The sequence below is a fragment of the Humulus lupulus genome, chromosome X (assembly GCF_963169125.1).
Source record: "Humulus lupulus chromosome X, drHumLupu1.1, whole genome shotgun sequence".
NCBI classification, from domain to species: domain Eukaryota; kingdom Viridiplantae; phylum Streptophyta; class Magnoliopsida; order Rosales; family Cannabaceae; genus Humulus; species Humulus lupulus.
Genome location: NC_084802.1, coordinates 115,179,624 through 115,323,802, shown reverse-complemented (window position 1 = coordinate 115,323,802; position 144,179 = coordinate 115,179,624). Strand labels below are relative to the sequence as shown.

Genomic DNA, 144,179 nt, shown 5'->3' with positions numbered 1-144,179 from the left:
TCTTACCTCAGGGCGGCCTAAATGCCTTAGACTATTCCAGATCTCATATCCGTAAATGGGTCGCCGTCAATTCCGGATACATCCGTCAGTATAAATTCCCAAAATGAATTACCTGATTCACCAAACCCATTAATTTACACTGTTGTTACCCTATCAGTCCAAACCAAACTTATAAGGCCTCCACTTTCCACAGTTCAGATCATGCCTTTATAACCTCTTCTAACCATCCATCATCTAGGTTCTTGCCAACCCATTAAGCCAGTACCTCAACCCGAGTACCATTTCCAGGCATCTCTCTGCCTCAACATTTAATACAACCCTCTAATCAAGATCTCTCATCCTATTAACCAAGGGTGGAATTAACTCTGCCCATCTATTGATAAATTCCTTTGTCAGCCTGTACTCTCCTCAAAACCCGAGGATAACACCCTTTAAGCCTTTCATTTAATACCCTTTTCTGTCCATACCTCATAGTAAGCCAACACTGGTAACCTTACTGTTGAAACATCTAAGTCAGCTATTTCCCCAGAGAAAATCCACTGTTCTTCTATCCCAATACAACTAACAAACTCCACAGCTTACTCACACTAGTGACCCTCTGCTGCTACTTTTCGGGATAACTGGAGATCTCAACTCCAACTTATCTAGAATCCCCCTTTTTAACCCAAAATCAGGTCCACAAACCCTTCTAGGAACCAACAACTCGAGTTCACCTGTCAAAACTGACCCAACTCCTGAACTCTGAGGTTCATACCCTGAACCAACCCACAACTAGATCCAAATATCCACAGGTATAATGCACACACAAGCATATACTAGGTCAAATCCACAATGTCATACATTTAGCTACCAAATTTTATCACCACTAAGTATATCCATACTCATCATGCTTCATACAAGCCAATATACAGATATAACATAAGAATTTAATTCAGAAAATTAACCACATACACTCAATATGCGAACCATTATGCCAATATTCATCCATATGCATAATAGTATTATTCAGCATGCATCAATCTCAACATGCAATAATCAAGGGCCCAGCCCAACAACATCTCATGCATATGTCATTTCATTCCTCATGCTCCACATAAATAAGCAGGCAAACAGGGCATTCAAACATATATTCAAACATGTCAATCAATCATACCAACCAACCCTGAGTCGAGCTTGTCACTGACAGCGAGCGTACATGTTCGGTCGATCTCCAGAACCAATAAACCTTGGCTCGCTCTGATACCAAGTTGTAACGCCCTACTACCTTAGGGCCGTTACCAAGTGAGTTTTAAGACAAAACAGTGTGCAATGAACTCGCTAACTGAGGTTTTGAAACAAAAGTGTGACTAATTAGCAGTTAAGGCTGTAATCTTAGAAAAATGCGTTGTTTCAATAGAACTTCTAGTATTTAACATTTGGGATCCCAAAATGAGGTTTGAAAACTATTTTCATCTTAAAATAGGTTTACAATTGATCAGTTATAAAAATCATAGATTATTACAGCCATTTTCAAATAAACCCCCAACCAAAGCAGTCGGGCAGGCCAAACATGTATGCGTCGCTTCACGCTCTCCGTACTCATGGTTGGTTGACTCAGTCTTTGCCCTTACCTGCAACACGGAGCACCCGTGAGCCGAAGCCCAGCAAGAAAACTCATGCAGAACATAACATATGCAAATATACAGTTAATCATATCAGATAGTCCACAGATAAACAAGTCAACCATTAGACTAAGCAAACACGGCCATGCCGCCCCAGAGGCCTTACCGAAGCCTGGGGTATCGGTTCACACCGTAAGGATAACACATGTATCCACCGGGCCCTGCCCTGACTATAGCATCCCATGTGCTAAGTGTTACTTCCGGCCCCGCTGCCGCACCCGGCCTACGCCGATCTCGGCCCTTGCCGTTCATTTTATTATAATCACACACATAGTATAACACAACAACATTCAAACAAATATCAATTCATTTAAATCTGCACCCTAACATGTAATACAATATAGGGCCGTGCCCGGCAATCATCTCATCATGCAATATAGGGCCGTGCCCCGCAATCACATTATGGGCCCACGCCCTATCCTACGGGTGTTATAGTTTTCTTACCTTTCCCTTCAATAGCTTAGATCACCTGACTCCTTGAGCACGATCCCACTCGAGCCTTAGCGCACACCTAGGCACAAACATAGGTCAAAGTCAACACCGAACCCCAAGTCCGAATACCTAGCCTCGGGACCAATCCCGAGCCCCCGGGAAGTCCTCAATCCCCAAAACAAAGTGGCGGAATCAAGCCCCGAACCCTAGGTCAAAATCCATCATCAAAAACCCAAAAATCCACCTCTGTGAACAGTGCAGCGCTACAACGCTCTAAAGAGGGCGCTGTAGCGCTACAAGCAGAACACACCCCCCAGAACAGGGGCTAGGGCTACGGCGCCCACTGACTAGCGCTATAGTGCTAGTTGCAACCCAGCAGAACCCGAAAATCGCATCTTGCGATTTCCTTCAACCAAATCAACCCCAAACTTGCCCAAACCTTTTCCAAACCCAAAATCAAGCTTATAAACACCTCACACTCATCCCAAGCATCCCAAGAACTCAAAACCCAAGCACAATCAACCCAAATCTCAAAATTCACCATGAACAACCCTAAACCCAGAAATTCAATCAACAACAAAGTTAAAGGCTTAGAATTCTTACCATTGATGCAAATTTCGACCTTTATTCAACCCTAGACCTCCTTAGCTTGTTCATCATCAAAGCTTGCCCAGAAATTCCCTAAAATTCCCATCAACTCAGCTCAAAACACAGCTCAAACCATCGAAACCCTTAAAACTGAAATCTCTAAAACTTACCTCAAAAGTTGATGTGTTCTTGCCAAATCTCCAAGTCTAACCCAAGATCCATGATGCTCAGCCCATCATTGCTCTCCACTAAGCTTTTCTCCAAGAAAAATGGAGCGGAATGGTGCAAAAATGCACAAACCGACCCTTGTGAAAACCCCTCTGTTTTCTCTGTTTTCTTTCTTTCCTTTTTCTTTCTTTTCTTTCTTTCTCTCCACAACCAACACTCTCTAAAAATCCCCCTAAGTGTAAAGCCTCATAAATAAATCTCTAAAAGCCAAATGACCAAAATGCCCTTCTTATTAATTCTAAACCCTTTTATCCATGTAGGGCCATTTTAGTCATTTTACCCAATTCCCGCTAATCCTCAAGCGTCTCTAACATTTTCCCGTTGTTTTCCAACACCTGATAAACCACCAAATAAATATTCCCCATCATCAAAATTAACGCCAATAAACTCAACAGATCCTATTTATACCCCCAGGCTCGCCCGAGCCGGGTATAAATTCCCGTCATGACTTTCCGCTAGCCTGCTCACTGGGATCGCCTCGAGTCACAAATCACTGATGCACCCACATACCACTGTGGTCTCAACAATCATCACATATCAATGCAGTTATGCCCAATCATGGCCAAAATTACAATTATGCCCTTCTAACACAATCTGGGCCTACATGCATACTAATATACCTAGTCATGCATCTCAGATAAACAAATAGTCATATAACATGGTTTAAATCATAACCATGCATTTAATTCATAAAAAATCACACATAAATCCCATCATGCCCTCCTGGCACGCTAATCAAGGCACTTAAGCCTTATTAGCTAATTTGGGTCGTTACAACTATCCCCTCCTCATAAAAATTTCGTCCTCGAAATTTATCCAAACACATCAGTCAGTAAACCCGCAACTCTGTCCATAATTCCCAAGGCCCACCACCTTTGCTTTACTTTTCAACAACACTCTCACAAGAGTAACAATCTTGCCCCTCAAGATTTCGTCTAACAGCCATACTCTCGATAGCTTCTTATTTACACCGCAACCCTGCTGAAACCTCAGGGTCTGCCTAGATTACGATGACCAATTCATTATCTTATTCCTGATTCCAGAGATACTCAAAATCATCACCTCTACTAGGTGGGATCAACTTGTAGGCCCCACTGGCCTAACGCTTAGTAAAACTTCAGAATTTTATGTTGAATTAAGAGTCAGAACTCTCCCTTCTTTCTCTGAACACCTTACAGATCCTCGTCGTGGCGTCTGGGGATCTTCTCGTGGCGTCTGGGGATCTTGGGTGGTCGGTCGGACCTCTGCGGGATTCTCGGACGTTTACTCTTTTGAGCTCCGGATCCCTCATCGCTAAAAAGCACAGCGTCGAGGTCGGAGTCCATGGCACCTGCACAGTTCCAATCAGAGTCAGACATAATGATAATAATCTTGGAAAATAAAAAAAATAAAACCAAGTGAAGAAAATACCTAACTGGAACTCTTCCCCGAACTAGAGCTCGGGGACCATGAAATTCCCCATCTTCGGAAGAAGCAGGGGGAGTACCTTCCCTATAGGTGGGTGATAACCTCGAAAGGTCCCTATAATCGTTGGTCCCGTATTGGACAGCTATCCCGTTCCACACCTCGTCTGAAGTATACATGGTGTCATACTTCCCGAGCCCACTATCAAACCTATGGACACAGTCGTCTACCCAACTCCATATGTAGAAGTGGTATCTATCATGTGGGCATGAGACTAACCTATTGGGCTTATGCCTTAGTAAGGTGGGGGACCACATTCTCGAAGTATGGAGGGCTTTACCTTCATCTGAGTCTGAGCTCGAGGCTTCGTCATTAGCCTCGTTCCCCGACGGCGGACTCCTTATGCGAACTGGAAGCGGGGACCTCACCTCTCTCCTCGAAGGGAAGACGCTTGTGGGCAGCGGCACCTGCTCCCAGTGTTCATACTTTTTATTGGACCAGTCAGAGGTAGACTGGCCCTCCCCCAAAAGTCCGCACTTTCGGAGCTTATCCTCATGTAAAAGGTACAAGAGAGACCTTCTACCATGAGGGAGTTGGAGCAGGGTCTCCTTATGTCCCTTCATTGTCTCGTCAGGAGTGGGACGTTGAAAATTGGTTGAAAAGCAAGACACATTTCAACTAAGTACGGATCTAAGAGCTAAAATCTCGAGCACAGAGATAAAGATAACGGGAATACTTACGAATCCGCCTGAACGAGTAGTGTCGAGACGGGGACAGACCGTCTGTCCAGAAGAAGGCCTTTTTGAAATCAGGCGGATGATTGGGAAGATCTTCAAAGACCTTCTTCTCTTTGGGATAGCTCGAAAGATAATAAAAGCCATCCCCTCCCCGAGCTCGGGAGGGATTGCTTTTCAGACAAAAGAGATATAAAATCTCTTGAGGCGAAGGCCCTTCCCATGACAGCTCGTGGTATAGCGACCTCAGGGCAGACAGCACCCTGTAAGAATTGGTGTTGAGCTGGAATGGAGCCAACCCAACGAAATCCGTGAAGTCCTTGAAAAAAGACTTCAAAGGCAACAGTGCCCCCGCCCTCATGTGTTCCTGGCTCCATGCCGCGTATTTCAGCTTGGCGTCGCGGCCCCCAGGGGCGAAACAGCTTCGTTCATGGTTGGCCGGAGCTCGACACTTCAAAGAACCTGACAAGCTGAGGCCATGGTGGGCCAAGATGTCAGTTATCTGACTAGTCGAGGTAACCGAGCTCCAATAGTGCTCGGCCTCGAAGATTTCTTTGCTCGGCTGCGAGGAAGAACGCTCCCCCATCAATGAAATTTGAAGTTCTCCTGGACTATATGCGACAGTGACCTTTAGTGTAGGGTCGAGGGGAATAGGCCTAGGCCCTGAATTGAATTCTGGATAAAGGGCCTCCCGAAGATTTCTCTTCTTCCCCTCTATGACCTCGTCTATTTGGCGGCTTTAATGAGCTCGAATATCCTCCTGCTCGCGCGCAAGCTTGTAATCCCGAATCTGACATTGATTCCGGGCGAATAGCGATTCTGGGCTCGGGGTTTTTGGCTCGTAAGGGATTGCCAGCAACGACCCCCACCGTCTTTCCAGATTCTGTGACATCTAGCGAGAAAGAAAAAATGGTGAGGGCCATGCATGCAAGAATTATGAGTTCGATAGGAGGAGCTCAGAGTTTAGGAACAAAACAAGCCATATATTAAGAACCTTATTAAAGAGTCAGGACGTGCGTTCCCCGAGAAAGGGAGGAGAGTGAATAATTTTTTGAAAATCCCAAAAATCAGGGGAAAAAGAGTGGCGGATAACCAGAAAAGGCAGCCTTGGGTTTCGTGCATTTGTCAAAGCCAAGGTTTTTTACCCGAAATCTTGGTGTGCAAGAAACGTCTCTTAAAATTTTAAAACCCAGAAAACTGGAATCTTGCTCAAACATCAAAACTGGGTGTGAACCAGTGATGTAAATTCAGTATGGATATCTAAAAGGAAAAACATAAGAGCCTATCGGATAAAAATCTCCTATCGTATTATGCTAAGAAGATAAACTAGTACATTCAAAGACACAGCAAGAACAGTACGAACAAAAACTGGCAAAAGGGAAAACAAAGATTGCACACTTACACAATAATGGCGATTGCAGAGAGATCGTTGACTGAAGGAGGGGCTGCAAATAAGAGCTCACGGACTCGAACAAACCGAGGGTTCTTTGCTTCTTTGGCTGAGAGAACATGCACGGGATAGAAGTTTTCTAGGATGGCCTCTGGTTTCGTCCTTTTCTTTTGTTGCTCATGATGAACGAAAATAAAAAAGAAGATGATGAATGGGGTCTCATATATATAGATGGAAAAAGGGGATTAATCTGGGGTGTTGAATGAAATCCTTGCAAGATCCAGCGGATGGGGATTACTGATAAGATGGTATCGAAAAGGTGGTAGACGAATGATCGTGGGCATGTTTCCAAGGTACTCAAGTATCATAAGTGAGCAATACCCAATTGACGCGTGTCCATTTTTAGGAGTATGACGGTACGGTTCCCGAAGAAAGTAGTTCAAAAGTTTCCTTCTCTTAGGATTCGAACAAATACTTTTGAGGGGGCAAGATGTTATACCCAGATTTCGAGCCATGATTAATGTGACCTCGAAAGCTGGATTCGCAGCGAATTAACCCGTAAAGTTCGAAGTATGCTCCAGGATTAAATATCGAGCCTGCAAGACTCGAGACGACCTCGAATGTGGTGGCCTCAAAACGTTCACGATCTCGAAAGGTAGCTCCCATGACGCATCTATCCTCAGGAATGACCTCGGATCAGGGGGTCCGAGCCTGACGTACGTTCGATCTCGAAGCCGTGTGACCTCGGGAGATGTCATTATCTCGAAAGCTGATAAGAAACCTGGGAGATTAAGGGCTTGGAGATATATGATAATGACTTTGAATATCTATAAGTGTTGTTTATAAGGGGCGTGTTCTGCATTTATTATTGTAAATCCCATAAAATCATGGGATATTATTCGATTAGTTATACGCCCCCTGGTCTTCGGGGGACGTTTCCTTTTATATCGGATTGCAGGCATTTAAAGCCATTTATTTTATTTATACAAAAAGAGTAACTACCCAAAATATGTGGGATAGTATTCTGCAACCTTCTCTATAAATAGAGAGGTCATGCACCATTGTAATGGACCGAAATTCTGAACCTTGAGAGAAAACTCTGAAAAATTCATGCTTAAGAATTTTCAGAGATAATCTTGAGTTTAATAACAGAGACTCGTGGACTAGGCAGATTTAACTGCTGAACCACGTAAAAATCGTGTTTTGTGTTGTTATTTTTTAATTGGTCATTACTGTTTGTTGTTTACGTGCTCTTCTTTCACTGTTGACGAAAAACGGCGTCAACAGCTTTAAATGCCTGCTATCCGATATAAATGGAAACGTCCCCCGAAGACCAGGGGGCGTATAACTAATCAAATAATATCCCATGATTTTATGGGATTTACAATAATAAATGCAGAACACGCCCCTTATAAACAACACTTATAGATATTCAAAGTCATTATCATATATCTCCAAGCCCTTAATCTCCCAGGTTTCTTATCTGCTTTCGAGCTAATGACATCTCCCGGGGTCACACGGCTTCGAGATCGAACGTACGTCAGGCTCGGACCCCCTGATCCGAGGTCATTCCTGAGGATAAATGCGTCATGGGAGCTACCTTTCGAGATCGTGAACGTTTCGAGGCCACCACGTTCGAGGTCGTCTCGAGTCTTGCAGGCTCGATATTTAATCCTGGAGCATACTTCGAACTTTACGGGTTCATTCGCTGCGAATCCAGCTTTCGAGGTCACATTAATCATGGCTCGAAATCTGGTTATAACACGTACAAAAAGCGGTTTACTATGTAAGCAAGAGGCTGATCGGAGCAGAATTGAGGTATCCTCCCATCGAGAGGTTAGCATACTGTTTAATCTTGGCCTCAAGGAAGCTACGTCCTTACTTTCAAGCCCACTCCATCACAGTTTTAACTGACCAGCCCCTTCAGCAAGTCCTCCAAAAACCAGAAGCGGCTGGGCGCCTATTAAAATGGGCAGTCGAACTAGGGCACTTCGATATCACGTATTCACCACAAGTAGAAGTAAAGGGACAAGTCTTGGCTGATCTTGTTGCAGATTTCACCGAACTCCCAGACAGCGAGCAGTGCGAACAGGCTAGTGCGCCTGAGCCTCAAGATGAAGCTCCTTCGTGGAAGTTATTCATGGATGGGTCGTCCAACGAATCTCATGCAGGAGCGGGTGTAATATTGATAACGCCAGAAGGGCATCGATTTCACTGCGCCATTAGGTTCGACTTCATCGCGTCAAATAACGAAGCTGAATACGAAGCACTCCTCGTTGGGTTGAGAATGGCGAAAGACATGAGAATAAAGACGCTTGATATTTACAGTGATTCATAGTTGGTAGTGAATCAAGTTCTTGGGGAATATCAAGCACGAGGCCTAAAGATGGTGGCCTACTTGAATAAAACCAAAGACCTGCTAGCCCAGGTCACGAAGTATACCCTCCAACAAATACCGCGGGATCAGAATTCGAATGCAGATGCCTTAGCCAAACTCGCGAGCGCGAAAGATGCTGACACTTTGAACATTGTGCCAGTAGAAAGATTGAGTGAGCCAAGCATACAAGAAATTGGAACCAGTATGGAAATCCGGGTAGAAGACACATGGATGGCGCCTTACTTGGAGTATCTGACAAATGGTGCACTACCAACAAATAGAAACAAGGCCAGAACCCTACAAAGGCAGGCTGCTAGGTACATACTGGTCGATGGTGTTATGTATTGAAGAGGATACTCCATGCCACTACTTAGGTGCATTACACCAGAAAAAGCTAAGGAGCTCATGAAAAAGGTACATGAAGGCTTCTGCGGGGATCACGCTGGGGGGCAAAGTTTGGCAAAAAAGATTCTAAGGCAAGGTTATTTCCGGCCGACCATGAACGAAGATTCGATGGAGTTTGTACGAAAATGTGATAAATGTCAAAGGTTTTAAAAAATTCCACGAGCAGCCCCAAACGAGTTAAAACAGATGCAGAGTTCGTGGCCTTTTGCAGTATGGGGGATAGACTTGATTGGATCCCTGCCAACGGGAAAGGGCGGAGTGAAGTACGCAGTTGTGGCAGTCGACTACTTCACCAAATGGGTCGAAGCTGAACCACTCGCTACCATAACGACCAAGAAAGTTCTTGACTTTGTCATCAAGAACATTGTTTGCCTCTATGGTTTGCCGCGAAAGATTGTTTCAGACAACGGAACCCAATTTGACAGTGACTTATTCATCGACTTCTGCGAAAGGCATGGGATTATCAAAAGCTTTTCTTCAGTTGTGCATCCACAAGCAAATAGACAGGTCGAAGCAGTAAATAAAACGCTTAAGGACACCCTGAAGAAAAGTCTTGAAGACGCCAAGGGAGCATGGCCAGAACAGCTGCCTGAAGTCCTCTGGTCGTATAGAACTTCTCATCGAACAGCGACAGGTCATACCCCGTTTTCCTTAGCCTACGGATATGAAGCCATATTACTTGTCGAGTTAGATCCCCCCTCACATCGACGCATCACATACGACCAGAGCCAGAATAGCCAATTGACGAAATACGAGAGAAAGCCCAGCTCCGAGTTGTTGCGTACCAGCAAAAGGTCGCCCGGTACTTTAACTCGAAAGTAAAAGAAAGGAAATTCAACGTCGGTGACTTGGTTCTACGACGAGTTTTCTTGAACACCCGCGACCCCACTGCTGGAGTACTCAGACCCAATTGGGAAGGACCTTACCAGATTGAAGAAGTCCTTCACCCGGGCACCTACAAACTTGCACGCCTAAACGGAGATCTCGTTCCACGCTATTGGAATGTAGAACACCTACGCAAGTATTATCAGTGAACAGTCCTTTTTAAAGGACTGGCTTGTATTAAATTTTACTTTTTACAAGTTTTGAAAAAAGGGTTAGCCACGTTGTATGGCTAATCGCTTATAAATGTAAGATCCTTTTTTAGGATAACTCGTAAAGACATGTTTAGTCCATTTTTAATACGAGATTATAAGGGACTGTGCGCAGCTAGTCATTCTTGCCAACCTTTGTGAATTTATATTTACAAGTATTTGTTCATTACGTGTGTTGTTTTGCTGTATTATAAGTATTACGTTTCCTGCCGAGCAGAAATGCTCGAGCAGGTCGTGGTCAAGGCAAGTGACCAAGGACCTAAAGCTCCTCGATCACTTGGGGGGCATATAAGGTACATCGATAGCAAAGCATACCAAAAGGTATGTAAACACATGAACAAAATAAGTGAAAGCATGCTAAGGTACTTAGAGTATTTTTCAAAATTTATATTTTGTTAAATCAAACCAAAGTACTATGCTAAGTTCGGTCATACGGGCAGATGTTATAGTAAATGAAAATATTATAACATTATAATGCAGTCTTTTACACCGCAAGCATCACCGCTTGGATGTAATTGTTCAAATAAAAGGAAAGTTTGCTGCCCATGCAGCAATTTTAAAAAATATAGTCTTTACATTACGACTCATGGGTCGTGTAATTAAAGAAAGAAAAAATAAAAAGTTCAAGAAGCATTAGGAGCAGGAGGGTCTTTATCAACATTTTGATTGGTCGTATCCTCAATAGCTCCTCCTTCCTCTGCGCCAGCGATGCTTGGGGAAGCAGGGATCCTTGCTCTTTCCTCTTCTTCAGCCAATCGAGCAGTGCAGCGGGCCAGCTCAGCATTCCTGGTATCTTCTGAAAGGTAGTCAAAGTTGGCACCCCGGTTGTGTTTCCAAAAATCGTAAAAACACCGAAGCGTCGCATTCTTGTACCTTTCCAGATCTTTGGCATTGGTAAGCTTCAGCTGCTCTATTTGGCTCTCAAGAACAACTATGGCCTTGTCCTTGGAAAGAAGCTCCTCTTTGAGTCTCTTGCATTCACGATATTGGACTCGGCTGGAATCCTGGTACTCATCCCTCTGCTTCTTCAAGGCTGCCTTGGAAGCTTCAGCCTCCGCCAGCTTTGCCACCGCAGCATCCTTCTGCTGGGTGACAACCTTGAGCTCCCCAACATGCCTGGCTTCTGCAGCCTGAAGCTCCTCAGCGGCTTTCACCTGGTACCTCTCGATGGCCTTTGCCTGAGCCTGGTCGATGGTAGCTTAGGCACGGGTACGAGCAGCAGTTTCAGTCAACAAGGCCTGTGGACAAAGGATAAAGTTAGAGTTTGTTGCAAGGAAGAAAAAATGAAAGCCAAAGAGATAAGAAATGCTTACGTTGTCAATTTCGTTTAGGGCCCTGTTCAGAATTTGGTCGACCCCCATATTCTCTGCCTCAACCATCGTATCCTTGCAGCGGTCATACCTCACGATGTGTGCAAGACGGTCCTTGGCTGTTCGCAAGGTGCGATTTGAATGTTTGGCCCCTGGAGCTTTGGCCGGTTGGGATTGCTCTTTAGTGGCAGTAGGTGGAGGATTCATCGTAGCAGGCGGGGTTTCCTTCTCAACAGGAACCGAAGGCTGGGCAGAAGCTTGCCCAGTTGGCACATCCTTGGAAGGATCTTCTGTTCGACCCTTCTTGGCAGGAGGTCCTTGGCTCGATTCGCCGTTGTGCCTCCTGGACGTCTTTCGCCGAACCAGAGGGACTTCTATCTCCTCCTCAGTCTGATACAAATCGAAGACGTTGGGAGCGGCCATATCTGCGTACAAATAAACATATGCAAATGATAAGATAAAAGGTGGATAAAAACTCTTGATAAAATAGAAAAGAGGTCACAAAGTTTAATACCCGAGCTACAACTACTAGTCGCTATACTATTGACTCTATTAGTCACACACTCACTATCTGGCACGAAGAAGTCTGGCCCTAGATTTGGAGTATACGTAAAGTTGCCCTCCCCATCAAACAAGTGATAGGGAATTGGCAAGCTATTTAAAAGCGAAATAACTGTACCGTTTTCATCGGAAGATTCACCCAAGTCCACAAAAGACTCTGTTGCCTTTTGTTTGCCCTTGCCTTGGGGTGCAGAAGACCTTTCTGCGGAAGGATTGCCCGTGGATTCCCTGATTGTAACCCCCGTCAGCCTCCTTCGGGGAGGGGACGCTGGGGGTTGCTGCTCGGGATCCCCCTCGGCCGTGGCATCTGCTACCACAGGTCCTCTTGTTTCATGGTGAGGAGCCAGGAGGCCGGATAGCCTCAGATTTTCATCAGTGACCAGGGATTTGACGCTTTTTTCTGCGTTTGTCATCCTGGCCAATGCGGTGGACCTCAACACCATGTCTGGTGTTGGGGTCGAACGTAGCCATGGTCCTGAAAGGCAAAGTGTACTTTAAGAAAAATGAAGGAAAATTCGCTGATGAAAAGTATCGACCAGTAAAAACAGCACTTACTTCCTCGAGCGAAAGCCAGATTGTTGGTGGTCATGTCCGGCGTGAGGAAGTACTCCTTACTGTACTGCCCCACGTTGGATATGTGCGTAGTGTCACTCAGGAACACCCGGCTCGTCTCCTGGTGACAAAGATGGAAGAAGCCCGTCCCATACTATTGAGGGTTGGACTTGAGGTCGAAAAGGAAATTGACCTCATGGGGGGTAGGTTCTGGCCATTTTTTAAGCTTGTACAGGATATAGAGTGCGGCCAACATTCTATATCCATTCGAAGTAATTGGAAAGGGGGCGACACCAAAATAGTTGGCCACCCCCTGATAAAAAGGATGTAGAAGGAGGATAGCCCCCGCCTCTATATGATATCTAGACCAAGCACTGTATACACCTCCGGGAAGGTTAGCCCTTTGGTCTGCAGCTGGAATTTTGAGATTAACCCCTGTAAGAGGATACTTCCTACGGTAGTTGGCAAGCATCCGAGGAGTCACTTGGTTGGTCGGGGAAAGATACCACTCGACATCAAGAAGGTTTTGATGACGAGGGCGGGCCCTGACTTGGATACTAGGGTCTGGGGTGGAATTTTCTCGACCACTGGTTGAGGGAACCCTAGCCTGTGAATCAGGCTGGGCAGGAGAGTTTGGGCTATTTTCGGAGTCAAGTTTTTTCTTGCCTAAAGACTTAGAACGAGCCATTTAGGAGGTGATGGACAAGGTCTAGAAGAAGATCGTGAAAATGGGATTTCATGAACTCGGTCGGTCGGTTGTTCTTCGCCTTCGAGCAGCTGGGCAAGAAGATCGTCCTCGATGGACCGTTCACCTCCCCACAAATCTGGCATTAAAGTCTGCAAACAGAAGAATGGGGAGGTGAGGATATAGAATTTTTGAAAGTTTTTAGAATAACGATGGTCGAGTATAAAAGTTAAGCTTTTATACAACCACATTCTAACAAAAGGCTAAAATTTTCCACGCGAACAGTTTGAGAAACAGATCAAAAGGCGAAAGCAAAATTTTTTTTGTAAAAGCTTTTTCAACTCCTCTTAGGGCGGGAAAAAACCTATTTTCTCGGCTGGCATAAAAATCGAACTTTTACTTCGGTTTTACGTCCTAAAAAGTATGATCTCGACTAATCAAACTAACTCGCAATTTTTTTTTCACCCACAAGACATTCTACTGACAAGCATCTCAACCCAGAAATAGATGAACTCAACAGTCAACATACAAAAACATCTACTACAAAAATATGAAACATAAAGGTTCCAAGACTTACCAGGAAGAAGATCGTGAAGGTTGGTAAGAGTTTTTGGAGATCAGAGAACTCTCGGGCAGAGTCTTGAAAACGCAGAAGGACGGTCTCCAGAAGAAAATGGAAGCTCTAGTTTTAGGGTTTCTTGAAAGAGTAATGGCGTGCGTAAAAAGAAAAGGAGAACTTCGGAGATGCTATATATATATTTTTGTCTGTGGCATTAAAAGGGAGTAATCATCAGCTTCCCCTTTTCCGTAGTATGGGGAAACGAGATAGCCGTCGAAATATTACTGGGGAAGCAAAAAGCCGTAATTAGACAAGAGTAGGTTGCTTCTTCAAAGAACACACGAAGGGTTCTGATAGGTACGGCGGGGTCACCGAAGGGTCGCTTCCTCAAAAGTTTATTTATTGCTCGTAAAAAAATAAACTTGGGGGGCAAATGTTATCCAAAAAACTGGCATGGATGACGTGGCAGGTGATTCCCAGACACGTGGTTGACACTTGGTGGAACACTGCAAGGATATCGACCAGAAGACAAATTATAAGCAGTAGGCAGCCGAAACTTACCTACGACCAGTATCGTCGTGGGTTCCGCATGCTTCGTGATGTTTCTATAAAGATCTTTATAAATCTCGAAATTGACTCCCACAATCTCCTGAGTATCCGATTATTTAGGAAAGAATATCTGTAACAAATTCATGTAATCCCCCTTGAGCCTATAAATAGAGAAAGATAGCTCAAGGAAGGGACTTTTGGCTTTCAAATTATTTGGGACGAGAGGGATTCTATTTGAGATATTGTCTTGTTCTTCAGAGGTGGGTGAAACTCATTGAACCCTAGTTCTTTGATCACTCCTTTTGATCTTATATCAATAACAATCTAAGTGGACGTAGGTTATTACCAGATCCTGGGGCCGAACCACTCTAAAATCTTGTGTTCTTATTATTTTCGTCATTACATTTATTTCAACGTATCCTTCCACATCAAGCCTATTTTGACTCCGTGTCAGTTGGCCAAAATCTGGGTCAATAGTATTTTTTCAAGTCTTTGTCCTAAGACAACACCTATAGCATAATCAGAAGAATCGCACATTATTTCAAAATGTATTTTCCAATCAGGGGGTCGAATAATGGGTGCAGTAGTCAACAAATTTTTCAATTTTTCAAAGGCAACATGGCAATCATTATTAAAGACAAAATCATTTTCTTTTCCAAGTAAATGGCATAAAGGCCGAGAAATTTTTCTAAAGTCTTTTATAAATCGTCTATAGAAACCGGCATGGCCTAAGAATGATCTAATTTCTTTCACAGTTTTAGGTGGGGGAAGTTTTGAAATAAGATCAACTTTAGCTTTATCAACTTCTATTCCCTCTGATGAGATTACATGACCTAAAAAAATTCATTTTTTAACCATAAAATGACATTTTTCCTAGTTAAGCACAAGGTTTTTCTCTTTGCAGCAAATTAAAACAAGTGAAAGATGGTGCAAACATTCATCAAAGGAGGAACCAAACACAGAAAAATCATCCATAAACACTTCAAGAAATCTTTCAACCATGTCAGGAAAAACTGAAATCATACACCTTTGAAAAGTCGCAGGTGCGTTGCATAATCCAAAAGGCATGCGACGATAGGCAAAAGTTCCGAAAAGGCATGTAAATGTAGTCTTTTCTTGATCTTCTGGGGCAATGGGGATTTGGTTATATCCAGAATACCCATCAAGAAAGCAATAATATGCATGGCCAGCTAAACGTTCAAGCATTTGATCAATAAAGGGTAATGGAAAATGGTCTTTTCTAGTAACATTATTTAGCTTTCTATAGTCTATGCACACTCTCCACCCCGTTTGTACTCTAGTAGGGATTAATTCATTTTTCTCGTTTTTAGCAACTGTGATCCCAGACTTCTTAGGCATAACTTGACCTGGACTAACCCATTGACTATTAGAAATAGGGTAAATGATACCTACGTCTAACAATTTTATGACCTCTTCTCTAACTACTTCTTTCATATTTGGATTTAGCCTTCTTTGACATTCCCGAGAGGTTTTAGCATTCTCTTCTAGATGGATTCTATGCATACATATGGATGGGTTAATTCCTTTAATGTCTCCAATGGTCCAACCTATGGTTTCTTTATGTTTTCTAAGGACATCTAATAATTTATCTTATTGTTCTTTATCTAAAGCGGATGCTATGATAACAAGTAAGGTTTTAGACTCTCCTAGAAAAGCATATTTTAAATCTTCTGGCAAAGGTTTAAGGTCTAACTTTGGAGACTCGGAAATTGATTGAACATGATCTGAGGGTGAAAAAGGTTCAACTTTAGTTTCATCTAAGGGTATAAACTCTAGCAAAGAATTCTCATCATCATTAGAATCATTAACATGCAAATTCATACCAAAGTATTTTTCACAAAAGTTAAGTAAGTCATTTCCATCATTTTCACAAATACTATCTATCATGTTAACTTCATGCACTTCCTCATACTCAACAGATTTAGCAACATTAAACACATGCAATTCAACAGTCATATTTCCAAAAGATAATTTTAAAATACCATTACGACAATTAATTATTGCATTAGATGTAGCTAAGAATGGTCTACCTAAAATGATAGGAATTTGAGCATGCACATTTTCCACAGGTTGAGTATCAAGAACAATGAAGTCAACAGGAAAGTAAAATTTATCAACTTTGATCAAAACATCCTCTATAATACCTCTAGGAATTTTCACAGAATGATCGGCTAGTTGAAGAGTTATAGAAGTCGGTTTTAGTTCACCAAGACCAAGTTGCTTATAAACAGAATAAGGCAATAATTCACACTAGCACCCAAAACAAGTAAAACCTTGTTAATAAGATGATCACCAATAATGCATGAAATTGTGGGACACCCAGGATCCTTATATTTAACAAGACTCTTATATTAAATAATGGAACTAGCTTGTTCAGTTAAAAACACCTTTTTAGGAATATTATTGTTTCTTTTAACAGTACAAAGATCCTTTAAAAATTTAGAGTAGGCAGGAATTTGTTTAATGGCATTTAAGAAAGGTATATTGATACTAACTTGTTTAAAAACTTCTAAGATGTCATTATATTGGCCGCCTTTTTTAATTGGAAGTGATCTTTGTGGGAATGGGGCTTTTAGAATGAAAGGATGGATTGGAGTTTCCTTGTTTGAAAAGTCATTGGCATTAGAATGAAAGGAAGGCTGACTCTTTTCTTTTTCTTTTTCAATCTCGGGTTTGACAATGTTCTTTCCGGGCTTGAGAGTTAAAATTGATTTGACTTCTCTATTATGACTAGACTTTCCTATCTCATATTGACCTTTTGGATTAGGGATAGGTTGACTAGGGAATGTTCCTTTTTCTCTATCAGCTAAAGCAGTGGCGAGTTGTCCTACTTGTGTCTTGAGTTTGGTAATTGATTGAGATTGATTTTGTAGGATTTGTTGAGTGGATTGCATAAATTGTTGTAAAGTATCTTCTAAGGAAGGTGTCATTTGTTGAGGATATGGTTGATTTTGTGGGGCATGAGTTTGGTTTTTCGTGTTGTATTGGTGCCCTTGATTCATTTGAGGTTGGTTTTGTCTCAATGAAAAGTTTGGATGGTTTCTCCAATTTGGATTGTAGGTGGATGAAAATGGGCTATCATTTGGTTTCCCATAAGCATGAAGAGCATTGGCCTTCTCAGAAAAGGCTTCTTGGTAGGAAGGACATGATTGAGCATAATGGCAGGGAATAGAACATATAGAATAAACATCTTTTCTTGGTTGTATTGGAGAATTTATAGTTTGGCTTATGGCTAAAGCTTCTACTTTTCTCGCTAACTTTTTTAAGGATGTTCTTAAGTCTAATTCATCTTTTACTTCATACCTTCCTCCTATTTTTGGTGAATTAGTTGACCTAGACCTAGGATCAAAATAATTCCATTGTTGTGAATTGACAGATAAATCTTCAAGGGCATCCCAAGCCTCTTGTCCTTGAAATTTTAAAAATTTTCCGGTATGCATAGATTAAGTCATTTGATGATTAGAAGGAGTCAAACCATCATAAAAATATTTTACAAGTCGCCATTTTTCAAAACCATGATGAGGATATTTTAATAATAAATCTTTAAATCTTTCCCAACATTCATAAACTCTTCATTATCTTTTTGAAAAATCTCGGAGATTTCTCTCAGACTATCAGTTTTAGACAAAGGAAAAAATTTCAGCAAGAATTTATTATAAAGTTGATCCCATGTAGTTATAGACCCCGTGGGAAGGGAATTTAACCAAGCTTTTGATTTGTCTTTTAATAAAAAATGAAACAATCTTAGTTTGACCGACTCATTAGAAAAATTTTGAAATTTAAATGTTGAGCAAATTTCTAAGAAATCCTTGACATGCATGTAAGGATCCTCTCTATCGAACCCATAAAAATATGGCAACAATTGGTAGAAGTGGTAGGAAGAACGATACATGAAGGAGCATTAGATGAAATAGGCGCAAAATATTCAAGCAAAGTTTTTTCAGGCACAACATTTTCATCAACAAGATTAGCAATTGGTTCCATGATGCTCAAATTTTTACTAACACTTTCAATTTCTAACAAAGATTAAACGTCTTTTTACTAATCAATTTTTAGAGTTACGTTCCCAATGATGCATACAATTTTCACAAAGCAACAGAGATAATCTCAAACAAACAATTTTCTGATGTGGAAGATCAGTAAAAATCGCAACCACGGAGTATACTTAGAATTTTTAGAGATTTCACGACAATATAATTTTTATGGTTCACTTGTCCCCAGGCCTATTTGATTCCACTTACTCGCACACTATTAACAACTCCTCGAGGTTAATTAGTAGAGGTGGATTGAGAATTTTGTTCAAATTTCCTTTAAGAAAAAATTGCTTATGGTGAAATGACAAGATTTAGGTTTCTCTTTTTTTTCCAAGTATTTTTTTTCTTTCACAATTACAGAATAAAATGATAAAAGATAAAGAAAAATAAGGCAAAATTAAATAAGACTATCCAAATTTAGGCAAGAGTAGGAAGGCATATCATGCCATCAACCATAACAAAAATAAGGTAAAAATTAGGAGGCACAAGTGCCATCAACTAAAACATAAGATAAAAGACTAGGAGGCAAAATTGCCATCAACTAGCTAGGAGGCAAAATTGCCATCAACTAGTAACTTGCAAAAATAAAATAAAATAAAACTACAACAAGATAAATAAAGAAAATTAAAACAAAGGTTAGGAGGCACAAGTGTCGTCAACTAACAAACAAATACAAGGAATAAAAATTACAACTAAATTATAAAAATTAAGAAGATAGATTGATAGGAGGCACAAATGTTATCATCTAAAAAAAATAATAAATATAAATATATAAGTAAGCTTTTTTTATGGGTGGTAGAACCGTCCCAAATTTTCATTTTATCTTTTTTTTTTTAGTTTTATATATATATTTTATATTTTTGTATATGTAGATTTTTGTTATTTTTTTTAAGTGCAAAAATTAAAATAACTAGTAGAAGAATTTACTAACCTTGAGATAAATTTCGTTTCTTTTCTTGCAACTCCCTGGCAACGGCGCAAAAGACTTGATGGACCCAAAACGGGTATGTTTTAAAAATTTATACTCGCAAGTGCACGAATCGTATATGAAATATAGTGTTCGTGTAAGCACGAGATCAAACCCAAAGGAGTTGTCTAAAATAAAAAAGAAAACTATTTAAAACCAAAATTAATAAATTCTAACCTAGCTCCAAAGATTGATGAGTTTTAATGTTATGAACATAAAATAAAAGATTGAAAATAAATCTATTTAAGAGAATAAAAATAAACCAATAATGATTTGAAAATAAGTGTTAAAAGAAAAGATTATTAAGATACTAGAATCCACAAAATGTAAGTTTAATAATACTTATTAATATATTGATTCCCAAGTTTTAGTGATAGTTAAAATAAGTTTAACTATCATTTTCTAAATAGATTTATAATTTTAAGCACAAATTACTTCTAAAAAGATATGATTTTTCTTCACTTTTCAAAAAGTATAATTTCAAAGTATTTAATGTGAATCAACCTAATGAAACAACAAAATATCAAATAACATTATTTATAAGGCAAAACATAATATTTTTGTTCTAAGCATTGGATGTGTACAATTTAATGACACATCTTACACAAAGAATATTATGTTTTGCAAAATGAAGAACAAAGTGCATATTATCTAACAATCCAAAATATGAGATATTAAAGATGAAAGACATATATGAAGAAGAAAAATCCATAAACTTTGTCGCATTACAAGGGAAATCAACATACAACATAAATATAATCTAGTTACAAGTTGCTTCATCGTGATCTTAATAATCTTATGAAAAAGATTAGAAGCCCATAACTAGAATAGAAATTACAAAATAAACAAAATACATACTTGAAATTGCTCTTGAAAAACCCCACAATGGAAGAGAGAATGGTAGATAGAAAATAGGAGAAAATAAGATGGTAACAAAAAATTAAGCACCCTAAAATGGTCTTCAAATTCTATATTTATAGCCAAAATGAGAACATTAAAATAATCAACTTAAATTAATTAAAGTGATTAAATTAATGGAAAAAAATAAATATGGCATGTAGAGGTAAATTATAGGGTGTAATGATGATGTTGTGGTGAAATATGTGAGAAAAATGGGTAAAAATGTGGCATTTTAGGCATAGGGGACAAAGGTACAAAAATGCAATTGTTGGGCTCAAAGTGGGGAAAAGACAGCTTGTTGGCTACTGGTTGGGTGGCTGTTTCGGCTGGGCTTGGAGGGGATTGGACCATTTGACTTGTTGGTGTGGGAGTTGAAGGAAGGAGGCCCGAATGGCTGGAGGCTTTGTTGGGCAATGGCTGGCGTTGGGCTGGACGTGGATGGAGGCAGGTGCTCGGGCTGGGCTCGACACGGGCCCAGGTGAGGAGAAGGAAGGCACGAGCCTGTGGGGTGCTGGAGGATGCTTGGGCCTGGTGTGGTGGAGCTGCTGGGAGCTGTGTGGCTTGGGGCACGGCTGGGAAGTTGGAGAAACTGTGGGCTTTAGTTGGGCTTGGTGGGAGGAGATGAAGGAGCTGCAGGTGTACAACTTCAGGAGGTGGGCTCGTGGTCTGGTGCGGCCCAAGCAGCTGAAGGAGGAGAAGTTGATCGGGCAGCTGATGCTTTGTGGGCCTCGGGTTGGGCCTGGAGAGTTGGGTTGCTGGCGTTGAGGGAGGCTTGATGGTAATTGTTTTCCTTTCTCAAAAATGTCATTTTCCTTTCTTTCTCTTTATTTTTCAAACACAAAAAAGATACAACATCATTCCCTACAAAATAAACATAAAATAAATCATAGACATAAAATAAATCATAATCGAATATTTTCAACTATAAAATAAATCAAGTTAATTCTTTGAAAATATTAATTATAACTTAATTTATTTTTAACATTTAAGTTCAATAATACAACATTTTTTTACCTCAAACTAAATAATAATTCAACTTATTAACTACAACTTTTTACAACAAAATAATTATAAAAGCACACAAAAATATAGAAAATCAAAATAAACCCAATAAATTCAAAATTACTTAAAACTTAATAAATCAATTAAAAACTCAAGAACTAAGCAACAATTAGCACATAAAAAGTGGTAAAATAACTCTATTTTGTAAAGTTATCAGTCAAGTCTCAAATGACCATCGATTGATGAATGTTGAACTTCTATATTTTAATGGAATTTATCAGTATTTTTTTCTTTCATCGTGTCCCAGGCCAATACAATCTATGTTGTACGCAGTACCTCTGTCTCTTTGCGTCGTTACACTTAACAGTCTGGATAAACTGCTATGTCTTAAACAGAATGTAGACCATACTCATAAACTTTATTAAATAAATCTCTCACTTTATTTGGCGATTATGAAATTTTTTTATATTATTCTCTATATATCTTAATACATATACTTAATTGAAGACCACATCAATAATATTGGATCTTCATGATAAATGGCAAGTATAATTAAATACAAATATGAGTGAAAAATATTAACTTTATTTAATTAACCGTAATCGCTCATACAGAAATACGCTTTGAGGGCATAAATCCCAAGTTTTGCGAGATATGCCTTGGTCCCATAGGCCTCGTAGCCCTTGGATCATGGAAAAAAACAAGAACCGCACGAAGGGTGCTTAACATAAGTCCAGATTGACTTGAGTCGACTAGCCAAAAAAGGTCTCAAAGAAGACACTTGCAAAAATTGTGCTACGCCTAATAACGAGAAGGGCGCTTTTCAAACGAAAATCGAAAGCGCGCGCGAAAATTAAAAAAGGATGGCAAAGACATAAAGGGTTAACATGACCTTATAACAATAGTCAAGTGCAATTAGGAGACTATTGCCACTATAAGGAAGAGGACTTGTAGAAATTCCACATACAAAAAAAAAAGGCTTCTTAAAGTCCCATACCAACGATAACAAGACTTCCCAAAGTCCCATACTGAAGAAAATAGTGGGCTTCTCAAAGTCCCATGATAAAGAAAGAAGTGGGCTTCTCAAAATCTCATACCAAAGAGGGAAACGGAAAGGGTTTTACCCTTTCCTTATACTTGGTTCACAAGAAGGCACACAGTACTACTACCAATGCGTAGTAGGGGTAGCATCACAATAAGTTTACAAGAACACTCAATATTCTCCTTCTAGACTAGGGGGCAAGCATGTGTTGATGTCGAAAAAAAGACTATCTTACAAAGAATAACTACACTTCTGACTCGAGGGTTATCCCCTCCATGCCAGACCACACCTTGGAAAAAGCATCCCTTTATGCTGGAATTTTTTTTGCAAAATTCTTATACAAGTTCGTGTCTTGCAAGGATTCTAAAGTCTGCTATGTGAGGCCCCTATCCAAGATCCTATTTTGATTGGTCGCAATGGGTGATCACGTGACAAGATTTACATGCTTTGAGACCCATGTAGCAAGAGGTACCCCCTACAAGAAGTACACTATGTGAGACGTCTATGCGAGGGGCTTATGTGAAGGGTCTACATGAGAACATGTGAGGCCACATTTCTAGAAGTCATTGTACCTCGATGTTACCTTGATACACCCCTAAAGGTCATGCCACAAGACCTCACCTCAAAGGGTCGTTGTGTGAGGCCACACCTCGAGAGCACACCCCGTGAGACAATTAGATGTGATGAACGTCGAGCACCTACCTACGGAGAGCATGATAAGGGAGTCAACATAGAGAAGCTTATTATACGTGATTCATCTCAAGACTGTGTCTCACCACACCACCATGTGTAACACTGAAACAGATACACATAGTTGTTTGGCAGATATGTCTACAAAGTTCAACATCTACAAAGCGTACTCTCTAAGAGAAGATAGTCCATCACTTTACCATACATTGCGCACCATGTTGGAAAGCATGCTATCAAGTATATGCCTAAAAGACAAAGGGAAGCCTTTCGGTGCGAGGTACACTAACATGCTTCTCACGTAACGAAAATGGTAGCGGCCCTGAATCAGATCATCATAAGGTTCAGAGATAAGTGCCTTTTTTTCTTCAACATCTCAAAAGGGAACAAAAGGTTCTCTTGGAACAAAGAAAGCAAAAGATCCTTCATCAACTTGAAGGCACACTTTGAATAGTCACCCCTATAAGCCAAACCAGAGAAAATGGAAAAGTTGTACTTCTTCTCGCCCATGTCCAAATATGCCATAGTTGTGGCACTGGTGAAATGGGAAAAAGAAAACCAGTAAATAGTTTACTATTTTAGCAAGCTCCTATTAGATGTTGAGGCCCAGTACCCTAATATGGAGAAGTTGGCTATTGCACTCATAATAGCCTCTCAAAAATTGAGGCCCTGCTTCCATTCCAATTGCATCAAAGTACTCACCAATTATCCCTACGATATGTCTTCCATAAGCTTGTAACTTCAAGAAGATTGTTAAAATGGACCATGGAGTTTGGCCAATTCGACTTCACCTATACTCCAACAGTATCAATCAACGCGTAAGTCCTGGTGGACTTCCTGGCCAAAATGACCTACTATGCTGGAGGTGAAGCAGAAGTCCACAAGATGGAAGGACCACAAGAAAGAGTTTCTATAAAGAAATTCACCCTGAAACACGAATAAAGAAATGCTTCTATGAGAAATTGAACTCAACACCTCTTGAAAAGCTAAGGAGAGCTCCACCACCACACCAAAGTGTTGTCCAAGTATGAAAATTAGTCTTGGATTAAGGAGGTATTTTTTAGCCCTCCTAACCATTGGGTCAATCTTGGCATGACTAGTGGAGAATGAAAGCCTAGGGATAATCCCCAAAGACTGATTGGCTCTCATTCAACCTCAAAGGAGTCATGAGTGAAACGTCCCAAATTTACTAATAAGGATTAGTGCCTTGACTAGTGTGTCGAGAGGGCCTAATTGGATTTATATGCAAATTATGTGAAATTAATTGAACATATGTATGATTATGTGGCATATATGAATTATATGGTAATATGAATATATATATATGCATGTTTATGTGTAATAAATATGCATGTGGGACTGTTTTTGTTAATAAGGGCATATTTGTAATTTTGACTCGTTGAGGGTATAAATGTAATTATATGTGTTTGTTATTGAGACCACATTATTATGTGGATATATTTGCAATATTCGGCTCGAGGCGATCCTAGTGAGCGGGTTGGCGAAAAAGTCACAACGGGGTCAAATACCTTGCTCGTGGTGAGCCTAGGGGTATTTTGGGAAACTTAGTGCGTAGTTGGGATTTATCGGGTGATGGGTAGTTATTTAATGATTATTTGGGTATGTCGAGATTAATTGGGAATCTATAGTGCTATTTGAGGATTAGTGGGAAATGTAGATAATGACTGTTTTGCACTTAAGGGCATTGAACAGAAAGCACTTGGGTTAGGGGAGTTATGGTCTTTTCCTACCCTTTGATTGGTCTTAGCTGAGGCTAGAAGCCTTGAGAAACAATAAAAAAACACCAAAAAACCTCCCTCTAATTGTTGGCATTGGACCGTGGGGTGACTTCGAAAACCTGTTATCATTGCCTGATCAGCCGAGTCATTAATTGCAAATATACTTGGAGAGTTATGCCTCCAAGGCGATCAGTTCGACTAGCCAGCACTGAGATCGAGGCTAGAGATGATGACCAATGTCAAAAACCATTCGCCAGTCCCTGAGAACTGGAAGCAAATGTTTGTCGATATGCAAGCGAAACTTCAGAGTCAAGAGGAAGAGATTCGCTTACTGAGACAACAATTTCCACCAAGGAACGTTGCACAACACTTACCACCTATCGTGGTACCAGTCGTACATTAGCTTGAGATTGAGAACAGGTGGGAGTCGTTGTACAAGAGATTTAGGAAGCAACATCCTCCAATCTTTGAGGGAGGACCAAATCCACTTAAGGTTGAGTAGTGGATGAGCCTAACTACCTCCATCTATGATTTTATGAGGGTGATAGGAAATGACAGAGTGGCTTGGGCCACCTTTATGTTCCAAGATGATGCCCGTATATGGTGGGAGGTGGCATCCCAGACTCGAGACATTTCTACCATGAGTTGGGATGAATTCAGAGATTTGTTCAACTAAAAGTATTACAGTAATGTCGTTAGAGCGGGGAAGGTGAACGAGTTTACCAGTTTTGTGTATTGTAGTATGACAGTCATTGAGTATGCCCTAAAATTTGATAGGCTGGAAAATTTTGCACCTAACCTAGTGCCTACAGATACAACAAGGCAAGATAGATTTTTTTGGGGGCTGAATGCTATGATAGTCTGGGATGTGCGGATTACATCAGTACCTAGGAAGACTACATATGTCCAAGTGGTTGAGAAGTCCCTTACAGCTGACGAGGCAGAGAACAAGATATGGAGGGAGAGTGTTGCACGACGTGATGTTCTGTAACGACCCAAAAATACTAATAAGGCTTAAGGGACTTGATTAGTGTACCGGGAGGGCATAACTGGATTATGTGTGATTTAAATGATTAAATGCATGATTATGTGATAAAGCATGCTTATATGATTATTTGGATATATGAGATGCATGATTATGAGTATTAGTATGCATGTAGGCCCTGATTAGGTTATAAGGGCATATTCGTAATTTTGGCCCATTGAGGGCATAAATGTAAATATTTTTGATAAATTGTTGAGACCACATTATTATGTGGATATATCTGCAGCATGTGATTCGAGGTGATCCTAGTGAGTGATTTAGCGGAAAAGTCACGGTGGGAATTTATACCCGGCTCGGGGGAGCCTGGGGGTATTTCTGAGAATTTGGGAAATATATTGGAGGCTATTTGATATTGAGGAATATAATTGGTGATTAGTTAGGTGTTGGGATGCAAGTGGTAATTATTAGGGACACTCGAGGAATTAGCGGGAATTGAGAATTAATGATCAAAATGCCTTTAGAATGTTTAAAGGCTTGATTATAATTGGGAGGGCAATATGGTCTTTTAGTGTTTAAAACAAGGATAAGTATTAATTTTCCTTTATACACTTAGTGGAATATTTAGAAAGTAGAAGAGGCTGAAGGAAGGAAAAGGAAGAAAGAAAGAAAGAAAGAAAAACAGAACACTTGAGCTAGCCTCTTTTTCTCTCTTGGTTTGGCCATTCTTCACCTCTCATTGAAGATTTTTGAGGCAGTAATTTAGAGGAACTTCAGGCTGGAGCATGGAGCTAGGGACCTTGGTGAAGCTAGAGGATTTAGCAGGGATTGTCCACTTAATTGAGGTAAGGTTTCAAGGTTTTGATGAGTTTTTTGAACTGTGTTAGAATTGATTTACGAAACTTGGTTTTTGATGGAAGTTAAGGGAATTAAGCTTTGGGAACTGAGGAGTTAAAGGCTGGAAAGGTTTGGAGGATAACCTAGGGTCGATTTCCCATCCAAAGTAAGAAATTCTGGACTTGGTCACTTGAGTTTCTGGGCTGTTCTGGTTTTTCTGTTGAGTTTTTGAGTTTCAAGTTCAAACATGGTGTTTCTTTGTTTGATGGTGCATGTGGTTAGAATTGAGGTTGTTGGGCCATGTGGGGTGAGATGTAGTGATTGGTAGGCTTGTTTTGAAGTGAAGTTGAGGTTTGGAGGGGTTCTAGGGGGTTTTGGTTCGAGGAAATTCGAAGGAGAAAACTCTAGGAAGTTTGGTGTTGTAACTAGTGCTGTAGCGCTAGCCTTTGGGCACTACAGCGCTAGGCCTGACTATTTCTGGGCATTTTGCTTCTCGTTGTAGCGCTATAGCACCCACTTTGTGGCGCTGTAGCACTACCTTGTTCCCAGAAGTGGGTTTTTAGGTTATTTCTTAAGGTTTTTTCCCGGGGGCTCGGGGTTTGATTCCACCACCCCGTTTGGTGGAATTAGGGCTTCCCGATGGCTCGAGATTGGTCCCGAGGTTAGGTTTTGGAATTGAAGTTTAGTGATGGTTCTAATTTATGGCTGTGACTAGGTGTACGCTAGGGCTTGGACGGGATCATGCTTGAAGGTCGATTTCACTAATCAAAGCTATCAGAATCAAAGGTAAGAAACTGCACTCGGTTATGTGTTAGTGTTGGGACTAAGAGCTCCCTATGTTTATATGTGATGTCATGAGATGGTATTATGCCATGCGACATGTGATAAATGGCCTAAGAATGCCGCATTCAATACTTGCGCACAGGACGCGGCTCGACCACTGGTAGCTGAGGTTAAATATATAATCACTGATCTCGGCCTAAGTGAGTCGGAGTCAGTGGGATAATCAGAGGGTGCGGCCTAAGGGCACCGACCCTGTATATTGGCATGATATGTTTAATGTTGTTTAATTGATGATTGTGACGAGTTTCTTATCTGAATAACTGATTATTGGTTTGTAGTTTGATATCACTATTTATGTGAGTTGTATGACTTGTTATATGTCTAAATGTCGTTTATTGGTATTACATTGTATAATGGTTTCTTGCTGGGCCTTGGCTCACGGGTGCTACATGGTTCAGGTAAAGGCAAAGGCAAAGTGGACCAGTCCTGAGTTGGAGAGCTTTAAGGCTGAATGTACATAGTCAGCTGATCGGTCACCACGGCCGAGATGTGATACAGGACGAGAGAAGCCTAAATGTCTGTTTTGCCCTTATAGTGGCCAGTACATATTTATAACATAGAATTTTTGGAAACTGTCTTTTAAACTCTATTTCTTTTGGGATCCCATGTACAAAATGTTTAATTATATGAAATGTAACTTTTGTAACCAACATATTTTTAACCCTAGTTCAATTATTGTTTCAATAACATGTTTCTAACTCAATGACTTGATTAGGAAGTCTTGCACCTTTATAAACACAAAGTGTAACGGTCTTGGCTATCCAGGGCGTTACATGTTCGGAGGGCAGTGCCTCCATTTGTAGGATCTATTAGGGGATGAGGCCCTATTGATCAGAAGAGGAAGACCCCTGACACCTCGACCACTGTAGGTCCTGATAGGAGGGGTCGGGGTGTCCAGGCGGTCACCAGAGCAACAGTGAGTCTTGGAGGAGTTATCCAGAGTGTGTCAGGTGTAGGAAGTGTCATCTGGGCGAAAGTATGATATTTTAGCAGGGTGGTTGGACATCTCAAGAAAGAGTGTCAGAATTTGAAGAAAGAAGAACCAAGGAAGGCGAAAAGCTTGACTCAAGTTTGAGTGTTTGCTCTGGCTCATTCAGAGGTTGAGGCTAGTCCCTCGATTTTGATAGGTCAGCTTTCTAGCGCTGGCACTTCATAAATTCTATTGATTGATTTTGGTGCTACACAATCATTTGTTTCTAGCAGAGTGATTGATAGATTGTGTAGGCCGTGTGATTATTATACTGCGGGGTTAGGCACTATATTGCCTACTGGGGAGCTGGTAGTTTCTAGGAGATGGGTTAGGTCATTGCCAGTGATGGTGGACAATAGGGATCTATTAGTGGACTTGATTGAGTTGGGTATGGATGACTTTGACATGGTTTTGGGAATGGATTGATTAGTAAGGTATTGGGTGACTATAGACTGCAAGAAGAAGACGATGACATTTGAGCCCGAGGGTGAGGACCCCTTCATTTTTTTTTGGTACTATGCATGGACCCCGCATTCCCATGTTATCAGCATTGAGGGCTAGAGACCTATTACAAGGAGGTTGTACATGATTCCTAGCTAGAGTGGTGGACACCACTAGGGTCAAGCCAATGGGACCCGAGGAGACCATATTGGTGTGTGAGTTCTTGGATGTGTTCCATGAGGACTTACCAAATCAGCCACTGCACCGGGAGGTTGAGTTCGTCGTTGAGTTGGCGCCAGGTTCAGAACTAGTGTTGAGGACACCATACAGAATGGCTACTACAGAGTTGAAGGAATTGAATTTACAGTTATAGGAATTATTTGATCTAGGAGTTATTAGACCTAGCTTCTCACCGTGGGGTGCTCTAATTTTGTTTGTGAAGAAGAAGGATAGGAAACTGAGGATGTGTATAGATTATAAGGAGTTGAACAAGATGACTATCAAGAACAAGTACCCCATATCGAGGATAGCCGACATGTTTGGTTAGTTGCAGGGAAAGACAGTATTATGAAGATTGATCTTTGATCTGGTTATCACTAGCTGAGGATCAAGGATGAGGATATTTTGAAGAAAGCCTTTCGCACGAGGTACGGGCATTACGAGTTTCTAGTCATGTCATTTGGGTTGACCAATGCCCCATCAACATTTATGGATTTGATAGTTCGTGATTGTCGTCGTCGATGACATCCTGGTTTACTCTCATTCAGAGGTAGAGCATGAGCAGCATCTCCGGTTAGTATTACAGAGATTGAGGGAGCACCGATTATCTGCCAAGTTCAAAAAGTGTGAGTTTTGGTTACCGCATGCGACAGTCCTTGATCACATTGTCAATGGAGACAGAATAAAGGTAGATTTGGCCAAGGTGGAAGTAGTTAGGGATTGGTCGAGGCCAAGGAATGCCTCAGAGGTTGAGAGTTTCCTTGGGTTGGTGGGGTATTATTGACGATTCGTGGAAGGATTCTCAAAGATTGCTATACCATTGACAGAATTGACACGATAGAACCTGAAGTTCGCGTGGTCAAACAGGTGTGAGAATAGTTTCCAGGAATTGAAGTGACAGTTGATTACTGCTCTGGTGCTCAGTCTTCCTTTAGATGGGGATAAGTTTGTGGTGTACTATGATGCATCAGGACTGGGTTTAGGATGTGTGTTGATGCAAACTAGGAAGATCATTGCCTACGCATCGTGACAGCTGAAGGAATATGAGCAGCGGTACCCTACTCATGATTTGGAGTTAGCAGCGGTGGTATTTGCACTGAAAGTATGGCAACACTATTTGTATGGAGAGAAGTGTGAGATATACATCGATCATAAGACCTTGAACTATTTCTTCACCCAGAAGGACCTAAACATGAGACAAAGACGTTGGCTAAAGGATTATGACTGTGAGATTCTTTATCATCCATGGAAAGCCAATGTAGTGGCGGACGCTTTGAGTCGGAGGGGCCCAGGACAATTGTTTAGTTCGAAGCAGATATCAAAGGAGTTTGTAGAAAACATGACTAGAGAAAAGATAGAGTTAGTAATGGGTCGGTTGGCCAATATTACTTTGAAGTCCACTCTCTTGGAGAACGTAGAAGAGGGCCAGAGGAGTGATTCTTAGTTGATGAAGCTTAGAGGGGTGTCCTAGCTAGAGTAGCTAAGGAATATTCCATTACAGAGACGAGTTTGCTGAGATACAAGGATCGGTTTTGTATTCCGATGGACATGGGTATCAGATAAGAGATCCTTGATGAATCTCATACAACATCATATTCATTACATCCAGTCATCACGAATATGTATCAGGATCTGAGGTCATTGTATTGGCGGCCTGGGATGAAGAAGGACGTGGTCAACTATGTGGCAAAGTGTCTAACCTGTCAATAGGTGAAGGTTGAAAACCAATGGCCAGAGGGGTTGTTACAACCTTTAGGTAATCTTGAGTGGAAATGGGAAGATATTATTATGGACTTTGTAGGAGACTTTCCCAGGTTAGTGGGGTAACATGACTCAGTGCAGATGATAGTTCCAAAATCTATTGTGTCAGACTGGGATCCCATTTTTACCTCCATGTTTTGGGGTAGCCTGCAGAAGGCTATGGGGACTTAGTAGAAGTTCAGGTTAGCCTATTATCCTTAGACAGACGGGCAATCTGAGAGGACGATTTAGATATTGGAGTACATGCTTAGAGCATGCGTGCTAGATTTTGAAGGGTCTTGGAGTAGGTATCTTTTGTTGATTGAGTTTTCATACAATAATAGGTATCAATCAACAATTGGAGTAGCTCCGTATGAGATGTTGTATGGCAGGAAGTGTCGATCACCCATTCATTGGGATGAAATGGGAGTAAGAAAGTATTTGGGTCCAGAGATGGTTCAGAGTACTAATGAGGCTATTGAGAAGATTCAATCTTGAATGCTCTCCTCACAGAGTAGACAGAAAAGCTACGCTGACCCTAAGTGTGGGGACATGGAGTTCCAGATAGGGGACCGCATATTTCTGCGAGTTTCACCACTGCGGGGAGTAAAGAGGTTTGGAAAGAAGGGAAAGTTGAGCCCTAGTTTTGTAGGACCTTTTGAGATCCTGGAAAGGATCGGGCAGGTGGCCTATAGGTTGGCTCTGCCCCCGTCATTATCAGGAGTGCAAGATGTGTTTCACATCTCAATGCTTCAGAAGTATGTGTCAGATACGACCCATGCATTGGGATATGAGGATCTGGGGCTACAGACAGATTTATCTTTTGAGGAGTGACCAATTCAGATCCTATATAAAAAAGACAAGGTTCTAGGGAACAGGATGATTCCTCTAGTTAAAGTCTTATAGAGGAATAGCAAGGTCGAGGAAGCGACCTGGGAGTTAGAGTCAGTTATGCGGGGTCTTCATCCCAAGTTGTTCATGTAAATTTTGAGGACAAAATTTTTAGTATGAGGGGATAGTTGTAACGTCCCAAAATTGCTAATAAGGCTTAGTGCCTTGATTAGTGTGCCGGGAGGGATTAATTTGATTTATATGTGAATTATGTGAAATTAATTGAACATATGTGTGATTATGTGGCATATATGAATTATATGGCAATATGAATATATATGCATGTTTATGTGTATTAAATATGCATGTGGGCCCATTTTTGTTAATAAGGGCATATTTATAATTTTGACTCGTTGAGGGTATAAACGTAATTATATGTGTTACGTGATTGAGACCACATTATTATGTGGATATATTTGTGATATCTGACTCTAGATGATCCTAGTGAGCGAGTTGGCGGAAAAGTGTCACAGCGGGGTCAAATACTCAGCTCGGGGTGAGCCTAGGGGTATTTTGGGAAACTTTGTGCGTAGTCGGGATTTATTGGGTGATGGGTAGTTATTTAATGATTATTTGGGTATGTTGGGATTAATTAAGAAGATATAGTGCTATTTGAGGATTAGCAGGAAATGTGGCTAATGACTATTTTTCCCTTGAGGGCATTAATGGGAAAGCACTTGGGTTAGGGGTGTTATGGTCTTTTCCTACCCTTTGGTTGGTCTTAGCTGAGGCTAGAAGCCTTGGGAAACAATCAAAAAACACCAAAAACACTCTCAGCCATTCTCTCTACCACGTTTCTCTCTCTCATTTTAAGTGTTTGGGGCTCTTGGGAATTTTTAAGGAGAAAGTTGGGGAAATTGAAGAAGTTGGAGCTAGGGATTAAGTTAAGGGCAACTTAAGGTTGCAGTTTGGCGGATTAAGGTAAGAATTCTCCCTATTCTTTGTAATTTCTAGTTGGCTTTTGATGTTCTTGAGTTTCTCAAACTCAAGATGTGAATTTTGGAACTGTGGTTAAGTTCTAGTTTAGTTTTGTTGTATGTGCGCTGCCTTAAGTGTTTTAATGAGGTTTTGGGACTCAATTTTGGGTTTAGTTGTGTTTAGGGTGAATTCTCATGATTTTGGCTCGGGGAAAACGTAGGAAAAGTGTTGGGAATTCTAAGATCGCAGGGTCGTGCTGCGGCGCTATTCTTGGAGCGTCGCGGCTCGAATGAACTCAGAGGCCTAGGGGGGTTCACTGAACCGCCTTTGCTCCGAAGCACTAGGTGGGTTGCGTCACAACGCGTGTTTATGAAAAATAGGGTTTTTTTCTCTCGAACTTGTTGAGGATCGCGGCACATGTGGGGAGTGTCACGACTTAAATAAGGAATTTTAGCCTAATAGGGTTTTTAAGCTCAGTAACTCAAATCTAACGCCTCGGGAATGATTCTACTACCCAATTTAGTAGAATTTGAGGTCGTGGAGGCTAGTAAGTAATTTTAAAGCTTTTAAGTAGTTTAGATCTTCATGATTACCATTATTGCTTTGTTACTATGTTATACCACTAGGGCTCAGGAGTAGGGAACATGCTCGGGAACACCATACCTTATCTACTCGGGGCTCGAGGTAAGAAAACTGCACCCTAGTTGTAATCGGGGCTTAGACCTCTGTAAATGGATATGACTGTGGTTATAAATTTTATTATTCGATTAGGCATGCTTGTATATGCTGCATCTGATTGTATGTTATGCATTCTGTATGTTTGATTATATATAATTTGAAAGCTCAGCCTAAGGGCGCAGGGCCGGCAACAAGCATGTAGAACACAACTCGACCTAAGAGTTTCGGGGTTGGCAATAAGATCTGAGAGCTCAGCCTAAGAGAGTTAGGTCTGAACGTCACCTAAATATTCAGAAGTGTCGATTGCACTTGTCTAACTCATTGATTTCTAAATTGGATTATGTGTTTGTTGAGCAAGTTATTACTGATAAGTTTATTGTTTATATGTGTTTGCTTATTTGAATCTGTTGATTTAAGTTTTCTTGCTGAGCCTTGGCTCACGGGTGCTATGTGGTGTAGGTAAGGGTAAAGGGAAGTTGGACCAGTCATGAGTTTGAGAGCTTTAGGGACGGCGTGTACATTCGTAGCTGCTCGATCGCCATGGCTGAGGGATCAACAGGGACTAGATCCAAAATATTGATTTTTTCGCTTAGGTTGGATTATGTTATTATTTTGGGGAGTTGTAAATACCTTGTAAACACTTATTTTTTTGGGATCTGATGTATAGACTCAATTATTTTAATGAAAACAACTATTCCGATGATCAAAATCCTTAAACGATAATCCATTAATTATCCTTAAATACATGTTTATATCTAAATAACTTGATTAGCAAGTCCAGCACTATTTAAAATACACAGTGCAATGGTCTTGGCTATCAAGGGTGTTACAATGAGGGTCACAACCAATAATGTGTGCTTCTTTACACCTTCAATACAAAGAAACACACTTACACCATATATTTCCTAAAGAGTGCATAAAAGTATATGAGAACACCTACATGCCTCCTTATAGACTGGGGGGAAAGTGTAAATGCAGAAAAATTCACCAAGGGAAAGTTTTGAGCGCATACCTATGGATCACGAAGCCTCACCTCACAAGCAAGGTCTAGGCCTTATGGGCTTCCAATGGTTGCCTCCATATCGCTCAAGAGCAATGTGAGGAGTGGATGAGGAAAAATTGCAGGAGACGCCAAGCATCGAACAAGCACCCAAGAGATATGAAAAGCCTCGGGGATAAAATCACACCTCCCTAGAGCTTGGGGACGAGCTCAAAACCTCTGTGGAGCTTGAGGGGCAAGCTCAAGCCTCTCAAGAGATTGGGGGGAGACCTCAAGCCTCCATAGACCATGGGGGCGAGCTCAAAGTCACCTATAAATAATGACCCTTTGTCAAGAATGAGGGGAGGTTGTAAAATCATTGTAACACCTAATTATTTAGAGATACTGTTGCGAAAATTTCATTGCGCAAGTATACACAATCATAAATAAGTAATAATAGACGCTTACCTCCTTTTTGTTCAAACTATCAACTTCTTTGCTTTGCATAAACTAATACTACCTTAAAGTAGAAAATTAAGACACAAATCAAGTTAGAATTATGAAAACAAAACAACCAAATTAGAATAGAAATTAATTATTTTGATATAAATAGTTTTCAATCCTCGGGAACGGCACCAAAAACTTGTTGCAGAAATTATTTACGCAAGTGCACGCAATCGTAGAAAAGTAATAATAGAGATAAGTAGAGTATCGTCCCACAGAGATTGTTATTAACTACCAATAATTAACTTCCCAATTCAATTTGGCTCATAAAATTTAGATTAAAAAATATCAAGAGCGAAAACAAGAATTGACAAAACTAACAATTAACAAATAACAGAAACAAATAAAATCAAAATTAATTCAATGGATGAAAACCTAGGGTATTTAATTTCATCATATATCCACTTTATTATTTCATCAGTACAATTTTCACTATTCTTTCTCTTGTGGTGATAGCAGATTTACTAAAGCAATCTATGTTGTTATTAAGATATATAAATCTCTCAACCTATATGCGAATTTCTACATCTGTGTGATAAATTCCTAACACAAGGTAGACATTAAGAATAGAAATCCTAAAATCTACACAAACCATATAGCTACTCTTGTCCTATATCGAAATCTATGTCTATTCAACTTTAGCATATTCAACTCTCACCTCTCAGATTTTGAATTAAATTCATAAGTAATGCAAATAACGACGTCAAATTATTCACCTTCGTTAAGCACAACATTGAATAAATCACAATGAAGTAATCATAGAGATTGTATTAACTAATAATAAATTATCAAGAGACTACATTAAAACCTTAGAAAATAAAATTAGTTCATAATTAGATTCATAACATCCATTGATTTAGAAAAGAACATAAGAAAAAGAAATTAAAGAAGAAGAAAAGAAAAATTCTTGAAGAAATTCCCATTCTTGATCTTTAAGATCCTCTTGATTTCCAGCGGCCAGAAGTGATTTAAATTGCTTAAAATTAAGCTTTTATAGTAACCCTAGCGATTCTATGTGAAAATACCTTCTTGCCCCCATAAAAATGCCATTTGCTTGCTTTTTACGAAAATTGTACGGATTGTAGCACAAGGACCTTCTTGCCCCCTGGAACTGTGCTCTCTGACTTGGATAGCGTAGGTGTGCTATATATTAGTGTTGGGGTGCTAATTGTATAGAATAAAATTGAAACTCGTTTCAAACAACCTGCAACGTCAAATTATCATATTTTAATCATAACTCCCTCAATATAACTCCGAATTGAATGATTCAAAAAGCTATGGAAATCTAAGAGAAATATCAACAACTTCTATTTCTGTAAGTGTTTCCAGAAAGTGAAGAAATCATGGTCAAAATGTGGCTTAAATGTTCATACTTGTGTTACAGAGCATAAACTACGTGTGTTGAGCATCTTCAATGTATTATTTTTCACACATAATGTCTTGAAACTTCACAATCAACACTAAATCCATATTATTCATCATATTTAACATGTTTCTTCTCATTTCACTCCATATTATGTACTTGACCATTAAACCTGAAATAAGAAGAAAACAAGCGTAAATCTGCACAAAACAATCCTAAATAACTAAAAACATAACCTAAAACAATATCTAAAACAAACATAAAATGAACCTAACAGATACACACATTTTTCTCCATTTTTGTTATGCAACTTTTATTTGAGTTTTATTTCCAAATTATTCTAAGTTTATTGATTTCTTACTAGACTTTGCATTTTCTGACCATAACATAGTTGACGAGTTCTCATCGTCAACAGTTTGGCACCGTCTGTGGGGAGAACAAGTTCCAAATAGTTACTATTCCATTCTTTTTGTCAAAGAATCATTCCAAGACAACCAAAACACTTGCAAGGCATAGAGATTAATCTTGGTGAAACCTCGCTGAGAGCATCTATTAGAGATCCTTCGCCATCGAAGGACAGAGATGCGCCGGAAGTGCAATAGTTCCATGGTGAGGTAGAGAAAGTATCTTCTCCAGCAATAACACCTATATTGTCCCTTCGATACCAACAGTCGCTCCTATCAAGAACTTGGAGATGGAGACTCTACCTAGGCCGTCAACAGCTCCCTACTAAGGCAACATGGCCTTGGGCCCTCAACTTTTCGACCGGAGAGAAACACATCACAGATGCCCTCGGCAAGCTCAAGCTCTAGAACCATAATCTATGAAGGATTGATAAATTAGCTACCCTTGAAAAACAAAAGTTGGAAGAAAAGATGAAAAAATGTTAGAGGTGCTCAGCTACATAGTGCAAGCAAAATCTGGTGTACCTCTCACCATGCATGTAGGGGAGGAATGAAGAAGGAAGGAAACCACCTTCCCCATTGATGGTAGGAGGACCTGACTTTCAAAGAGCAATCCCCCACGTTTGGAGCACCAGGAAGGTTTCGTGGTAATGATGCGATTAGGAAGGTGGGAGCAACAACATGGCGTGGATGCCTCCACCACCAAGAGAAGGTGGAGTAAAGGGAGAAACGTTACCCACAACTTCCTCCATGGGGAGGAATAAAACACAAGAGGAGGAAGGAACTAGGTGCAAAAATGAAGGATCTTAGAAGCAAGATAGTAGTCGCGCCAAGTGGACAACTAGGTGACGATGAGTTTGATGAGAAATCTCCACTTTCAAGAGAGATCCAAGCAGAACCTCTGCCATGTCACTCAAAGAACCGCGCATGACACCTTATGAATGTATAAAAGACCCAAAATATCACTTGGATGCCTTCAATGACTTGACGAAATTGAAAGGAGTCTCCTCCAAGGCTAATGCCAATGTTTTGTAGTCACTTTAAGAGGAGCCACCTACAAGATTTTTAAAGAGCTAGCTTCAAGGAAAATTATCTCATGGAGGCAACTCTCAGAGGAATTCCTTCAGCAATACCATGCCTTCAATGAATACATGGCACCAACCACGAGCCTTGCCAATGTAAAACAGGGTAACAATGTGTTATCCAAAAAACTGGCGTAGATGATGTGGCGAGTGATTCCCGGACACGTGGCTGACACGTGGCTGACACTTGGAGGAACTCTGCTAGGGTATCGACCAGAAGACAAATTATAAGCAGTAGGCAGCCGAAGTTTACCAGCGACCAGCTTGATCGCAGGTTCCACATGCTTCATGATGTTTCTATAAAGATCTTAGTAAATCCCAAAATTGACTCCCACAATCTCCTGAGTATCCGATTATTTAGGAGAGAATATCTGTAACAGATTTATGTAATCCCCCTTGAGCCTATCAATAGAAAAAAATAGCTCAAGGAAGGGACTTTTTGGCTTTCAAATTATTTGAGACTAGAGTAATTCTATTGGAGATATTGTATTGTTCTTCAAAGGTCAGTGAAACTCATTGAACCCTAGTTCTTTGATCACACCTTTGATTCTCACATCAATAACAATCTAAGTGGACGTAGGTTATTACCAGATCCTGGGGCCGAACCACTATAAAATATCGTGTTCTTATTATTTTCGTCATCACGTCCTTTTCAACGCATTCATCCACGTCAAGCGTATTTTGACTCCGTGTCAGTTGACCAAAATCAGGGTCAACACAATGAAAGTTTGAAAAAGTACATTCAGCACTTCAACGCAAAGGCAGCTAAAGTTTCCTAAGGATGAGCTAAAAATGGCCATCACCGCTGAGACACATCTGAAGAGAAAAATGTGGGATAGCATGCTCAAGAGAGAGATAGATGACCTAAGTGACTTGTATTAATGGATCTAAAGTACATCTGAGTGAAAGATGGCCATGAACACTTGAGGATAGGCAAACTAGAGCCTTGCTTTAAGCTCCCTTTCATAAATACCCACGAACACTCCAGGAAACTAGAGAACTCATTTACATCTTGCTACGAAGTTTTATAAAGCTCTGAAAGCTTGTGACGTCAACAGTCATGAAGGGGAAGAGATCTACGATGTAATCCAATCAATTCCCACCAACATGTGCACCTGGAAGGGCATGTCTAGTAAGATTTTTATGTTTTATATAATGGATCAATGAGGTTACCCCAGTTAGCCTCCTAATGTAGTAATAAAGCATCCCCATATGGCTTAGGATATGTTAAGTCAAAGAGGTCACCATAGTAGACCTCATGACAAAATGGGTGATGTGTCTCCATACATGTCCACGCATTTTACTCATTATCAATGTAATATCAAGCATATATCTTATTGATCTTTTTCCATATATTCAAAGTATTTAGTTCATTGATAGCAATCATTGTCAATCAAAATTGCCAATATGCACACGAGAGCAGAGTAATCAAAGTGTATCACGAGATGCATATCACAAACCACTTGGGAGGCATAAGGCCTATAAAAAAAACCCATGGCGTCTATGAGGATTAGCTACCCTCATAGACGCCATAAGGGTGAAAAAATAAAAGAAAAAAGTCTATGGAGTCTATCAGGATTAGCTATCCTCATAGACGTCATAAGGGTTAAAAACAAGAGTATCAAAAAATAGCACATCCATATAAGGGTAGTCACCCCAAAGGATGACCACCTCACACAACGCCCCGACCTCATGACCCTTGGCTCCATGAGACATGGCTCAGCCTCATAGCCCTTGGCTTCATGAGATACGCCTCGGTCCCATAGACCTTATAGCCCTTGGATCATGAAATAAAAAAAAAAAGGAACCCCACGAAGGGTCCTTAACATAAGTCTAGATCAACTTATGTCGACTAGCCAAAAAGGGTCTCAAAGAAGATGCTTGTAAAAATGGTATAAATAAATAGCCTCAAAATGTAGGCTCGTAAGTTGTAAACTCGAAGTTAGCAAGTATGGGAATTATACTTGAACAAACGTGAAGTTCTAGTGCCATGTCATCAACACTCGAGCATGAGTTGCAAGCTCGAAGGTGGACGTCTCATCCAAAAGGATGAGTTCAGAAAAGTAGTCGAGTAAAGAGGTTGCGACAACTGAAATGGTGAGCTTGAAATTAAGTGATCTCGAAAGTGTGTTGAAGCAGTGCTCGAGCTCGAAGACGCATTAAACAAACACACAAAAAAGCTGTTAGGAAATTCCTATTTCTTTGGGATTAGGTTAAATCGTGTATTGAATTCCTATTTTCATGGAATCATTATTTAAATAATACATATACGTTATATTATTATTATTCAAATATTCATTTTCTTCAAAAGTTTGGTGCTTTCTTTGAGAGCATTAAGCAATTCTTCCTACCGTAGAGCATAAAACCTCTTGCGTAGCAACGACAGCTACCCTGAACATTCCTAGAACTAGTGGGTGACCTCTACCTCAAATCCCCAAGGAGCGTACTCCAAAAACTGAGGACCATCCTCGAAGGCCTAGTAAACAACTAGTTATAGACCAGATCACCGATGAGGAGAGTGCCTCATTGTCTCCTAGAGGACGGCCTGGTCAGAGTTCTAGACCTAATGAACAATATTACTATAATCCTGAAAGATATGTGCCAGCAGTTGAGCTAAAAAATCATAGGTCGCGTGAACAGCTAGCTGAAGCTACACTGCTAAATGAGGAGATGGCAAGGTGAGCTGCTAAAGTCTAGGCATTACCTCGAAGGACCGGAGTGTGACCCTAAGTAAGTACGACTGCCAGGATGGCCGAACAAAGGGCCCAGTAGGCTCAACCGAGGCCTAGGGAAAATACTAGGAAAAACTGACCTAGGGGGTCATCTCGGAACCTTGCTAGGAACAACCCCGACCGAGGATGCTCTTGCAGAACCTTGGAATAACCAAGCTCCCTTGATAGCTCGTACCGATAAACCAAATCCTGGAAGGAATAACCCAGAGCCTGCCACGAATAACCCTGAGACTTTCAGGCCAAACAATGAGAGGCTACCACCTTCACCGATTAGACATCCCTCTCCAGCACGGGTATACCTCAGCAAGCTACCAGTAGGAACCAAGCTGGGGATAGGGCACCCCAGAGGCCTTCACGAAGTACTAGAAGTGGAAGTCGAGACAGGAGCCATTGGGTTTGGGCTGAGCTCAAGGGTGAATGCGAGGCCCCACAGAGGGCACATCAGGCACATAGACAACCCCAGCCATCAGGGAGTTATATTTCAAGGTCATGAATAATCGGAATAATATTACATGTTGATAACCAACCCGTAATCGAGCCCCACAACAGCAACAACTGAGAGAAATGTCAACTTCCTTGATGTAAGTCAGGATTATAGCAAGTCGGTGAGTGTGTATAATACTGAGCCTAGAAATTACGAGAATTATCAAATCTAGTATCCTGATCTTTGAGATCACCTGAATCAGAACCAAGGGCAGTCTAATTAGCCAAACCCAGATCTGCGGGCACACTTAAATGCCCGAAGGGAGCCCTTACAACCAGTATATGAAAATTAGTACAACCCTATGCTGCAACAAGGACCTGGAATTCCTACGAACAACAACCAGCTACTAGTAGTACAAGCTCCCCCTTCAGTGGATTTGGTTCAAGAAAGAATCAACCAACTTGAAGAGGCAATCATGCTCCTTCAAGAAGGGAAAAATAAAGAAAAGGCTTATGATTTCGTCGAGGAGCTCGAGCCTTTTGCCCCCCATATCTTGAATACACTATTTCTCAATGGTTTCAAAATACCCCACATGGCGCCCTACGATGGGACCATCGACCCAGGCAACCACATGAGTACATTTAATACTGTAATGCGAGCTAGTAATATCGGGTATGAGCTCAGGTGTATGCTCTTTCTGACCACACTCAGTGGACCAGCAAAGAACTGGTTCGACCAATTATGAAGACATTTGATCTCGTCTTAGGAAAAACTATCCAGAGAATTCAAGAAACAGTTCCAAGCTGTGAAGAGCATCAAGCCCGAGGCTTCCACCTTAACCAGTGTTAGGAGGCAACTGGGTGAATCACTAAAGGGGTATCTGGCAAGGTTTAATATAGAAGTGGTACGAGCTCACAATGTCGATGACAGTGGCCATCTCATGGCAGTACGAGCTGGAGTACTGCCAGAAAGTCCTATTTGGGATGACATGCAGAGGAAGCCTGTAAGGACAATAGCTGAATTCAACACTCGGGCCTAGTGGTTTTTCAATGTAAAAGAGGCAAGGATGGCACTTAAACTGACTCCTCCGCCCGTAATAACTACAACGAAAACTGTCAACTCAGTGTAATGCCCCAACTCCAGGGACCGCTACAGTGCACGTTGCAAACAGTGCTAAACTCGCTAATCGAGTCGTTTGGCCATAAACGTGTAACTAAGTATGATTAGCGGTTTAGGGATTAAAAATTTTGGTTAAGATATAACGTTTCACTAGAACATTTACTGTATACGTTGGGATCCCAAAAATATAATTTCAGAGTCTATTACAAGAAAATATTTACAATAGGTCGTTCTAAGCGGCAAAACAGGGTTTAACCCTAGTTCCTCTTTGAAACCTCGCCCAAGTATTGGTCGAGCAGCCGCATATGTACACGTCATCACCTAAGCTCTCCAACTCAAGGATGGTCCAGCTTCCTTTTGCCTTTACTTGCACCACAAAGCACCCGTGAGTCGAAGCCCAGCAAGAAAACTCATATGCTCATGAACAGTCATATCATGATATCAAATCATATCTGGCATGCCTAGCAAACATAGCTTTATTCGAGCATGCAAATCAATTCAAACAAGACTGGGGTATCCAGGATAAGAGATCCTGCCCTTCTGATCATGTCCATCCTAATCAGATGAGTGTCGTAACACTTGAGGTTCTGGTAAACCATGCTGAGTGACTGCCAAACAAGTCACTAGGGGCTCAGATAAGAAATCCTGCCCTTCTAATTGGATGACCATCAAGTCAATCCTAATCAGATGAGTGTCTCAACACTTGAGGTTCTGGTAAACCATGCTGAGTGACCAACAAGCAAGTCACTAGGGCCTCAGTGCCCAAAGCCATGCATATGATGATCAAAATGATCATACAGAGCTCATAGCTCTGATCAGATGAGTGAATATCACTTTGAGGTCCTGTTAAACCACACTGAGCGACCGACAAACAAGTCACTAGGGGCCCAGTGCCCATAGCCGTGTAACGACATCGTTACCTAGGCTTTCCTGCAATGGCTCTTATCAAATGAGTGACCGACAAGCATGTCACTGAGGGCCGGTGCCCATAGCCATGTGACCTAACAGTCAAGGGGCTCGCTAGCCCTGGCTCTAAATGACTAGCCTTTGGCTAGATAAGCGCTTATTTATATTCATCAAACTTGAGGTCGGTCCTGCATTAATGCTCTTTGAGTCATTCAATGCAGAAGGTCGATTAAGTCTAACCGATATGGCTTGCGTTGAACACGCTAAGGCCGTCCTGACTAGTGAGTCAGCACAATGTGACCAGTGCCCAGTACCACTGCCGAACTTGACTAGTGAGTCACAGCTTCATAGTTGATACGAACACCTTTGCCAAATCTGACTAGTTAGTCAGAGCCATGCACAAGTAAGCAATGCTATCAATATGTCATTCATCCAAGAGTAGAACATTCAGCATGCTTACCTAACAGTTGTGAGCATAATATTGATCAAGCATAAACACAGAGACTCAAGCTCTGACCAATCTCATATTCATCATTCATGGCATGCCCTAATCACATGTTTCTTGTGCATCTCATGCATCACATTTAACCATCCAACATGCCTCAACAATAATCATATGCAAATGGGCAAAGTTGCCAAGCATTCATTATGCTATCAATGTTTACATTTAAACATCCAACATGCATCATAAATAGCCATGCATGTCACACATGGGGTGCAGTTTTCTTACCTTGGGTCCAAGCACAGGTTACCAACAAATGAGCCACAAGCACGATCTCCAAGCCTCTAGTGATAACCTAGTCACAACCACAAATGGTGATCCAATGAGTTCAAGTTCTAAAACCAATCCTTGAACTAAAACTTAGCCTCCAAGACATCAATCCTCACTAATCCGGGTAGTAGGAATGATCCCGAGGCCTAAAACCATGTTCCCGGGGTCAAAACACTCAAATGGGCTCAAAAGCCTGCCTGAGCCGCGGCCCCCAGCACAACCAGAGGCAAGCGCCATGGCGCCCACACCAAGGGCCGCGGCGCCCAACAAGAACAGATCAGGCACCTGCTTCATTGAGCAAGGGCCGCGGCGCCCAAGAACAGGGCCACAGCCCACCTTCAGGGCCACAGCCCACCTTCAGGGCAGCCATTTTTCTTCGTTTTTAACCTTTTAAAACCTCCCAAAAATATGTCTAAACATTCCCAATCATCAAATCAAAGTTCCCAAACTCCCCAATGGTCCAAAACCACCAAAACCTGAGGCTCAAACGAACTAAAAAGTCAACGATTCACAAAATCCAATTCAAGCTTAGAAACTTTTAAAAACTTAAAACTTAAACTTGAATTACCTCCAATTGAGTTGTTTCCAACTAAATCCTCCGGCTAATAAGCTTCTAATTCTCCTTAGGATTGCTATGCCTCGATCCTTGCTTGATTCTGAGTCCTAGAACTCAAGTTATCTTTGAAAATGCGATCGGGAGACGAAAAGGGGACTTTAGGGAGAGAGAACGTACAGAACGTTCTTTTTATTTTCTTAAAAGGTTACTTCAAGCTTAAGTAGCTTCCAATAAAACCTAATTCTCGTTGTCCCGAAAACACCCCTGGGGACATTATAGTCAAAACTTCCAGAATTTCCCCCTGCTCTTACTAACTCCCAATTTATCACCAAATATTAATTCCCATTACCCGATAACCTGGTAATGCTCTAAATACCCCTTGACTTACTCCAAGTCAAGCTTAAATCCCGTTGTCACTTTCCCACTAGCTTACCTCCTAGGATCGTCTTGTGCTGGGTAACACTGGCATAACCAAATAATAACAAAGCACCACGCCCATTTCACATATATGCCAAAAATGCCCGAAATGGCCAAAATATGAAAATCACCCAATTAATCACAAATGGGTTCACATGAATATTTAATACACCTAAACATGCATATTATCATTAAATAGCATAATAAATCAATTATGGCCCTTCCGGCCTCCCAATTAAGGTCCTAAACCTCATTAGGAAATTTGGGGCATTACACTCAGCCACCGCCTCGGCTACACCCTCCACATCGTAACCTTTAGGAGATAACCCTTCTAAAAGAAAGAAGAATGAAAGGAGTAACTCAGAGGTTGATGGGGGTAAAAAAAATAAAGGAGAAAAATACTTCTCCATTTATACAGTTTATATCGAGCTCATAGATACTCGGGAGAATATATTTGTCGCAAATGAAAATCAGGTCCCTTGTAGGTGACCTGATGCAATGCGAAACTAGAAATCCAAGAGGGATGCGGATCATACAACTGATGAATGTAGGAAATTAAAAGATGAGACCGAAGGATTGATCTCAAGAGGCTACCTTGGGCAATATGTCCAAAACTGAAACCTAGCCCAGACTTCACTTGGTCAAAAGGCAGCTCCAGCTCAACCTGTCCAGCAAACTGCGGCCCCACATGCGAGGGAGGATAATCGACCTCCCCCAATCAATGCAGAAGATGTAATAACCATCATGGGAGGACCACACATTGCAGGGTTGGGTAGGAATGCCAAAAAGTGGTATGTCCAGGAGCTCAAAATAGGGAATGGATCTCCCTATGAACCTGAACCACGAGCTCTAAAACAACAGAGGGTTGAATCTCAACCTATCACCTTCACTGAAGAGGATGTTATGCATGTCCAATTTCCTCATAATGACCCTCTGATCATAACCTTCCAACTCTCCAATAAGAGGGTGCATCGAGTCTTGATCGTTAATGGGAGCTCAGTCAACATCCTCTATAGGATGACCTTGGAAAAAATGGTCTTGCCTGCTTGAGACCTTAATTCTTGTGCAACAAGGGAGAGGGAATCGCCAGTACAAATTCTATCGAGCTCCTAATGACCTCGGGAGACTATCTAATATCGATAACCAAAATACTAGAGTTCATCATGGTAGACACCCTGTCCACCTACAATGTACTGCTCGGGGACACCAGCCCTGATTGGGCTGGGGGCGGTCACATCTGTTAGGCACCTGGCCGTAAAATTTGCAACATCCAACGATATTAAGACACTGAAGGGCGTTCAATTAGCCACCCAAGAATGCTATAGCATCTCGATGAGGGGGAAGGGTCAAGCTAATGCGTAGGCAGTAGTAATTATTGAGGAAATTAGCGAGGTGATATACGAGGTTGAAGAAGAAATCAACCAAAGGGTAGAAGAGGATAGGGTCAATCTTGGAGCAATTGAAGAGCTCGAAGATATTCAGATCGATGAGAAGAACACCACCAAGATGGTGAAGAATGGGAAGAACCTCCCAAAGGACGTGAGTTAGCAGTTAATTCACTTCCTAAGGGAAAATCAGGATGTATTCGCATGGTGACACTAGGATATGATTAGGATTAGTCCCGATATTATAAGCCATGCTTTGAACATCGACAAAAACTTCCCTCCAAAGCAACAGAAGAGAAGACTCCACGACGACGAAAGGAAGAAGGCCTTGAAAGAGGAGGTCGAAAGACTAAAAGCAAATCGGTTTATCTGATATGCTTTCTACCAAGAGTGGATAGCCAACCTAGTTTTTATCCCGAAGCCCAATGGAAAATGACGAACTTGCATTGATTTTTTGGACCTCAACAAAGCATGTCCAAAAGACTATTTTCCCTTGCCTCGAATTTATCAACTTGTGGATGCAACCTCAGGTCATGGCATCATGTCATTCAGGAATGCATATTCCGGATATAGCTAGATAGCCATGCATGAACCCGACAAGGAGCATACGAGCTTCATTATTAATTAAAGGGCTATATTGTTACAACGTGATGCCCTTCGGGCTCAAGAATATCGGGGCTACATATCAGAGACTAGTAAATAGAATGTTTGCCAAGAAAATTGGAAACAACATCGAAGTGTACGTGGACGATATGCTAGTCAAGTCCAAGAAAATTATAACCATGTCGATGATCTCGCCAAGTGTTTTGCTATACTTCGAAAGTACAACATGAGACTCAACCCACAAAAATGCTCATTTGGAGTATCTTCGGGAAAGTTTCTCAAATTTATAGTAAACGCTCGAGGCATAGAGGAAAACCTGGATAAGATAAAGGCCTTAATTGACATGCCTTCACCTCGAAAGCATAAAGTAAATTCATCTCAAAATCTACGGACAGGTTTCTAGGCCTACCATTCGCTTTTCAAGCTCTCAAAAAACATCTTGTTGAGCCACCTTTCTTATCCAAACCAATCACAGGGGAAATATTGTACTTGTACCTCGCTACGACCGAGCGTGCAATTAGTGTAGTACTTGTTAGGGAGGATAAGAAAGTACATAAATCTGTATATTATGGCAGCAAAAGGTTACTGGGGCAGAATTTAGGTAGCCATTAATGGAAAAATTCGTATTGTGTTTAATACATGCATCCCAAAAACTCCGACCTTACTTCCAAGCACACCTTGTACACGTGCTGATTGATCAGTCGTTGAGACAAGTATTGTTGAAACCTAAAGCATTCAAAAGACTATTGAAATGGGTGATTGAACTTGGGTAGTTTAAGATAACATATCACCCAAGAATGACGATAAAAGGATAGTCCTTAGCAGATTTCATAGTCGAATGTACAGGAATAGCCAACGTAGAAGTCATAACCCCAACACGTGAGCTATGGAGACTATATGATGATGGATCTTCTAATGAGAACGGATCAGAGGCAGGCATTATCCTAATAACTCCATTGGGAAACACATTTCATTCATCCCTAAGATTTGGTTTTGAGGCCTCCAATAATGAGACTGAATATGAGGCACTATTAGCAGGGCTACGAATAGCTTCCGAGCTAAAGGAAAAACCCATTCACTGCTATAGTGACTCTTGGCTGGTCGTCAACCAAGTCTTAGGAGAGTACCAGGCGGATGGCAACATATTTGGAAAACTTCAAAGCAGCACTTGGACAATTCGAGTTCTACACAATTCAACAAGTTCCGCGGGAGCAAAACTCGAATGCAAACGCTCTAGATCGACTCGCAACAACAAAAGAAGCTAATAGACTTAATGTGGTACCACTAGAATTCTTACCTAAGCTGAGTATAATCGAGCTTGGCGAAGTCGAGGTCGACATGGTAGATTCACAACCTAACTTGATGACACCCATAATTGACTACCTCAAGACCGGGCACCTCCCAGCAGATCGAAAAGAGGCTAGAAAACTGATGTACAAAAACCAAGATCCATTATCTTGGAAGGGAGATTGTACAAAATAGGATATTCCATGACGTTACTATGATGTTTAACTCCACCTGAGGCTAAAAAGATCCTAGAAGACATCCATGAAGGATTTTTTGGAAATCACACTATAGGGCATAGTCTCTCAAAGAAAGTAATTAGGCAAGGATACTTCTGGCCTACAGTAAATGCATATTCGTTCGAGTATGTCAATCCCGCGAGCTCCACCAACCGAGCTCACCATGATGAGCTCCCCATGGCCATTCGCAACATGGGGAATCGACCTCATAGGATCCTTACCAACGGGAAAAGGGGGAGTCAAATACACAGTAGTTGTTGTTGATTACTTCACCAAATGGACCGAGGTTGAACCTCTGGCCACGATCACCTCAAAAAAAGTCGTAGATTTTTTGGTCAAGAACATAATTTTCACATATGGGATACCAAGGAAGGTTGTATCAGACAATGGAACCCAATTCGACAGTGAGTTGTTCACACAATTTTGCGAGAAAAATGGGATAATTAAGAGTTTTTCCTCAGTAACCCATCCATAAACAAATGGCTAGATCGAAGCAGTAAACAAGATTCTAAAGAGTTCAATTAAAAAAAGACTCAAAGGCTAAAGGTAGGTGGCCAGAGGAATTATCAGAAGTCCTATGGGCTTATAGAACAATAGCTCAAACCTCAACTGGACATACAACCTTCTCCCTAGCCTACGGCTGCAAAGCGATGTTGCCCACTGAGGTCACATTCCTACCATCAGACGCGAAGCATACAACTAGGACACAAACCAATCTCAGCTCGAAGAAGCCCTAGATTTAATTGAAGAAAAGTGACAAGAAGCACAACTTAAGAACGTTGCATATAGGCAAATTGGTGTATAAATTAGCGAGGTTGAATGGAGAGTTGGCTCCATGAGCATGGAATGGTGAACATATACGACCTTATTATCAGTAATGTAGGAATTATGTTTATTTAGTTATAACCAAGATTATATTTATTTTTTGTTTTTTTCATTAATAAAGAACTTTTTTCTTGTTCAAATTTTATTTATTATTGTTATATTTTTTGTAAGCTCTCGAAATTCAATAACCTAAGATTTCACAACCATAGGAATTTAAGGGGGCATAAGTTGTATAAAATCATACCATAGACTCGAAAAAATATAGCATCAATAAAATTCATTATAGTTCATGGGTCACTACTAACCAAGCACGAATTTAAAACCCTGGACGAAAACCAGGTATGAACATAACCTAACAAGTCTAGAATGAGCTGGCAAAAACAAATCGACATGAATAAAAGTTGAAATTCTAGATAAACCAACAATATTCCTAAAATTGAGACAAAGCAGGAATTTTTTGCAAAAAAGTTTCGACCTAGCAAGCTTGAGACAATACTTGAGGATGAGGAAAAGTTACTATCTTTAAGCAAGAAATAACAAGACTAATGAAACTACACGACAATAAGTGTCTTTTAACACAAGGATACATGGTATAAGTAGCACTCGACCTTGAATATAACAAGGTCAAAATTCCAAGATCAAAATATTCCGAGCATGTTGTTGAGGACTTGCTTTCATATTTGTTTATCTACACAAATAAACTGTAACGACCCAAAAATCACTATTAAGGCATAAGGGCCTTAATTAGTATGCCAAGAGAGCATAATTGGTTTATGTGTGAATTAAATGATTTAATGCATGATTCCGTGATAAGCATGCTTATATGATTATATGGATATATGAAATGCATGTTTAAGAGTATTAGTATGCATGTAGGCCCTATTTAGCTTAAAGGGGTATATTTGTAATTTTAGCCCGTTGAGGGCATAAATTTGATTATATGTTATAATTTTGAAGACCACGCTATTATGTGGATATATTTGCAGAATACGGCTTGAGGCAATCCTAGGGAGCCAATTAGCGGGAAAGTCACAACGGGACTCAATACTTGACTCGGGGCGAGTTAAGGGGTATTTTGGGTATTAGAAAGTTATTTGGGTTATCGGGTTATGGAAGTAAATAATTGGAGATATATTTGAGGTTAGGAAGCTTAGGAGGGAATACTGGGGAAATTTACCATTTTGCCCTCGGGGACGTTTTTGGTACCCCGAGCTTTGGGATTAACTTAAGTAACTTAAGTAAGACAAAAACAACAAGGAAATAGCTAGAAACACCTAAACCGACCCTTTTCTCTCCTCTCCTCACTTAACTCTCTCTCTCTCTCTCAAGGAAGCCATTGAAACCAAGGGAGATTTGGTTGGAAGCTCAGGGATTTCAGCTGGAATCTTGGGGGATATCTCAGTAGCAATTTGGAGGTTCATAAAGGAATTTAGGTAATCATTTAACTGTGGTTTAGCTAACTAAATTATGTAGTTTTGGTTGGGTTATAAGTGTTTTTGGGTTCGTGATATTGAAGATTAGTTTGAGGCTAAGGATTTGGGAATTAGCTCAGCAGCTACTTGGTGGACTTGTTCTTCAGTGAAGGTAAGTTTTTATTATAGTTAAGCATTCGAATTCTGGGAATTTCTGTCTGTTCTAACAGGTTTATAATCTTTTGTGTTTCAAATATTGAAATGTAGATTTGATGAGTCTCTAAGTTAGGTTTTTGTTGGGTTTTACTGCTGGGAATATGTTAGAGTGTTTGTGGAAGTTAATTCGTGTCATTGGGATGGATTTAGGATAAATTGAGTGAGATTTGATTGTTAAAAATGGTGAGTTTTCTGGGTTCGAAGGGGTCGGGCCGCGACTCAGTTCTTCATGTGCTGCGACCCTCTGGAGCAGATGTGAGCTGAGGAACTTAACATTTGATGAAACTATTAAAACATATGGTTTCGAACAAAATGTTGACGAAGATTGTGTTTATAAATACATCAAAGGGAAAGTTGTGGTTTTCTTAGTTCTTTATGTTGATGATATCCTCCTCATTGGGAATGATGTAGAGACATTATCAAATGTAAAGAAATGGTTGGCTGACAAATTCCAAATGAAAGATTTGGGAGAAGCGAGCTATGTTCTAGGCATTAAAATTCTAAGAGATAGAAAGAACAAGCTCCTAGCACTTTCACAAGCAAATTATATTGATAAAGTGCTTGAAAGATTCTCTATAGAGAATTCAAAAAAGGGTCAATTGCCGACCAGACATGGAATTACTCTTTGCAAAGATCAGTGTCCAAATACACCTCAAGAGCAAGAGGATGTGAGAAAGTATCCTTATGCATTAGCTGTAGGGAGCCTAATGTATGCAATGTTATGTACTAGACCTGACATATGTTATGTAGTAGGGATTGTTAGTCGTTATCAATCAAATCCAGGTTTGGAACACTAGATTGCGGTGAAACATATTCTCAAGTATCTCAGGAGAATGAGAGACTACATGCTAGTATATTCGGGTAGTGACCTCGAACCTACTGGATACACTGACTCATATTTTCAATCTGACAAGGATAGTAGAAAGTCTACATCTGGGTCAGTATTCACACTTGGTGGTGGAGCAGTTGTTTGGAGAAGCATTAAGCAATCCAGTATAGCTGATTCTACCATGGAAGCTGAATACATAGCAGCTTGTGAAGCAGCTAAAGAAGCAGTTTGGCTTAGAAAGTTCTACACAAATCTGGAAGTGGTTCCAGAAGTGGAGAAACCACTTGTTCTTTACTGTGACAACAGTGGAGCAGTGGCTAATTCTAAAGAACCTAGAAGCCACAAGAGGGGAAAGCATATAGAGCGCAAATACCACTTGGTCAGAGAAATCGTACATAGAGGAGATGTGTCCATTCTGAAAATCACATCAGAACACATCCTGGCAGACTCATTCACGAAGACGCTTCCCGCAAAGCAATTCGAAGGTCATGTACGTAATATGGGATTGAGAGAAATGTCTTACTTGCTTTAAGTACAAGTGGGAGATTGTTAGGAGTGTGTCCTAAAAGCATGTAAAAGAGATTTGTTTTTTCTGTGAATAAATAAATAAAATGGTTTATTATTATTGTTATATTTAGATTGTTAAATTATTGTTTGAATAATTTTGTAAATATCAGAAAAATTCCATATTAATTATTGATGATGTGATCTTGTATTAGTACGAGAGAATTATGATCACATGAATGTATAAAAATAGTCAACAATAACAAATTAAAGTTATGGAATTCTTTAATTGGAGTTGTAAGTACAGTTTACTGAGTATCATAATGATACAAATAATCTAGATTCGGATTATTGATGTGGTGAGACATCACGGTAAAGGTGCTTTATATAATATGATTATATATGACATGGACCGATATGAATTAAAGTCTTTAGCCAAAAACCATTTAACAATAAAGACTTGTAATTCATATCATAACTAATGATCATTTATAGATCAACCTAAATCCTGAGTGTTCATGAACTCCTGTTCATGTTTAATAAATCTTTTGATTCATTCGTTAAGGTCTCTTCATAGAATGAGGCTAATGACTTCTGTTTTGGAGATTTAATATCATGGATGGCTGGGAACATGTATCAACAATATGGAATCTAATTTTTCCTAACGGATCGTATATTAGTTCCCTTAAGGGTTAATTCTGGAATTGAATGATTTTGAGCTTAAATCTATAATTAGATTATAGATTAATTATTCATTAGTGAATTAATGGTACTTAAGGAATAAGAAGTAAATTAGAAAGGTAAAATGGTAATTCTTCCATTCTAATTTATGAACTAATTAATTAGAGGATTGAACTATTGTAAGATGGTTATATCAATGGATGACTTAAGATAAGATTTATGTAAAAGTATATCAATAACATAAAGAGTGCAATTCTGAATTTATGAGAAATATCATAATTAATAAATTAACTATTATAATTAAAGAGTTTAATTATTTAGTTTCAATTTATTGGAGCTTAATGTTATAGGTCCATGGTCCCCAAAATGGCTCAAACAAACACTGACAAAGGTAAATAAAAAAATGGGCAAAATGACTTTTGATAAGTAAAATATTTTTCTATGCATCAAACATAATTATTGTATAATTATGTGTAATTAATTAATTATTTGATTTAACAAAAAATATAATTAATTTTGAATTAATTTATTTATGGGATTTTTAGTATTTAAATAATAAGAAAAAATTGGGAAAAATCAAATGCCATCCCTAGTGTGGCGTGCTGCCCTTTGGCACACCCACATGGGGCCATTTTGTTAATGTGCATGCCTTGGTTCTTGATCATTAGTCAAGTCTTGCACCAAGCAACCTCATGGGATAGGGTAGTGGCAGTTTTGTAATATTGCATATGTCTCCCAGACAAAAATCATATATGTTCCTGGGAAGACTTTATTTCCCTAGAAGGCTCCTTAGGGGGAGGTGACCTGGTGACTTAAGGAAGCACCATGGCCATCAGCAGATAGGGGCCAAAGCTGTGTACTCCCTTGCCCTATCAAGGCTATATATTAATGAAATAACATTTATCCATACTTGCCCCTGTGTGCTTCCTTGTTGCTTATGTGTTGCTTGTTTGATAGCTTCGTTGGGCCACTGCGTGCCATTTGCCTTGTTGTGTGCTATGTGTTGTGTGGACGTTCCTAGGAATGACTTGCTGTGTGCTTGCTCATACTTCGTTATTGCCCATTGCATGTCCGAGATGCGTATGTGGCTAACCGCTGAGTTTGTTTGCCTGTAGGTGTGTGTTGTAGGCTGACTTGCTAGCTTGAAGAGTCTGCAAGTGTCGCACGTTCCGTCTAGTTAGAGTACCCAAACAGCCGGCCCGTGACAGTTGGTATCAGAGCCAAGTTAGAAAGCGGTTAGCAAAGACACACTATGGTGAGCAACACTCAGAGGATCGAAGCTCTTGAGAAGCGAGTAGGGGAACTAGATGGCCTGGACGAGAGGGTCAGGGATCTTTCCTCTACAAGTCAGGACTCGAGTTCGTCTGATGCAAACAATCGCATAGCTGCGTTGGAAAAGGAGAATGATGTTCTCCTATCCAGAATTATCGCGTTGGAGAAAAGAAACTCCAACAAGTACTTCTGTTTCCCCTCGATGGGAAGAGCGCATCGCGGCAGTGGAGCGCATGCTGAAGGAACAAGAAGTTTCCATAAATGACACGATGGAAGATTGCAGGGAGGCAGTCGGTGTGCTCAGAGAAGAAATGGCTGAGCTATCTGCCAAGGTAAACGTGACCATGCGAGCGGTTGGGAATGCCCCTGCAACAGGGCCGATAAGTATGGAGTATGTCCGAGCCAAAGTACCCGAGCCGAGGCCCTATAATGGGGCAAGTGATGCAAAGGATTTGGAGAATTTCCTCTTTGACATGGAACATTACTTTAGAGTCGTGCGGGCCGATTCAGAAGACGGAAAGGTCGCCATGGCTACCATGTATTTGTCGGGGGATGCCAAGGTGTGGTGGAGGACCAAGTATGATGACATAGAGAATGGCAGGTGTACCATTACATCTTGGGCGGACCTGAAGAGGGAATTAAAGACGTAATTTCTGCCAGAAAATGTAGCTTACATAGCTCGTCGCCAGTTAAGAGAGCTTAAACAAGTCGGGATAGTCCGAGAATATGTAAAGAGATTTTCGGGACTGATGCTCGATATAAAAGACAAGTCCGAAGTGGACAGGCTCTTCTGCTTCCTCGAGGGATTAAAACCGTGGGCCAAGCAAGAACTTCAAAGACAGCGGGTGTCTGATCTGGCCACCGCTCAAGCTGCTCCCGAACGCTTAACAGACTACACTCCAGAGAGCAGCCTGCCGAAAAGGGCTACTCCTCCAGCCAGCTCAAGTAGCGCCGGGAGTAAGAAGTCTGGGAAGTCCTGGCAGGGTAAGAGTGGGGGAGAAAAGAGGACAGCTGAGTCCAATTCTTCCAGTGGGACAGATGCTGCTGCAGGGAAGAAGCTGCTAGCTTGTTGGATTTGCAAAGGCCCACACAAGTAGGCAGTTTTCCAATTCCGGGGCAAGCTGAATGCCTTCATCGACCAAGAACAACAGGGCGAAGGAGAAGAGGATGAAGAAGAGTATGCACACATGGGCACTGTCCGCCTGTTGAACGCTCTCAAGAAGCATGGCGAGAAAGGGAAGAAGACCCTGGGGAAAGGGCTAATGTTCGTGGATGCTGCTATCAATGGCAAGCCTACCAAAAGCGTGATGATTGATACTGGCGCCACCCACAACTTCATCTCTGAGCTCGAAGCAAAGCGACTGGGACTGAAGCTGAAGAAAGATGCAGGCCGCATGAAAGCGGTCAACTCCAAAGCCTTGGCCACAGCTGGCGTGGCTAAAGGAGTAAAGGTGAAAATCGACACGTGGGAGGGGCAGACTGACTTGGTGGTCGTCCATATGGACAACTTCGATGTAGTTTTGGGAATGGACTTTCTAACCGAGAAAGGTCCCATTCCAATTCCTGCCACTAGAAGCTTACTCATAATGGGAGAGACTCCTTCAATGGTACCTACAAAGGTGAAACCACCCCCTGGTGTGAATCTTCTCTCAGCTTTACAGTTCAAGAAGGGTGTGAGGAAGCAGGAGCCCACTTATGTAGCTGTACCCACCGTGTTCGAAGAAGTAGTGGAAGAAATTGTTCCACTAGAAATTACGAGGGTCTTAAAGATGTATGGGGATGTGATGCCAGATAAACTCCCCAAAGCCTTGCCACCAAAGAAGGGGATTGATCACTAGATAAAGCTGGTGCCCGGAGCGAAACCTCCAACAAAAGCGCCATACAGAATGGCACCCCCGGACCTAGAAGAATTGAGGAAGCAATTAAAAGAGTTATTGGAGGCAGGCTTCATCAGACCATCGAAGGCACCGTTTGGCGCACCAGTGCTATTCCAGAAGAAGCACGATGGGAGCTTGAGACTGTGCATCAACTATAGGGCTCTCAATAAGGTGACAGTTCGCAACACCTACCCCATCCCTCTGATCGCTGATTTGTTCGACCAGCTAAGTGGAGCCAAATACTTCACAAAGTTGGACTTGAGATTGGGCTACTATCAAGTGAGGATTGAAGATGGGGATGAACCAAAGACTACGTGTGTTACTCGATACGGAGCATTTGAGTTTCGGGTAATGCCATTTGGGTTGACAAATGCACCTGCTACCTTTTGTACACTAATGTACCAAGTATTCCACTAGTATCTAGATAAGTTCGTGGTGGTGTACTTGGATGATATCGTGGTTTATAGCACCATGATTGAGGAGCATCAAGAACACTTGGCTCAAGTGTTTCAGAAGTTGAGAGAGAACCAACTATATGTGAAGCGAGAGAAATGCTCGTTTGCACAGGAGAGCATCAAGTTCTTAGGCCACGTGGTGGAATGTGGCCGTATTCGTATGGATCTGGAGAAGGTGAGGGCAATCCAGGAATGGAAAGCCCCCACAAACGTGAAAGAACTCCGCTCCTTCTTGGGCCTAGCCAACTACTATAGATGATTTGTGGACGGCTACTCAAGAAGGGCAACACCCTTGACCAAGCTTCTGAAAAAGGGTGTGATTTGGGCGTGGACTGACAAGTGTGCTGAAGCGTTCGGGAGTTTGCAAGAAGCCATGATGAAGGATCTTGTTCTTGCCTTGCCAACTATTAGCAAGCCCTTCAAAGTACAGACGGATGCATTAGATTATGCTCTGGGAGGGGTACTAGTACAAGAGGACCACCCGGTCGCATACGAAAGTCGCAAGCTGTCTGAAGCTGAGAGGAGGTATACTGCCCAGGAGAAGGAGCTCCTTGCAGTTATACATTGCTTGCGAGTATGGAGGCATTACTTGCTGGGGTCAAAGTTTGTAGTGAAGACGGATAATGCAGCTGTGAGTCATTTCCTTACTCAGCCAAAACTGACCCCTAAGCAGGCTCGATGGCAGGAGTTTGTGGCAGAATTCGACTTTCGTTTTGAGCACAGGGCAGGACGCTTAAACCAGGCAGCTGACGCCTTGAGTCGCAAAGCAGAGTTGGCGACTCTAAAGGTCTTGGCTAGTTTATCGGCTAGCGTGGTGAACACTCCACTCAAAGAACGCATCAAAGAGAACCTAGAGAAGGACCCAGTGGTCAGGACCATCCTGAAGCTCGTAAAAGAAGGCAAGACTCGCCAGTTCTAGGTGGAGGATGATCTTCTATGGGCTAAAGGGGGGCGCTTGTATGTTCCGAAAGCTGGAGATTTGCGAAGGACATTACTAAGCGAGTGTCATGACACCCTGTGGGCAGGTCATCCAGGGTGGTAGAGAACCCACGCGCTCTTGAAGCAGGGGTACTACTGGCCACAAATGCGAGATGATGTAGTGGAGTACACCAAGACTTGTCTCGTCTGTCAGCAAGACAAGGTCAATAGGAACAAGACACCGGGTTTGTTCGAGCCCTTGCGAGTCCCAAGCCGACCATGGGAGAGTGTGTCGCTTTACTTTATCACCAGTCTACCGAAGACAGGGGATCTAAGTGCGATCTTGGTGGTCGTGGACAGATTCTCGAAGTATGCAACATTCATCCCAGTGTCGAAGTACTGTTCGGCAGAAGAGACAGCCAGACAATTTTTCAAACATATTGTCAAATATTGGGGAGTGCCCCAGAACATCGTCAGTGACCGAGATGGAAGATTCACGGGGAAGTTTTGGTCCAAATTATTCAATCTCTTGGGGTCACAACTGAATATTTCCTCGAGCTACCATCCGCAGACAGATGGGCAGACAGAAAGATTCAACGGGATGTTGGAGGAGTACTTGCGCCACTTTGTGAATGCCAATCAGAAGAATTGGCCGCAACTACTCGATGTAGATCAATTTTGTTTCAACTCTCAAAAGAGTTCTTCGTCGAATAAGAGCCCTTTTGAAGTTTTTAATGGACAGCAACCACTGTTACCCCACACAGTGGACGAATATCGCGGTCGAAACCCGCGAGCCTTTCACTTCACAAAAGACTGGAAGAAAACTACAGAGATTTCCCGAGCTTATCTAGAAAAAGCCTCAAGAAGAATGAAGAAGTGGGCAGATCAGAAGTGCAGACCACTGGAGTTCAAAGCAGGTGACTTAGTGTTAATCAAGCTGAGGCCCGAACAGTTGAGATTCCGAGGGGACAAAGACATCAGACTCGTTCACAAGTACGAGGGTCCAGTCTCAGTCATCTCAAAAGTTGGCCTAACTTCATACAAAGTTGACCTACCAGCTTGGATGAAGATACACCCAGTCCTTCATGTCAGCAACTTGAAGCCATATCATGAAGATCCAGCAAATCCAGAGCGCAACCAGTCAACAAGAGGAGGAGTCATTGTTCAGCCAAGGAGCAAGTGTCAACCTGAAGAAATCCTGGAGGAAAGAACGGTCACCACTGACTGCAAAAAGCATAAAGAATATCTGGTAAAATGGAAGGGGCTCGCTGATGACGAAATCAGTTGGGAAAGGGCGGAAGATTTGAAGAAGCTCACGCAGAAGATTGAAGATCTACAAGCTACTTCATCGAGGACGCCGAAAGATTAAGTGGGGGAGAGTGTGGCATGCTGCCCTTTGGCACACCCACATGGGGCCATTTTGTTAATGAGCATGCGTTGGTGCTTGATCATTAGTCAAGTCTTGCACCAAGCAACCTCATGGGATAGGGTAGTGGCAGTTTTGTAATATTGCATATGTCTCCCAGACAAAAATCATATATGTTCCTGGGAAGACTTTATTTCCCTAGAAGGCTCCTTAGGGGGAGGTGACCTGGTGACTTAGGGAAGCACCATGGCCATCAACAGATAGGGGCCAAAGCTGTGTACTCCATTTCCCTATCAAGGCTATATATTAATGAAATAACATTTATCCATACTTGCCCCTGTGTGCTTCCTTGTTGCTTATGTGTGGCTTGTTTGTTAGCTTCGTTGGGCCACTACGTGCCATTTGCCTTGTTGTGTGCTTTGTGTTGTGTGGACGTTCCTAGGAATGACTTGCTGTGTGCTTGCTCATACTTCGTTATTGCCCGTTGCATGTCCGAGATGCATATGTGGCTAATCGCTGAGTTTGTTTGCCTGTAGGTGTGTGTTGTAGGCTGACTTGCTAGCTTGAAGAGTCTGCAAGTGACGCACGTTCCATCTAGTTGGAGTACCCAAACAGCCGGCCCGTGACACCTAGCATGTGGTACACGTGTAGCACAGTACACAGTCACTGTGCTACAGGCATAAGATACTATGAGCAGTTTCTTGGTTCCAAAATTTTAGTTATTTAAATATTAAATAAATAAATAGATATTGTAATATGATTAAAATATTATTATTTAAACAAAATCTGATAACTGATTAGTTATTTTCAAATTGTTTAAAATAACTAATATTTTATGTTTAATATATTTGGATATATTAAATATAGGATATCAGTTTTTCAGAACGTAACTTTTCAGGGATAGAAAAATATCTTGAAATCTCTCTCAGAGAAAGAGAACAGTGATACAAAAAAAAGTCACTGTTCTTCACAAAACCTAAGTCCAAAATTTATCAGATCTCATGTGTTGAAAACATCTGATAAATAGATTTTGCCTATTATTTTGTATAGCGAGCCCACACTCGTTCTTTGTGTGCTGAGAACATTTTGGAAGATCTTGGTGTGAGATCTCAAGGATTTTTCCATACAACAAGATTGCAGCACGGAAGGACCTGAGGTATTTTTTTTTATTCATGTCTTTGATTCAATATATATATGCATCTGAAGAAGTAGATCTAGAAATCTTGTGGGATTAAATTAACAATTTGATTGTTGTTCCACTGCGTATAATCTCTTATCTGATCAATAAAAACCAACAAGCGCGGCTTCAGAGCCAAGATGAACAAATCCGTCTTCTGAGGAAGTAGGCTCCGTCAGGAAGTGTTGTACCCATTGTGCCACCTGTAATGGCACTAGTTATTCTGCCAGTGGAAGTTGGAAACAGGTGGGAGCCGTTGTATGAGCGATTTTGGAAGCAGCATCCCCCAACTTTTGAGGGAGGACCTAATCCACTGAAGGTCGAACAGTGGAGGACTATGATTTTTGCTATCCTGGATTTCATGAGGGTAGAAGGTTATAACAGAGTGGCTTGTGCCACATATATGCTGAGAGAGGATGCCCGCATCTGGTGGGAAGTGGCATCACAAACCAGAGACGTTACGACTTTGAGTTGGGATGGATTCAAGGATTTTTTCAGCGAGAAGTACTATAATGTTGCCATCAGGGAAGCGAAGGTTAATGAGTTTGTGGGATTGGTGCAGGGCAACATGACAATTGCTGAGTATGCCCTGAAATTCAACAGACTTCCAAAATTTGCACCAGATCTTGTGCCTATAGATGCAGCTAGGAAAGACAGATTTATTAGAGGGCTTAATGCTATGATAGCCCGGGATGTGAGAATTACAACAGTACCTGGGGGGACGACTTATGCCCAGCCTGTTGAGGAGGCTCTTACCGATGAAGAAGCGGAGAACAAGATTTGGAGGGTGGGTGCAGCAAGGCGAGAGGGTCGCAGAGCAGTGCCTCCATACTCATGGTCTGATAGGGGCAGAGGCCCCAGTGATTTGAAGAGGAAGACCCTTGACACTTCGACCGCTGCTGGTCCTGATAGGAGGGGTCGGGGTGCTAAGGGTGGCTGTCAAGGAGGCGGTGAGGCATAGAGGAGTTATCCAAAGTGCACGAGGTGTAGAAGACGCCATCAGGGCGAGTGTCGGACCAAGGCTTGCTTTGTGTGCGGGATAGTGGGGCACCTCAAGAAGGATTGGCCAACAGTGAAGAAAGGGGAAGCGGGGAAGGTGGACAGCTTGACTCTAGCTTGAGTGTTCACTTTGACATAGGCAGAGGCCGAGGCTAGTCCCTCGGTGGTGACAGGTCTACTTTCAAACGTTGTCTCTCCTTTTACTGTATTGATTGACTCTGGTGCTACACATTCGTTTGTTTCTAGTAAGGTGATTGATAGATTATGTAGACGTAGTGAGTACCGTACTGCGGGGTTTGGGACCATATTGCCTACTGGGGAACTGGTAGTCTCTAGGAGGTGGATTAGAGCACTGCCAGTAATGGTTGATAGTAGAGAGCTTTCAGTAGATTTGATTGAGCTAGACATGGAGGACTTTGACATGATTCTAGGGATGGATTGGCTGGTCAGATATGGGGCTACTATTGATTGCAGGAAGAAGATGGTGAATTTTGAGCCGGAGGGCGAGGATCCCTTCGTTTTCGTGGGTGCAATATGTGGACCCCGCATACCCATGATATCAGCATTAAGAGCCAGAGACTTGTTACAGGGAGGATGTATAGGTTTTCTTGCTAATGCGGTGGATACTACTAGGGTTTTGCAAACAGGGCTGGGAGATACCAGATTGGTTTGTGAGTTCTTGGATGTATTTCTTGAGGATCTACCAGGACTGTCGCCGCGCAGGGAGATTCAATTTGTTATTGAGTTAGCACCGGGACCAGAACCAGTATCAAGAGCACCATATAGGATGGCACCAGCAGAGTTGAAGGAATTGAAGATACAGCTATAGGAACTTCTGGATTTGGGATTCATCAGGCCTAGCTACTCTCCATGGGGCGCTTCGGTTTTCTTTGTAAAGAAGAAGGACGGGACTTTGAGGATATGTATAGACTACAAGAATTGAACAAGTTGACCATCAAGAATAAGTACCCTTTACCAAGGATCGATGACTTGTTTGATCAGTTGCAGGGAAAGACGGTGTTCTCAAAGATTTATCTTCGATCTTGGTTATCACCAGCTCAAGATCAAGGATGAGGACATACCGAAGACAGCCTTCCGAACGAGGTATGGGCACTATGAGTTCTTGGTCATGTCATTTGGTTTGACCAATGCCCTGGCAGCCTTTATGGACTTAATGAACCGAGTGTTCAAAGATTTCTTGGATCAGTTCGTCATTGTCTTCATCGACGACATCTTAGTGTAATCCAGTTCAGAGGCAGAGCACGAGAAACATCTTCGACAGGTTTTGTAGAGGTTAAGGGAACATCAGTTATATGCCAAGTTTAAGAAGTGTGAGCTTTTGTTGCCAGAAGTGACCTTTCTTGGACATATAGTTAGCGTAAAGGGGATTAAGGTGGATCCATCCAAGGTGGAGGCAGTGAGAGATTGGTCGAGGCCAAGGAACACCTCGGAGGTTTGGAGTCACCTCGGAGGTTCGGAGTTTCCTCGGGTTAGAAGGTTATTACAGGCGGTTTGTAGAAGGATTCTCAAAGATTGCTACACCGATGACAGAGTTGACATAGAAGAATCAGAAGTTCGTCTAGTCAAAGAAGTGTGAGAACGATTTCCAAGAATTGAAGCAACTACTTATTACTGCACTTGTGTTGAGTCATCCTTCAGAGGAAGGAAAGTTTTTGGTATATTGTGATGCATCAAGGTTAGGTTTGGGTTGTTTGTTGATGCAAAATGAGAAAGTTATAGCTAATATGTCACAACAGCTAAAGGAGTATGAGCAGCGGTATTCTACCCATGATCTGGAACTGGCGGCAGTGGTATTCGCACTGAAGGTGTGGTGACATTATATGTATGGGGAGAAGTGCGAAATATACACTGATCACAAGAGTTTGAAGTATTTCTTCACCCAGAAGGATCTGAATATGAGACAGAGGCGTTGGTTGGAGTTGGTAAAGGATTATGACTGTGACATTCTTTATCTCCCAGGGAAAGCCAATGTAGTGGCAGATGCATTGAGCCGGAGAGGCTTGGGGCGGTTATTTAGTTCTGTTAAGAGTTCCAGGGAGTTGGCTAATGAGATGACCAGGGAAAGGATAGAACTGGTGGTGGGTCGATTGGCCAATGTTACTCTGCAGTCAACCCTACTAGAGCGGATTAAGGAGGGTCAATTGGTGGATGCGCAGTTACAGGAGATTAGAGAGAATGTCTTAGCAAGGGTAGCTAAGGACTATTCTATTTCTGAAGTTGGTATGTTATGGTATCGGGGGCGGATTTGTGTTCCTGCTGATGTTGGGATCAGACAAGAGATACTAGATGAGTCCCATACTATGCCGTACTCACTTCATCCGGGTACCACGATAATGTATCAGGATCTACAAGCATTATATTGGTGGCCCGGGATGAAAATGGATGTAGTGGAGTACGTGGCCAGGTGTTTGACTTGTCATCAGGTGAAAGCTGAGAATCAGCGACCAGTAGGGTTGCTTCAGCCTTTGGGTATTCCTGAGTGGAAATGGGAGGAGGTTACAATGGACTTTGTGGGAGGTCTACCCAGGATAGTGGGACTTTATGACTTAGTGTGGGTGATAGTAGACAGATACACCAAGTCAGCTCATTTTCTACCAGTGAAGTCGACTTATACAGTGGAACAGTATGCAAAATTGTATGTGAGGGAGATCGTTCATCTCCATGGGGTTCCTAAGTCCATTGTGTCTGATTGGGATCCTATCTTTACCTTCAGGTTCTGGGGTACTCTGCAGAAATCCATGGGGACTCAGTTGAAGTTTAGCACAGCCTTTCATCCTCAGACTGATGGACAGTCTGAGAGGATGATTCAGGTGTTGGAGGATATGCTTAGGGCGTGTGTGATCGACTTCGATGGATCTTGGAGTAAGTATCTCCCGTTGATTGAATTTTCACATAACAACAGTTACCAATCAACGGTTGGAGTGGCTCCCTATGAGATGTTATATGGGAGAAGATGTAGATCACCCATTCACTAGGATGAGATGGGTGAGAGGAAGTATTTGGGGCTAGACATGGTCTAGAAGACAAATGAAGCTATTGAGAAGATCTCAGCTAGGATGCTCACCTCACAGAGCAGACAGAAAAGCTACGCTGACCCTAAGCGTAGAGACATGGAAATCTAGGTTGGGGACCACGTGTTTCTGCGAGTTTCACCATTGCGTGGGGTAAGGAGGTATGGGAAGAAGGGCAAGCTGAGCACTCGATTCATTGGACCTTTCGAGATTCTAGAAAGGATTGGACAGGTGGCTTACAGGTTGGCTTTGCCACTGTATTTGTCAGGAGTTCATGATGTATTCCATTTCCTATGTTGCAAAAGTACGTCTCAGATACGACACATGTGTTGAAGTATGAGGACTTGGAATTGCAGACAGATTTATCCTATGAGGAACGACCGGTTCAGATTTTAGATCAGAAGGATAAGGTTCTACGGAATAAGACAATTCCGCTAGTTAAAGTATGGTGGAGGAATAGTAGGGTCGAGGAGGCGATCTGGGGGATTGAGTCAGCGATGCGAGATCAATATCCCGAGTTATTCAAGTAAATTTCGAGGACGAAATTCTCAGTGGGAGGGGATAGTTGTAACGACCCAATAATCACTATTAAGGCATAAGGGCCTTAATTAGTATGCCAAGAGAGCATAATTGGTTTATGTGTGAATTAAATGATTTAATGCATGATTCCGTGATAAGCATGCTTATATGATTATATGGATATATGAAATGCATGTTTAAGAGTATTAGTATGCATGTAGGCCCTATTTAGCTTAAAGGGGTATATTTGTAATTTTTGCCCGTTGAGGGCATAAATGTGATTAAATGTTATAATTGTGAAGACCACAATATTATGTGGATATATTTGCAGTTAGCGGGAAAGTCACAACGGGACCCAATACTTGACTCGGGGCGAGTCAAGGGGTATTCTGGGTAGTAGACAGTTATTTGGGTTATCGAGTTATGAAAGTAAATAATTGGAGATATATTTGAGGTTAGGAAGCTTAGGAGGGCATACTGGGGAAATTTACCATTTTGCCCTCGCAGACGTTTTTGGTACCCCAGCTTTGGGATTAACTTAAGTAACTTAAGTAAGACAAAAGCAACAAGGAAATAGCTAAAAGCACCTAAACCAACCCTTTTCTCTCCTCTCAGCTCACTCAACTCTCTCTCTCTCTTAAGGAAACCATTGAAACCAAGGGAGATTTGGCTGGAAACTCAGGGATTTTAGCTGGAATCTTGGGGGATGTCTCAGTAGAAATTTGGAGGTTCATAAAGGAATTTAGGTAAGCATTTAATTTTGGTTTAGCTGACTAAGTTCTATAGTTTTGGTTGGGTTATAAGTGTGTTTGGGTTCTTGATATTGAAGATTTGTTTGAGGCTAAGGATTTGGGAATTAGCTCAGCAGCTACTTGGTGGACTTGTTCTTCAGTGAAGGTAAGCTTTTAATTATAGTTAAGCATTTAAATTCTGGGAATTTCTATCTGTTCTAAGAGGTTTATAAGCTTTTGGGTTTCAAAGATTGAAGTGTAGTTTTGATGAGTTTCTAAGTTAGGTTTTTATTGGGTTTTAATGCTAGGAATATGTTAGAGTGTTTGTGGAAGTTAATTTGTGTTATTGGTATGGATATGGGTTGAATTGAGTGAGGTTTGATTGTTAAAAATGGTGAGATTTTTGGGTTCAAAGGGGTCAGGTCGCGGCTCAGTTCTTGGTGTACTGTGGCCCTCTGGAGCAGATGGGAGCTGAGGATGAAGGGCGGATCGCAGCATGGGGAGTGTTGGGCCGCAGCTCGTATCTGTTATTTGGTGAGGCTGGGCCTCTGGATAGGGGTGGGCCGCAACATAGAGAGCTTAGGGTTGTGGCTCTTAAGGGCACTTTTGGCCTTAAGGAGGTTTAAGTCGCGGGAACCTAACTTAGGGTGCTCGGGATCGATTCCACTACCGTGTTTGGTGGAATTTGATGTTCCGGAGGCTAGAACTTGGTCTAGAAACCTTTATACAATTATTATTAATGGAATCCCTTATCTTGGTTGGGACTAGGTGTAAGTTAGGGCTCGGGAAATGGATCGTGCTCAAGGGTTATCTCTCGTAATTAGAACATTTGGAATTAAAGGTAAGAAAACTGCACCTGGTTATGAGTTTATGACGGGACTAAGGGCTCCGTATTCTTGTATGCATTATGTAAGGTGGTATTATGCCATGGAAATGTAAAGCAAACGGCCTAAGAATGCCAGAGTTTATATTGGTGCACAGGGTGCGGCTCAGCCACTGGTAGCTGAGGATAGCTTAATATTCACTGAGCTCGGTTTAAGCGGACAAGAGTCAGTGGTGTAAACAGAGGGTGTGACCTAAGGCGTCGACCCTTGTTATTGTATGATTTGGTTGTTGTTGTTAATTGACAAACATGATATGCTGAATATATGATCATGCTTAAAGAATTAGTTGGTTATTTCCATTGTTTATGCTATGATATTATGGTTTTCTTGCTGGACCTTGGCTCACAAGTGCTACGTGATGCAGGTAAAGGCAAGAGTAAGCTTGATCAGCCCTGATTTGAAGAGCTTTAGAGGCGGAATGTACATGATTAGCTGCTCGGCCACCACGGTTGAGGGAGGGACGGGAACAGGAGGACCTTAAATGTCTGTTTTGCCCTTAGAGTGGCCAATTGATGTATATACTCTGGAAAATTTTGTAAACTGTCCTTCAAACGTTATTTATTTTGGGATCCCATGTATAAAACATTTATTTATATGAGATGTATCTTTTATGACCAAAACCCTTTTAACCCTACTTCACTAATGGTCTTAGCGACACGCTTTCAACTAACTGACTTGATTAGCAAGTCTTATACTTTTATAAACACATAGTGTAACGGTCTTGGCTACCCAGGGCGTTACATAAACATTTTCAAAAAGGTTTTCAAACTGGAAAATAAACAACATAAATACTGTTGGTAAAGAATAGCATACGATAATAAAGTAGATCGAAACTGAGCTATGATATAAATTGTCTCGGCCCCAAGGGCCTTAATTAAATGTATATTGCAAAAAAAATAACAAGGGACGCAGCCCTTGTAAAACAAATAACTAAACTACTTCTGGGTAGCAGGAGCATACTCGGCCTCTTCTCCTCTCTCCTCCTCGCCACCTGCCTCAACTATGGTGCTCGCACTCGCCTCTTCTTCAGCCAACCGAGCCTTCCACTTAGTCAAAAAATCATCTTCCTTGTCCATCAGGAATGAGGTGTCGACATCGGGGTTAAGCGACCACATTCGGTATATGGCTTTGTCGGTGGCCCACTCTTTCTTGGCAACAAACTCCTCGAGCATGCGTTTCTTTTTGTCCTCGAGGATTTCATAGGACGTGTTCTTCTCCTCTTTATGACACTCGATCTTCGAGGTGTTGTTTTCAAGTTCAATTTTTGCTGCATCGAAGTCTATTTTCTTAGTATCAAGCACCACCTTCAGAGAACTGACCTCAACCTCGGAGGGGGAAAGTGTATCTTGGACCATTTTAAGGGTCACATCATCCTTGGTCTGGGCCTCCCTGGCCTCTTTGAGGGAGTGTTCTGCCTTGGTTTGAGCTCCCTTGGCCTCTTTGAGGTCGTCCTCAGCCTAAATTCGGGCTTGGTGGGCGTCATTGTCCTACTTCTCGCTGGTCGCATTCTTCGAGGGCAGCAGAGAGCATTGGCGCATAAACTCGAGGAGAGACTGAAAAAAAACAATGACAGTTAGCAAATAAAAAACTGAGAAAATGATGAATTAGAAGGGTGAGGATACTTATAGAAACCCCGAGCTCTAGGGACTGGTCGAAGAGGAAATGTTGCTGTCTCCCCTAAGAAACCTCCACATGTTAGTGTCGAGATTGCTCCATGATTGGCCTGTTCAAGACAGTAAGTCGCAGCACAGGTCGACTCCTAAGGCTCCAGCCTCATTTGCCAAAGGATACTCTGGCATGTGCAGCATGGCACAAAATTTGCGAATCATAGTTGGGGTTGGAGCAACCGCTGGCTTCGAGCCTTTGAAATCCATGATCTTCTTACCTATATCTGCAATAGGTACTTTCCTAGGGGGAGGAGGAGTACGTGGAGTCTTTTTCTTCGGGGGAGAAGGCGTCTTGGTTTTTGGCTCACTAGGGAAAGCCTTCGAGGTCATGCAGCCCCGCTTGCTTCCTTAGGCCTTGGGCGGCATCCCGATAATGTTGTCGAGCTCTGAATCCATATCACCTGGAAAAAAAAAATAAAAGTTTTGGAAGACTTGAGCTTGAAATCCCGAGACAAAAGGATTAAAGAAGATAAATAAAAATTAGAAAAGCACGAAATCCCCGAACTAACTGAGACTCGAAGTAAGCAAAGCAACTCGGATGACCTAACTGAGATGATACAAGTTTGGGGCACCGAGAGTGTTCCAACGCGCGAAGTAGGGTGTTAATTCTAAAGGATCCCGATTTTCAAAGGAAAGTGGGCAGTTACCCAATTAGGGATTGTCTTTGGAAAGTGTGCACATAAACCCTATTTCTGAACCGCTATTCCTTGGTCTATACAATACCCTCGCGTAACCTTTTCAACTCCCAGAAAAAAAATATACCATTTATTTTGCAAATTTTCCTAAAAAAAACTCCATTTTGCCATTTCTATACTAGTATAATGGATCAAAATAACATTTATTCTATAAATTTCCAAGAACCAAATCAAAAACCAATTGAAAAAGGGGGTTTTTTCTTTACACTGTAATAAGAAAAAGATTAAAAAGACTTAGACGTTGATAACAGATGATGAAGTCTAAGAGTAGTCTAGTAATACTTTTTCAATGAAATCCTTGGAAACTCATTTTCGAAGGGAGATGGAGTGGAAAACTGAGAAATTTTTTAAATTTCCTCATGAGATTGGAAGACTACACATCTTTAAGATATTCATCATTAGACAAATTCCACGGGAACAAAACTCTAACGTCGATGCTCTAGCCAAGTTAGCCACCACTAAAAATGTGGAGATGCTAAATGTTGTCCCAATTGACTACTTGTCTTCTCCAAGCATCGTACCACCCAAGGAAGTGGAAATAATCAAACCTCAGGACAATTGGATGACACCTATACTGCATGACAAGAAAGTGGCTTAGAAGCTACTTTATTAGGATCCTCGGTACATGATCATGGACAAAAAATTATATAGGCGAGGATATTCATTGTCGCTACTTTGATGTGTGTCTGAGCAGGAAGCCAAACTCATCCTCCGAGAAATGCATGAGGGCTTCTGCGGTTACCACTCTGGGGGCCAAATCCTTGCCAAGAAGATTATGCGACAAGGCTATTTCTAGCCCATGATTAACATCGATTTTATTGATCATGTCATGAAATATGAAAAATTCCAAAGATACACTAACATCCCCTAAACACCTCCAAATGAGCTTACTTAGATGACAAGTCCCTGGCCTTTTGCAATATGGGGAAATGACCTAATATGTTTCTTGCCCACGGGAAAGGGAGGAGTAAAGTACGTGATTGTGGCAGTCTACTACTTCACGCAGTGGGTTGAGACCGAACCTCTCACTACAATTACCTCCAAGAAGGCGCTGGTCTTTGTTATCAAGAACATCATTTACTACTACGAGCTCCTGAGGAAGATAGTCTCTGACAATGGCAATTCGACAGTGATTTTTTCACTGATTTTTGCAAAAGGCATGGAGTCATAAAGAGCTTCTCCTTCGTAGCCCATCCTTAGGCAAACGGACAAATGAAAGTTATCAACAAGATGCTTAAGGCTACTATGAAGAAAATGCATGAGCAGGAGAAATGCGCTTGGATCAATAACTTCCTAGAGTATTAAGGAGTTATCGTACCACTGCTAGGATGTCCACCGGCCATTCACCATTCTCCATGGCCTACGGGTATTAAGCTATGCTCCCAATTGAGGTTGCCATCTCCACACATTGACGAACAACGTGTGACCCGACTACCAATTAGGATCATTGGATCTTGTTGAAGAACTCCAAGAAGATGCCCACCTCCAAGTAGTTTCCTAACAACAAAAGGTTGCCAAGTATTTCAATTCTAATGTGAGGGATAGAAATTTTGAGGTCGGGGACTTGGTGTTATGAAGAGTTTTCTTTGCGACCCGAGATCCAAGTACTGGAGTGTTGGGCCTAGACTAGGAAGGTCCATACCAAGTCAAGAGCACCATATGTCCCGGGACATAAAAACTGGCACGACTAAATAGGGAGTTGATTCCTCATGCCTGGAATGCGGAACACCTTCGCTGGTATTACCAATAATGCAAGCGTTCTATGTATTTTCTAAATTTACTACTCATATGTAGCTTACGGGCACTTAATGAAAATCGTGTGCACAAAACACGATAGACAAAATTCAGAAAATTTACTTGTATTTTTATTGTTTATTTTATTTTACTACCCAAGGTTGTACAAGCCCTAAGTCGCCTAGACTTGGGCACATAACTCTCGAGTTGCCTATTGGGCCCACGTATGGTGGATAAAAACAGGTTAAAATAAGTAAATTTTGTGTGATATCACATTACGTAAGGAAATTCATAAAATAAGTCCAATTTGCATTATTACTGAACGCTCTATGTAAAATATGTGTGTAAGTAAAAGACAAAGAGGGCAAGTAAATAGAGAAAAAAATCCATTCAGAAAATAATATTAACAATATTACGCAGGGGCTTGAGCATTAAATTGTTGGTAGCCCATAAACAGTGGCTCACACGACTATTTACAAAAATAAAAATTGAAGATAGCCTATTTTGCCCTTGGTGGAACCTCTTGAATGAGGTCAATGATAGGGTCAGCCTCGAGGACATGCCCAACTTCCCTGGCAGCAGCAGCAGTAACTTCGGATGCAGTCATTGCCCAAAAGTTCTCCTTGAAGAGTAACTGCGTAGCATCACCCTCCCCAGTAAAATTGAGGTCCATATCCTTGTTGTGTAGCCAAGCCACGTAAAAGGAATCCTCAGAGATGGTATCGACTTCCTTCTTAAGGACCTCTACTTTTCGAAGAGTTTTCAACTTCTGTTGCCTGAGAAGCCTCGGCCTTGGCCTGCTGGGCACGCTCCCCAGCGGCTCAAGCCTTGTCAGCCACCTGAGTGGCTTCACCACGGGCCCTAATTGCGTCCTCTACAGCCTTAGAATCTTCCCTCACAGCCTTAGCGGCTTCTTGCCAAGCTGGGAAGTCTACTCCTTGGATGTCTGGGTTTCCTCCTTGGCAATCTTGGCCTCCTCGACTGCCTTGGTGGCTGCGTTCTTCAGCGCCCTAGAACGGGCTTGCTCTGCCTCTAATTCTGCCTTCAATCGGGCCAGCTCCTTCGATGGCACACTTACCTTGTCCTTCAAGGTGACCCACTTCTCTTGAGACCGCTGGAGCTTGTAGGACTTTTCCATCATAATTTCCCTGAGCTATTGGGCCACTGGAGTCAACTAAAATGGAAGAAAAATCAAGTCAGTTGATGTAAGTAATCACAACACAACAAAGACAAACTATGGAGAAAGAACTTACCCTTACTGTGGCATACTTGCATGTGGATACAAGAAAAGCTTCATTGTCATCACCGTATTGGGTGAAGCTATGAGCAGTTAGCTCAAACATGGTCTAGCTAACCCCCTAAAGAAGCTTTGCCGCTAGTGGAGCAACAACATTGTCGAGATTCTCGAAAAATAGGCTCTCCATTAAGCATGGCCTATTGGAGGCTCCAAAGGCCCCTCCCTATAAGGTTTATGCTGACGGAGGGCATCAGCTGTCTCATGTGGGGCTTTGTTGCTCTCCTCCATACGAGCCTCAAAGTGTTCCAACATCACCTTGAAACGCTCAAGGAGCGCCCCCTCGTACCTCTCTGGGTGCACCAGATAGCCTTGGAATATTCTTGGCAATTGGGCTCTTCATCTCCTTGGGGACTTCAAAATTTTTGGGTATTTCAATAGCCCTAGAATCTCCTTCTACATTATTGCAAAAATATGGTGATGACGACACTTCAAGACGGGTGTGTCCTCCACCCGAGACTCGTCACCTTGAGTCGATGAGGTCTACTGCCTCTTTGGGGGTGGAGAAGGTCCCACCCCCTTGCGGGGTCATTAGGACCCTTTAGCCTCAAATCCACTGGGTCCCTCGGCGACTCTCCTCGTAGCACAGGCAATGTCTACCAAACCCATGTGACCTGCATGGAGAAGGAACAAGTGTTAGTACCTATAGAATCAAGGAAAACACTTATAAAAATAAAAATTAAGACAACATAGAGAGCACGTAGGCTTTTCGGGAAGCCCCACCGCTAGACTACTCTTCCAGGTGAAGCACCAAGTGTGTGAACTCCCTTATAAGCCTCCCCATCTCTTGAGTTGTGTTCGTCTCATACTGGCAAAACCAACTCGCATGGAAGGATGTCACATCATCCAATGTACAAAGCCCCAAGGAGGTAGTTGTATCTTCAAATGGCAATGATAAGAATCATCCATATCTTTGTAGTCCTGATACTTCTCTGAAGTCTAGTGACGATCCGAGGTGAGGCCACACCAGAGAAGCGACAAAGAAGCCCACACATGCTCCGAACTTACCCTATCTCCTATAAACTTAACATTATAAACTATGATGGGGGATTTACCTTGATCAATGGAGGAGGACTTGATGCTTCGCTCCTCCTTGAGCTCCTGGTCCAACCGAGCTTCCTGGCTACTCGGGCAGCCTGAGTGCTCTCCAAATGCTCCTCTGTTAACCGATGATTATACTAATTGTGGGCCAGTCTATCGATGTAATTTATGTGGATTACAGCCATCGCCTGAGACGTGGTGGATTTCCTAAACTGAGTCAGGTCCAAGCAATGGATGTGTTGTCCCCTCTTAAGGAGCCCTAATTCAACTAGCTCTAGCTCCACATCCGGGAGTGCGTTCATCACCTCCGGGCGATATTCAAAAACCTAGACATAGAGATTGCAGCGAAAGGGACCTAAACAAATAGAAGAATCACTAAGTACATAATTCTATGAGTTTTAGAGAAGAGCAGCTCGAAAGGTAATAAGGAACTTACGAACCCTAGAGAAGTCTAGGATGAGAGTAGGATTGGTCTAGAACAAGATGTCTTTAGTGAAGAAGAAGGGATCCTTGAAATCACACGCATGGCTCTCGTTGAGATGAAGGGCCTTGTACGTGACATTGGAGAACTTCATGAGGGTATAAAGCTATTGTGAGAATTTTTAACTACGTAAGTATACGCAATCGTAACACGTAATAAAGTGATAAATCAAGTATCATTCCCACGAATACTGTTATTAACTACCAAAAATTAATCTTTAATTCTAATTGATTCGAAAAATAATGAATTCTGAATTTATAAAAATAAAGGAATAAAACAATAGAGAGCTCAATACTGAATATTAATTCAATTGAATAAGAATTAGGGTTATTAACTTCATCAACAATCCACCTATGCCTCTCTAATGTTGTTAACACTGTTTTTCGCCAACACTAGATTAAGGAATCCAAAAATAGAGATATTAGGCTTTTTCCAAACCATAATTGGACAAATAGAAAGTATCAAGAGCACTCACGCACTTTTACGTGGTTCAATGGTTAAAATCCTCCTAGTCCACGAGTCACTCTTATTGATCTATTTTGTTCTCACCGTGAGATTATTTGTCACAATTTCACCAGAGTTTCAGTATACAAGATGTTGATCCCCTTTTCTGTCCATTCTCCCATGTATTTATAGGAAGTATGCCTGGACAATTTTGTGTAGCCGTGCATAAATATGGTAACATACATTTTTGGGCAACATCCCATTCTATGCCCCCAATATCAGGTGATAAATACAGAATAATATTTAAGCATTAATGAGTGTATGAGGAATCTCCAAGTCTTTTGGGATCCTTCACTGTGTGTCATGATCAGGCTTCCGTGAGCTTAACACTTCCTTCGAGCTGGGTATCGAAGAACTAATCTGAACTTATACGGGTCACGCTTAGAATTTCACAAAGGCGATTTTGTTCTCTCATATCTCGAAATAAGTTGATGACACAAAAGGTGATCTAGAGACAATCTAGTTGCCGTAAGCTTTCAAGTTTAACTCGAGCTTCTCACTCCAGAGTTAGCTAGATGTTCCATCTGCATGCTTTCTTCATACGCTTGCTGCCAGCTGTACCTCCTGCCAAGTAATTCAGCTCATATTTTTGGGGTAAAACATTTTCCCCCCAAGCTCCTGCTCGTGCATGACCTCACTTCTGACACACACAGTAGGGGCTTTTAGGCTTCGGTCATGTGAAAATGTGCCTACTCACTCACTCGAATACGAGACACGTGTCGGTCTGTAATAGGCGCTTACTCGGGTTTCGAGTACCGTGACAACTGTCTTGTTAACTTTTTGTCTTTGCTTCGTGAATTTAATATAGGATTTTGGATCTCGAACTAATCTAATTGTGTGGCCTAGATCGATTCCCAAAGTTGACATGTAAAAAGGAGAACCAGAGTTGAATCTTACAACCTTTGCATTAAAAAAAAAATCCTCTCCTTTCTACTCAAAATACTTTTAGAGCTTTCTGTGTTCCCTCATTTTCCATAAACTCAGATTATTACCTCCTGTGTTGCTATCATTTCCTCAACCAAAAAACCAAATTGTAAGTATCTTTATATCCGATTTAAATCTCATCTTCTTATTTTTCAATAAGTTTTATAAAATTTTCCAATATATTTTCCTACTTTGGTTCTCTTTGAGTTTAATATAATTTGTAGTTAGGCCAAAAACAATAGTACAAGATCTGATTAGAAATAATGCACAAAAACGGGTAATTTTTTGGGTTTTCTGGGTTTGAAAGAGGATCGTCTGAATATATGAATGTGAAGATTTGAGGGTTTTTAGGTTCAGCTTTAGGTAACTTAAGGGTCACAGTTTCTCGAGTGGTTTTACATTAATCTGCTTTTGCTAAAATGTACTGGGTCTGACACGCGAATCCTGAAGTATCAGAGGTTTTCTGAGGTTATAGCGTGTGGTCACTGACTGCGTGTGAGCATATGTATTGGTGCTAGGAGAAATCTTAGCTTGTATATATCTTAGGTCAAATAGATCGTATCCAAAACCTCGGGTTGCCTTAACTTTATAATTGTGGTAAGATTGTTCTTAGGTCGCCGCGAACAGGCCACTTTGTCACCAACCAGAAGAAGTTAGTGTTGAGCTCTTATTCCCAAAATAAGAATAAGGGTAAGAAAATTGCATCCAAGACCCCTATTCCCCACATTGGCTTAGTGGTGGATTGGGAGATCATGGTTGACCCCAACGCCTTCTTCGAGGTCGAGCATATCGAATCCCGGATAAAGACTCAAGGCATGGTGAATAAAATTTTACTGAGTCACGGGAATGAGTTGGGACCCGAGGGTCTTCTTGCTCACCCTCCGATGGAAGGAGAGCAGGGATGTACTCTGCTCCAAGATGACTTTTGGGCTTGAAGTGATGAGCACCTGAAGGTAGGTGCCTTTTTTCCCTTGGACCAGTATTTTGTAGATTTTTTAAACTACCACAAACTAGCACTATTCTAGCTCCCCCATAATTCGTACTGACTTTTGGTGGGGTTAATATATCTATTTTTGAAGCATGAGTGGGAAGTCCCCAACACTGCCAATATTATGTACTTATTTTGCCTCAAGGCCATTCTTGAGTCAAAAGGACGAGGCGATGGCTTATACTACCTCAGAAAATTCCCCTACACAGCCTCCAACATCAACCTCCCCAGCCACCTGAATGACTACAAGGATCAATTCTTGAAGTCAAATGGGTTCAAGAACTACACCCATTGATATTTCAACCGTCCTTGTAAGTTTCTCAGCTCCTTGAACTTTGTACTCGAATTCCTTCTTAACCAAGTCTAAATATATTCTGATCGAGTTGTTACCTTGTGTAGCTATATATAAGAGAACGGATTGGTTAGAGACCCTCGAAGTTCAATATGAGACTCTTGCCCATATTCCTGCCAGGGAGAAAGAGTTTTGGATGATGGTAAATGATGCCACCGTGGTGCCCATCAAGCCGATCCGTAAGGATTAAACACTGGCCATCAGGGTCTGAGGTGCCCTCCCCAAGCTCCCTCCTCCCCAAGAGCTCCTCCCAGACGCTGAAGAGGTTGATAAAGAAGAGGAGGTCGTGCAATTGGTGTGCAAAAGAAAGGTTCTTGAGGATGGACAAGATCTTAACTAAGTCGCAGCTGAATTATGGGCAGCAGCTGACACCTCTGGCCAAGGTAACCCATGTAGAGAATTGAAGCAAGTTGCTATGAGTTTTAAGCTAGTCTGATTCAACCCAAGGCAGCTCGTAAGTCGATACCCAGTTGATCCAGACATGAATGTGACCCTCCTTCAGTGTGTGGATCACTTAGTCGTACGCCACGACCATAGCTACCCCAGATGTATCATGGTGATAGATAATACCCTTCACTTTAGGTCCACCATTTTTGAAGAATACGGTACAAACCTTCTATCATGGTCTTCCCTATGTCATGGTAGTTTTACTCTAGGTTAATGGAAGGTCGAGCATGGGTCTAGTCAAGATGAGGAGCCTGAACCCTGTAGGTTTGAAAATGTAGTAATGCTAGAGTCTCCCCTTCCTCTGATAATCCAAGAGCTAGAGGTTCTACCTAGTTTGGATCATAATCCAGAGCCGATCATAATAGTTTCCTCCTCTAGCTCGGAGGGTAGGATTCTTGTTATATTCTTTGCTTTGTGTTATCCTGACTAATCATTTCTTGGATCTAACTCTTCTGCTCGCCATTTTAAGTTACTCTCATGCTCGCCCTTTTACAAATGAAGATATTGTTTTGAAGAGCACCTTCAAATCTGGTGGGGCCCGAACTGGACCCATCGTCAAGAAGGCGAGAGTATCAAAGAAAGGCACCTCTAGAGCCAAAGTTGCCACTAGATCACCTGCAAAGGATAAAGGTGCCAGTTCTGCCCAAAAATAACAACAGCAAAAGTAACCGCCAGCTTAGGTAATTGCAGTTACAATTCATGAGGCTCCTTGTCCTCGTCCTTCCAAACCCCCTCCAATTTCTCGAATTGTTCAGGGCGAGGCCCCATCTGCTCCGCTCCCAGACACCAAGCTTGTGGACTTGCAGCTCCTAGTCAAGCCGCTCGAGGTTTCAAGAATCCCTGAAGCACTTCATGGACATCTTCACGACATGGCGAATCACATAGTGGGTCATGCCAACCATGTAAACGTGAAAGACCTGAGGGCCATAGAGGAGCATTCCCAAGGGGAGGTCCTGGAGTCAGTGTTAGGAATGAATCTGACTGTGAGTTATCCTCTTTCTCGCTACATTCCTTTTTTTTGCAAGTTAATCCTGCTATGTATTTTTCTTTTGTGTTCTTGCTTAGCTCAAATTTGCACCATCGCTCGGATCCAAGCTCAAAAAGATGAGGTCAGGGTCGTTTTGACGGAATTCCAAGACAATGAGAAAAATTGCCAAGGAACAGGTCATCGAAGTGACCCAACGTCAAGACCAGCTACAGGTCAAGGTCGACAGCCTCAACAACAAACATAAGGAAGTCGATGTGCTCAAAAAGAAACTAACCGAGGTTGAAGAGAAAGCTAAGCATGATGCCAAGAATGCGAATCAGGACATTACTAAGGCAATGAACTCCCTAGAGAAGATGCTATATTGGTGCAAGGCATTCATCCAAGAATGAGATTTCACATTTTTGGATGCGGAGCTTTCGAAGCGTTACCTTGCCAAGTTCCAGAGCTGACTCTCGCAAGAGCCCTCCAAGATTGTGGAGGCTTCCAAAGCTACTGAAGGGGGCGATGATGAGGTGACATCACAATGGCAAGTTACTAGAGCTCAATTGTAGAGTCCCAGAATGTTTACTTAGCTAGCTAGATAGTTAGTAGTAGTTTGAAGTATTTTAGATTTCGTGGATTTTAGTTCAAACCGGGACTTAGTAGGACACTCGTAGAAATATTTATGGATTTTATAAGTTTAACCTATAGTTTAGAAATATTAATTATAACATAAGGTTTGATTAATATTTTTTGTCATAGAAATATTTTAATTATAACCTAAGGTTTAGATAGAACCATTAAGAGTATGACACTTGTCATGATCATGTTTAATTATATTTTAAATAAAAGAAAGTTCTAGAAACTCTAGAATCTTCCAGAACCATTAAGATTCTGACATTTGTCACAATCTTGTTTATTTGAGGATTTAAGCATTTTAAATGGATAATTCAATAATATAAGTTTCTAGAAGCTCTAGAGCCTTCCAGAACTTGTTGGAATCACGTATTACTTAGTCAAACCTGATTAATCAACTTTAATTATCCTAAATTCGTGCAAAAACGCATTTAAATTATCTACGTACGCTGACATATCGCAGCCTTAGAGGCGATATATTGCAACACGGGAGATACAGAAAACACGTTGACTTCACACGAACGAAACTACGAGCACTCGGGATATAGGGTCAGGCGATATATCCCCTAGGGTGGGAGATATATCGGCCCTAGGAGTGGTTTCTCGAACTCTGAGAAATCCAAGCTTGATTCATCCCTTAACCCTTGACTTGCCTCTGAACGTTTTTGACCGAGTCTTAAGCATCTGTTGACCGAATATTCAAGTATTTTTCATTTAATATTCATTATTTTATTCAAGCCAAAAAGGAGATATTTTCATTCCTTGAACTCTATAAATAGGAACTAATACCCAGCCATTTCTCTCATTCTTCAAGCTGTGTTCAGAGCCTTCAAGCTGCTAGAATTTCTATAGAGTGATACACTTGGGTTTCGGGGATAAAAGCTTTATCATCTTAAGTTGATTTTTTTTTATGATCATAATAAATAATAAATTTAATAATTAATGACCAAGTTTGGTGAGGGTGTATACAAATCAATGGACCGGGTTCTATATTTAAAGATAGGGGGCCATAGTAGTGGGAACGATTTTATTGATCCCAGCGCTCCCTCAATATGGTTAACTTTGGAACAACAACGAGTTTTGAGCCTGAGAATTAAGTCATATAGGATGTTTAGAAACACACTTAGAAAATAATAAAGATGGCTTATTTTTCTAAGTATAGAAACACACCCTAACTATAAAGAAGGCTTATACAACTTTTTCATAAGAAATCATAATTAATAGGTCTGAGTTATGTTTGCTTAGATTAAGTTTCTACCTTAGAGCCTATTAGGGTAAGTTCTAACATGTTTTTCTCGACTGTTAGAACTCAGCTGAAGATGTCGCTCAGAAGGTCTGCTCGTACCAATGCCAATGCCTCCAACACCGCTCCTGAGAGCAATGAACCCCTCTAGTTCGCAGAAGGGGAGCGCATGATACCACTACTGCTACTAACTGAAGTGCGCCGCCATCACCGGTTGACAACACCACAGAAATTGCCAGGCTACGATAGCAAGTTGAGGAATTACTGCAACAACAGTGACTACAGGCTCAAACTCAGACTCAACCTCCGCCTCAGTTGCAACCGCAACAAATGGCTCCAGCACCCCATCAAGTAGAACCTTATGGGGGATGGCCAATGGCAAACTATGTGCCATACCCATCTCAGCACATGGAGCCATTCTATGAGCGGTTCTGTAGGCAACACACTCCGAACTTTGAAGGGACAACAGACCCCTTCGAGGTAGAAGAATGGCTCATAAATGTAGAGCTGATCCTAGCGCACATGAATCTCGGCAACGCAGACTGCATATCCTGAGTTTAGTCTCTACTCAAGAAGAATGCTAGAATATGGTGGGACTTAGTTCAACAGACTCATGATGTCACCACCATGACTTGGATCGGATTTGTTGAGTTGTTCCACAAAAAGTACTACAACTCAATTGTCATCGCTACAAAAGTCGAGGAGTTCGCTGGTCTGAAGCAAGGGAACTTATCAGTAGTAGAGTATGCTCGGCAGTTCGCCCGACTAGCCAAATTTGCACCAGAGATGGTTCCAACTGACTTTCTGAGGGTTACCAAGTTTGTCAGGGGACTTAGACCAAAGATTGAGTTAGGGGTTAAGCTAGCAAACCCGAGAAATTCTACTTATGTCGATGTTCTAGAAACGGCTATAGAAGTAGAAAGGCTTCAGACGAATGTTAGTAAAGAGGAGGCCAGTAAGCCTGAGCCTAAACAGCAAAGTCAACCTCAAAATGGTAGAAACAACAATCATCAGTCCATCAACAATAATGGTCAGAAGAGATGGCATCCTAACATTAAGCAGTCCGATAATGATAGAAGGGCACGGACGAACAATGGAGGTAATAGGCCGGGTTATGTAGAATACCTGCAATGTGCTAAGTGCCAAAAGAAACATCCTGGTGAGTGTTGTACAAATACCAAGGGATGCTACAATTGTGGTCAGGAGGACACTGGAAAAGAGAATGTCTCCAGCTTAAGACAGAGGAGAAAAAGGACAACAAGATGGTTCCTGCCAGGGTCTTTGCCTTAACCCAAGGAGAAGCTGATGCTAGCAATAAAGTGGTCACAGGTCAGATTCCTATCCTCAATAATGTATGTTCTGTATTATTTGATTTGGGAGCCACTCACTCGTATATCTCGTTAGGAATGATATAAAAATTAGACAAACCTTGTGAAAGATTTAGAACTAGGTTTGTAACAGAATTTCCTTCGGGTGAAATAGTCCTACCATCACTGATAGTACGAGGCGTACTGATCAAAATTGAGGACGTAGAACTAGAAGGAGACCTGATAGAATTGGAGATCAAAGACTTCGACGTCATACTGGGAACTGGCTAGCAAGGCATGGCGCAACCTTCGACTGCAGACGTAAGCAAGTAATGTTCGAGACTTCTGATGGTCAGTGACTATGCTTTATGGGAAAGGTTTCAGGGAAACGCACACTGCTTATTTCATCTCTCAAAGCGCAGAGGATGGTAGAAAAAGGATGTCACACATTTTTAGCCAGCGTCACGGATGTGGTAAAGGAAACACCACTAAAGGTTGGAGACGTCCACATTGCAAAGGAATTTTCAGAAGTATTTCCTGACGACTTACCAGGATTGCCACCGACTCGGGAAATTGACTTCACAATCAAACTAGTACCGGGCACCGAGCCTATCTCCAAGGCACCATACCGGATGGCACCTACCGAACTCAAGGAGTTAAAGGCTCAGCTACAAGAACTATTAGACTTGGGATTCATTAGACCGAGCCATTCGCCATGGGGAGCACCGATTCTATTTGTGAAGAAGAAGGATGGAAATATGCGGATGTGCATAGATTACCGCAAGCTAAATTAATTGACGATTAAGAATAAGTACCCGCAACCCTGGATTGACGACTTGTTTGATCAACTTTGAGGAGCAACCGTGTTTTCAAAGATCGATCTATAGTCCGGGCATCATTAGCTCAAGGTACGGGAAGAGGATGTTCCTAAGAGAGCTTTTAGAACTCGTTATGGGCATTACAAGTTTCTAGTTATGTCTTTCAGTCTTACCAATGCTCCAGTCGCATTCATGGATTTAATGAGCAAGGTCTTCAAGGATTACTTGGAAAAATTCGTCGTAGTGTTCATAGACAATATTTTGGTGTACTCAAAGGATGAAGGCGAGCACGAGGAACATTTAAGATTAATCTTGTTGCAACTGAAAGAGCATCAACTTTACGCCAAATTCAAGAAGTGCGAATTTTGGCTTTCACAAGTAGCATTTCTCAGGCACATAATATCCAAGGAAGGAGTTGCTGTAGACCCATCTAAAAGAGAGGTTGTGAAGGATTGGCTAAGACCAAAGAACGCGTCAGAGGTAAGATGTTTTATGGGACTAGATGCTATTATCGGAGGTTTGTAGAGGGTTTTTCTAAGATAGCCACTCCACTTACCAACCTAGCCTGAAAACAGCAGAGGTTCAACTAGACTGATAAGTGTGAAGAGAGCTTCCAGCTGCTTAAAGATAAGTTGTGCTCAGCACCAGTACTTTGTGTACCGACACCCAACGACAAGTTTGTAGTCTACTGCGATGCGTCGAAGCAAGGTTTGGGTTGTGTGTTGATGAAAAATGACAAGGTGATAGCCTATGCCTCAAGGCAGCTGAAGGAGTACAAGCAACGCTATCCAACACACGATATGGAGTTGGCAGCGGTGGTCTTTGCGTTGAAAATCTGTCACCATTATCTTTTTGGAGAACAGTGTGAGATTTATACGGACCACAAAATCTTAAAGTATTTCTTCACGCAAAAGGAGCTCAACATGAGGCATTGCAGGTGGTTAGAACTAGTAAAGGATTATGACTACGAAATGCTATACCACCCGGGAAAGGCAAACGTAGTTGCTAATGCGCTAAGTAGAAAGAGCTATGGAAGTCTAGTGGCATTAGCTGGATTAGAAAAGCCGCTACAGCAAGAGCTGATTAGTGTCGGAATAGATGTAGTCATCGGTAAGCTAGCTAACTTGTCCATCCAGTCAATTCTGTTAGAAGAAATACAGATTGGGCAAGGGCAGGATGACACCTTAGTAGTACATATGGATGTAGTTAAAGAAGGCAAGGCCACAAATTTCTCAATATCAGGACAGGGTTATTGAGATATAAGGATCGAGTATGCATGCCAAATGGTCAAGGGATTAAGATGAAGATTTTAGAAGAAGCACAAAATACCCCATACTCAGTTCACCCAGGGTCAACCAAGATGACTCACAACATTAAGGCAATGTATTGGTGGCCAGGAATGAAGAAAGATATAGCGGAATATGTGTATAAATGTTTAGTATGCCAGCAAGTGAAAGCAGAACATCAACGGCCTGCAGGCTTATTGTAACCACTTAGCATTCCAGAATGGTAATGGGATGATATAGCCATTGATTTTGTGATGGGTTTTTCACGAACGAATAAGCAACACGACTCGGCCTGAGTAGTAATAAATAGATTAACCAAGTCAGGTCATTTCCTGTCTGTCAAGACTTCATATACAGCAGATCAGTATGCAGACATTTATGTTCAAGAAATAGTAAGACTGCATGGTATTCCTAAAACAATAGTATCTGATAGAGGATCAATGTTTACATCGAGATTTTGGGGAAGCTTGCAGCAAGCCATGGGTACCAAGTTAAGTCTTAGTACGACATTTCATCCTCAGACAGACGGTAAGTCCGAGCGTACCATACAGATTTTGGCAAATATGTTGCGCGCTTGTGTACTTGATTTTGGAGGATAATGGAATAAGTATTTGCCGCTGATAGAATTTTCCTACAACAATAGCTACCAGTCAACAATCGGGATGGCACCCTATGAGCTACTTTATGGAAGGTCGTGTCGATCGCCGTTACATTGGGACGAGGTAGGAGAAAGGAAACTACTTGGACCCGAAGCTGTTAGAGAAGCTCAAGATGTAGTAGCGCTGATTAGAAAGTGTATTCTTGCTGCTTAGAGCCGTCAAAAAAGTTATGCAGATGCCAAGCAGCGTGATGTGGAATTCAAAGTCGAAGATCAAGTCTTCTTAAATATATCTCCTATGAAAGGTGTGAAGCGGTTTGGGAAGAAAGGCAAGCTTAGTCCCAAGTTTATAGGTCCTTTTGAGATATTGGACAAAGTGGGAGCGGTTGCATATAGATTAGCCCTACCGCTAGCTCTAGCAGATAGCGACAATGAGTTCCACATCTCGATGCTGTGTAGATATTTGTTAGACCCATCTCACGTCCTCAAATATGATACGATAACACTCCAGAAAGACTTGAGTTACGAGGAACGCCCGGTTAGCATCCTAGATAGAGGGATGAAGGAATTACGATCTAAGAGTATTCCGATAGTCAAAGTCCTATGGAGTAATAATTCTGAATGGGAGGCAACGTGGGAGTTGGAGGAGGACATGCAAGTTCGGTATCTGGAATTTTTTCATAAGTAAATTTCGGGGACGAAATTGTTTGTAGTAGGGGAGAATTGTAGAGTCCCAGAATGTTTACTTAGCTAGCTAGATAGTTAGTAGTAGTTTGTAGTATTTTAGATTTCATGGATTTTGGTTCAAACCAGGACTTAGTAGGACACTCGTAGCAATAGTTATGTATTTTATAAGTTTAACCTATAGTTTAGAAATATTAATTATAACATAAGGTTTGATTAATATTTTTGGTCATATAAATAGTTTAATTATAACATAAGGTTTAGATAGAACCATTAAGAGCATGTCACTTGTCATAATCATGTTTAATTATAGTTTAAATAAAAGAAAGTTCTAGAAACTCTAGAATCTTCTAGAACCATTAAGAGCATGACATTTGTCACAATCTTATTTATTTGAGGATTTAAGCATTTTAAATGGATAATTCAATAATAGAAGTTTCTAGAAGCTCTAGACCCTTCCAGAACTTGCTGGAATCACGTATTACTCAGTCAAACCTGATTAATCAACTCTAATTATCCTAAATTCGTGCGAAAATGAGTTTAAATTATCTACGTATGCCGACATATCACAGTCTTAGAGACGATTTATCGCAGCATGAGACATACGGAAAACACGTTGAATTCGCACGAACGAAACCACGAGCAATTGGGATATAGGGTCAGGCGATATATCGAACCTAGGAGTGGTTTTCCGAGCTTGATTCATCCCTTAACCTCTTGACTTGCCTCTGAACATTTTTGATCAAGTCTTAAGCATCTGTTGATCGAATATTAAAGTATTTTTCATTTAATATTCATTATTTTATTCAAGCCAAAAAGGAGATATTTTCATTCCTTGAACTCTATAAATAGGACTTCTATCCCTCTTGTGTTGACTATGAAGCCCAAAAAATTTCCCGAGGAGATCCCAAAGGTGGACTTCTGGGGATTTAGCTTCATGTCATACTTCCTTATCACGCCAAAACATTCTTCCAGGTCGGATACATGGTTGTTGTCAGTTTTTGATTTAACAAGCATTTCATCAACGTACACTACCATTTTTTTCGATCTTGTTAACAAACATTTTTTTGACTAGCCGTTGGTATGTTTCACCAACATTCTTCAACCGGAATGGCATAACCTTATAGGATTATAAGTTATGCTTAGTCATGAAGCTAGTGTGCTCTTGGTCTGCAAGGTTCATCGCAATCTGGTTATATCCAGAATATGCGTCCACGAAAGACATGAGCTTGTGACCGGCTATTGCATCCACCAACTGATCGATTCGAGGTAGTGGAAAACAATCATTAGGACAGGCCTTATTGAGGTTGGAGAATTCAATGCAAGTTCTCCACTTTCCATTGGGCTTTGGGACCAAAACAGGGTTAGTAATCAAGGTCGGATATTTTGCTTTCCTTATGAACCCACACTTGAGTAATCGAGCTACTTCTTCTTCTAAAGCTTCTGATCATTCCTTCCCCAAAAGCCTTCATTTTGTACCTTTGAAACACATTCATGTCCATATTCAAAGTATTCATCATAACATTTGGATTGATTCCCACCATGTCTTCATATGACCAACGAAGACGTCCAGGTTATTTCTCAAAAACTCGACCAGCTCCCTTTTCCTTTCTGTTCCAAGATTCTTTCCAACCTTTACAACCCTTGAAGGTACCTCTGGGTCGATACTTATTTCCTCAAGCTCCCCAATGTTTGGATCTCAGACTTGTCCTTGCCTAATCTCGGATCAATGTCATCCTATCGGCCGACCTTGTCATCTCCTTCTTGAGGTTCATCTGCCCCATGGGAAATGTCCATTACTCGAGGCTCCTCATCCCCCCAATGATGACTATCATTTGCTACCGGGGTTGTGATTTTCCCTTCATATCAATGTTGTAGCATTGTCTTACAACGAGCTAATCTCCTCTTGCAAAACATATACATCGGGTTGAGGGGAACTTCATTGCTAAATGTCGGATTAAGGTGATAGCTTCAAAAGTCATTGTAACGCCCTACTACCTTAGAGCCGTTACTAGGTGTGTTTAAAAAAGTGCAACTAACTCGCTCAGCGAGGTTTTAATAATAAAAGTGTGATTAAACAAAAAGACAAGGCTGTAATCTTTAAAAAGTACTCTATTTCATTAAAAGTTCAAGAGTTTGACACTCGGGATCCCAAAACGAGGTTTGTAAAATATTTACAACTCAAAGTAAGTTTATAAGTAATTAACCATCAAAACTAGGGTTTGTACAGCCATTTCTCAAAAATATCCCCAACCAAAGCAGTCAGGCAAGCCAAACATGTACGCGCCGCCCCCACGCTCTCCATACTCATGGCTAGTTGACTTTCTCTTTGCCCTTACCTACAACACAGAGCACCCGTAAGCCGAAGCCCAGCAAGAATGCTCATACAACACATAACATATGCATATCTTATAATCACTATAACAGATAACTCATATCCAATCAGACAACCCATAAGATTTAAACACATACACGGCCATGCCGTCCCAGAAGCGTTACCCAAAACCTGGGATCTCAGTCTACACCGTAAGGATATCCCATGTATCCATTGAGGTCTCACCCTAACCGCAAGCACTCCATGTGCCAAGTGGTATTCCCAGCCCCACTGCCGTTCTTGGCTTTCGTCGTTCTCGGCCCTTCGCCATTCCCGGCCCCTTTGTCGTTCACTCTGCTATTACCACATTTAGCATTCTCAAATAATGATCAAATATATAATCATTCATTTAAAGCTACAACCTAGCAATGATACAATCTAGGGTCGCGCCCTGCAACAATACTATGGGCCCAAGCCCTGCTCTACGAGTGCTACAGTTTTCTTACCTGTATCACGAGCTTTCCGATGCACCAAGGCCGCGAGCACGGTCCTCTAACCCGAGCCTCTCCAAAGACCTAGTCACAACACATATAAAACACCCTTTAATGCTAACCAATCCAAAACCACTTCCCAGGGCCAATCCCACACTCTCAGAATCCCTAAATTCCTTAAACAATACATCGGAAACATCCCCCGAACCCCCGGAGTAAAAGCTCAAAATTGCAAAATTTCCATGTTCTGAGGTGCCCAGTAAGTCAGAGAGCATTCCCCTGCCCAGAAGCAGCCTCGCGCCGTGGCGCTCCTTCGCGAACCCAGAAATCTGGGTTTTTCCCCTGCATTTCCCTGAGCCAAAACACTCCCAATTCAACCCAAACACATACCTAAACCCCAAATAAACCATTTAACAACCTATAAACATCATAAAACAGCTCAATTACACAATCACTCCCATTAATCACACTTTCGTTTCATGCCTCAATACTTTAAACCAGAAAGTTAGAAACATAGACCCAAACTTAAACCATACCTCAAATTCCTTAAACCATAACAATAATAAACCTTATAATTGCACAGAATCCTTACCTTAAATGGAGAATTCAACCTTAAGCTCCCTTGCTTCTAGCTCTAAGCTAAGCCTTCTAATTTTCACAAGCTGAATTCCCCAGCAAAACAGCCACAAACCATCTTTCAATTTCAACCTAAATTCTATAGAAACTTACTCAACACAGAAATTCAGAGATGAAACTTACCTCTGACCAAGTCTTGATCCCTGCTTGGATTTAACTACTTCAACCCACCTTGATTCCTCCTCTAGGTTCCAAACTTAGCTTCCTTCCTTTTCTTCTCTTTCCCTCTAGGTTTCTCCCAATTTTCAGCATAAACAAAACATGCCCAAGTGAAATAACGTAAATGATCCTTCTCCCTCAGCTGAAGTGATCTAAATCCCTGCCAAATTACTATTCTATCCTCCCATAATTATCCTCTCCTAACTTAACCTCAAGGGCACTCTTGTCCTTTTACCTATATTACAATTCTACCATTTCTTCCACCTAAACTTGTTACTCACAGAAGTTACTAATGGTTACCCAGGTTACTCAATCGCCAATAACCATTAACCACAAATCCTCAACTCAACTCACAAAATTCCCCAAAGTACCCCTAGGCTCCTCCCGAGCTGGGTATAAAATCCCGTTGTGACTTTTGAGTTATCTAGCTCTCTAGGACCGTCCCGGCACGTGCATCACATTAATAACACCACACTCACGTGGTACAAATCACGTAATACCATTAACACATTTATGCCCTCATCGGGCTAAGATTACCAATTTACCCCTAACATACAAACGGGGTCCACATGCATATTTATACCACCTAAACATGCATTCTAATCACATATTCATTCAAATTCATATATAAAAATGTTAACTCATTTATTGCCCTCCAGGCACGCTAATCAAGGTCCTAAACCTTATTAGCAAATTGGGGTGTTACAGTGATCAACGCAGGTCTTCCCAAAATTGCCTTGTATACAGTTGAGCAATCAATTACCTTAAACTAGAGCATCTTAGTGACAGCTCTAATATCATCTCCTAGTGTCACTACATGCCCAATCATCCATATGGCTGCTGTTCCATCTCCCGAGAATCCGTATAGGGTCACCAAAGTCACCTTAAGATCAACTACAAATAGCCCCATTTTTTCTAGGGTGGACCTGAATAGAATGTATACAGAGCTCCCATTATCAATTAATATTCTCTGTACTCATCGATTGGTAAGCTGAACGGTTATCACCAGCAAATCATTATGCGGGAACTGGATGTGGCTAGTGTCCTCTTCCATGAAAATGATTGGTTGTTTCTCCAATCGTTGTTGTTTTGACAACCTTTGCTCTGGAATAAACTCAGTACCATTGTGGGTTTTCAACTCTTGTATGAACTTCATCTGGGCCCATTACTCATGCCCGCCAAATGAGGTCCTCTGGAAATAGTGGCTATGTCCCTCCCTTCTATTGGAGATGCTCGATCTGATTGAGCCTGGGGTTGATTGACCAGATTTTCATGAGCTGGTTGAATGTTTTGCCTTGCTGGCTGATTAGGAACTACTCTGTTTTGGGCATATTGGGCTAACGGGCAGGCTCAGATGAAAGTCTTGATATCATCTTTTATCTGATGGCAATCATCAATATTGTGGATGATGTCATTGTGATATCAGCAAAATTTGGCTAGGTCTTTCTTCTCCCTCTAGTGCCTCAGGGACTCTGTTTTCTTCCATGGAAGGCGATTAGAGCTTGCCAGGAAGATACTCTCTTGTGTATTTATCAGGTCGGCATAGGTGGTGTAGATGGACTTTTACTTTTCACTGGGCTTATTCTTTTTAATGCCATTCTAGTCACCTTCACCAATCCCCTTCCGCTTATTACCCACTGCCTAGTTATTCTAGGCAGCGGGCTGAGCCATAGTTGCAGCATCCGTTATCGCTCCAGCAGGCTGAACAAGAGTCTGGCTGGTTCCTGGGATTGCAGATTGTGCATCCTCTAAATTTATCCATTCCTGAGCTCGAGCCAGGAATTCATCTACACTCTTAACTCCTTTCCATTTGAGTTATTTTCATAAATCACCTCCTACTGTGATCCCTGTCCTTATAGCCATGAGCTTGGAGTTGTCATCAGCATCTCTAACACGTGTTGCTACGTTGGTAAACTGGTTCAGATATATCGACTCACTGGGCTATTGTTTGGTGTTGGCCAACGAATCGGCTTCAACACGAGCTTCCTTCGCAGCTTGAAACTGTCTCTTAAACTCATAAGACAATTTTTTCCACGAGTTGATTGATTGTTTACTTATTGAACCACAACTTGGTTGGTCTAGTCAGTGTTGCTGGGAACATTAAACATCTTAGGTCGAACCCGACGTTGTGGGCCATCATTAAAGTGTTGAAGGTCTCGAGGTGATTGGATGGGTCGATGTTTCCATCATATGTGGGTGTGGTCGGCATCCTGAATCCAATAGTATATCGAGCTGCCGCAATGTTAGGAGCAAAAGGCTCAAGCTCCTCATCAGAATCGCAATCATCGACTCATTTTGTAGATAGGAGTTTCTTCATATGTTCTTCCATTAGGGCTAGCAGCTCAAGGGTTGGATTCTTGGGTTCTAGGTTATTCAGGAGCTGCTAACCAGCTCCCATCCTGTTCTAGGTTATTATCCCTCTAAGCTTGAGCTCGGTTAGGTGGGATGTTCCCATTGTCATGTACAATATACGGATCTCCCTTGGCCTCAGTGTAACTCAAATCATCGTAGTGAGCTGGACGTCTTCTTTGTGAGTTTATATGTTCATGCAAGTCAGAATGTGGGTTGGATGAAGGCTTTTTGCAGAGCTTAAGTTATTTCTCAGGTTGCTCTCATGCCTGCCCACATGTTGGCTCTTTGTCCAGTAGCTTCCATTAGCGAAGCTTAAAGCTCGTGGTTGGGATTGAGGACCTGGATTATTAGCGCGAATCTGTGGGATACAAATGTCTTCCGAGGGGGGAGGATTCTTCTTGCTATCCCCTCGATCTGTAACATACCTCTATGGGCGAGGTGGTGTTGGATGCCAAATCGGTGATGGAGGATGCCTTAAATGTGAAGTTATCCTTGTTCCATCAAAATGGACTAGATTATCTCGCCCTTGGTCTACTCCAATTTCCTAGGTTGGAGGCAGTGTCGGTTCATTTCTCTATGTAGGAGGTTCTGGCCGCGGCACAAATAGATTTGTTTGGATGTCCCGTCTCCTTGAATCGGTCCTAGCTCGCCATGTTTGGCCAGGCTGGTTCTTGGGAGTGTGAGTTGAGTGATCGTTCCTGCGAGGGTTGGTAGGTTGAGCATTCTATGGGATCCATTCAGAAGGTACGGAACTCAGGGTTGCAGTTCGAACAGCCCGACTAACATGAGGTCAATGATTCCTGTGAGGATTGACAGGTTGAGTATTTCGCTGAATCCACTCAGAAAGTATAGAGCTCGAAGTTGAAGTTCTGACAGATCGATTGAGATTGGGCACTATTATTGATCTGTTTTGTTCTCACTGTGAGATTGTTTGCCACAATTTCACCAGAGTTTCAATATACAAGATGTTGATCGCCTTTTCTATCCATTCTCCCCTTTATTTATAGGGAATTCTACCTGGATAGTTTTGGGTAACCATGTGGTAACATACATTTTTGGGTAACATCTCATTTACATAAATACATTAATGTCTATTGATTCTATGCCCCCAATATCAGGTAATAAATATAGAATAATATATGAGCATTAGTGAGTGTATGAGGAATCTTCGAGTCTTTTGGGATCCTTCACTGTGCGTCATAATCAAGCTTCCGTGAGCCGAACACTTCCTTCGAGTTGGGTATCGAAGAACTAATCTGCATTGATACAGGTCACTCTCAGATTTTCACGAAGGCGATCTGGTTCCCTTGCATCTCGAACTAAGTTGTTGGCACAAGAGGCAATCTGGAGACTATTTTGTTGCCTTAAGCTATCAAGTTTTACTCAAGTTGCTCACTCCAAAGTTAGCTAGATGTTCTATCTACACGCTTTCTTCATACGCTTGTCTGCCAGCTATACCCCGTGCTGAGTAATTCAGCTAGTATTTTGTGGGGCACAACAAATGTGAATTTAAGAATTCCTACCTCTATTGTGATAGCGGATTACAGTTATAAATTATATTCTTACTAGGACTTATAATTCTCTACAATAAGAAATCTCCTACATCTATGTGGTAAACTAATATATTGCAGACATTAAACACGTAATCCCTAAGCTACACAAATCATACATGTACTCTCGTCCAATATAAATCTATGATTATTTGACTATAGCATATTTACCCTTCACTTCTCAGATCTCAAGTTAAAATCATATGAATCACGTAAATGGTGAAGAAGAAAAAGAATTATAGAACTAGTTGATCTCCAAGATTTTGCCTCCACATAATAATTTCGTCAGTCTCTTCTTAGGGTTCCTCCATTTCAACGATCGTCATAATTTTTGTAGAGTCCCAGAATATTTACTTAGCTAGCTAGGTAGTAGTAGTAGTAGTAGTAGTAGTAGTAGTAGTAGTAGTAGTAGTAGTAGTAGTAGCAGTAGTTAGTATTAGTTTGTAGTATGTTAGATTCCGTGGATTTTGGTTCAAATCGGGACTTAGTAGGACACTCGTAGCAATAGTTATGGATTTTATAAGTTTAACCTATAGTTTAAGAATATTAATTATAAAATAAGGTTTGATTAATATATCTGAATATAAAGATGTCATTTATTATAACATAAGGTTTAGATAAAACGTATAAGATCGTGACACTTTTCAGGTGCATGTTTATTAAGGATTTAAGTATTTTGATGAATAGTTTAATTAAAAAGGAAAGATCTAGAAGCTCTAGAACCTTCCAGCAGTTGTTAGGATCGTATTTTTACTCAGTTAAAGCTGTTTATCCAATTCAAAATAAGCTGAAATAGTGCAAATACGTGTATAATATATCAACGTATGTCGATATATCGTAGCTATAGGGGCCGATATATTGCCTATGAAAGATACGAAAAACACGTCGACTTTGCACGAACGATCGAACTAGCCTCGGAGAATACTGGGTGAGGCGATTTATTGCCTATAGGGGGCGATATATCGGCCCCACCTATGTATTTTTTTTAAAGTTCGATTCTTCAATTTTAAAAATAGCCTTAACCTCTTGACTTGTCTCTGAATGTTTTGACAGAGTCTTAAGCACCTGTTGAACGAATATTCAAATATTTTTCAATTAATATTCATTATTTTATTCAAGCTAAAAGGAGGTAGTTTCACTCCTTGAACTCAATAAATAGGACCTAGTACCCAGCCATTTTTCTCATTCTTCAAGTTGTGTTCAGAGCCTTCAAGCTGCTAGGTTTACTATTGAGTGATACACTTGGGTTTGGGATAAAAAGCTTTATCATCTTAAACTTTATATACACTTGGGAAGTGAGATTGTTGACGCAGTTCTTCACCAACAGGTAATTTTAGAAAGGAAGAGAAAGGGATTAGTGCTAATAATGAACCGAAACAGATATGTCATCTTGGAAAATGAAATGGTGACTCAAGACACGGTTTTTAAGTGGTTCAAAGGTTAAAATCCTTCTACTCCACTAGTCAATACTATTGCTCTATTCTGGGTATATGATTACAGGATATTTCTTACAAGAGATAATCCAACCCTTGTCAACTCCCAGGGTCTCCATATTTATAGGAGAAGGCACCTGGGAGTTGGTAAGAAGGTCATCCCGTGACCTTCTTACCTATCGTATCAACTTGGTGACATTCATGATTAATTCCTAAACCTGACACGTAAGTGTGGTCAAATCAATAGGTAAGGAGATAATGGGCCGCACGACCCAACCCAGTCGTGGGTGTCTGAATACGCACGTTCCTGCTGCGTGTCCGAGAAGTCAGGGGCATATCAGACACGTGATGTCTGATATGTGCATGTTTACCTTGCGTGTGTTGACTTTACAAAGAGTCATAGCCTCCAAATCCAGCTCGTACCACGAGCTGGAAGCCTAACTAGACCTTCGGCCTCCAGAGTCCGGACTCAAGTCTTAAGCAATCTTGGCGAACCTTTGGGTTATCTCGATCTAAGGAGGTACGACCTTATGACGGAAGCTCCGGTTTTGGGGATGTCCACGAGATAATCATGATTAGGCCGCAGCTCAGCTCGCTAATCAGCCCGTGGGAAAATCAGGGTGTACATCTGCCCCCCAAGCCCCTGCTCGTGGTATACGACGTCGAATAAGGCCACAGTAGGGGCTTTTAGGCTTCCCCATGAACTCTTCACATTCCACATCTTACGCAGGCGCCTGATACGTGGAACATCGTGGTTGGTGACGGTACGTCTTACGAGAACCGCATTTAATGGCCTAGCCTATGCCCAGCCGTCGTTTCGTATTTCGAGTGGAGGGCCTTGGATCCCACATCAGGGCCATCCAACGGCCCTCTACACGGGATCCTTTTTATATATAAAAGGGGTGGCCACCCTACGCATGGGCCACCCTTTCATTTCAAATTTCTCAGAACTTCTCTCCTTCTTCCCTCTTCATTTCAGAAGAAAAAGAAACCCTCCTTTCTGCGACTGCCATTCTCAGTGTTCAAGAAGCTCAGGCATGAGGATTCCTTCAACTCTTTGGAGACAGCAACTCCTACGAAGCTCCAACCTAGGCGACACCTTCATTCACCTCCCAACCAAACACTGTAAGTCTCCTGACCATGCGTGTTTTGAAAATATTTTTCACTGTAGCTTAGGTAAATATTTACTGTAGCCACATGCAAGGGTTTACTGGTCTTTGTGGGTATGAAGGGTGAAGGCCTTTTAGGTTAGGGTATTTTTTGCTATAGGGAATCGTTTAGGAGTATGGTTTATAGGATGCATTTTCTGGGGAAAATTTCTGGGTAGGACTTTTGGAATTTTGGGTGCAAAACTGGGTAGCTTAGGGGACACGCTTCACAGGCGGTTTTGCAATATTTGCCTACTGAAACTTTCCCCCCAAGGAAAATTCTATCCTGACCCTCCTGCCACATGAATTCCTAGTAATCGGGGATCTGTTGGGAGCACAGGCGCGTGTTCATTGAACCGCGTGGTCCCACTCTCCATGGGCTGGGCTTACCTCAGCTCGTGCAAATAACATTTGATTTTTCCTCACGCTAGGGTCGCCTTTTCTGAAATATTTTCTTTTGTTCGTTAGGCGACCAGATGGCACCGAAGAGGAGCGCTCCAAAGAAGACCGTCGGCAGCTCGGCCTCTCAGCAAGACAAGGGAAAGGCGGTGATGCCGGATTCCCCGATCCCCAACTTTGGGCCGGCCGTGGAGCAGGAGGTCGAGGTCTCTCCTGATGCCTTCTTTGAGGCGGAGAGGATCGTCTCAAAGATCACCGACCAGACGAAGATCAATAAGATATTCCTCTCCCACAACATCACGCTGGGGAGGACGTCAGTGATTGCCCGACCTCCCGCGAAAGGCGAGCGGAGCTGCGCGTCACTCGACGAGGCATTCGCGGCCTGGAGCGGCGAGCATTTCAAGGCGGGGGCATTCCTCCCGCTGGACCAGTACTTCGCTGACTTCCTAAATTATGTGAATTTAGCCCCATTCCAGCTCCCCCCCAATTCTTATCGGTTGTTGGCTGGGCTGAGATATTTATTTTTGAAGCACGAGTGGGAGGTCCCCACTCCAGCGGACATTTTGTACTTCTTCTGCCTCAAGGCCAGCTCGGATCAGCGGGGGCGAGGCGACAGGTTTTATTACTTGACCCGATTTCCCAATACGGCTGCAGTCAACATGCTGCCCAGCCACCCCAATGATTTTAAGGATCAGTTCTTCATGTCAACGGGGTTCAGAAACTGCGAGCTCCACTACTTCAATCGTCCTCGTAAGTGTTTTTTTTTATCCTTAGCATTAAGTTAAGTGTCGTTTTAGCTCCTCCCGTATCCCTTTCTGACTTAGACCAATTCTGCAGCCATCTTCGCGAGGACAGAGAAATCTGTGACCCTCGGGGCCCAATACGAGAAGCTGGTGGGCTTGCCCCCCAGTGAGAAAGATTATTGCGTGCTCATAACAGACGAGACGATGGTAGCCTGCAAGCTGATTTTCCCAAATCAGACTTTGAACCTCAGGAGGCCCCGGGGGCTTCCCCCAGCTCTCGACACCAGACCCATCATCGTGGAGGAGGTCGCGGGAGATGAAGATGAGGAGGATGAGGGCGACGAAGTTCCCCTCGTGAGGAATAGGAAGCAGGCTTTGGAGGTCGCCCCGAGGACGAGCGAGGAGAGGATCCAATCCGGAGCAGCTGCGGGTCCTTCTGGCCAAGGTAACCCTTACATGTTTAGGAGTTTAGATAGGGCCGCAGCAGACCCCCGGCTGGCTAGGTTCAATCATAGGCAGCTCGTCCACCGTCACCGAAGTGATCCGGACTTGAACACAACCCTGCTCCACTGTGTCGACCGGCTCGTGCTGGACTACCAAGATAGCTGGCCTAGGGGTACCGTAGTAGTAGATAACACCCTAGCCTTTAGGTCGATCCTTTTCGATGAGTATGGGACCAACCTTCGGTCATGGCCATCACTCTGGAGGGGTGCCGTAACTCCGGGGCTTAGGCAATATGTAGAGGAATCTAGCCCTGAGTCAACCTCGGACCCAGAACTTGCGCCAGCTTGGGAAGTAATCAACTTAGATTCTTCTTCTAGCCCGGGGGGTAGGATTCCCTTTAGTATACACATACTTGAATTTTGCTTTTTCCCCCCTTGTTTTTGTTTGTGTGATTGCTAACTTGTACTAATCATGTCTTTGCTTTGACAGAAGAGATGTCTCAGCCCAAGGAGAGCCTGCAAGGTGCGTTCTTCGGGGGGAACCCCCAGCAGGGGCCGCTGGGCCAAAATTGAAGAGGTTCCGGACGTCCAAGCACGCCGCCGGGACCCCCACCAAGTCTCCTGCAAAGGAGAAGGAGCAAGCCCCAGCTGCTCAGGTCGTGGGAACGGTCCCTCCTGCTGCAGGGGGAAGCAACATGCCTCCACCTCCTCCGCGAGCTCCTGCCACCGCCCGGGACGCAGGAGCGGAGCTCGAGACCTCGGCGATTGTGCCCTCCGAGGTACGCATCCCAGTCAATCCCCAGGACCTGGAGAAGATCCCAGAGGTCTTCCGGGGAACAATGTATGAGTCGGCAAACTATGCCGTCAGCCACATATACAAGTTCAACGAGAAGGAGCTCCGGGCCATCGAGACAATGAGCCTGGTGGGCATGCTGGAGTCTTCACTGGGCATGACCCTAACGGTAAGCTGACTTTACCCCTTTATGGCTTTTTATTACTGCACTTTGCCCTGTTTTTTCTCTCTTTTTTCTAAGGCAATTGTCTTTTCACCTTCGCAGAGCGCCGTTGCCCTTCACCGGAGCATTGCCAGGACCAAAACTCAGCTCGAGGACATGAGGAGGGAGCACCAGACTACCCTGCAGGCGGCTAAGGATGCCTTGGCAGCCTCGCAGGCCGAGTTGGAAAAAACTCGCTCGAAGGTCCAAGAGCTCGAGACCTCCCTCGCCACCTCGCGGACAGACCTAGATGCCGCAAAGGCTGAGGCTCAGGCCACCCTAAAGGCTGAGCAGACAACTTCGGAAAAGTCCCTAAAAGACCTTTTCTACCCTTGTTGGGCCTACAATCCAGACGCTGACTTCTCCTTCCTGTCAGCGAGCCTCTGGGAGCGCTTGCTGGTGAAGTTCCAAGCTCGCCTTGATAAGGAAGCGCCCTCCGAGGCCGGGGAAGGCTCTGGCGCAGCTGAGCAAGGCGAGACGGCGACCTCCAAGGGGGCACCTGGCGGAGCCTAGGTCGTTTCTTCTCTTGTGCCCTTCACTATTTTTTAATATTTTTTGTGTAACCTTTGCATGAGGTGCTTCCACCTCGAGACAATTTGATTTAACGTTTTTAATTGATCCTCTTTCTCGCCCTTACGCATTTTGGTTACAATTTCTTGAAAAACTTAGTTCGCGCTAATCTTTAACCATTTCTTGAGCTCTTTAGGAAGAACGACGATCAATAGATTTAAATCAACTTCTAAGTTTTATGACCCAGTTAGGACCAGGAACTTAATTTGAAAACTTAGTTCGCGTTAACTTTTATCCATATCTCGAGCTCTTTAGGAAGAACAACGATCAATAGATTTAAATTAACTTCTAAGTTTTATGACCCGGTTAGGACCAGGAACTTAATTTGAAAACTTAGTTCGCGTTAACTTTTATCCATATCTCGAGCTCTTTAGGAAAAACAACGATCAATAGATTTAAATTAACTTCTAAGTTTTCTGACCCGGTTAGGACCAGGAACTTAATTTGAAAACTTAGTTCGCGTTAACTTTTATCCATATCTCAAGCTCTTTAGGAAGAACAACGATCAATAGATTTAAATCAACTTCTAAGTTTTATGACCCGGTTAGGACCAGGAACTTAATTTGAAAACTTAGTTCGCGTTAACTTTTATCCATATCTCGAGCTCTTTAGGAAGAACAACGATCAATAGATTTAAATCAACTTCTAAGTTTTATGACCTGGTTATATCCAGGATAGGACTTATTTAGCGTTAACCCTTATCAACATCTCACGTTTTTTAAGAAAAACAACAGTCAATCGATATGAATCAACTTCTAAGTCGTTAAGACCTGGTTATATCCAGGTACCATATGCCCCCCCAAGTAACTGGGAAAGGGTCTTTCGTGGTTACTTTAGATTACACTTGCAAACATGCATAAAAAGCTGATTCTCATTAATACATAAAAAAATGGCCTTCCTGGCCTTACAAGCGAATCATTGATAATATTTCTTTAAATGGATGGCGTTCCAAGACCGCAGGACTACCCCTCCATCAAGTCGAGCTAACTTATAAGTTCCCTCCTTAATGACCTCGATGACTTGATATGGTCCTTCCCAGTTTGGTCCCAAGACTCCATCTTTGGGGTCCTTACTGGCTAAGAAGACTCTTCTTAGGACCAAGTCGCCAACGCTGAAGGCGCGCTTTTTGAATTTGGAGTTGAAATAACGAGTGATCTTTTGCTGATAATGGGCGAGCTGGAGTTGCGAATCCTCTCGCCTTTCATCAACTAGGTCAAGGGAATTGCATAGGAGCTCGTGGTTGCGGTCCTGGTCGTAAGATTGGACCCTATGCGAAAGCACCTTAATTTCCACGGGGAGGAATGCCTCACTCCCAAAGGTTAGGGAAAAAGGAGTATGACCCGTAGGAGTCCAATGCGATGTCCGGTATGCCCATAGGACCTGGGGGAGCTGTTCCGGCCAGACCCCCTTCGCTTTATCTAACCTCTTCTTGAGGCTCACCTTTAGAGTTTTGTTGACAGCTTCGACCTGGCCATTAGCCTGAGGATAGGCCACGGAGGAGAAACTTTTCACAATTCCGTACCTTTCACAAAATTCGGTGAACAGGTCGCTGTCGAACTGAGTGCTTTTATCAGAAACGATCTTCTTGGGCAGGCCGAATCGACAGATAATGCTTTTAACCATGAAGTCAAGTACTTTTTTGGACGTTATCGTTGCCAAGGGTTCTGCCTCAGCCCACTTCGTAAAGTAGTCGATGGCTACCGTGGCGTAACGAACCCCGCCTTTTCCAGTGGGGAGGGCGCCAACCAAGTCTATCCCCCAGACGGGACCAACCTTAGGTTGTGGCCCTCCCTTCGAGAGGGTATAGTAGCTCCGGTGCTTAGGCAGTATGTAGAGGAGTCCAGTCCTGAGGCGGATCCAGACCCAGAGCCCCCTCTCACTCATGAAGTTATAGTCTTAGACTCCCCCATAGAAGCTCCGCGGCCGAAGGTCGTGACAATAGATTTCTCCTCTAGCTCGGAGGGTAGGAAATTTTTCAATACATTCTATATTTTTCTTTTTGCGATCACATATTTATACATGCATATTGATGATTCGTTCTTTGTTTCAGGCGAGGAGATGTCGCAGCCCGGGGACAACGTTCTGCGATCTATGTTCCAGGGGGGAAATCCTTCCTCTGGGTCATCTGGACCCTTGGTGAAGAGGCTCCGGCTGACCAAGAAAATGCCCGCCCTTGGGACTACCTCCAAGTCTCCTGCCAAGGGGAAGGGTTAGGGTCCTTCCGTCATAGAGAAGATACCTCCACCCCCTCTTTCCACAGAGAAGATGGCTCCACCTCCCCCGTGACCTCCTGTCTCTAGCCGGGAACTGGAGGTACCAACTGGGAGCTTTCCAGCTCCAACTCCCATCGTGCGTGTCCCGGTTAACACTCAGGCCTTGGAGAAAATCCCCGAGGCCTTTCGGGGGACGGTTTACGAAACCACGACCTACATGGTGGACCACTGCTACAATGCCACCCCGAGGGACTTGCAGGAGATTGAGACGAGGAGCCCCGAGAATGTTATGGAGTCTTCACTAAGGATGACCCTTACGATAAGTTTGCTTTACCACTGGTTCTCTTTGCTTTTTCTAAAGCACTTGCCTTATCATCTTTTTATCTTGCAGGCGGCTTTGGCTCTCCACCGGAGCATATCTCGGTTCAAGGCCAGGATTGACGAGATCAGGGGCGAGCACCAGGCTGCCTAGGCTGCCCTCGCTTCTTCTCAACAATAAGAGCAAGATGCCAAAGCTGCCCTGGCGACTACCTGGGAAAACAAGAAGGTCGCGTAGGCCACCTTGGTTTCTACGTAGGCGAACTGGAGGCATCCCGGGCTAAGCTGCTGGAGGCCGAGGCTACCTAGGTCACCCTGGACGCCGCAAAGGTCGAACTTGAAGAGGCCAAGGCCGCCCTTGTGGCAAAGAGGGCATCTTCCAGCTCCTCCATGGAGGCCATGCTGTATCATTGCTGGGCCTTCAACCAGGATGGTGACTTTTCCTTCCTGGGGCCGGAAGTGTGGGAGTCCTTCATAGAGAATTTCAAGGCTCACCTTTAACAAGAGGCACCCTCTGAGACTGGGGAGACTTCCGCTGCTACCGATCAGGATGCCGAAGGGGTGACTTCGTCGGAACGGGTTGGCGGGGCTTAGGACTTCTGCTCCTTTTCTCTTATTTTTTATTTGTAACTTTGTATTACGAGGTTTTTTTTTATCCTCGAGACACTTGGTTTCCTTAGATTTACTTTAATCTATTTATATATTTTTTGTGGTTTAATTTTATTGTTACTCCTCTTGAACGCATTTGATAAGAACTTAGTTTCTGTTGGTGTTATGATTGACATCTCATGCTTTTTAGGAAAAAACATATATTAATCAATTTGAACCAACTTCTAAGTTTAGGACCTGGTTGTATCCAGGACAATGATTTTAAAAACTTAGTATGCGTTAATCCTTGATTGATTTCTCGCGCTTTTTAAGAAAAACATCGATCAATCAATTTGAATCAACTTCTAAGTTTTAGGACGACCTGGTTATATCCAGGACATTGATTTTAAAAACTTAATTCGTGTTAATCCTTTATCGATATCTCGCTCCTTTTAAGAAAAATGTCGATTAATCAATTTGAATCAACTTCTAAGTTTTAGGACGACCAGGTTATATCCAGGACATTGATTTTAAAAACTTAGTTCGTGTTAATCCTTTATCGATATCTCGCGCTTTTTAAGAAAAACGTCGATTAATCAATTTGAATCAACTTCTAAGTTTTAGGACGACCTGGTTATATCCAGGATATTGATTTTAAAAACTTAGTTCATGTTAATCCTTTATCGATATCTCGCGCTTTTTAAGAAAAACGTCGATTAATCAATTTGAATCAACTTCTAAGTTTTAGGACGCCCTGGTTATATCAAGGATATATGCCCCCCATGTAATTAGGAAAGGGCCTTTCATGGTTACTTGACGTTACATCCACAAACATATACGACAATGCGAAAAGATTCTCTCATTATTTAATAAACAAAAGGTGGCTTTTCTAATTAAGCCTTACAAAGATATTACTGATAATATTTCTTCAGGTGTATAGCGTTCCAAGTCCATGGGACTGCTTCTCCATTAAGTCGAGCTAGCTTGAAGGTTCCTTCTTTCACGACCTCTGTTATTTGATAGGGCCCTTCCCAGTTTGGTCCCAACACTCCGTCCTTGAGATACCAGCTAAGAAGACTCTTCTGAGTACCAGGTCGCCAACGCTAAAGACACATTTCTTGACCTTTGAGTTGAAATAATGAGTGATCTTTTGTTGATAATGTGCGAGCTGCAGCTGTGAAGCTTCTCGTTTTTCGTCAATTATGTCGAGGAACGCGCAGAGCAATTCGTCGTTGCGGTCTTGGTCAAATGTCTAGACTCTATGTGAAGCTACCTTTACTTTGACAGGAAGGACTGCCTCACTCCCGAAAGCCAGGGAGAAAGGAGTATGACCCATCGAAGTTCGGTGCGAGGTCCGGTATGCCCACAGTACCTGGGGAAGTTGTTTGGGCCAAACTCCCTTGGCTTCATCCAGTCTTTTCTTAAGGCTTGCTTTTAGCGTCTTATTGACAGCCTCGACCTGCCCATTGGCCTGGGGATAGGCCACGGAGGAGAAGCTTTTAACAATGTCGTGCCTCTCGCAGAATTCGATGAAGAGGTTGCTATCCATTATCCGACACGATCTTCTTTGGCAGCCCGAATCGGCAAACAATATTCTTGACCACAAAGTTGAGGAATCTCTTTGAAGTGATCGTCGCCAGGGGATCTGCTTCTACCCACTTCGTGAAGTAGTCGATAGCCACCACCGCATACGAAACTCCTCCCTTTCCAGTATGGAGGGCACCAACTAGGTCAATCCTCCAGACCACGAACGGCCATGGGGACGAGATCATCTTCAGCTCGACCAGAGGAGCCCGAGCAGCTGTGGCGAATCGCTGGCACTTGTTGCACTTTTGGACATAGGAGATCGAGTCCTTTGACAGAGTGGGCCAATAATACCCTTGCCTTAAAATCTTCAAGGCTAGGTTTTGCCCCCCAGTGTGATCTCTGCAAAAGCCCTCGTGCACCTCCTACAAAATGGTCTTCGCCTCTCTTGGCAGAACACTTCGTAGGAGAGGTAAAGAGAGGCCACGTCGGTATAATATCCCATCTATCACTGTATACCTCGGAGCCTAGTAAAGTACCCTCCTTGCGTCATTTCGTCCCTCGGGTAACTTCCCTGTTGTGAGATACTCGAGGATGGGAGTCATCCAAGTTAGTCTGGTGTCGATCATCTCGACCTCTACCCTGAATTCCTCTATGCTTGGTCTTTCCAAGAACTCTACCGGTACCAGCCCCAAAGTCTCTGCCTCCCCGGAAGTGGCGAGCTTCGCCAGGGCATCCGTGTTGGCATTTTGCTCCAGAGGTATCTGCTCAATTGAGCCGCGCTCAAATGCAGATAGTTCTTTCTTTACCTTGGCCAGGTAAGTAACCATCTTGGTTCCCCGTGCTTGGTATTCTCCTAACACTTGGTTTACCACGAGCTGGGAATCGCTGTAACATTGGACGGAGTTGGCCCTCAGCTCCTGGGCCACCCTTAGCCCAGCCAATAAAGCTTCGTATTCGGCCTCGTTTTTGGACGCTTTGAATCCGAACCGCAATGCTGAGTGGAATCGATGTCCTTCTGGGGAAATCAATATGATTCCATCCCCGGAGTCATTCTCGTTAGACGATCCATCTACGAAGACCTTCCATGAGGCCCGAGCTGACTCTTCTACCGGATCTTCTCAGAACCCTGTGCATTCTGCCACAAAATCAGCCAGGGCCTGGCTTTTTATTGCAGTTCGCGGTATGTACAGTATCTCAAATTGGCTGAGCTCGATAGACCACTTCAACAGACGCACCGATGCTTCAGGTTTCTGCTAAACCTGCCTTAAAGGTTGATCGGTTATGACGTGTATTGAGTGGGACTGGAAATATGGCCTGAGCTTTCGGTAGGCTGTAATAAGGTAGAAAGCCATCTTTTCCATCAACGGATACCGGGATTCAGCTCCGAGAACTCTCTTGTTGATGTAATAGACTGGCTTTTGAGATTGGTCTTCTTCTCGGACTAATACGGCGCTAGCCGCATCTTCTGTGACAACTAGGTAAAGGAAAAGAGGCTCTCCTGTTGTTGGTTTGGATAACACGGGAGGCTCGGCTAAATGTGCTTTTAGGTCGATGAAGGCACATTCGCATTTGTAATGCCCAAACTCCAGGGACCATTACGGTGTGCCTTGTAAACAGTGCTAAACTCGTTAATCGAGTCATTTGGCCAAAAACGTGAACTAAGTATGATTAGCGGTTTAGGGATTAAAAACTTTGGTTAAGATGTAACGTTTCACTAGAATGTTTAATATATACACTGGGATCCCGAAAATATAATTTCAGAGTCTATTATAGAAAATATTTACAACAGGTCGTTCTAAGCGGCAAAACAGGGTTTAACCCTAGTTCCACTTTAAACATCGGCCGTGGCGGACGAGTAGCTGCATATGTACACATCATCACCTAAGCTCTCCAACTCAAGGATGGTCCAGCTTCCTCTTGCCTTTACCTGCACCACGTAGCACCCGTGAGCCAAAGCCCAGCAAGAAAACACAATAAAGCATGATATAATATCAACAATGATCATAATAACCATTTAGGACTAACAGTCCAAGCAAATAGGTGACAATAGCCAAAAGTCACAACAATGAGCATAGCTCCCTCTAGCCATGTGACGATAGGGTCACCAGGGCTTAACTGATAAGTGATTCTTTCATAAGTTTGATCAGGACAAGTGCATGGTGAATGGTCACTAACATAACCTTCCTCCTGACTTTAGAGTCGTGCTATGGACAGCGTCCCCTAGCCATGTGACAAACAGTCACCAGGGTCATATACGTTGGCTATAAACATCTGGTCATAGACCAGGCAAGCGCTTATAAGTTCTTCGACCTTAGGGTTGGTCCCGCATTAATGCCATGGAGCTATTCAATGCGTGATCATCGACCTTAGGGTCGGTCTAGCATTAATGCCATAGAGCCATTCAATGCATGATCATCGACCTTAGGGTCGGTCTAGCATTAGTGCCATAGAGCCATTCAATGCATGATTCTCGACTTTAGGGTCGGTCCCTGACTAGTTAGTGCCATACACAAGTAAGTCATGCCACCAATTATATATATCACATGTCCAATACTCGTAAACAAGGTGTTCAGCATGCCTACTAAACAGATACTAGTACAATTAGGACCATGCACAACCACAGAGGCATAAGCTCTGAATAATATCATACCCAGTATACAAAGCATGTCCTAATCACAAGTTTCTCATGCATCATATGCAATATATCCAGCAATCCAACATGCACCAATAACAGCCATGCATGTCACGTTTAATAGTCAACCAACATGCATCAAGAATAGCCATGCATGTCATACATAATAATCAACCGACATGCATCAATAATAACCATGCATGTCATACTCAATAATCACCCAACATGCTTCGATAATAGCCATGCATGTCACATATACACAGGGTGCAGTTTTCTTACCTCAAAGTCGATCTAGAACGATTAAAAGAATGACCCTTGAGAACGATCAACTTTTAGTCCTTTAGCGGTCACCTAGCCATAACCAAATAAAAGGTATCATCAATAAAAGTGATCAACATAAGTTCCCGAACCAATATCTAGCCTCTGAGACATCAATCCACACTTAACCAAGTAGTAGGATCAACCCCGAGGCCTATGGCAAGAATCCCTAAGTCAAAAACCCCATTCTGGCCAAATCTGCCTCTATGGACTGCGGCTCACCCCCCTGACAGAGCCAAACCCTTCACAAAAATGCATGTAGGCCGCGGCTCACCATAGTCGTGCCGCGACCCATTACCAAAACCAGCAAGCACCAGCTTGCTTTCCCCTGCGTTTTTCCCCGGAACCAACCCTTCAAACCAGTTCCAAACCTCAACCTAACACCCAATTTAACCACTAAACATTATCAACAACTCACCCACATCAAAACACAAGTTAAACATCAACTAAACTTCCATTAATTCCAACTATTTACCATAAAATCACAAGCTGAAAGTTTAAACCCAAAACAGAGTATAGACCAGAAACTTATGGCTGAACTTACCCCAAATCCGAGTTTGAACCTCCTTCAATGGCTGAACGAAATTCCTAAGCTTCCACCTTTGATTTCCTAGCTTAACTCCTCAATTTGGGCTCTCAAAATTCAAAGAAAAGTGAAGAGGAAAACATGTACGGGAGAGGAAGAAGAGGGAATGAGGATAAGTCTCTGTTTTGGTTCTGTATTTTCTACAGCCTTCAAGTCATATAAATCCTTAAGGTCAAAAGACCATAATGCCCTTAAGCCAAATAGATCCCTCTAAAAGTTTCCGAGGGTAAAACCGTCCTTTCCCGCCTATCTCGTTAGTTATAATTAATGCTCTCCAATTCCCGCTATTCTCAATATTCCCAAATACCAACAAATCATATCCCATTACCCTTTAATTCCCGATAATGCTCTAATCATTAAATTCACCCCGAGACTCACCCCGAGCCCCGAACTTAAACCTGTTATGACTAGACCGAACACTTACATCTCATGATTGTCTCTTGTCGAATAGCTCGAACCAATCCACCTTATAATGTGGATATATTAATTAATCACAACCATGCACCCAAAATATACAATTACGCCCACAGTGGCCAAATTACCAAAATACCCTCACAATAATGAACTCTCCCATATGCATGCATTCACCATCATATAATAATATAATTCACGTAAACATGCATATAGTCATTAAATACTATAATAAATCAACTATGGCCCTCCCGGCCTCCTAATCAAGGTCCTAAACCTTATTAGGAAATTTGGGGCATTACAGCATTCCTCGGTCCACTCGAATTTTTTATTTCCTCGGAGCAGGTTGTAGAATGGCAAACACTTGTCGGTAGATTTAGAAATAAACCGATTAAGGGCTGCCACCCTTCCTGTCAGACTTTGAACGTCCTTTCGCGACCGAGGTGAGGGCATCTCGAGTGGCAACCTGATCTTATCGGGGTTCGCTTCTATTCCTCTGGTATTGATGATGAAACCCAGGATTTTTCCTGACGCAACCCCGAAAGTACACTTTTGGGGGTTTAGTCTCATGCCGTATTCCCTCAATATCTTAAAGCATTCCTCCAGATCAGAGACATGGTTATCGGCAGTTTTTTACTTGACCAACATGTCGTCAGCATACACTTCCATATTTTTCCCGATCTGATTGGTAAACATCCTATTTACCAACCTCTGGTACGTAGCTCCTACGTTTTTCAGCCCGAAAGGCATGACCTTGTAACAGTAAATGTTAGTTGGGGTCATGAAGCTAGTGTGTTCCTGGTCTGCGGGATTCATGGCGATCTGGTTATAGCCCGAGTATGCATCCATAAAAGACATGAGCTCGTGCCCCGTCATGGCATCTACCAATTGGTAAATCCTTGGCAAGGGGAAGCAATCTTTGGGGCAGGCTTTGTTCAGATCGGAAAAGTCGATGCAGGTCCGCCATTTCCCGTTGGGCTGCAGGACCAACACAGGATTGGCGACCCAGACCGGGAACTTTTCTTCGCGGATAAAGCTGCACTTTAAGAGCCGGGGTACTTCCTCCTCTAGGGCCTCAGCTCGGGTCGTACCGAGGCGCCTTTGTTTTTGGGACTTTGCTGGAACGTTTTTATCCAAGTGGAGGGTGTGCATTATGATGCTCGAGCTGATCCCTATCATGTCTCCATGAGACCAAGCGAACACATCTAGATTTTCTCGCAGAAACCTAATCAACTCTGCCTTCCTTTCACTACATAGATTTTTCCCGAGCTTTACCACCTTCGAGGGGTCTTATGAGTCGATAGCTACCTCCTCGAGCTCTTCGATGGCCTGGAGCTCAGATCTATCCTCGCCTATTATGGGGTCGATATCATTATTTAAGATGATATCCTTCCCTTTGGCATTCTGAGGTTTTTCAATCTCAGGACTAGGCACAATTTCCTGAGATTCCTCACTCCTGCCCTGGATGGTCATCGTCTGCTGCCCGGGTTTTGTTTTTCCCTTCATAGAAATGCTATAGCATTCCCTGGCAGCGAGCTGATCACCTCGGACCGTGCATATCCCCGTGGAAGAGGGGAATTTTAGCGCGAGATGGTGGATGGAGGTTATGGCTTCAAACACTATCAATGTAGGTCGGCCCAAGATAGCATTGTCCACGACGGGACAATCAATGACCACAAACTCGAGGAGTTTTGAGACAGTCCGGGGTCCTTCTCCCAAGGTGATCACCAGCTCAATTGTTCCTATTGCTGCCGACCCTTCTCCAGAAAATCCATACAGCATCATGGAGGTGGCTTTCAACTCGGTGATAGATAAACCCATCTTTTCCAGCATAGACCGAAACAGCAAGTTCACCGAGCTCCCATTGTCGATCAGTATCCTCCTTACTCTCCGGTTGGCGAGCTGAGCGGCTATGACTAGAGGGTCGTTATGAGGGAACTGTACGTGACTGGCTTCTTCCACGGTGAATATGATTGGTTTCCTCTCCAATCATTGCTGTTTGGGTAAATGCTACTCTGGGACGAACTCCACTCCGTTATGAGCTTTCAGTTCATTGACATATCTCTTCTGGGCACCTCTGCTCATGTTGGCCAGATGAGGCCCCCCAGAGATCGTGGAGATCTCTCCTCCTATCACAGGAGGAGGAGTGTCCTGATTTATCCGAGACCCGGATTGACTTATCGGAGCTTCTGGAGCTGGTTGACCGGCAGGAACTCTATTCCGCGCATACTGAGTCAAGGGTCCAGCTCTGATGAGAGTCTCGATCTCATCCTTCAGATGCCTACAATCGTCAGTGTTGTGGCCAATGTCGTTGTGGAATCGACAAAACTTGGAGGGGTCCCGCTTAGCCTTCTGGTGCTTCAAAGGCTCCGGCTTCTTCCAGGGGAGGCGAGCATAGTTTCCTAGGAAAATGTTCTCCCTAGTGTTTGCGATCTCGGTGTAAGTCGCGTAGACTGGCTTAAACTTTTCTACGGGTTTGTTCTTCTTCGGGTCGTGCTGGCCGCCCTCGCTGCTCCCTTTTCTCTTGCCTCCACCAAATTGGTTATTCTTTGTAACGGTTTGGGTCACTGTCACGACATCCGTTCCCACTCCAGCAGGCTGATCAGAGGCTTGCCTAGTTCCCGCGGCCGATGTTCGCGCCTCCTCCAGGTTTATCCATCCCTGGGTCCTATTTAGGAATTCGTTCACGGTGTTGACACCTTTTCTCTGTATCTCTTCCCAGAGTCTGCCTCCAACGAGGATCCCAGTCCTCAAGGCCATAAGTTTGGAACTATCATCTGCGTCCCTGGCTCCAGCCGTGACGTTTGCGAATCTACTCAGGTAAGCTTTCAAAGGTTTGTCGGGCTATTGTCTTACGTTTGCCAAGGTGTCAGCTTTGACGCGGGCAGCCTGAGAAGCTCGGAATGCCCTTTTGAAGTCGGCAGAAAAGGTTTTCCACGAGCTGATGGACTGTTTTTTATTCTACTTGAACCATTGCCTGGCCGGCCCAGTCAAGGTGGAAGGGAATATTAAACACCTTAGCTCGGGACCGATGTTGTGGGCCATCATCAGGGTGTTGAACATACCCAAATGATCTGACGGGTCCCCGTCCCCATTGAACTTGGACAAGTGAGGCATACGGAAACCAGGTGGATACGTCGTACCTGCTATGCTGGGGGCGAAGAGCTCATGTTCGTCCCCCGAGTCGTACTCATCTTTTCCTTTTTCCGATAAGAGCTTCCTCATCAGCTCCTCCATCTGAGCTAGACGCTCCAGGGTTCGGTCCTTACTTCCTTGGTTGTTCTGGGGCTGTTCAACAGCTCCAGCTCCATTGTACACATTAGGCGGGTTATTGTCCCTCCTATCTTGAGATAGGTTATGTGGGATATTCCTGCTGTCACGTACTTTCGACAGACCCTCCCCTTGGTGAGCACGACTACCATTTCTAGCTGGGTCTCCTCTCTGAGAGTTGAGGCGATCTCGGAGGTCGGCCCTAGGGCTTTGAGCCGAACTCAAACGATGGCGCAGGTCTTCGCTGGACATGCCACTTCGATGACTCCCGGTCCAGTAACTTCCATTTGAAAAACTCGGAGCCTACCGCTGAGGGTGAGGATTCGGGATTTCCCCGCACGCCCGGCTGCGATGGGGAGGTCCGGCGGAAGGAGGATTTCTCCTGCTACTCCCATGAGTCGGAATGTCTCGGACTAGACGGGGAGGAGACGGGTATCGTATTGGTGACGGGGGATGCCTAACTGGTAACGCGATCCTAGTCCCGTCAGGGCGGATTAAGCTAGGTCTCAGCCGCTCCGTTCTACCATCCCCGGCGTCCTGCGTTCGGCAGTCTGATCGTGGTGTAGGACGGCTGGTCGGGGCGGGCTGTCATCGCGAGCCTTCCCCGGATCTCCTTCGTGAGCTGCCTCAGGCCCTCCTGGGTGCACTCAAGGGTGGAATCGATCTAGGAGTTGAGGTCCGGACCAATCGGCTGAATTGTTGATTGGCCCTAGGAAGTTCTTCAAACACAGTTTCCTGGTGGTGCGACGTGGGAGTAGAATTCGATGTCGAAGTTCTAGTCGACCGACTGGGCATGGACCGGTTACCCCGGTGGGACTTATGAGTCCCACTATGCCTCTTTCCGATGTTAGCACCGGTTGTAAGAGGGGGTAACCAGGCCAAGACCTCTTCGATCTGCCTGTTTGCTTTCGAAAGCTGACTCCTCAATTGTGCATTTTCAATTTCTACCGCCGTGTAGAAATCCGGGTTCGGATTGGGCGGCCGGGGAGCCGAACTTCCAGTGTCGCCCTGGCCCATTGGCTGCTTTCCCGGTCGCTGCTGAACCTCAAGGTTTTGCTCATCGGATATGACGGCATGGTAGGCCTCCTGCCCATCACGTTGATCCGCTTCATTACCATGCTTCGAGCGAGTAACCACCATGGTTGGGTTTCTGCAATAGCACCAATCTAAATCCTCTCAATGAAAGCACCAAACTGTTGACGCGGTTCTTCGGCAACAGATAATTATACGAATAAACGGGATGGATTAGTGCTAGATAACTACAACAATATTGAGTATATATTACATTAAAGAATAGCATATATTTAGAAGTGCTATTATTAAGTGGGGGATTAAAAAACACTGAACTGAATAGTGGGGATTAAAAACACACGGTCTGTTTTTGGCGCCATATGACTAAAAACTCAGGCGGCAAAATGAATTTCTGCCAAATTCCCTTTCTCTCAGCCTTTCTCTAAGTTACCCTTTCTCTCAGCCTCCATCTCTCACTCACGAAGCCCTCTCCACCCTCACGAAGACTCACCGCCCTCAACTCATCTCTGCCTCACCGCCCTCACGAAGTCTCTCTGCCCTCAACTCATCTCTGCCTCACCGCCCTCACGAAGTCTCTCCGCCCTCAACTCAGCTCTGCCTCATGAAGACTAGCTCCAGAGTCGAGCTCTTTCTCCGCCTCACGAAGTCACGCTCCAGAGTGGAGCTTCTCTGCCTCACGAGTTCTCTGCCTCACGCCCACGTAACTTTACAGCAAGAGAAGGTACTGATTTCCCATGGATCCTTAGTATCGATAATGATTTGTTCTTCTTCTTGTGTGAAGGAGCCTTTCTTAATCTTAATAAACCCTTCTCTGGTTCTCATCACTGGTGATCTCACAGGTTTCTCTCTCAATCTATCTTCCTTTATTTTTATTGAACTTTATTGTTTTGGCTGATATAGCTTCGTGGGTTGTTGAATTATTTGGTAGTCTGATATGGGTTTCTTCTATATTTGTAATATTTGCTTCATGTCTGAGATTAGTATCGTGGACTTTTATAAATATGTAACGCTTAAGGAATTAGATTCTTCTTATGCATGACTGTATCTGGTGAAATTTTCACTTTTTAAAAAGCATAACACAAATTTCTTGTCTTGTTTGGGCAAAGACTAACCTTTCTAAAGAAGTTACCCATTCTTTTTTTAATTAATGGCATTGTTGTGTATGTTTCTTTTCGGAGAAATTTGTGCTTTTTATATGCTGTCAACTGATATAAGTTTTGATGATATGCATAGTCATATTTGAGAGTTGAGAGTCGTGTTGTACTTATAAGAGTTTAAGTTATTTTGCTATGTTCTCACTGGTTGATAGAGTACTGTTGTATGCTCCCCCTTATCCGTATAGAAATCATAAGCAGTTTGCTTTATATCAATATACTCAGTATAAATTATATTATGATTCCCACTAGCCTGCGTTAAGCCATCTACAGACATGATTTGTCAAATCGAACACTGTCTAACTTCTTGTTGTTATCTCCACTAGATGGCAAGAGCAAGGATTTTTTAACAATGAAGCAAAATGAGGTGGTCTGGTCTCAAATAGTTTATCCATCTTAATCTACAGCTCTTCCCACACCTTTGTAATCCTGCACTCTAGTACTCATTCTATTCATTTATATTTACAAATTATTGAAATATATATATACATATTTAAAATATTATACATCTGACAATATAAGAAAAGATGATGTAAACTTTAAAATCACTAATTTTTACAGATAGTGCAAAAGAAACAGAACCTGCAAGCTTTGGGACAAAGCTCCAACTGCCATGGCCATGAGTGGTGATATGTGTAAGGAGCTTGTCATCTTCTTCAGGTGACCAAAGGCCTCTCTTGACTTTCTGCTTGTTGCAGCAACGATGGCCCATATCCACAACTATATATTATTTACTTTCCCAAATAGTTAGAAAGCTTATTAATAATGATGATCAATACTAGCTAATCACTTGAACATTTTTCACAAGGAAAAATCATTCCAACTAACCTCTCACAACTCTCTCTCTCTCTCAATAATTTTTACATTCAATCATCTTATTGATATCCATATATACACTAGTCCTGTTATCTTGCTTGTATGACTCAAGTAGCGTGTATTAATTATGCAGTTTTGAACTCACAAATAAGAAAGATTGGTTGATGCATGCCAAAACCTACAGCTTAGCAATGAAACTTTTGAGATATAAACTGAGGACTTCCATTTTATTTAAACACCATGGATAGCTATCACTTCATTGTCATGTTCTTTCACTTGAGTTGAATCCTACAACTAGCATCCTTGGAAGAAGGTGAATGGTCAGAGACTGATAAACCTTATTCTCTTTTGCAGAATTTGAACCACAAAAATATTGTGAAATATCTTGTGTTATACCCAAAAAATAGGAAGATGCATCCTAGGAGGCTAAGGGGAATGCATTCTAGGAGAGTTAAGGGGAATGGTCCTAGGAGACCCCAAGGAGGATGTGGTCCTAGGAGACGCTAAGAGAGTGATCCTAGGAGAACCAAGGATGAGGTCCGAGGAGAACTCAAGAAAGTGGTCTTAGGAGACCCCAAGGAGAAAGTGGTCCTAGGAGATCCCAAGGAGGATGTGGTCCTAGGAGACCCCAAGGGTGTGTAGGAGGTAAGCCTCCCAAGGTTTTCTAAGTGTTGGCTCGAACGTGTCCAAGGTAAGTAGCTAAGGAGGAGGAGTCTCATGCAAGAGAATGGAGACTTAGATTTTGATAAGGAGAGCCTATACAATGTTCGATCGGACATGTTTGGGAGATGCTAAAGGAGAATGCCTTGAACTTGTCCAAGGTGAGGTGCCAAGGAGGTTGCCTCAATGTTGTCCAAGGTGAGGTGCCAAGGAGGTTGCCTCGGACCACCTTGGTCCGAGGAGAAGCCAAGGAGATTGGTTCAAGGGGGAACATGGCATGCTAGAGGAGAGTGCCATGTTAGAGGAGAGAAGTGCATGTCCTACCACCATGCACGTTCAACCCACCAAAAACATGTCCTACCACCATGCACGTTCAACCCACCAAAAACATGTCCTACCACCATGCATGTTCAACCAGCACTTGCATGGGTAGTGAGTAGGAGGTGGATCAACTAGCTAGAGGAGACTAAGTCAAGATTCCCAGAGACAGCTTCAACAACATACGCGGGAATCTCTCCTTCTTCCCACAAATGGGGGGTTTGTTACATTTCGAATTTTGAATGTTTAAATGTAATAAATATAATAAAATATCCCTATCATAAGGGGATATCAGTTAAGGATTCCAAGCCTATAAATAGAGAGCTTATGGGATGAGAGAAGGGCTTCTTCTGCTTCTTCTTTCTAGAGAGAGAAAATTGGGTCTGTGTATTCTAGAGAGAGAAAGTGCTGATATTTGAGAGAACTCTTGTATTTTCACAATCTGTACTGAAGAAACTCAGTTGGCTCAGTCCATCTGATCTTGAGTATAGATCTATAAATCACAACTCTAAGTGGATTAGGCTATTACCGACAATCGGGGCTGAACCACTATAAAAATCCTGTGTGTTATTTACTTTTCTTGTTTATACCGTCTGTTGTCGTTTACATTCTCTTGAAGGTTCGTCGTATTTGACGTTCTCACGTCGTTGGCTAAAAAGACAGTCAACATCTTGGATCCTTAAAGACTAAGAGTCACCTCCACATAATTCTTGAGTAAGTGGATGTAAAACTTGTGTATGATATTTAATTGTGTGACTTTTATTTTGGAAAGTCCTATTATTTACTCCGGTTAAAATTTGTAGATATGTGGAAATTGGTTTCTGTTTGGCTCATGAATCAATACCAGAGATAGGATTTATTATTTTTGCCTTCTGACTTGTTTCAGATACTTAATCAGTAGTAAGCCAGTCATATTACTGTGTTTGGAAGCACTGAATTATACAGAAAACTTTTCTTTCTGCACATAAATGGATAAAACAAAATAAAAATGTCGTTTGTAATTTATTACTTGAAATAGAATGCAAATTGACCTTTTATTGAAAAAGAAAAAAAATTAATATATATATTTTTGAAAGATAGATCTTAATATATTGAGTGCATATCTATGCATGGTAGACTGAATGTAATTTATTATTGGTTGCAGGGGGGAAGAAATTTTACACTACTGTTGATACTTTGACTCAACGAGAGCCTTATTCAATGCTTGCTACAATGTTCAGTGGTTGGCATACTGTGTGTCAGGATCCTGAAATGGTATTTAGTTTACATATTATTCCTTCAGATTTCATTTTATATTTGTAGATATATGATTGTGTGTGCGCTAGAGAGGGATTATCTATTAGCATATACATACAGAAATGTGTACTTTTATATCATCTGTAAATGTTCATACATCTGTCTGTGCTATGCGTGTAGATGCATATATCTACATAGACTGTGTCCCATAAGTTGATAATTTAAAATTTTAGTCTATATTAAAGAGGTTAAAGTTTCTGTCTGAATTTTGAATGGAATGGTTTATTCCAAGAAAATATTATATGATTTTATGGTTCTAGAATTATTTTAGTATTGCATACAATAAAAAGCAGAATAAATTTTGGAATTGTGGTGTGAAGATATGGTTATTGCGCGGTTTGGCTGGAAAGAAATGACAGGAATTTTCAACATAAGGAAAGCTTCTTCGAAAATCTATGGGACGGAATAAACTTCTGTCTTAGTTTGACTTTAAGCCGGATCTTTCGACTGAATGTGAGGCTTTGATGTGGTTTGTTTCTGCTTTTGTTATGGGCCTATCTGTGTTTCTCTTTGATGCTTCTGGTTATAGTCTCTGTAATCTTTATTGATGATACTTAATAATAATCTAGTCTTTCTCTTTCACTTTTTTTTTTCCAAATTTAAAGATAAATAAGAGAAAGAAGAAGTGATAAAGCAATGAAAGAGTTTATGCTTTGTTATAGGTGAAGATTTAGTTCTTACAAATTAATTTTGAAACACATCAGTCCTTATACTTATTTATTATTTGCAGGGATTTGTATTTGTTGATAGGGATGGAAAACATTTCCGACACATACTTAATTGGTTAAGGGATGGTGTTGTTCCTACATTAAAAGACTCTCAATTTGCCGAGCTTTTGAGGGAGGCAGAATACTACCAGCTACCGGTAAGTAGAGTCTAATACTTATTTTGTGTTAACATCAGGATATTGCTTTGTGTATATTTACATGTAGGTGCTCTTACAATTTTTTTTTAGTTTGGGATCTTTTTCATTTGATTTTCATGTGCTCATTGTCTACATATGGAAGTTGATCGTTCATATCAATTAGCCAGACATGTCTTAATGCATTGTTATAATAATTCTTGTTTTGCTTTATGCCATGCCCTTTTTTTCACATCTTTGGATTTTCATTGTCAAATTTGAGGAATTTCTCCTATAAGTTTGTTAAATGCGTTAACTTTATGAAAAACTGATAGGACAAAGATTTTATGCTCTACTAAATGTTTGTAGCTTGCAGCCATAATCATGGACAAAGAACAATCAAACAGCATAAAAAAAGTTACGAGAACGAAAATAGAAATAGGACAATTCTTTGGAGGGCGGCAGTGTTGTTTTTTTTTTTTTTTTTGGTATTGATATTACATTATTGTTTCATCAATTTGTTTTTTATTTTCAAATATCAGCTAGATAATTCTTGATTGAAAACTTATAAATTTTTTTTTTTGGTCATACATAAATTGTTGAACTACTAAGTTTAGCTAATGCAGGAGCTTTGTGTGTTTACTTATGTAAGATGATATAATATATCTGATTTTCCATGTTTCATCTTCTTGTTACTCATCATAAGTGACTGCTGGCCAACCATAAATTATTGATTGCAGGGACTTATGGAGGAAATCAATGCTATCTTAAGTAGAAAGGAGGATGAAGAAGATTTAACTAATGAACTAACACGAATTGATATCATCAAATGTATACAGTCGGAAAAAGTTAGATTTCGAGGTGTTAAACTTTCTGGCCTTGATCTTTCAAAACTGGTAATTTTTCACAACCTTGTGCTCGCAACAACAGTTTTGGTTTTATAAGAAAAATAATGAAAGTCTTGCAGTAGAATTTCACATTTTGGTTAGCCAAGATATGGTTTCTAGAGCAATATTTCTTCATTAAAAGAAGGAAAGCTTCATTTAATAAAGACAACACTCTTGCTTACTTTTTTTTTGAAGTTTCACTTAATATGTTTCTGTGGAATTGTAGGATTTGTCTTATGTGGACTTCAGCCATGCTTGTCTTAGAGATGTATTCTTCTCACGTGCAAACCTACAGTGTGCCAAGTTCCGGGTAGGTATTGCTTTAAAGTAATGCATCTATTTACGATATAATAGTTTTTGAAACATTAATAATATTACATTATTGTTGTGTACTAATTCAGTACACAAGATATTGCTGGAAATGAATTAGAAGTTTTTTTAGGATGTTGAAGCTACCAGGGAAACTCTTTGGGTTAAGTTTGAATTTTGGGTAGCAAAATTGGTGTATAATGTTAAAAGTTTAAGGTAGTATTGTTCTCTGGTTTTGCCAGGGATTGGAATTGTGCTTTGTAATTTGTTAATTTACAATCCCCAAGTGTTTTGCATATTGTGCTTATTCATACCACATTTTCCTTGTATTAGCTTTACAATAAATACAAGTTTGTTTCTTTTGAAAAATAAATAAATAATAAAGGATTAAAGCTTGTTTATGTCTGTCTTGAAAACAGATTATTAATTTCCATGACCACTTGAAATTTTTATTCTGATCTTCTTATTTTGTTTTGCTTTTTGGGCTGGTATCTAATTTTGCCTTAGAATGTGGATCCTGAGGGTGCGATCTTTCATAATGCAATTTTGCAAGAGTAAGAAAGTTAAAGAGCTACTCTCTTTCAGTTCCTTATTCTCATATCTATTTTACTGTGATAAGAATAATCTTGAAAATCCCTTACCTTGTTACCATTTTATTTGGTTTTATTTGTTATGGTGTCATGGGGATATAAATACTCTATACTACTTACTGTAAGGGAGATTGGATATATTAAATTTGACAAACTCTTCAGTGTTTTCTCTCATTTTTGGGGTTTCTCTCCTTTGGCCATGGATTTAGCTTGATTTTATCTTTTATTTCCAATTTCACTGCATCAGTTTTCAACTATCAAATAGGATGGTGATGAAAGTGAAAACACCACAACATCAGATTTTAGCTATCCTTTGGCTTAATACTATTATAGATCTCTGCATTGTTTATTATATTCTTTATATTGATCTTGGGTCAGAGTAACTGTAAACATCTTGTGTCACTTCTAAAAAAGTGTTCACAATTTATTTAAAAGATGATAATTTTCTTTGATATAAAAGATGTGGAGGATTTGTCCTACTTCATTTGCCTTCTTTTTATGATTGTTAATTTCCTATCCTAAGTAGTACTATCAATTTTTTTAGTACTCCTTGCCAACTTTTTTGTTTGAATAGTTTTCTTTTTTAGTTATTTTAATTTTAATTGCATAGTTTATCTAAGTTTGTAGAGTTTTCTTTTGCAGATGGATGTTTAATTGGTAGTAGTTTCTGCCAGGCTGACCTCTGATCTGCACACTTACAGGTATAAGATTTTAAATTATATTACTTCTTCCTTTTTTTTTCTCTTTTTCTTTTATAAGATGCATCTACAAGATACTTGAACTCGGTATCATTCGCACACTCATCCACCCAACCACTCGAGCTAGTTGCTAATATAATCCATTATTCTTTTTGTTTTTACCATCTCAACTATATATTGATGAATGAGAGAATTTTATAATAGAAGAGCTTCCTAGGTATTCTTTTTAAGTTTACTTTCGCCTATAAGTAATCAAAGAAAGTAAAATGACATGGAGAAGATCATCCTAAAACCAAGCAAAATGTTTAAAGTTTTCTTTTTGGGGTTTTATTTATTTTTATTTTTCCTCTCTCAGAATGCCAATCTTACTAATGCCAATTTAGAAGGAGCTATACTAGAAGGAGCCAACTTGAAGGTAAATATTAATAGCTTTAAGGTAAATATTATTAAACTGTGTTTGTATTTATGCATTTTGGCTTTCATATATTAGTCATATGATATTTACCCTCTTGTGCATGTACAGTGCACACGCTCTTCCAGTGTCTTATAGGAAGCTTATGACTGATGCATTATCACCTTTGTTGGCTTTCTATCCCACAGGTAATTAAAAATTTAAGTAAGCTTTATCTTTTGGATTTATTGTTAAATTTTGTAATCTGTCATTTAAATGAAGAATATTCTTGCAGATGTTGAGTTGGATATGAATGGGAAACGGTTTTCTTTGGCAAGTATGTTCAATTCTGAATTCTTTATATCTGAGTATAAGATAAATTTTGTATCTTGTCATGATCAAATAATAAACAAAGTTTTATCATAATTTTTTTTATGTAACTTGCAGATATTGATTATATTTTTGGGTAGTTGATGTTCAATTCATGTATATATGGTGAAGTGGTGGTTGATTACATCACTGATAGGGAACTTCTTTGATAAGATGCCTCTGTTAATATGTTCTTGTTTGTTTATTCCTTTTTAAGATGTTTATAGAAAACAGTTCTTTTGCCCATTTTTGAAACTGTTTTCTCTACCTTTTGCCTTTGACCTTTTTTTACCTGTAAAAGGCTAAAGGTATAAGAAACAATTTTTGCTTTTTACCTGTTTTTGAAAATTGTTTTCTTTAATCATCTTAAAATGTATATTTTTGAGTTAAAATATATTTTAGTTTCATAAATGGCACCTTTTAACTTTTAAATGACCCGATTTTTACACCTACCTTTTAATTTGAGACAAAGTGTTGATGGAAACTTTTCAATGAGAAAACTTACTTTATTTGATGCTCCCAGTTTCTCTTGCTTTGATTATAAACGCATGTATATAATACACACACACACAAACACAAATATATAATTTGGGTCAAGCTGATTTTTGGTATTATGTTTATGCAGTCTATCCTCAAGAAGCATGTTAAACCCACACCATTTTTTTGGCATGAGAAGTCTGCTGTTGTTGGACGGTTGCATTCTTTAAGGTGAGAAGGCCCTAATATTATCTTTTTATAGAGCAGATTTTGCTTGTAGTATGATTGCATGGCCAGCTGATAAAGTTATAATTAGGTAATTAACTTTTTTTATGTACTCTTTTAGTTTACTATAACTTTAAGTTGAAGCATTACTTATTTAAATTTTGTTGTAGCTAAACAAATGGACTCACAACAAAGACAAGTGCACAAAGGATGATGAATTGAAGGATGGAGCAAGTTTCACGCATGGTTTACTTTTGTGTGTCTTGTAATGTTTCTATTTTTCATTTTTGAAGTAAAAATTGTTCAAGATTATAAAACTTTATTATTTTATGCTTTCAAACTTAAGTTAGAACTAAGATCTCATGAAGTAGACACATTCATGGTTTGAATTAGTTATTGTTTAATGTAATACTTATGGTTTATCAATCTATTGAGAATTACATTTTATGATTAATTTTGAATTTTTTTTTATCAAAATACAATAATGAAAATCTTTTAATTAAAAAAAAACCATATAAGTATACTTATCAAAATAAAATTTAAAATTTTATTACTATATGTTATGATTTAAAAACATATTATAAGCGTAAAAAATCGTTATGGTTTATATAATATAACAAACTAAAAATGTTATCAAAATAATCAAATGTAACAGTTGAAAAGTGTTATGAAAAAAGTACAAGATTAAACTTCAAATTTATAACCAAAAACTCTATCTAAATGTTATTATTTGAATATTATAGCACCTAAAAATGTGTTATTGAATAGTTTAAGATAACACCGAACATAACATTCAAAAACTGTTATAGAAAAGACTGGACTTTTAATAACATGGGCTACGTTAGCATTTTCAGAAGTGTTATCAATAGTCCCGGTTAGCAGTTTTTAAGTGTTATGAATACTGTTTTTTCTTGTAGTACCGTAATATGTAAATATTTATCTTCCAAACTGGTGAAAATAGTATAGGGGGAAGGTTAGAACTCCTTTCCTTTTAGGTGGTTCGAAGGTTAAAATCCCTCTAGTCCACCAATCAATATTATTGATATCTCTCTGGTATTCCTTACAGGGTGTTTCTTTACAAACTAGACGCCAACCCCTTGCAACGCCCAGGGTCTCCATATTTATAAGGAGAGGACACCTGGGTGTTGGCAAAGGGGGTCATCCCGTGACCTTCTCACCCATCATGTCACTTCTGTGACACTTATGATTAATTCCTAAAACTTGACAATGAAGTGTTATCTAATCAATAGGTAAGGGGATAATGGGCCGCATGGCCCAAACTAGTCATGGGGTGTCTAAACACGCACGTTTATGTTGTGTGTCCGAGAATTCAGGAATGGAGTAGACACGTGATGTCTGATATGCGCACGTTTACATTGCGTGGTTGACTTCATGAATGGTCGGGGGTGTCAGCTCTACGTCGTACCCCGAGCTTGATGTAGTTCCAGCTCGTGGTGTCCACACTGCTGACCCGATGCCTTTGAGTATTCTTAATAAACCTTTTACTACCTCGACCTAAAGAGGTGGAGACTCGTAACAGCAGCTCCGGATAGGTGGCCTCCACGTGGCTGATAGAATTATGCCATTTTCCAGCTCGGTAATAACCCGTGGATGTTTATGGCGTACAATCTGCCATCTGCAACACACAACTAAATAATCACAAGTGTTAATGCATTATACAAATAAATAATCACAAGTATTAATGAATTATATAACTTACTAAACATTTTTCTTCTTTTTCTTATTTTATTTTTGGTCGATTCACAATCGACCCATATTCCTTCTTCGATGTCGTTTCTAAGATAATCACGATCATCGGTATTGCTATCGCTATCATTATCATTATCCTGAATTTTCTCAACGTGTTCATGTATTGGTTGTCCAAAACTGAAATAGTCATGATATAAATCATAATTTTCATCGTAATCATCTTTGTCTGAGAACTTCCACTCGGGAACTGATAAAACGATGGACCATTTGTCATTAACTAGATCAAGTATATAAAACACTTATTTTGCTTGGGCAGCCATGATAAAAGGATCGTTCTTGCTTCCCTTCTTGCTTAAATCAACCAAAGTGAATCCAAGTTCGTCAGTTTTAACTCCAGTATTGTTGTCTACCCAAGAACATTTAAGAAGAGGAATATGAAATAATGAATAATCTAGCTCCCATATTTCTTCAACAATTCCGTAGTATGCCATTGTGCCTGAAATTTGGTTATTACCTTTTGCACTGGCAAAATGTATAGCTTCTGCAACTATACTTACTCCACTATTTTGAACCAGCCGAGCATCATCTCTTGACTTAGTATGAAATCATTTCCCTTTGACAATGTAAGCTTGATGCTTTATTACATCAATACTTGCTCCAAGAGATATGCGCTTCAACTCAATCGACACTCCATGATTTTTTTCTCCCAACTTCGTCAAATTGTATTCTTCAGCCACTGGCAAAACATTTTATTATGCTCATCTATAACCCATTTTTGTTTATTTTTAACCTTGTTTGGAATCATCAACTGTAATAACTCCATGTGATCACTGAAACATAAAAGAAAGTACAAAAAAGTTTAAACAACAAAAAGAAAATCACTACTCTAATATATATGATTGAAATATATTATCTACTTACATTATATATGATTGAATCTCAGGATAATTTTGCATCACAACTAATTGAGCTTGATCTAATTCTGCCCTAGACATGGTGATCACTGTTCTATTCCCTCGTAATCCTTTATCAACTCCATCTGAGTTATTTTGTGGTTTGCTGATTCTGATTGCCTCAACCCCACTCATGTATTCGGAGAAAAATTCTACTACCTCTTCCGATATATAACATTCAACCATACTAGCTTCAGGATGATAATGATTATGCACATAACTTTTCAACACCTTCATACTCCTTTCAAATGGATACATCCATCTCGCCCAAACTGGTCCACACAACTTGGCTTCCCTTACTAGATGAACCATTAAATGTATCATAATGTCAAAGAAGGATGGCAGAAAAAACATTTCAAGGTTGCATAGAGTTTCCACTATCTTACAATGCAATGCATCCAATTTTTTCATGTCGAATTCTTTTCCGCATAAATGATTGAAGAATATGCAAACATTAATCAAACAATCTCGAACTTTTTTCGGTAATACTAACTGAATAGGAATCGAAAGTAATTGTTGCATCAAAATATGACAATCATGTGATTTCATATCCATCAGCTTCAAATCTCCCATGGATACCAAGTTTCGAATGTTGGATGAATAGCCATCAGGCACTTTCATCTTTGCAAATGATTTACAAACAACTTTTTTCTCTTCTTTGGACAACGTGAAACAAGCAGGAGGTAAATATGTGCGTTTACCTTTCTGTTCAGGTGCTAAATCAGTTCGCATACCCATTTCAATAAGATCTAAACGACTAGTTAAACCATCCTTAGTTTTACCGGGAATATCAAGTAATGTACCTATAATACTTTCGAACACATTTTTTTCTATATGCATGACATCCAAACAATGTCGAACAAGTAAATCTTTCCAGTAAGAAAGACGAAAAAAATTGATTTCCTTTGGAAACATCCATTTACTTTCTTATTTTTCTGCATTTTTCCATACTTGAAATCAATTCTCTCTACTTCTTTAAGAATTTGTTGCCCCAAAAGTGGCAAAGGAGCAACACCTTGTTCTCTATCACCATCAAATATTTTTTTTTTCCTATAATGATGATTTAGGGGCAAGTATCATCTATGACCCATATAACAAACTTTGTGCCCATTCGACAGACGAATAGCCCTTGTGTTAGTGCAACATATTGGACATCCCTGGTAACTTTTTGTGCTTAACCCTGATAGATTACCATAAGCTGGGAAATCATTAACAGTCCACAACAAAACAACTTTTATGTTAAAGACTTCTTTCTTAAAACTGTCATATGCATCAACACCATTTTCATACAAATCTTTCAAATCATCAATTAATGGTGCCAAATAAACATCTATATCGTGTCCTGGTTGTTTTGGGCTTGAAATCATTAACGTGAGCATCAAAAACTTTCTTCTCATCACTAACCACGGAGGAAGATTGTACATAACAAGGAAGACAGGCAACGAACTATGCCTACTACTTAGAAATTTATGTGGATTTACACCATCGGCAGCTAGACCTAGATGAAGATGTCTTGCTTCAGTTTTAAATTCTGGATTTAAGTTATCAACTTTTTTCCAAGCCTGCGAATCTGCAGGATGTCGAAGTTTACCATCTTTCACTCTCCTAGTCTCATGCCATATTAAGTTTTCAGAGTGTTATGCACTTCGATATAATCGCTTAAGCCGCGGAATCAAAGGCAAGTACCACATCACTTTCTGAGGAATAAGTTTCCTAATCTCCTTAATCTTGTTAGGTTTGTAGCAGGGTGAATCACATTCTAGGCAAGTGTCCATGTCTACATACTCTTTACGATATAACACACAATCTTTCGGACATGCATGGATCTTCTCATACTTCAAGCCTATGCAATTTATAGTTTTCTTCACTTCATACGTAGACTTAGGGAAGCAATTATCTGACGGCAACATCTCTTTAAAAGCAGCTAAAAATTGACTAAAACATTTATTGCTAACTCCATTTTCTGCTTTTATGTTGTAAAATTTTACCATCGTTGGTAATATTTGTTTCAGACAACCATTGAATAATGGTTTATCTGCATCTCTAACCAATTTATTGAATTTTGAAGGATCATCAACAAACTCTTCTTGTGCTTCATCGAGCAATTCCATAGGATGACCGTCAAAATCACTATAACCCAAATCATCAATCCCTCGCCTCCCGAATGGATATGGATTATTATTTTTCAATGATTCCCTGTGCCAATACCATGTATGATAACTTGTATCAAATTCCCGACAAAATACATGATTTCTTATCATGGTAATATTTCATTTTGAACAATTACCACAATCTATACATGGACAATGATTTTTTTCCAGATCACTACATTTTGTTTGGCAAACTTCTAAAAATTGGTTGAATCCATCTTGAAATTTTTGTGTTTCTCAATTCTCAAGAATTCATGACTTATCCATAATGATAATATCTACATCATTCCTAAGTCGATAATGAAAAGCAAATTAATATTGTGATTGAAAAAATTATGTTCAATTAATAAATTCTAAAATGAAATGGGCAGAGTTTCATTTATTTCTATAACATATCCAAAATTCATATGTATTTACAATTTCAACATAAACAAAAACATAATTATTACATACATTAACTTATAAAACATGTTCAATTAAAATCATAAAAAACAATTGGGCAGAGTTTCCTCTGTATTTATAGCATATCCAAAGTTATCTACCTATAAATTCACATCAAACAAAACATATAATAAACAACATACATGTTCTCAACCATAAGTCACCGCAACACACACGTAATTTGCAGAACCAACTTCACTAAGACACACATGTTCTCACCATTCTGTTATCTCTGCAACACACAATTTTATCTCAGAACTTACTTCACTATGGATGAATATCTAATATATTCAGACTCCTCTAACAATAGTTTGTAAATATAAAAAATAAAAATAAAAAAATTAAGTAGTAATTATTACTCACCTTCAAAATTAATCTTCAACAATTTCAACACACCTCGCATTCAATCAAATATTTCCTACAATAAAAATTTTAACATTAGTAAATATATGGTAATTGAATTGATCCTAAAATAATATAATTAAAAAAATATACTTTAAAAAAATCATTACCTAAATAATATAAAAAATTATGTATGAAATAATATTTTAATATAAAAAATTATGTAAATAACATTATTATAAATAAAATAATATAAAAAATACCCTAAAACTGAAATATATATTTAAAAAATCAAGTTTTAGTGATCAATACATGTTTTGAACAATGAAAATGTCTTCTAATCCTATATAAACTTTTAAAAATGTTAGAAAAAAATTTGATTATAACCCTATAAACATACATTGAAACTCCATTAAACACACTCAATATTTCTTCATTTTTGCCATAAAACTTCAAAATAAATCAATGTTAAGTATATTTACATGATTTAAAGCTTTAATATGCAAGATAATGAAAAAAAAAAAAAAAAACTTACCTGTGGCTGAGGACGATGGTGGAGCCGCACAATATGCCTCTGTCAAAATGAGAAATGAGGGAGAAGGTAGGGTCTCGGGCAGTTTAATGAAGGAGACGAGGGTTTTCTCCGCGGTTATATAGCCAAAACCGCGGAGAAAAGTACTTTTGTCCGTGGTTTTGGGCATATAACCGCGGAGAAAGCCCTTACACTTTTCTCCGCGGTTCTTACTAAAGAAACGCGGAGAAAAGTCCTCACTTCAAACTTTTCACTGTGTTTTTTTTAAACCGCAATAAAATAGGGCGTGGACATTAAATATAATATTTTCGACTCATTCAGACTTTTTCTCTGAGCTTTTTCGTTATTGTGGAAAAAAAAAACCGTAGAAAAAGCCTATATTTGTAGATTGTTTTGAACTTCATTGTTGCATCTGAGACTTTAAAAGCAGCAGAGGTTGAGAAAATTATGGTCCTTATGTGGAAAATTTGGTATAGAAGAAACAAAATGGCCCATGAAAATGTGTTGCTGTCTGATGAGTACACGTCCACTTGGGCACTTGATTTCTTAGATCGCTATCAACAGGCCCATGCACGTGAGAAACTAGGCCCAAGCAAAGAAACTACAGTTCACGCATGGAGTGGCCCTACTGGAATGATAAAAATGAACACCGATGCCGCCATAGAATCCGATGAAAGAAAGGTGGGGGTTGGGATTATATATATTGAGGAATGATGCTAGACAAGTTTTAGCCTCTTCGGCACAACCTTTTGCTGCAACTTTTGAGCCACTAGTAGCTGAGGCCCATGCAATCCTACAAGGTTTGATTCTTTGCAATAGCTTGGATCTCACTTAACTAATTGTAGAATCAAACTATAAGCAGGCCATTGAGAATCTCCAAAGTGCAACTCCTTATGCCTCAGCAGGAGGATTTATATTCAATGATATCTTATCACTTTGTAGAAACCTTGCTAGTACCCAATATGTTTATTGCCAAAGAAATGCCAATAGAGCAACTCATTGCTTAGCTAAATTGGTCATTTCTTTAGATTCATCTCATGTTTGGTGGCCGGGTGTTCCTAAATCGGTGGCCCCTATTGTAATGTGTGGTATTTGATCAGTGAGTAATTATACATGCACACAAATTACACATAAACATTACACATATTTATGTTGTAAATTATTTTAACTAATCATATTTATTTAAAATGACACTACTAGTTAAAATTGATTTGCCACATAAGTGTTTACAACGATTGTATATAATTTGTGTGTATATGTATCATTACTAACAGGCCCGTAAATGTCGTACTTTATAGCATTAAAGATACTCATACAATATAATTTACATTGCTGCCTGTCCAAAAACATTTATTGTTATATTTTCCAAACTTCCATCCAACAACCACCCCAAAAGAAAAAGAAAAAATAATAGTTAAAAAAACTCTGGAGTCAAGCCAAAGAATGAATGCTTAAGTTGCATTTCTTCGAGCATATTTATTTGCCTTTATACCCATAAGCCATGATCCACGAGGGAGGTACGCGGTGGTGAATGGGTCCACTTTTGTGTGCCTAAATCATCCAGATATTTAATAGCCACGACAAATTTGTAGTGACTAGTGGGCTCTACCTCTAAGCTTTGTCCATTTCCCACTAGAATACAACTTCAGCTCATTTAGTAGTACACAACTCAGCAAAATACATTTGTTAATAGTGTACTTAGTTATTTAACACCATCTTATTTTAATTTATAAAACAATATCTATATAGAATTAAGTGGAGTTTACCGGCAAAATATATGAAACCCATATACGTCAATGTCCTTAAATTATACTACAAAAACTCTTATCTTATCTCTTGATGAGGATGATAATATTATAACAAAATTGGAGACCAATTTGATTTGCTTTAATCTCTATACATAATGTTGTTGTTTATCTTTATGATTTATGATTAGGCTTGGGCCAATAACGTCCGACTCAGTGGACTGAGAAAAAGCCACTGGCCAATCAATCTCCCTTAGTCCTTATTATGGTACTTAGAAGTTTCCGGGTGGACAAGGTACAATTTAGTAAATTACATAAGCATAATCATCGCTTGGAATTGGAAACCTCTTTTTATCTCGTTATCTTTCCTCTTTGGATTTGTTAATTAGAGTATGATGCTGATGTGTCGTTTTGCGCCCTCAGTCACTCTTCTACCTACTTATGGTCTATAAATACACTTGTACTCTCTTAATCTCTTAACTATACTCTCCTCTTTATTTCTCTGCTACGCCACAACTCCTTTCCTTTCCTATCTATACCAGAAAAGAAGACCATCCCACCCTCTAAACAAGTAAGAAAAACAAGAAGCAATGGGTGGTGGCAACGGCCAAAAGGCGAAGATGGCTCGGGAGAGGAACTTGGAGAAGCAGAAAGGAGCTAAAGGTATATATTTTAATAAATAATTTTAATAGTTTTCTATGAATTTCCCAATCTTTATGTATGCTTTAATGCAAACCGATTAGTTGGACTTGGATAAGATCTATTCTGAAGAAATTTATTGTTTTTTCCAATACCCAATTGAGAAAAGTCAGCCAAATCCTTCCTTAAGACTCAAATTTGGACTCCCATTAGTCCAATAGAAAGTATATAGTTTATATACCTTTTATTTTTCTTATGCCTATGGGTACTATATAATATGAATAGACTCATGGTTCCTCTTTTGGGGTTGGTAGGAAGTCAGCTGGAATCGAACAAGAAAGCCATGTCAATTCAGGTAAGTACAGAGAGATGCAAAACTCCTTGAATCTCTCTCTCTCTCTCTCTCTTTTTGGTAAAATCCGATAAGATAGTTTATTTTATAAAAATCAGTATTAAGTTTTCAACTAAGCATCTTCTGGAACTAGTAAATACCCATTTTATAACAATAACTGTTCTCAATAAGTTGAATATTTGGATCATACAACATCAACTTTGTTATTATAGAAATAAGACTTTACAACGGATAACCCTTTTGCGAAGCTGAATACAAATAGAGTCAAACTAATTTATTACACAGTTGTTTTAATATGATCAAGTATCCTTGCTTTGCTGACTTTGTCTTCCAATGTATTGTGAGCTATGGTTTCAGTGCAAGGTATGTATGCAAACATTCATTTGCACCACAACGGAGGTCAAGTGTAGGGAACATGCCGAAGCAAAACACCCTAAGTCTGATGTTTACACGTGTTTCCCTCATCTTAAGGAATGAACTGGTCTTATTTACGTATGAGGAAAGGGCTCGTAGAGATGTGTTTGAACCTTCATCTATTGTATCTTATTCGCCATTTAAGTTTGGGAGTTAATCAAACTGTTTGTGGAGTCATATCAACTGTACTCGTTATAAACTACAAACAATTTTAGTCCCCCGTTGTTTGTTGAATAACAAGAATATGCTTGTTTTAATTTCGTGGTACTTTTCATCCAACTATTATAAATTAACTAGAATAAAATTTTATAATCATTAATGGCTCCTGAACAAATGAACTGCATTTTATAATTAAAATTTGTCCAACTCAGTCTCAAGAAGAAATCTATGATTTAAGCAAGTAGACGAGTGATTTATTCAGATTTGGCCACACGCACACAAAGATGATAATAATAATAATAATAATAATAATAATTATAAATACATGAATAGTTCTTTTCACATCTGACATGGAAATTACCAAAAACACTAAAAGAAATACCATAGCAAACTACAAAAGAATAAAGTAGCAATTTTTTCATCAAGAATACTTCACTTGGATAATCATAGAAATATTAATAATAATTGTTGTACCCTAAAATTAACACAAGTTCAATTACTCAGTTTGGGGTACAGCTGGCAGATGGATATATGGAAAAATAGTCAAGTAGGATATTTGGTTAATAATGATGTGAGCAAGCTCGAGACTCAGTTCATCCCGTACATGATACACGAGTTATTATCAGACCGCCTCTCAAGATGACAATTGAGTTCGAGACTTACAATGACCAGATCCAACTTTGGGCGCTCTAAGTTTATTGCGAGCTAGGGTTAAGATAAACTCTGAACACGAGCTCGGGTGAGATATTCAGCTCATGGAAACATGGATAAAGCGCACACTGAAGGATCCCAAGAGATTCGGAGGCTCTTTATGCGCTTATTAACGCCCAGGCTGTATCATATATTTATCATTTATTATCTGAGATAGCAGGAGTATATTCTATTATGTTATCAAATCATATCCCAATGTAAATGGGAATAATCTGTATTAAATGTATACCTTATATATTCATGTGGTTACCCAAACTTGTTCAAGAAATTCCTCTATAAATATCATAAATAAAGGATAGGGAAGGGGATGACTATTTTTTGTATTACTAAAACTCTGCAGAAATTAAGAGAGAAAAGTAATAATATTGACTTATGGACTAGGTGGATTTTAACCACTGAACCATGTAAAAGTTGTGTGTTCGTAAGGATGTTTATTATTTCATTACATTTTATAATTTAGCGCTAATTTACCTGTTTGATTTCTTAATATACTATTGGCGAAAAAACTGCGTCAATAGTTTGGTGCTTTCATTGAGTGGAAATTAGTGTTTCACAAGTTTCAGTCGAAATTCATCATGGTGCTCACTCGATCGATGCATGATAATGAGATGGAACAACCTGGTGGGCAGGAGGCCCATCATACCGCTGTTCCCACTGAAAGGGGCCTAGATGTTCAACAACGTCTTGGGAAACAACCGGTGGGTCAGGACGACGCTGGGAGTTCAGCATCACTCCCACCAAATCCTAATCAAGGATACTTGACTGCTGTCGAGATGGAAAACGCTTAGTTAAGGAGCCATCTCGCTAGGGAAAACAGGCAAATCGAGGAGTTATTGGCTAGGTTACCCCCTCTTGCAACCGACGTTAATGTCGAAAAGAGGCAAAGTGGGTCTCATAAGTCCCACAGGAATAACCGATCTAAACCTAATCGTTATGTCAGAACAACGACTCCGAGTTCTGTGCCTTCAGAACGAAACCACTGGAGTGCTCAGCCCACCGGTCATCGCGGGGGTCATCATCAGCATGCCAGTCGGTCGATCAGGATTGCAACCCCCAGCTCTGTGCCTTCTTCATAGATTCCCAATAATTTCCACAACAACCCATGGGGAGGGGCTGGGACAAGCTCACGAAGCAAAAGTGCTCCAGTGAATCCTCCTGTGCCACGATCAGAACCCCAGGCACAGAGAACTAGGGACATTGGAGTGGAGCCAAGGTGGGCTAATTTTATTTGTCCTGATGGAACGAGGATAGCCTCGCCAATAAGGCATCCTCTGTCACCGATAAGACATCCAACACCACCTCTCCCATAACGAAATGCTTCAGCTCGTGGGAACAGTAGGAGAAATCCTCTCCCTTCTGTAAATACTTACGCCTCATGGACACGTACTGAGAATCCAGGTCCACGATCTCAACTGCAAGCCATAAGTTTTTCAAATGGAAGTTACTAGATGGAGAGCCAGCGTGAAGGCAGGTCTGAGAGCGACCTGAGAAACCACTTGAGCTCAGCACAAAGTCTTCGATATGATCCATAGCCCGACCTGCGCAATCATTTGAACTCACAAAGAAGGTATCCAGCTCGGAATGAGGATGTTAGTTATACTCGACATGAGGGAGGTCCGTCCATTGTATGCGACAATGGGAATATCCCACCTAACCAAGCTCGGACTTGGAGGGACAACAACCCATCAAACGTGTACAATAGGATGGGAGCTGTTGAACAACCCCCAGCTAACCTAGGGACCAAGGACCAAACCCTTGAGAGACTGGCTTTGATGGAGGAACAAATTAAAAGACTCTTATCTGGAAAGGGAATGGACAATTACGTCTCCAATGAGGAGCTCTGTAACGCCCTAGTTACCCTAGAACAATTACGGTGATCGGTGAACCAGAAATTTTACCCGTTACCCGAGTCCTTTGGTTAAAAACATGTTTCTAAGTGTTATTAACAGGCTAAGGTGGAATATTAATAAAAAGGAAATGATATATTTTATTTAATTCATAAAACTGTTCATGGGTCCACAAAAACATTTACAAGTTATTTACAACTCAAAATGGTCATTACTGTTTCAAAATTACAAACCCGCCGACCTAAGCGGGAAAAATAGGGTAAACCCCCTAGTTCCTCTGAGAATTCCTTGGCCATGGTGGTCAAGAGGCCGCATATGTACACATCACCACCTGAGCTCTCCACTCAAGGCTGGGTGAGCTTTTCTTTCCCTTTACCTACACCACATAGCACCCATGAGCCAAGGCCCAGCAAGAAAACACAATAAAGCATGATATAATATCAACAATGATCATAATAATAATTCAGGACTATCAGTCCAAACAAATAGGTGACAGTTGCAAAAGTCACAAAGTTGAGTATAGCTCCCTCTAGCCTTGTGACGATAGGGTCACCGGGCTTAATAGAGAAGTGAACCTTTTATAAGCTTAGACAGGATAGGTGCATGGTGACTAGTCACCAACATAACCTTCCTCATGACCATAGAGTCATAACCCTGGAACATCGTTCCCTAGCCATGTGACAAACAGTCACCTGGGCCTTAGGCCCTGGCTCTAGTAACTAGTCTTAGAATAGCCAAGCGCTTATAAGTTCATCGACCTTAGGGTCGATCCAGCGTTAATGCCTTAGAGCCAATCAACGCTGATATCGATTAGATCTAATCTTCATTCGGCCCTGCGCTCAGGACGCTTATGTCGTTTCTGACTCTTAGGTCAGTGTCCCTGACTAGTCAGTGCCATATACAAGTAAACAACATTCACTAGCATTTAATATGCAATCCATGTCCATATTTATCAATCAACATGCCTCAATAACAATCATGCATGTCATATATACACAGGATGCAGTTTTCTTATCTCAGGTTCGAGCGAGAAATATAATAAGAACGACTCTTGAGAACGATCGACCTTTTGGTTTCTTAGTGGTTACCTAGTCATAACCAATTATGGAATTCCATCAATAAAATGAATAACAAAGGATTCCCAAACCAAAACCTAGCCTCCGGGACATCGAGTCCTACTAAACCGGGTAGTAGGATCGATCCCGAGGCCTAAGGCTAGAATCCCCAAGCCAAAAACCCATTTCTGGCCAAAATGCCACTTAGGGCCGCGGCCCTCCCTAGCCATGCTGCGACCTCCTTCAGCACCCCTCAAGAGCCGCGACCCTCCTTGTCCATGCCGCGGCCCAACCTACAGTTCAGCCTATTCTCTGGTTTTTCCTCCCTTGCGATTTTCCTTGGAACCAACCTTTCAAACCAAGCCAAAACACCACCCAAACATCTAATACAACCCCTAAACTTGATCTATATCACACCCTTATCAAAACCCAAGTTAAACCCCAATCAAAACTTCCATTAATTCCAACTATCCTTAACAAAATCACAAGCTGAAACTAAACACCAAAACAGAGCAAACCAGGGAGCTAATGGCTAGAAGTTTACCTCAAACTCAGGTTGTGATGCTCTTCAATGGTAGAACACTCTCCCAAACTCCCAAGGTCTACTTCCCAAGCTTGAATCCTCAACAAGTGCTCAAAAATCACAAAGGAAATGGAGGAGAAGGAAGGTACGGGTAAGCTCTTGATCACACTCTGTTTTTCCTCTTCTTCACTGCCAAAGATAGTTTATACTAATCCTAGGGGTGAAAAGACCATAATACCCCTAGGTCAATTAAGGGTTTCTAAAAGCTCCCAAGGGAAAAATTGTCCTTTCCAACCTATCTCGTTAATCATAATTAATGCTCTCCAATTCCCACTATTCTCGATAATCCCAAACACAAATAATTCGTATCTCGTTACCCTTTAACTCCCGATAATGCTCTAATCATTAAAATCACCCCGAGACTCATCCCGAGCCCCGAACTTAAACCTATTATAACTAGACCGCTAACTAATAATCCAAGATCGTCTCATGCCGAATAGCTCAAACAAACCCACATTATAATGTGGTCTCAACAATATACCACCGACATGCATACAAATATACAATTATGCCCTCAACGGGCCAAATTATCATCACACCCATGTAATTAAAATGTGGACCCACATGCATACATTTAACATCATATTATAATATAATTCACATATATATGCATTCTATCAATTAATGGCATAATTAAGCAAGTATGGCCCTCCCGACCTACTATTCCCGCCATTAAAACACATCGGAGAATTCGGGGCATTACAAGCTCAAACCTTTTGCCCTAAACATTGCAGTGGCTACATATCCTATTGGCTTTAGGATGCCGAACATGCTGACATTTGATGGAAACACAGATCCATCTGATCACCTCGGGATGTTCAACACAATGATGATGGCCCACAATGTCGGGCTCGATCTAAGATGTATCATGTTCCCTGCAATTTTGGTCGGACCTGTCAGACAGTAGTTTAAACAATACAAGAAGCATTCGATAAGCTCATGAAAGAAATTTTCTTCTGAGTTTAAAAGAGCATTTCGAGCTTCACAGGCAGCTCATTTGAAGGTGATTAATTGGCCAATGTAAAGCAGTAACCTGGTAAAACACTGAAAGCATACCTAAGCAGATTCGCCAATGTTACAACATGGGTTAGGGACGCTGATGATAGCTCCATCCTCATGGAAATGAGAACAAGAATTAAAAGTATAGACGAATTTTTGGCCTGAGCTCAGGAGTGGATAAACCTGGAAGAGGTGCGAGCTGCTATCGTAGGAACCAACCAGGCCCCTATCCAACCCATTGGAGCAGTGACAGATGTTGCAGCTACGGCTCAACCCGTTACCCAAAATAACCAAGCGGGAAATAACAAGAGGATGGGGAATGGTGAGGGTGACCAGAGCGGGACGAAGAAGAACAAGTATGTGGAGAAATTCAAGCCCGTTTATGCCACCTACACCGACCTAACATACACCCGATAGCATATCTTCCTGGGTAATTCTAATCACCTCATGTGGAAGAAGCCAGAACCTTTAAGGCATCAGAGGGGAAGGAGAGATCCTTCAAAGTTTTGCCGATTCCATAATGACATCGATCATAACACTAATGATTACCGACAGCTAAAGGATGAAATTAGGACTTTCATTCGGGCTGAACCATTAGCCCAGTACGCCAGAAATAGGGTAGTTCCCAATCAACCTGCTGGGTAGAATCCTCAGTCGGTTCCAGAAGCTCCGACAGGTCAACCTAGAGCTCAAACGAATCAAGTCGACCCTCCCACGATAGTAGGATGAGATATAACCACTATTGTCGAAGGACCTCATTTGGCAGGCATGAACAGTGGGCCCAAAAGAGGTATGTTAATGAGTTAAAAACTCATAACAATGTGGAGTTTGTCCTAGAGCAGCAGTTATCGAAACAATAGCAGTTGGAAAAACAACCAATCATTTTCACGGAAGAGGATGATAGCCACGTTCAATTCCAGCACAATGACCCGCTGGTGGTAACCATGCAGCTCGCTAACTGAAGGGTACGGAGAATACTTGTGGATAATGGAAGTTCCATAAATTTACTTTTAAGGTCCACCCTAGAAAAAAAATGGGATTGTCCGTAACCGATTTTAAGGCGACCTCATGACTCTGTACGGGTTTTCGGGTGAAGGAACGACGACCATAGGGACAATCGGACTAGTGGTGACATTGGGAGAAGAGTCACGAACTGTCTCTAAAATACTCGAGTCCGTGGTAATCAATTGTCCGGTCGCATATAATGTGATTTTGGGCCAACCTGCACTGTTGGCATTTGCAGCCATCACTTCGATCCGACACCTGGCAATGAAATTCGCCTCAACCTCAAGGATATGCACAGAAAGAGGTGGCAACTCACTGCTAGAGAATGCTATAGCATTGCTATGAAGGGAAAATCACAACACGAGCAAGAGGCGATGGTCATAAGTGAGGGAGGTGAGGAGTCCCAAGTAATGGAAGTCACTTGTGGGACGGAATAACCTCATGAAGAAGATGGTGAGGTCGCCCATCGGGACGACATTGACCCCCGGGTAGGCGAAGGCAGGTCTGAGCTTAAAGCAATAGAAGAGCTTGAGGAAATAAACATCGACCCAAAAGATCCTTCAAGAGTTGTAAAAATTGGGAAAAATCTTGAAGTTGAAAGGAAGGATGAGCTACTCGAGTTTCTACGAAAGAACCTGGATGTTTTCTCCTGGTAGCACAAGGATATGGTGGAAATCAATCCGAGTATAATAATGCATACTTTAAACTTGGACAAGAGTGTGCCTGCTAAGTCCCAAAAACAGAGGCTTTTGGGGACAATATGATTTGAAGTGTTAGAAGAAGAAGTAGCTTGCCTACTTAAATGCGAGTTTATCAAGGAGGCAAAATACCCGATCTTGGTTGCTAACCTCGGCTAGTCCTGAAGCCAAACGGGAAATGGAGAACTTGTATCGATTTCTCCGACCTCAACAAGGCTTGTCCCAAGGATTGTTTCCCACTACCAAGAATTGATCAGTTGGTAGACGCCACAGCCGGTCACGAGCTCATGTCTTTCATGGATGCGTATTCTCGATATAACCATATCGCAATGAACCTTGCAGACCAAGAGCATACCAGTGTCATGACCGAGCATAACGTATATTGCAACAAAGTTATGCTATTTGGGTTGAAAAACGTCAGGGCTACATACCAATGGTTGGTCAACAAGATGTTTGCTAACCAGATCAGGAGAAACATGGAGATGTATGTCGATGATATGCTCCTCAAATCAAAGACTACCAATAACCATGTATCCGACCTAGAAGAATGTTTTGGCATATTGAGAAAGTATGACGTGAAGCTGAATCCCCAAAAGTGCACTTTTGGAGTTGCGTCGGGAAATTTTCTAGGGTTTATAGTCAACACAAGGGGGATAGAGGCGATTCCAGCAAAAATCAGGTCATTACTAGAAATGCCTTCGCCCAGGTCACGCAAGGAAGTACAAAGCCTAACAGGAAAGGTAGCGTCTCTAAACCGTTTATTTCAAAATCAACTGTCAAGTGTCTACAAGTATACAACTTGCTCAGGGGAAACTTGAAATTTGAATGCACCAAAGAATGCGTTCAGGCATTTCACAATCTGAAAACGCATCTAGCTGAACCCTCCATACTATCAAAACCGACGTCTGAAGAGTGTCTGTTTCTTTACCTGGCCGTGATAGAAAATACAAACAGTGTCGTATTAGTTCGAGAAGAAAACCAGGTGTAGAAACCCGTATATTACGTAAGTAAGAGGCTTCTCGGAGCTGAATCACAGTACCCACTGATAGAGAAGCTTGCATTCTGTCTCATTTTGTCTTCAAGGAAGCTCAGACCATACTTCTAGTCCCATTCTATTCATGTCTTAATCGACCATCCTTTAAGGCAAGTGTTTCAAAAGCTTGAAACATCGAGACGTCAATTAAAATGGGCCATCAAACTTAGCTAGTTCGAGATATTATACATTCCACAAACAGCAATCAAGAGATAAGCCTTTGCTGACTTTGTGGATGAGTGCACTAGTTTTCAGGATGACCTGATAAGAGAGCCAATGCAGGAATTATGGAAAATCTTTGTTGATGGATCGTCAAACGAAAATGGATTGGGATCTGGGATAATCTTAATCTCACCTGAAGGACATCGGTTCCATACAACTCTCTGGTTCAGGTTTGAAGCATCCAACAATGAAGCAGAGTATGAGGCCTTATTGGCAGAGCTAAGGGTGGTAAAAGAGCTGAAGGAGAATGCCATTCAATGTTATAGTGATTCCCAGCTCATGGTAAATTAGATATTGGGGGAATACCAAGCTCGAGGCATAAAGATGGCGACCTACCTTGCTAAGGTAAAGGGCGAGTTGTCTGAGTTCGAGTTTAGTTCCGTTGAGCAAGTACCCCGCGAGTAGAATTCCAACGTTGATGCTCTGGCTCGACTCACTACCACCAAAGAGGCTAATACATTGAATGTAGTTCTGGTGGAGTTCTTGGAAATTCCGAGTATAACAGGAGAAACGGTGGAGGTCAAAATGATTGACATAAAACTGACTTGGATGACTCCTATAATGGAGTACCTCGCGACCGAAAGGCTACCTGATGATAGGAAAGACACAAGAAAGTTGTTGTATCAAGCTCCGCGGTATGTAATTGTTGAGGGAATCCTATACCGGAGAGGGAATTTGTTGCCCCTCCTGCGATGTGTTCTGCCCGAGGAAGCAAAAACTATTTTACAAGAAATACATGAAGCCTTCTGCGGAGATCATGCTGGGGGGAAAAACCTTTCTCTAAAGGTACTGAGACAAGGCTATTTTTGGCCTACTTTAACAAAGGACCGATCTTGTATGTTCAAAAGTGCGACAAATGCCAGCTGTAACGACCCAAATTTCCTAATAAGGCTTAGGGCCTTGATTAGGAGGTCGGGAGGTCCATAATTGATTTATTATGCAATTAAATGACTATATGCATGTTTAGATGTATTAAATATTCATGTGAACCCATTTCTGATTAATTGGGTGTTTTTCATTTTTTGGTCATTTCAGAAATATTTCGCATATATGTGATATATGTGTGGTGCTTCATTTTTATTTGGTTATGCTAGGGTTACTCAGCATGAGACGATCCTAGGACGTAAGCTAGTGGGAAAGTCACAACGGGATTTATACTTGACTCGGAGTCAAGGGGTATTTAGTACATTATTGGGATATTGGGTAATGGGATTAAATATTTGATGATAAATTGGGAGTTAGTGAGATGAGGGGGAAATTCTGGGAGTTTTGACTATTTTACCCTGGGGGCCGTTTTCGGGACCCCGAGCATTAGGATTTGCTTGAGGTTACTTAAGCTTGAAGTAACCTATTAAGAAATAAAAAGAACGTTCAGAACGTTCTCTCTCCCTCAAAGTTCCATTTTCAATACCCGATCACATTTTCAAAGGAAACTTGAGTTTTAGGACTCAGATTTAGGCGAGGATCGAGGCATAGTGATTCTAAGCAAGATTAGAAGCTTTTTAGCTGGAGGATTTAGCTGGGAAACAACTCAATCAGAGGTAATTCAAGTTTTAAGTTCTATGTTTTTAAAGTTTTTAAGCTTGGATTGGATTTTGTGTTTTGATGAGTTTTTGATTTGATTGAGGCTTGGGTTTTGTTGGTTTTGGATCATGGGGATGTTTGGAAACTTTGATTTTGGGATTTGGAGATGTTTGGGGTAGGTTTTTGGAAGGTTTTTAAATGGATAAAATGAGGTTTTCGGCTAGGTTCGTGGTTGGGTCGTAGCCTTGTTCTTGGGCACCATGGCCTAGGCTTGAAGAAGGAGGAGGCTGGTTGTTGGGCAGGTAGGGCCGCGACATAAGGTTGGTATGCCACGATGCTTGGCACAGTCAGAGAAGAGGTTGGCTTTTGTCTAGAGGCGGGCCACGACATAGGGTTTGGAGGGCCGCGGCGCTTAAGGGAAATTTTGCCCATAGTTGGTTTTTACTCATGGGAACTTAACTCTAAGGGCTTGGGATCGATCCTACTACCCAGTTGAGTGGGATTTGACGTCCCAGAGGCTTGGGTTGGGTCCAGAAATATTTATTTACTCATTATGATGAGGTTTTATATAATGGTTGTGACTAGGTTATCGCTAGGGGCTTGGAAACAGGATCGTGCTTGTGGCTCGTTTATTCGTAACCTGTGCTTGGACCAAAGGTAAGAAAACTGCACCTAGTATGTGACATGCATGGTTATTAATGAAGCATGTTGAGTGCTCTAAATGTGGACATTGATTGCATATTAAATGCTTAGCAATCTTTCTTACTTGTCAATGGCACTAACTTATCAGTCAGAATCGGCAATGGTGTCAGTATTAACTGTGAAACTGTGACTCATTAGTCAAGTTTGGCACTAGTACTGAGCACTAGTTGTATGGTATTGGCTTATGAGTCAAGAACGGTATTAGCATGTTTAACGCAAGCCGAAAAGATTAGATCTAATCGACGTAAGCATTATCATCATAAGCATGAAATGCTTGACTGACCTTAAGTTTGATGAAAACAAAAGTGATTGTCTAGTCTAAAGGCTTGTTATTTATAGCCAAATCCAAAAGGCTAAGGTGACCTACACGTCACAAGGCTAGGAGGGTATGGGACCTCAGAGATAGACTTATCCGTCATCTACATAGAGAAATACTTATCAGTCATCTACAAAGAGATAGACTTATCAGTCATCTGCACAGAAATAGACTTATCAGTCATCTACACAGAGATTGACTTATCAGTCATTGATACGGAGATAGACTTATCAGTCATCTAAACAAAGATAGACTTATCAGTCATCTAAACAGAGAAAGACTTATCAGTCATCTACACAGGAATAGACTTATTAGTCATCTATACAGAGTATGACTTATTAGTCATCTATTTAGAGAAAGACTTATTAGTCGCCTACCTTAGAGAGACTTATTAGTCATCTACTCAAAGCACAGGACTCCAGAAACATTTATTTGTACCTGCTTGCATGCATGAGTGAGGTTATTACTGCTAGGCATTCCTTTTGTAATTTGGTGACATGTTATTACTTTCTCATGAGTATATTGAGTTTCCTTGCTGAGCTTCGACTCACGGGTGCTATGTGGGGCAAGTAAAGGTAAAAGAAAGTTGGACCATCCTTGAGTTGGAGAGCTTATGTAACGACCCAAATTCACTAATAAGGCTTAAGGGCCTTGATTAGTGTGCCAGGAGGGCATGATGGGAATTATGTGTGATTATTATGACTTAAGCATGTTATATGATTACTTGAGTACTTGAGATGCATGACTATGTGTGTTAGTGTGCATATAGGCCCAGATTAGGTTAGAAGGGTATAATCGTAATTTTAGCCATTATGGGCATAACTGCTTTGATATATGTGATAATTGTTGAGACCACATTATTATGTGGATATATCTGTAATCTATGAATCGAGACGATCCTAGTGAGCAAAGTAGCGTGAAAGTCATAGCGGGGATTTATACCCGGCTCGGGGTGAGCTCAGGGGTGTAAATGGGAATTTAGTGGATAAGCTGGAGATTATTGTAACATTGAGGAAGGCTATTGGTGATTAGTAAGGTATTGGGAACTAAGCGGGAAATAATAGAGACATTCGAGGAAGTAGCGGAAATTAGGCAAAATGACTAAAATACCCTTAAGAGGACTAAAGGATTAGAGTTAGCTGTGAGGGCATAAAGGTCATTTGACTTTTAAGGAAGGGTATTACTGAGGTTTTAAGATAGTGGGATTTATAGAATATCAAGAGGGTCTGAAAAAGAAGGGAAAAGAAGGAGGGAAAACAGAGAGAGTTTCTTGAGTCGGTTTACACTTTCCTTCACCTATTTCTGGAGAATTTCTGGAGTAAAGCCTAGAGGAGAGCTGGGATAACCAAACATCAAGAACCTTGATCTAAGACTAAGGAGTTGACAGAGGTTTAACAGGGTTTCACCAATACTTGAGGTAAGAATCTAGAGTTCATCCATTCTCTGTTTCTGGTTTGTTTAAAGCTGTGGTACTTGAGTTGAATTGAATGAAACTTTAGGGAATTCAAGCTTAGGGCTGAGGAGCAGCAAGCCAAGGGAGCCTAGGGTTAGCTTGTGGGCGAAATTCTATCAAAGGTATGAATTCTAGACTCTAGTTCTGATGTTCAGCTGGTTTATGTTAGGTTCTGAAGTTTGGAGGTGGCTATGGTGAATTTTGAGTTTGTGATTGCATGTGCTTGGAGTTTGGAGGTTTAGGGTGCTTGGGATGAGTGGAGTGTGGTTATGAGGTTGTTTTTAGGTTTGGGTAAGAGTTGGAAGAGGTTTGGTTGAGGTTGGCTCGAGAGAAATCGCACAAAGGAAATTCTAGTGTTGGGCTGCCTGTGACTAGCGCTACAGCGCTAGCCTTTGGGCGCTGTAGCGCTAGGCCCATATGCTGGAAGGGTTTTGGTTCTGTCTGTAGCGCTATAGCGCCCTCCCAAGAGCGCTGTAGCGCTACCCTGCCTTCTGAAGGGGATTTTGGGGTGTTTTGCAAGGGTTTTTGACCTAAGGTTTGGGGTTTGGTTACACCACCTTGTTTGGTGGAACTAGGACATCCCGGGGGCTCGGGATTAGCCCCGGGGCTAGGTTTTGAACTTGAGGATTGATGTTGACTTTGACCATGATTGTGTTTAGGTAAGCGCTAGGGCTCGAGAGGGATCGTGCTCAAGGTGTCGTGACATCGAAAACTAGTGAATTGAAAGGTAAGAACACTGCACCCGAATGTATGATTGTGATGGGACTAAGTGCTCCCGAGAATTGTTTTGTGTCATCGTTGGTATTATGCCAAGGGACACGTATAAGCGGTCTAAGAGTACCGTTCATGAATTTAGCGCATGGGACGCGATTTGGCCACTGGGAGCCAGAAATGAAAGGATAACAGAGGGAGCAGCTTGTGAGCGCTAGCCCTGGTTATCATCTGTGCATTGTGTTATATGAGCTGATATGCTTTGTAAATGAAATACTTGATTATTGATTATATGAGATACTTGACTATTGATATGCTTGAGTTTATAAGATGCTATATGAGAAATGGATTTGACAGCGAGATGTGCGTGCTCTATTATTAATGTGTGTTCTTGCTGGGCCTTGGCTCACGGGTGCTTCGTGGTGCAGGTAAGGGCAAGCTGGACCAGGCCTGAGGTGGAGAGCTCCGAAGTGTAATGTACATAGTCAGCCGTTCGATCACCACGGTCGAGGAATGTGTCAGGACAGGGAATACCTAACAGCTCACTTTTGCCTTAGTATGGCCAGTCGATGTATCTAAACGTTGTAACTTTTGTAAATGGCTTTCAAACTGTCAATTTTGGGATCCCATGTTCGTAAACAATGTTTGGTAATGAAAACGTACTTTTGAGACCAAAATACTTTTAACCCTAGTACCTCTACTATCTGAGTAACACGTTTTTACTTTAATGACTTGATTAGCGAGTCTGGCACTTTATAAACACACAGTGTAGCGGTCTTGGCTATCCAGGGCGTTACAGCTTAGGTGACGATGTGTACATATGTGGCTGCTCGACCGCCACGGCTGAGGGTTTAAAGAGGAACTAGGGTTAAACCCTATGTTGCCGCTTAGGTTGGCTGGTTGTAAATATTTTGTTGTAATTAACCTTTAAATTATATTTTTGGGATCCCAATGTATACAGTAAATGTTTTAGTGAAACGTTGTATCTTAACTAAAAAATTTAACCCTAAACCGTAATCGCACTTAGTTACACGATTATGGCCAAATGGCTCGGTTAGAAAGTTTAGCACTGTTTAAAATGCACAACGTAACGGTCCCTGGGTAGTAGGGCATTACACCAGCGTTTCTCCATAGTTTCCCAAGCTGCTACAGTCGAGCTAACCATGATTTCATCCCCTTGGCCATTTACAGCATGGGGAATTGACTTGATACATTCCTGGCCAATGGGAAAATGAGGGGTTCGTTATGCAGTAGTGGCGATCGATTATTTCACGATCTGGGTAGAGGCTAAACCTTTGGCAACCATCACCTCAAAGAGAGTCCTGGATTTTGTTGTGAAGAATATCATATGTCAATTTGGACTCCCTAAAAAGATCGTGTCAGACAACGGAACTCAGTTTGATAGTGATCTCTTCACAGACTTTTGTGAAAAATATGGCGTAACCAAGAGTTTCTCGTCAATAGCATACCCACAAGCCAATGGGTAGGTCGAGGCTGTAAATAAGACCCTAAAGGCAAGCCTGGAGAAAATATTAGATGAAGCCAAGGGATTATGGCCCAAGAAGCTCCCACAAGTACTATGGGCCTACTGGACCTCGCTTAGAACCTCCACAGGACATACCCCCTTTTCCCTAACCTTTGGAAGTGAGGCTATGCTTCCAATTGAGGCAATGGTAACGACTCACAGACAAAAGACATTTGATCAAGATCATAACAACGAGGCTACTTAGTGCATCCCTCGATCTGATCATAGAAAAACGAGAGGCATCACAATTACAACTCGCCCATTATCAACAAAAGACCACTCGTTATTTCAATTCAAAGGTTAAGGGACACAGACTCGGATTAGGCGATCTGGTTCTCCGAATGGTCTTTTTGGAAAATAAAGATCTCAAGGATGGTGTATTAGGGCTGAACTGGGAAGGATCATATCAGATTATAGAGGTCCTATGCGAAGGAACTTTCAAGCTAGCCCGGCTAAGTGGGGAAATAGTCCCACAGACCTGGAATGCCCTACATTTAAAAAAAGTATTATCAATAGTATTATCGTTTATGTAAGGCTTTTTTATAAAAGTTATTTCAATAGAATAACAGTTGGATTATTAAATAACCACTTTTTTTTATTACGAGCTCACATTGTAGAAGCAACCAAGAACGTTTATACATTCTGGTTCCTTGGGGGCACATAACCGAGGAGAGTTTTTGAGAAAGTTCAGCTTACTCGGATAAGGATTAAAAACTTAGAGTTTGGAGAAATTGATTATTCAGCAGCTTTTTTTATAAAAAAAAAAAAGCTCGAATTTTCAATAAACCTAATGCGAACTAAGTTTGAGAAATGTCTAAATCCCTGGATATAACTAGGTCCAAGGCTTGATTCCTAACAGGTACAATGCTAACAAGCTTACACAAAAAAAAAACCTGGATATAACCAGGTCCGAGGCTTGATTCCTAATATGTATAAAGCTATTAAGTCTATTACAAACCCTGGACATAACCAGGTCCGAGGCCTTATTCTTAACATGTATGATGCAAATAAGCAAGAAAAATCTTGGATACAACTAAGATATCGATAAAATCTATCTCGATCTAAAAGTCAACCGCTAAGATTTTGAATGTACAAGAATCTAAGGATTCATAAACATGAGAAAATAATAGATTGAGGGAAACACAAATAGATCACAAGTTAGATGTATATTCAATAGTATATTGTCATCTCAAGGATAAAAAACCTCAACTTAAGCCCGAAGGCAATTGTTTTGGTCCCAAGGGACTATTACAAAAGTTTAAAAAATAATAATAATAAGGGTGAAAAATAAAATCAATGAGATCCGTCAGCTCGCTCCAAAGAAGTCACCTCCTTGCCATCCCCCTTAGCAGCTCCAGAAGCTTCACCGATCTCCAATGGTTCCTGTGAGAACTAAATCTTGAACGGGGCAAGATATGGGCCCCACAGCTCAGGCTGTATGAAAGGGAAGTTCCCATCTTGGTTGAAGGACCAGAAATGGTAAAGCATCTCCTCCATTTGAGTCGATGACTCTACAGCTTCCTCTTTGGCCTTAGCCTCGACCTCAATTAGCTTCTTCTTGAGTTCTTCATTTTCGGCCTGAAGCTGATCCACGCGATGGCTCGCCTCCACGACCTGATCCTGGGAG

General features: G+C 41.4%; 2 protein-coding genes and 1 non-coding gene across 3 annotated transcripts; all 3 read left to right on the top strand.

The window, feature by feature from the left end:
• Positions 1 to 18,060: 18,060 nt before the first annotated feature.
• Positions 18,061 to 18,163, top strand: LOC133807937 (small nucleolar RNA R71). Its single transcript, XR_009879819.1, has one exon. It is a non-coding gene; the product is annotated as a small nucleolar RNA R71 (small nucleolar RNA).
• Positions 18,164 to 67,568: 49,405 nt separating this feature from the next.
• Positions 67,569 to 116,218, top strand: LOC133806177 (FH protein interacting protein FIP2-like). Its single transcript, XM_062244300.1, has 5 exons — positions 67,569 to 67,806; positions 113,793 to 113,902; positions 114,675 to 114,809; positions 115,526 to 115,681; positions 115,899 to 116,218. The coding sequence occupies exons 1-5, from the start codon at positions 67,569 to 67,571 to the stop codon at positions 116,001 to 116,003; spliced, it is 744 nt and encodes a 247-aa protein (XP_062100284.1). The 3' UTR covers positions 116,004 to 116,218.
• Positions 116,219 to 127,034: 10,816 nt separating this feature from the next.
• Positions 127,035 to 128,269, top strand: LOC133804368 (uncharacterized protein At2g23090-like). The gene is made up of 3 exons (XM_062242535.1): positions 127,035 to 127,267; positions 127,558 to 127,598; positions 127,953 to 128,269. Exons 1-3 carry the CDS (start codon positions 127,195 to 127,197, stop codon positions 128,070 to 128,072), a joined length of 234 nt encoding a protein of 77 aa, XP_062098519.1. The 5' UTR covers positions 127,035 to 127,194; the 3' UTR covers positions 128,073 to 128,269.
• The last annotated feature ends 15,910 nt before the right edge of the window (positions 128,270 to 144,179 follow it).

What these genes read in the sequence shown, in the direction of transcription:
- LOC133806177 (XM_062244300.1), top strand. Translation starts at nt 67,569, where the DNA reads ATGTTGCTGTCTCCCCTAAGAAACCTCCACATGTTAGTGTCGAGATTG. An exon ending in CTTACCTATATCTGCAATAG is followed by an intron (nt 67,807 to 113,792) that starts GTACTTTCCTAG and finishes TATTGGTTGCAG; the next exon opens with GGGGGAAGAAATTTTACACT. An exon ending in CAGAATACTACCAGCTACCG is followed by an intron (nt 114,810 to 115,525) that starts GTAAGTAGAGTC and finishes TATTGATTGCAG; the next exon opens with GGACTTATGGAGGAAATCAA.
- LOC133804368 (XM_062242535.1), top strand. Translation starts at nt 127,195, where the DNA reads ATGGGTGGTGGCAACGGCCAAAAGGCGAAGATGGCTCGGGAGAGGAAC. An exon ending in GAAGCAGAAAGGAGCTAAAG is followed by an intron (nt 127,268 to 127,557) that starts GTATATATTTTA and finishes TGGGGTTGGTAG; the next exon opens with GAAGTCAGCTGGAATCGAAC. An exon ending in AGAAAGCCATGTCAATTCAG is followed by an intron (nt 127,599 to 127,952) that starts GTAAGTACAGAG and finishes CTATGGTTTCAG; the next exon opens with TGCAAGGTATGTATGCAAAC.